Below are 144,179 nucleotides of genomic sequence, written 5' to 3'. Positions count from 1 at the left end.
AGGCCAATAATATTTTAGTATTTCAATTATTGATAAATTATTTTTCCACTTATTGCGATATCTGATTAAAAGTATTTTACCTTCAATTACTTAAAATATACAGTTTTAATTTCTTTGTTGATGAATATTCACCCAATTTATCATAATTATTAACTGTTTGACTACTTAGTTACTCATATATTATTATATTAAATTTAATTATTACTTCATATTTTATAGTAAGATAATTTTAAAATAATCCAAATATAACATACAACTACATAAAATAACTAAAAACATATATTTTAATTAATTGAATACCAAATATGTTTCCACAAATATCACAAAAACTACAATAAAAGATCATGAATAATTGAGAGACCAAAGATGCAAATATCTTTAAGAAAAATGGTTCATAGCACTTTTTGGTCCCTCATTTACTAATAGTTTTAGTTTTGAATATTATCAGACTAAATATAGTAAATCCTTAATTATTCAAAATGTGTTTTTTAATCTCTTTGCTCATAAAGATTCACAAAATTTAGCATAATTATCAATTGCTTTACTATTTAATTACTACTATTACTCTACGTTACAATAATAAATTTAGTGTGATCTTATAAAGTTGAATCTGAGAATAGAAACTACGCAGACCTTATCACTATCTTAGAGATAAAGAAATTATTTTCCATAGTCATAGCAAAATACTACAAACAACCTGACAAATCATTCTAATCCATAGTCATAATTAAATAATTCAACACAACAGTACAATTCAATTAACTAAAAAGTTAAATATGCTCTATCACGGATTAAAATGAAAATTATTCATAATTGAAGGACTAAAATTGTAATTTTTCTAAAAAAATGAGCTCGAGAAAAAAGAAAAAAGAAATCGAAAAGACATACCGATTGATGATGAAGATGATGATGAGGGGGTTCAGCAAGAAGAGTGACAGTAACAATAGAGCCATCTCTCAAATTATAATAAGATAATAAATAATCACTTTTCATTTTAATTGATTTGTAATAAAGTGATATATAATTATCATTATCTCCCCATGCTTTTTTAATCAATTTCTCCAAATCTTTCACTTTATCTGCTTCTCTAACCTCTATATACATCTCCGACGTCGGAGATTTCACGTTTATTGTCAATTTTCCTTCTCCGATCGCCGGAATTTTCACTCTCAGAGATCGATTTGTTGATGAAGAAGAAGAAGAAGAATACATTTTTTTAATTTTTTTTTTTTGCTTACTACCTCTCCTTTTTGTCTTTTAAGTTAGGTTACTTTATTAATTGGTCCCCCCACACCCCGCCCTACCTTCGCCCTCTCACGAATTTGATTGAGCATGAAATTTAAAATAAAAATTATGTTATTAAGGGATTGATTGGTTAAGGAAGAAGTTATTTTATTTTTAATGTGAGATTAAAATAATATTATAATTTCGAAATAAGTTATTTTATGATTTTATTCTAATTAAATATGAAAATTGAGATAAATTCATCTCAAGATTAATTTCAATTGGGTTATTCTATTTTACTTCTTAGAAAGAAAAGAACTTAAATTCTTTTTTCGGGGGAGACAGAATCGTCCCTTCTATTGAGAGAATCAGGGCCAATCTTTTAAGTTGTTTAAGTAGATTGGGTTGTAATCATTTACAATTTATTAAATATAAATTTGTAGAATGGTTCAATTTATATTAAATTCAAGATATATTAGTCCAAATAAATATTTTGGATTAATAAAATTGGGTCGATTATTTAAGCCCAATAAATGTGGATTTAATTAAAAACCTAAATCTATTGATTTGGGCTATAAAGATGACTCCACTTTGTTAAGCCCAATATCATCTCATCCTAGAGGCCCAAAATCATGCCACATGTCAAAGTTGGGTGGCAATCCAAGTCAAATTAAATAAGCCACTAGAATTATGCCATGTGCCAAAGTTAGGTGGCAATCCAAGTCAAATTAAATAAGCCACTAAAATCATGCCACATGTCAAAGTTAGGTGGCAATCCAGAGCAAATTAAATAAGCCACTAAAATCATGCCACATGTCAGAGTTATGTGGCAATCTAAGTCAAATTAAATGAGCCACTAAAATAATGCCACGTGTCCATGTGACATGTTCTGACCAATCAAATTAAAACTCTTCAACAAAGAAATCTGATTGGTCAGTTCAAACCAACCAATCAAATTACACCCTCATACCACTCCCTACAACTATAAATAGGGGTCCTCATTATTCTGAAAGGGGGGGGTTTTTGGAAGAACGAAAAGCAAGAAGAGAGCTCGTGGATCAAAGACCGCAAATTCTCTACAAAGCTACAAAGTTCAAGCAATCAAATTCAAGTTCAAGATCAAGAACGAAGAAGAAGATCAAGATCAAGTTACTTGTTCATCTTTACTGTTCGTCATAACCATACAAGTGTTCGTGACGAATATTTCAAATCCAAATTCGAAGACGAAGATTCAAGATCAAGCTATTCAAGCCCTTGACTCTAAATCAAAAACAAATTCAAGTTCAACGTGTTTCATATTACTTGAAGAATCAGAGGATTATTATAGAGATTGTAACCGCATTATATTTTGAAATCAAATACTACACCTTGTTACTCCAATTTTCCGGTCTTGATTATTTATTTTTCTCGGCTCGAAAATTTATTGTTTACAAATTTTGGCACGCCCAGTGGGACCATCTCTACCTCTCATCTCTTCACATCAATCATCAAACTTCAAGAACACTTAAATGGCATCTAAGAAGTTTGACTCCAGGACTATTATTGCTAAGGCTACTGATTCCAAGTTTTCCTCTGAGGTGGAAAACATACTGGATGCTACTATGGGAAGTTTGGGACCCATCACTAGGAACAAAGCAAACTTGCTAGGACAACAAGCACTTCAAGTGCCGTCCGCATCAGGTCCTATTTTTGATCTTCCATCTTCAAAGGGGGCAAGATTCTTTCCGAATGAATTGGAAGAAGGAGAGAATATAGCTGATATTGTTGAAAAGACGTTGGCTCGACTTAGTCCTTTTAACACGAGGAATTGCACTATTCAAGATGAAGATGATGTCTTGATCACTAGATCTTCCTCAGTCACTCCACGTAACTTGTTTCAGACAGATTTCAGTTTGAGGGAAAATCCATGCTTTGCTCCATCATCCATAACAGCCATCCAAGCGATGATGACTAACACCTCAACTGTTGAAGAACAACTGGCGAGTTTGACGAAGGCAATTGAAGGTCTAACAAAATATGTGCAAGATCAGGATAATCGAATTGTCAAGTTGACGGACAGAGTTGAGAATGTCATGGAGGGGGACTCAAGTCATGCACCTGGAAAACGTCCGATGATACAAGAAAAGGGAGATTCAGTTACAAAGCAAATAAATTTGGGGGATGAGCTGCAAGTATCTCCTGAAGGAGGAATTCCCATTCATCAACTGAAGGACTTTATCATGGGAACTATCAAAGATAAGTATGACGTGTCTTCAAAGTCATCATTCACATATGCAAAGCCATACACTTCAAGAATCGATGTTTTGAAGATGCCTGCAGGTTATCAACCTCCAAAATTTCAACAATTTGATGGAAAGGGAAATCCAAAACAACACATTGCCCATTTTGTTGAAACCTGCAATAACGCTGGAACATATGGAGATTATCTGGTCAAGCAGTTTGTGCGCTCCTTACAAGGAAATGCTTTTGACTGGTATACGGATCTCGAGGCAGGCTCTATTGATAGTTGGGAACAACTTGAGCATGAATTTCTTAATCGCTTCTATAGCACAAGGCGTACTGTGAGCATGGTTGAACTCACAAATACACGTCAATGGGAAGATGAACCCGTCATTGAGTTCATCAACCGATGGAGAAATGCAAGCCTCAATTGTAAGGATAGGCTTAGTGAAACTTCCGGAATAGAAATGTGTATTCAAGGAATGCGTTGGGGACTTCGTTATATCCTACAAGGTATTAAACCCAAATCGTTTGAGGAACTAGCCACACGTGCTCATGATATGGAGTTGAGCATGTCTGCAAGCGGGATTGAAGGACCAATTATTTATGGGCCTCGCAAGGGAAAAGACAAAATGGAGGTAAAGAAAGGGGGGAAATCGGCACCTAAGTTTGGAAACAAGGAGTCGATGAGTGTTAATGCCGTACCTTTGAAAGTGGCTACAAATCTAAGCAAGAATCAAAGGGTGAAGACCACAACTTTTCAGAATAACGCTGGTAGAAAGCTGACTTTGAAGGAAATGCAGGCAAAAGAGTATCCTTTCTTGGACTCAGATGTTCCAGCAATTTTCGAAGAGCTTCTGGCGTTAAAACTCTTTGAGCTACCTGAAATGAAGCGTCCAGATGAGGCTGGGAGGACTAATGATCCAAATTACTGCAAATATCACCGTTTGATGGGCCATCCTATTGAAAAGTGTTTTATCTTTAAGGAAAAGATTATGGACTTGGCCCGTGAAGGAAAGATATTGCTTGAAGATGAGAAGGAGAGTTCAAATCAAGTCTCTGTCACTTTTGGTTCACTTGACCCCATAGTTCTTTGCAACTTTGTCGAAATACATGATAGTGGTGATGACCTAGCCACATCACCATCAAAGATGATTAAATTTGGTGACTTCAAACCAATAAATGTTGACGTATCATCGCTTGTTCCTTTGATGAATAAAGTAATATGGGAAGATAAATCTCTAGAGGAAAACCAATCTTGCGGTGCTTATACTGATGATGAAGGATGGATTTTAGTGACACGACGAAGACGTCGTAAAATGAGCTTGCAAAGAGAACCAAATAAGCAAGTGACTAGAGCAAAGATAAGAACAAAGTGGTGTCATCCACCTACCCCTAAAACTCAAAGGGTAAAGAAGAATGTGAAGAAGTCAAGAGTCGAGGGAAATTACTATCAAAAGCAATGCCCTCCGGTAACATTAGAGGAATTCTTGCCAAGTTGGTTTCGTGAAAAGATTTCTCATCGTGACACCAAGGCCTCGTGTTGTAACATTGATAGAGAAGAGACGATGGTAGAAAGCTCATCACCATCATTACCTCCATCACATGAAGTCCCTATAAAGCCTCACTCTGAAGAAGTGGACACTTGTGATGCGAAGTTTACATTCACTAATGATGATCTTTTATTGGGTGAAGTGTTGCATAATCGTCCTTTATATATGGTAGGTTTTGTGCGTGGACATAAAGTGAATAGGATCATGGTGGATGATGGATCTGGGGTCAATATTCTCCCTATTCGTACTGTGAAAGAACTTGGAATACCGATAAATGAACTGTCTGAAAGTCGTCTGATGATTCAAGGTTTTAACCAAGGGGGGCAGAGAGCCATTGGTGCTGTCAAATTAGATATAACGATGGGGGATATGCGTTCGAGTGCATGGATACATGTTATTGACTCAAAGACCTCGTATAACATCTTGTTAGGAAGACCATGGATACATGAGAACAAAGTAGTACCGTCCACCTACCATCAATGTTTCAAATACTTTGAAGATGGAGTTCAAAAGAAGGTAGTTGCTGATGATGAACCTTTCACCGAGACGGAAGCGCACTTCGCTGATGCAAAATTCTACTTAAAGAATTCAAAAGAAGTTACAGTTGATAACGTGATACCTGCTGATATCACAAAAAGGGTTGATGTAGCACCTGCTAATGCGAGGGTCATGATTGAAAAGGATAAAACGCTTTCAAATATGAGTAAAGTGCCTAAGATAAGTGAGGCATCATCAAGTAAGAAAATGATTCCTGTTTCTCACTATGTCCCAAAGACAAACAAAGTTAAGATCCCACCCTCTGAGTTGCAGAGTAGTAAGTTGACATTCCCTATCAAGCAAATTGATGCGATCAAATCACCTTCAAAAATGATACAGGGATTTGTCAGACCATCGAATCATGATTCACATGAATCACTCCCTAAAAATCGTACAAATGAGGGTTTTGACCCAAATGCATATAAGTTGTTGGTGAAAGCAGGATACAATCCCAATGAAGCTTCTAAAGTAGGGAAGCTTCCAAATGAAGTTATTGAAAGGGCAAATCATGGCCTAAATCCAACTCAAAGGATGATGATAGAGAAAGGGTATGATGTCAAGCAATCGCGCGAAGGCCTGGGTTACAAACAACCGTCACCAATCCGAATCTCTATAAAAAGGATGAGCATCAACTATATTACCCCTGTGGAAGAATCTGTGATGTTCAACAAAAAGCCTTCTGTATTTGATCGACTTAGTGGCATGACTCCTAAGATTTCTACATCTGATCGACTAATAGAATCAACTCCAAAAATTTCAGTATTCGATCGATTGGGACCAATGAAGAAGAAATACAAGCGCCAAGGAGATTATAGAACAGTGGAAGAACGGGTATATGCCCGGGAGCATAATTCACCCAAGAATTGGCCCAGTTTGATCCCTTCTAGAATGAGGCGAGAAACAAAACTTGTAGTTTCATGTGGAGATGTCCTGAGAGCAAAAACTCATACCATAGTTCACACTAGGGAGCGAGATGAAGATGAAGAAAGTGTGGGATCATCAAATCACATCACAATTTGTGACAAAGAAAGTACCCCACTATATGCAAAAATTGATGATGGATTTGTTAATATTCATGCATGCCATCACATATCTTTTAATGATGGTGATCCTCAAGAAGATGAGGATGCTGAAGATGCGCCACCTGAACTCGAGGAAGGGATAAAGAATACTGTTGATGCATTGAAGGAAGTAAATCTTGGAGTTGATGATGATATAAGGCCTACATATGTAAGTGCTTCGCTGGATGACGATGAAGAGAAGAAATATATTGAGCTGCTTATGGAATTTAGGGATGTATTTGCTTGGAGTTACAAAGAGATGCCAGGGTTAGACCCTAAAGTTGCAGTTCATCGTCTTGCTGTAAGACGAGGTACTCGTCCTATTAAACAAGCGCAACGTCGCTTTAGACCTGAATTGGTTCCTTTGATCGAAACTGAAGTTAACAAGCTCATTGAAGCAGGTTTTATTCGTGAAGTCAAATATCCTACATGGATTTCAAGCATTGTACCTGTAAGAAAGAAGAATGGCCAAATACGAGTTTGTGTTGACTTTAGAGATCTTAATAATGCATGCCCTAAGGATGAATTTCCTCTTCCAATCCCTGAGCTTATGATTGATGCTACAACTGGATACGAGGCAATGTCCTTCATGGATGGTTCATCTGGATACAATCAAATTCGCATGGCACCAAAGGATGAAGAACTTACTGCATTTCGCTCTCCTAAAGGTATATATTGCTACAAAGTGATGCCTTTTGGTTTAAAAAATGCTGGAGCCACTTATCAACGAGCCATGCAGAATATTTTTGATGACATGCTTCATAAAAATGTCGAGTGCTATGTCGATGACTTGGTAGTAAAATCAAAGAAGAGTGATGACCACTTGAAAGATCTGAGAATGGTGTTTGAACGGCTTCGAAGATACCAACTCAAAATGAATCCTTTAAAATGTGCCTTTGGAGTTACTTCGGGAAAGTTTCTCGGTTTTATTGTTCGATATCGAGGAATCGAGATTGATCAAGATAAGATAGATGCTATTTTGAAGATGCCTGAGCCAAAAAATATTCATGAGTTGAAAAGCTTACAAGGAAAATTAGCATATCTTAGGAGGTTTATCTCAAATCTGGCTGGGAGGTGTCAACCATTCAGTCGCCTTATGAAGAAAGATGTTCCTTTTGAATGGGACCAAGCTTGTACCAATGCTTTTGAGAACATAAAGTCTTATCTGATGAAACCTCCAGTACTTGTAGCTCCTATACCTGGAAAACCATTGATTTTATACATTGCAGCACAAGAAAGGTCAGTAGGAGCACTTCTCGCACAAGAAAATGATGAAGGGAAAGAAAATGCCCTATATTACTTGAGTAGGATGATGACACAAAATGAGATCAAGTATTCACCTATTGAGAAGTTATGTCTGGCACTCGTGTTCTCAATTCAGAAGATGAAGCATTACTTCCAGGCTCATATTATACAACTTGTCTCTAAAGCGAATCCTATCAAGTTTGTCATGTCCAAGCCTGTCTTAAGTGATAGGCTAGCAAGGTGGTACCTCCAGTTTCAACAATTTGAGATTGTATATATATCTCAGAAGGCAGTGAAAGGACAAGTGCTAGCAGATTTCTTGGCCAATCATCCAATTCCGAATGATTGGGAGTTATCTGATGAATTACCTGATGAAGATGCAATGCTAGTAGAAATTCAGCCACCTTGGAAGATGTATTTTGATGGTGCTGCACATCGTGAAGGAGCCGGTGCTGGAGTGGTATTTGTCACTTCCCATGGAGAAGTTTTGCCATACTCCTTCACTCTAACACAAAACTGCTCCAATAATGTTGCTGAATATCAAGCACTCTTACTTGGGCTTGAGATGGCCATTGATATGAAACAATTGCAACTACAAGTTTTTGGGGATTCCAAGTTGGTGATCAATCAAGTCTTGGGTAATTATGAAGTAAAGAAGCCTGAGTTAATCCCATACTGCAATTACGCTCAAAAGATGATAGGATGGCTTGGAGAGGTGACTATTCAACATGTCCCAAGAAAGGAAAATAAAAAGGCTGATGCATTGGCAGCTTTAGCTTCTGCATTAGTATCTCCTGATGAAATACAAGTTGTGGTTTGCCAAAGATGGATAACTCCACCTCCAATTGAGCATAAAGAAGAATTTCAACAAGTTATCGCCACTTCGGAAGCTGATATTGACGATTGGCGACAACCAATAATAGATTACTTGTGTTATGGAATATTGCCAGAAAACCTTCGAAGAAGAACAGAAATCCGACGACGAGCTCCTCGGTTTCTTTATTATAAAAATACACTTTACAGGCGATCGTTCGATGGAGTTCTCTTACGATGTTTGGGGGCAGATGAATCTACTCAAGCTATGCAAGAAGCACATTCTGGAGTATGTGGAGCGCATCAGTCTGGACCAAAACTTCATTTTCACATAAAAAGGATGGGATATTACTGGCAAACCATGGTGAAAGATTGCTTGGATTACGTCCGAAGATGTAAAGCTTGCCAATTCCATGCAAATTTTATACATCAACCCCCAGAAGTATTGCACCCAACTATTGCCTCATGGCCATTTGAAGCTTGGGGTTTGGATGTTGTTGGACCATTGCCTAAGTCCTCGGGTGGACATCTGTATATCCTGGCTGCAACTGACTACTTCTCAAAATGGGCAGAAGCCGTTTCTCTTAGAGAAGTAAAGAAAGAGAATGTCGCCAACTTCATTCGAGTTAATATTATCTACCGTTTTGGTATTCCTCGATACATATTGACAGATAATGGCAAGCCATTTGATAACAAGTTAATGACGAAGATATGTGATCTTTTTGGCTTCAAGCAACGCAATTCCTCTATGTATTATGCAGCTGCTAATGGTCTCGCTGAAGCATTTAACAAGACACTCTGTAACTTGTTGAAAAAAGTTGTTTCCAAGTCTAAGAGAGATTGGCATGAAAGAATGGAAGAGGCTCTTTGGGCATATAGGACTACGTATCGCACGCCAACACAAGCGACTCCCTACTCTCTTGTTTATGGAGTTGAAGCAGTTCTTCCACTTGAACGTCAAATACCGTCATTGCGCCTCGCCATTCAAGAAGGGCTCACTGATGAAGAAAATGCTCGGTTGCGCCTTGAAGAATTGGAGGCTCTTGATGAGAAAAGACTAGAGGCCCAACAAAGTCTGCAATGTTATCAAGCTCGTCTAGCCCGATCTTTTAATAAGAAGGTTCGTCTTAGATGCTTCCAAGTGGGTGATCAAGTTCTTGTTGTAAGAAGGCCCATTATTACTTCTCGTCGGTCTGGAAGCAAGTTCTCCGCCAAATGGGATGGACCATATGTGGTACAAGAAGTATACTCAAGTGGCGCTTACAAACTGGTTGACTCAGAAGGATTGCGCATTGGCCCCATTAACGGAAAGTTCATAAAGAGATACTATCCTTGAAGAAAAGAAACTCACTCCTTAAGGTACGAGTATAAACTGCATGTTACTCCTGGCCCGCAAGAGTATAAACTGTGCACGGCACCCCATAAAAAAAAATGTCCGCTAGGTTGAAAATCTCGAAAGAGGCGGCCTAGGCAAAAGTTAGGACCAAAAAAAAAAAAAAAAAAAAAAAAAAAAAAAAAAAACATCAGTCTCTCAGAACTACGTTATGACTTGATCCTCTTCACTGAGGTACGTAGGCGCTTAGAATTACATTCTGAGTTCAGTCGCATGAGTATCCAAAGAACTCATAGTCTCTCTCGACCCTCTCCACCATAATCCATGAGTTACATTCTAAATTTTAGTCTCATAAGTTCAAAAGAAATGGGGCACACTGTTATTTGAGCATCACAATGTTCTTGTATATTGTCATACATGACATATGAATTAAAGAGGGCTAATCAAGACATAATTTGAATTGACTTCAAAGAAATATTCGTACAAATCCATAAAGCTATTAGCTGTGATTATTGTACATGTTGTAGTTTTTTGGATTCTCTACACTAAGATACGAATATTTTCTTTTAATAAGAACATGCGAATGTGAATCTATCAGCTTTTCTGTATGTGAAATTCATTTTTGAAGATTGCTTAGAACTATCCTGCAAGACTTGAACTATAAATTTTGGATATGTTAAGAAGTTTGATTTCTGATAAATTGAAACTCTCCTGGATTTGGTGCTCATACAATGATATATCTCTTGTACTATCGAAACACAAAAGGTATCGCAACTTTGAAGAAGAGGAAGTCAAATCTCTAAGGTAAACCATGATTCAATCTGTAAAAAAAAAAAAAAAAAAAAAAAGCGTTAGCGCTTAAATTAGTAATTCAATAATCATGGTAATGAATCTCAATAATGAACTATTATATTCTTTGGGCAAAACCTATGTCTGACTCAGACGGTGTAAAGTCTTTGCCACAAATCATGTAAAGTCTTTGCCTCAGACGGTGTAAAGTTTTTAGCTCAGACTATGGAATGCCTTTTCCCACAAATCATGTAAAGTCTTTGCCTCAGACGGTGTAAAGTCTTTAGCTCGGACTATGTAATGCCTCTGACTCAGACGGTGTAAAGTCTTTGCCACATATCATGTAAAGTCTTTGCCTTAGACGGTGTAAAGTCTTTAGCTCAGACTATGGAATGCCTTTTCTTTGCCACAAATCATGTAAAGTCTTTGCCTCAGACGGTGTAAAGTCTTTAGCTCGGACTATGGAATGCCTCTGACTCAGACGGTGTAAAGTCTTTGCCACAAATCATGTAAAGTCTTTGCCTTAGACGGTGTAAAGTCTTTAGCTCGGACTATGGAATGCCTTTTCTTTGCCACAAATCATGTAAAGTCTTTGCCTCAGACGGTGTAAAGTCTTTAGCTTGGACTATGAAATGCCTCTGACTCAGACGGTGTAAAGTCTTTGCCATAAATCATGTAAAGTCTTTGCCTTAGATGGTGTAAAGTCTTTAGCTCGGACTATGGAATGCCTCTGACTCAGACGGTGTAAAGTCTTTGCCACAAATCATGTAAAGTCTTTGCCTTAGACGGTGTAAAGTCTTTAGCTCAGACTATGGAATGTCTTTTCTTTGCCACAAATTATGTAAAGTCTTTGCCTCAGACGGTGTAAAGTCTTTAGCTTGGACTATGGAATGCCTCTGACTCAGACGGTGTAAAGTCTTTGCCATAAATCATGTAAAATCTTTGCCTTAGACGGTGTAAAGTCTTTAGCTCGGACTATGAATTGCCTTTTCCTTGCCACAAATTATGTAAAGTCTTTGTCTCAGACGGTGTAAAGTCTTTGACTTGGACCAATGTAAATGTACCTCATATGTTGATGAACTCAAGAGGATATGCAAAAAGGAGTATCAAAATTGTCAATACCAATGATGAAAATAAATAGAAGGAGAGAGTCTATTTATAGACAAATAGTGATGGTGAGAGAGTCCTTCTTCCAAAGTAATTGTAATTACTTTTTTTTGGTAGAACTCTAGTAAAATGATACAAATTTATTCTCTCCAAATCCTAATTGGATGTGAAATTGTGAAAATTTGGGTTATCCATATTCTAAAAGAAGTGTGTCCTTTCAGAATTCTAATTGGATTTGGAAGACAGAATAAAGGGTAGGCATTTGCAAAAAAAAAAAAAAAAAAAAAAAAAAAAAAAAAAAAAACGTGAAAAAAAAAACGTGAAAAAAATAAATAAATCAATTATCTAGAACGGTCATGAAAGTATTAAATTCTCAATTTTGGATATGTTATAAATCGAGAAGTCTAGTTTCTAGAAAATCACACCGTTCATGATTCTTACATATCTACAATAAGATATGAATTTTCTACGACAGACATGTCAAGATGAGGAAAAGGTTGTTGAAAATCAAAGAAAAGAAAGAAGAAAGTACCACGGCGCTGATCTTCAAGCCACATTGCTGCAAAACAATGAAGGACAGACATCTATTTATAGAGGTTTATTAGCACCTATTATAATTAGATTCAAACTTGAATTAGGCTTCTACAAAATTGACTCCTAATCGGATTCCAATTAGTGGTGGAATCTTGCATGACAAGTAAACACCAAAAAAAAAAAAAAAAAAAAAAAAAAAAAAAAAAAAAAAAAACGTGAAAAACAAATCTTTTTTTTTTTTTTTTTTCTTTCTTCTCTTTCCTAATCCTCATTGGATATAACTAATTTGCTACATTCCTACTCCAACAATGATGAAGGGGTGCATCAATATAGTATGAATTCACGGTAAATCTCAAAATAAATGGCATGTCATTATCCTACAAGTAATACTTCAAGCCTAGTCTTCAAAAGATAAAATATCTCGACAAGACTTGAAGTAGGGGGCATTTGTAATCATTTACAATTTATTAAATATAAATTTGTAGAATGGTTCAATTTATATTAAATTCAAGATATATTAGTCCAAATAAATATTTTGGATTAATAAAATTGGGTCGATTATTTAAGCCCAATAAATGTGGATTTAATTAAAAACCTAAATCTATTGATTTGGGCTATAAAGATGACTCCACTTTGTTAAGCCCAATATCATCTCATCCTAGAGGCCCAAAATCATGCCACATGTCAAAGTTGGGTGGCAATCCAAGTCAAATTAAATAAGCCACTAGAATTATGCCATGTGCCAAAGTTAGGTGGCAATCCAAGTCAAATTAAATAAGCCACTAAAATCATGCCACATGTCAAAGTTAGGTGGCAATCCAGAGCAAATTAAATAAGCCACTAAAATCATGCCACATGTCAGAGTTATGTGGCAATCTAAGTCAAATTAAATGAGCCACTAAAATAATGCCACGTGTCCATGTGACATGTTCTGACCAATCAAATTAAAACTCTTCAACAAAGAAATCTGATTGGTCAGTTCAAACCAACCAATCAAATTACACCCTCATACCACTCCCTACAACTATAAATAGGGGTCCTCATTATTCTGAAAGGGGGGGGTTTTTGGAAGAACGAAAAGCAAGAAGAGAGCTCGTGGATCAAAGACCGCAAATTCTCTACAAAGCTACAAAGTTCAAGCAATCAAATTCAAGTTCAAGATCAAGAACGAAGAAGAAGATCAAGATCAAGTTACTTGTTCATCTTTACTGTTCGTCATAACCATACAAGTGTTCGTGACGAATATTTCAAATCCAAATTCGAAGACGAAGATTCAAGATCAAGCTATTCAAGCCCTTGACTCTAAATCAAAAACAAATTCAAGTTCAACGTGTTTCATATTACTTGAAGAATCAGAGGATTATTATAGAGATTGTAACCGCATTATATTTTGAAATCAAATACTACACCTTGTTACTCCAATTTTCCGGTCTTGATTATTTATTTTTCTCGGCTCGAAAATTTATTGTTTACATGGGTGACAGATCGATCATAGAAGTATTTCGACATATAAATCAGGACAACAAAAGTGGAGCATACGTCAATGCAGGTCGAAATATATATTATAATAATAATAATAGAAATAAAATTATTTTTCTTTTTTATATTCTATACAAAATGCTATTATTCCTTATTCCTCGTACCAAATGAACTCTAACGGGCTATTTGATTCATAGATTAAATTATTTCTGGGTTATAATTATGGAATTATAGTCTATTGATTAATTTGTCCCTTTTGAAAAGTGAGATAAAATAATACTCCCTTTATTCATTTTAAATAGTCTATTTTGAACTTTGCATGCTTTTTAATAAACAATGTTTTCTTTAGTCTATATTAAGTGAATTGTTGAATTATATTTTATAGTTTAAAATAAGTGAATTTTTTAAAATTCAAGAGAATTTTTGAGACTTTTTTTCTTCATATTTACCCTTCATTTAATGAGGTTTTTAATTACTTTGCACTTTCTAGTTGAATAATTTTGAAATAATCAAAATAATAATAGTGAAAAATAGTATGTAATTTATGTTAATTATTTTTTCTTGATATGTTAAAAGTGACAATTAAAAAATAAATAGTTAATTTTAAAATAGTGGATAAGTAAAAATAAACGGAGGGAGTATGAAGTTGAATGGGATGAGATGAAATTTTCAAAACTGAGTTTCGAATAAAATTCATATTGTATTTAACTGTACAAATTTATATCAAATATAGTATAAATCTAATCTCAAAATACCTTACCTTATTTAGCATACCAAACAACTTGTAAAAATTTAATATTCTGAAATATTTCATAGATATTTTTATGATTATTAATCAATATACTAAGAATAGAACTTCTAATGATTAAATAAAATTTTATTTTAGATATAAAGAAAATATTGATATTTTGAAAAATATCTGACGTTCTTTTTAAAAAAAGAAGCCATTTACTGCTGATGTTTTATTATGTGTCTTTATTTAACTTAATGTAAAGTTTAAGAAAATAAATGAAAGATATTTGATTGCTATTTAAAAAAAAAAAAAGTGAAACAATTTTTTTTCTTCTCTAAATCCTATTGCATACTCATTTAATTTACTTTTTTCACTCATTGATTTCAATTTTAATATTATCTAATTCAGATAAATAATTAAAAAAAAAACAATCAAATTATCCAGCTTGTTCGAATGATCTATTTCAACCAATCAAATGTTATCTGAATCAAAAAGAGAATAAGGGAATATTTATTATTGTACACATATTTATCATCAAAGATATATAGATTTTAGTGGTGAACGGGTTGAATCAAAATTGAACGGATAAAAAAAATATCAAAAGTCAAAATTTATAATCTGTCCAATCAAGCTTTTGAGAGGTCAATTTTTTATTATTTTTAAAATATATATATTTTAAAAATTATAAAATATTTGGCCAAACATAATTTTTCTTCTTACAAACAAATTTATGAATCGAGCCGAAAATAACGAATTTTAATTGAATCGAGTGCATCCACACTAAACCCACCACTGCCAACATTCCTATAAGTACTTTTAACTAGATCGCAATTTTTCAGTTATCGCCACAAATTAATCTCCTAAAATTAAAACAAATTATACACATTATAACTTTTTTCAAATTGCTTTAGCAAAGACGTTGACTTTGATAATAAAATCATCTTTAACATTATACTTAGATAAAGTTTCATCAAACACAGAAAAATGAATCGAAGATTTATAACTAGTGAATTCAAAATGAGTCCAATAAACATACATACACAAACATAATTTTTCTTCCTGCATACAAACTTATGGATAAAACCAAAAGTAATGAATTTAATTAAATCGAGTGCACCCACACTAAATCCACCACTTCCATCCTCACAAGTACTAATTAAATCACAAATTTCCGATCATCACCACAAATTAAACAATTATACATACAAACAACAACAACAACAACAACAACGATTCAGTGAAATCCCACAACGTGAGGTCTGTAGAAGATAAAGTGTACGCAAACCTAACTCTTACCCAGATAGGACGGCTGTTTCCGAAAGAACCTCCGCTCAGTAAAATCAAAAAAAAAAGTCAGATAAATAATTATACATATAACTTACAAATTATGCGTATCAAGGAATTTTAGCAAAGAGTTTGACTCTGATGATAGAGCCATCTTTAACATCATAAGCAGATAAACACATGAAAACGGATCAAAAATTTAAAATTAGTAAATTCAAAATGAGTCCAATTAACATACATACATAAGCATAAATTTTTCTTATTAGATACAAATTTATCGATCGAGCCAAAAGTAGTGAATTTAATCGAATCAAGTACATCCACAATAAATCCACCACAGTCAACACCCCCACAAGTATTTCTAATTAAATCACAATTTTTCAATCATCATCACAAATTAAGCCCCAAAAATTAAAACATCATACATATTATAAACTTACAAATTATAATTTATTAAGGAGCTTCAGCAAAGACGTTGACTTTGATAATAGAACCATCTTTAACATCATATGTAGATAAATTCTCATCAACTTTCATTTCAACAGAATTATGTCTTAATAACATATAATCACTTCCCCATGCTTTTTTCACAATCTTGATTAACTCTTCAACTTTATCACTTCCTTTTATTTCAACTAGAAATTCAGATGTTGGAGATTCAACTTTTACTATGACTTTTTGCTCTGTTGCCATAGTGATCATCTTGGAAAATTTGGAGAGAATTTTGTTGACTTTTTTGTTTGGATAATTTTTTGGTTGGATAGATGAACAAGGCTGCTTGTATGGATAAGATATATAAAAAAGATTAAGAGCTTGTTTGGTTGGTGGATTAAGAAGATTTAATTACCATATAAAACTCTTAGATTGATTCTTGTTCTTTTTTATATAAATAATACCCCTTCTGTCTCATATTAGTTGTCATGTTTTACTTTTCGACTGTTAAATATTGTAAACTTTGACTGACATTTTTAAAATATATTTTCTAGTTGAAACTTATACTACGTACTTAACGTATGATGTTTTGAATATCTAAATTTTAAATATAAAAATATTGAATTGAGTTAATCCAATTTAACTTCGAAAACAAATCAAATTATTTTTTTAAAAAATAAATCATAACAACTAATATGAGACGGAGTTATAAAAGAAGTATATGCTTATATTATGAACTGAATTATGCGAGGTAAATTGTGAAATAAAAATGTGCTCGTCTAACTTAGCTTAAAAATACTCTTAACACAGTGTAATATTGATAGTAATAACACGGGCTAATCACTTTTCAACCTTAAGATTGAAAAATAGCCAATAATATGGAGTTTGAAATTTTAAAACTCAAACTCCATGCTAATGTCTTTATAGTTTCATTATGAAATTTCAAACTTCATGATAATGTCAAAATTCAATTATAAGGGAGGAAAAATGACCATTTGTAATTTTATTCATAATACTATCAGTTTTGTAATTTTCACTAAAGGTCTTGCACGATAAGAAAGTTGATACTGTCCATTTTAGTCTAAATTTATATGATTTTCACAAAATATCCCCATTAAAGGTATTCAACCTCTTATATGCAATTTCATTATTTAGAATTACCAACAATTACAATAACCAAACAACTAAAGTTAAAGACATGACTATTGGTTTAGTTCAACAGCATGGATTGCGATGGGATGATTAGAATTCATGTATTCTTAATTAGTGGTTTCGAGTTCAAACTTCTGAAAATGAAAAATATTTTATTTGGAGTACCATGCACCCTCAAAAATAAGCCCTACAACATGCAAATTCAAATTTAATTAAATTTCAATATGAGTATCCGATCCATCGAGCGAGTTAGAAATTAAAAAAAAAAAAAAACTATTGTCTTAATTTATTCTTTTAGTAGTTGGCCAACAAATTTGAATTATTGGTTATGTTCTGGATAAGGAAGAAGTGACAGATATTAAGAAGAAAACAATGGTTAAATAATAAAACTTTAACATAATTTATTTTACTTTTTTTGTCTCATTGACTATAAGAAACCATGTGTTCTAATGGATTTTTTGCTCTTTAAAAATTAAATTTGTTAACTGATTTTGGTAAGAGGATGATGAATAAAAAATTAATTTATTGAAATACAATGCGTGAAGCATCTTCTTTAATTTAATTTAAAAAAATTGCAATCATACTTAATTTTTCTTAATTAAAAATTATATGTTTGATTCATTTTGATCAAAGTAAAATTTGATTGCTAGCTAACCCAACTCGATTAGTATTAGTAAAAAGAGAAAATATTGTAGTCATGAACCGTTAGAATATATTTTTATTTACTTAATTATATCTTATACACGTTCTTTTTATGATTCTTTTATACTTACATAGGTATTTGAGAAACTCGAAAACCTCTATTTAAAAGGATATGTATATATTAGATATTAGATAATATATAGAATATATTTTTATTTATTTAATTAATTATATTACCTTAAAAACATGAACTCCCTAACTTGAATGTTAAATTACTATAATATCTCCAACTAAAAACACCTCCTAACATGAATATTAAATTGCTATAATGCCCCCAACTAAAAACACCCATCTATTACATTCTACATTTGTACCACATACACAATCAATGCTTCTATTCGTATTGATAGTCACAATGTTTAAAATAAAAATAACGTTTTTGCTCCTCTGTAATAGGTTTATTGTGTCCTTCCATTCATCTCCTTCAACAAGTGAGCTCTAACTATTTTTTCATAAATGTATTCGATTTTACGTTATGGTTATTTATGTTGTAAATAGGGTATTAATTAATATGTTGATGTGTAGTATGATAATGATTCTCTTTTCTTTGTGATGATAGTGAAAGAAACAATAAATAGCCATGCATGACAGATATTTCTCAAGTTAATCATTGTGAATAGGTTCCTTAGAGAAGTATATATGTTCACGGTGCTGCAAAGTTTAATGTGATAATTTCCTTTTGCTTTCCCTTTTCATGTGTATAATTAATCTTTCGAGTGTCACCAAGCTTCAGTTTTTCTTCATTTATTTAAATACTTATTTGGATTTTATTTTTTTTTAGGTATATATAGATTATAATCTATATCTATATCTAAACTACTTTAAAGACATGAATATCCTTAAAAATATTGATTGAACTTTTTGTTCTTTCATTAAAAGACTTAACAATAGATAAAATTGTCATTTACTATTTTTCTAATATTTTAAAATTAACAAAATAGCATAAACCCCTAAACCTAAAAGTAATTCAATGTGGGAAGTTCTTAACATGACTACATAAAAGGAGAAGTTTGGTAACTATAAATACTTTGTAAAGAAATTCTAATAATTTGATATCATAATTGATTTTTACTATTCCCATAATAAAAAGAAAACTTTTCCATATTTAGGTAATAATTGTTTTGAAGAAAAAGGTTTGACTTCTATAAATTGGGGATCACCGAAGTTATGTTTAGGGTGAGATTATTCTCCAAGTAGTTTAAAATTTTTATATCAATCATATATAGGTTGACCAAATCAATTTAATATATTATGATCTTTATTATGATTTCTCTTTGCCATCATTTTAAAGTTTTTTTTTCCGGCTTTCATGCGGTGCCCTCTTATTTTGATCCAAACATCATGCTCATAGTTTGAGTTTAATCGTATTCTAAGGATAAATCAAGAGCTTGGACATATTGGGTGCGCAATTCGTGTGACACATCATTCTAAGTTCTAGATATATTCTATTTACGGCCACAATGGGCTAACACACACGAAAAATTAGAAAAATCGTCTAATTCCTGTTGTGTCGCCCTTAAAATGCTCCTAAATGCTGTAGAAACGTTGCCAAGGCTACTGGAGTCGTTCCTAGATTATTACAGATGCTACCAAGAGAAATTCCATGAAAATTCGACAGAAACCTCTGGCTCTAAAAAATTCGTGGGCTAACACACACGAAAATTAGATAAAATCGCCTAATTTCTGTTGCGTCGCCTCTAAAATACTGCTAAACGTCGTAGAAGGGCCGTCGAAGCTACTGGAGTCGTTCTCCAGGTTGTTACGGACTCTACCAAGAGAAAAATCAAGAAAATTCGACCTGGACCTCTGGCACCTAATAAATCTGTGGGACAACCTACACGAAAAACTCATAAAATTGCCTAATTCCTATTCTTCGCCCCTAAAATGCTCCTAACTGTTGTTGAGGACCTGTCAGGCTACTGGAGTCATTTTCCAGGTCGTTACGGACTCTATCAAAAGAAAATCCAAGAAAATTCGACCTGGACCTTCGTCACCTAAAAAATCCGTAGGCTAACACATACGAAAAATTGGCAAAGTCGTATAATTTTGTTGTGTCGCCCCTAAAATGCTCTTAAACGCCTTTGAAGCCCTACTAGGGCTACTGGACTCATTCCCAAGATCGTTAGGGACACTATCAAGAGAAAATCCAATAAAATTTGACCTTGACCACAGCACCTAAAAAATCAATGGGCTAACACACATGTAAAATTGGCAAAATTGTCTAATTCCTATGGCGTCGCCCCTAAAATTTTTCTAAATGCCGTAGAATTGCCGCCGGAGCTACTGGAGTCATTCTTCAGATCGTTACGGATGCTAAAAAGAAAAAATTCAAGAAAATTCGACCCGGACTTTCAACACCTAAAAAATCTGCAAGGAGTTACTTTTTCAGTTAGGCGGGAAAGTGCAAAGCAAGGGTTTTTGCTTTCACCAGGGAAACTTCCTATTAGGAATAACTTCCTTTAAGGTTGTGTTGTTACAGACCAGACTATTCTAACAGGGCAGGGGAGACGAACAACTAATCTAATACAGTACAACTATGATCGGGAAAGCGCAGATAAGATCAGACTGAATGTGTGATGGATATGCAAATCACATATCATGTAGTCACATTAGACTCCAATCCACTTCATCTCAAACATCATCATCAACATACCTCTTCATCAATCATTCTACCTATGTTAAAGATAACCATCATTCACAACATCATCAAACATCTTGCTCCAAAATTTCCTTTTATCTCTATATTCAATTTCATTCACACTCATTAACAAAAATACATCATCTCCCTTTAAAAGCAATATTTACATAAAAACTATCAATCTCAACCTCAAAACAAATTATAACAAAAAGAAGTCTCATCTTGGGTTCATGTGAATGAATACATGCATCCATACTCTCAACAAAACTCAACTCGAGAATACCATCATTGTAGTCAATATGTAATTACGGTTTGTGAAATAAATATGAAAGAAAATTATTCAAGAATTTAAGTCATGAAAATCATCAATCAATTAATAGTATATAAAAAAAAATCTAGAGTTTAGGAAAATTTCAAGAAAATCTTCATAGAAGGTTCAAGCCTTTCACAATTTTCATCCAACACATCTATGGGAATATGGAAGAACTCAATCCATATTTTAGGTTAGCCTTACATACCTTAAAAGCTCCATAAATCTTGATGAAAAATCTTAACTTGAAGAAGAACAATCAAGAGACCCTTTCTTGGAATTCTTTGATTTGTTTTCTTGAAAACCCTATGGTTAGGATTGAAAATTTCTCTTAGCAATTCATGAATAGATGAAGAAGTTTGGTTTGGAAAGCTTGAAATCTACGAAGGAATTACCTTGTTGAAGAATCTTGAAAAAAGAACCCTAACTTGATGTTTTCTTGAAAATTCTTGAGTGTTGATGTTTAGAAGTGAATGGGAGGGTTTTTAATGAGGAAAACCGATTTCTACAAGTTTAGGGACATTAGAATAACTCCCCAAAGGGTTATAGGACAAAAATACTCTTAAAAAATAAAGGGGGCGTCGTTCTTCTTAGGCAGTGGAGTCCGTGTCCTCTCCGCGTCGTGGATCCATCGCAAACTTTTGCCAGGATAAAGCGTCTCCAATAAAATGGTCATAACTTTTTTCTCCGAACTCTAAATGAGAAAAATTTGGTAGCGTTGGAAAAAAGACTCAACGAACTTTATTTGATAGGTCATGGACACCCAATTCGTTATATTTTAGGAGATATGATCATTTGAAGTTGACTCTTATTCGGACTCATCGAAAAACTTAGCCGATAGAAATTCTTTGGACTCGGCTTGGTGTTAGGGATCTCTTATGACCCTAAAACACCTCTAATACACTTCAAATATTTAGGAATTGATCATAACTCATATATACAATTTGAAGTATTCGAGTTCAAGCCTATACACATATGAAGATTGGTTCGAGTCTTGACGTAGAATTTGTTTTTTTGAAGTGTTACAAAAATATGACCGAATGACATTTCATCAAAAAAGTTAAGGGTTAACACACACAAAAATGGAAAAAATCGCTTAATTCCGATTGAATGACCCCTAAATATCAAAAAAGGCATGGATAATGGGGAGATTACATGTAGTGTTACACCAGATCATTTTGGAGGGTCCTGTAAAGTTTTTGCAAAAAAGTATGCCCGAAAGGCAGTTCATAAGAAAATTAATGGGCTAGCTTTTACAAAAAAATTGAAAAAATCGCTTAATTCCTATTGAGTAGTCCCTAAATGCTAAACAAATAACATGGATCATTTGAGGCTACACATGTTGTTACCCCAGGTCATCACGCAGGGTACTATAAAGTTTTTGCAAAAACAAATGCTCAAAAATAAGTACACCAAAAAATTTGTGGGCTAACATAGACAAAAAACTAAGAAAATCGTCTAATTCCTGTTGGTAACTCCTAAATTTTAAAACAAAATGGTGTAGATCATAAGGAGGCTACACATAATATTGACTAGGTCATTACGGAGGTTCTTGTAAAGTTTGAAAATGCTCAAAAGTCAGTTCACAAAAAAATTCACAGGCTTACACACACGAAAAACTGAGAACATCGTCTAATTCCTTTTGAGCGACCCTTAAATAGCAAAAACATGGCATGAATTATGGAAAGACTATATGTACTGTTACCACAGGTCATTACGGAGGGTCCTATAAAGTTTTTTTAAAAAAACAAATGCCCAAAAGCTATTTAACCAAAAAATCAATGGATAAACAAACAAAAAAAATGAGAAAATCGCATAATTTCTATTGAGTGACCCTAAATGCTAAAATAATGGCGTGGATCATGGAGAGGCTACATGTTCTGTTACCAAAGGCCATTACGGAGGGTTCTATAACGTTTTTTCAAAAAAAATGCCCAAATGTCAGTTCACCAAAATATCAATGGATAACCATACAAAAAAATAAAGAAAACACCTAATTACTATTTAGTGACATCTAAATGCTAAAAAAAATGACGTGGATCATGGCGAGACTACACATTCTGTTACTCCAAGTCATTACAGAGGGCCGTGTAAAGTTCTTGCAAAAAAATGTCTGAAACTTAGTTCATCAAAAAATTCATTAGTTAACACACAAAAAAAAACTTAGACAAATCGCCTAATACTGCTTGATTGACCCCTAAATGCTAAAAAAAATTAGTGGATCATGTTGCGGCTACACATACGGTTATCTCAGGTCATTAAGGAGGGTCTTGTAAAGTTTTTGAGAAAAACAATGTCTGAAAGCAAGTTTACCAAAAAATTAATGGGTTAATACACACGAAAAATTGAGAAAATCACAGAATTCCTTTTGACTGGCCCATAAATGCTAAGAAAGATGACATGAATCATGGCGAGGCTATACGTATTATTACCCTAGATCATTGCGGAGGATCCTGTAAATGTTTTACAAAAAAAAAAAATATCCAACAGTCCATTCACCAAAAAATTAATAAACTTACATACACGAAAAATTGAATAAAGCAAACGAAATTCACTATATATTTTTCTTTTTCAAAGTGGCTATCAAAGTCTCTTTCTATACAGTTCACTTGTTTGCAATAATTGTCCCCTCAATAATATTTTTTTTGACTTTTCACCTAATAAGTGGTTGGTTACTTGTTTATGGCCCAATGATTTACAATACATGGGGAACAATGAAATAGGAATAGCCCTTGGGTCGAGTCCATTCAGAAAGAGTGTTAATTAGCACCTTCATTCGATAGCTTCTTCATTTTTCATTATAATATGACGTCTAGGATTACACTTTGTATCTCCCAAATCGTATCATGAGAATTTTCGACGATCAGTAATTGCTCAAGTTGTGGATCCACTTTCGCAACGAGAAATATTTAAGTCTTTTAAAATAATTTGATTTTCTATTGTGACGTGTGTTGTGTTTTTATTTTTTTTGGACTTGTTTATCGTCCTTTTCCTCTTTTCTAAATCAAGTTATAAAAATCTTTTTTTAGCAAATTAAAAAATTTATGTGAAAATGTTAAATTGAGATCTAAAATTTTATAGAGGTAGATCATGATCTAATATTGTCAATTTTATAAATTATAACATTTGCAAAACTCTTAAGAATAACGATAAGATCTCAATGATTAGGCTAAAATAAGAACACATGTGTAAAATCGATATATGTGCTTAATTGGGCTTGATCAGATTTTTTTCAGCCCAATACATATTTTTCACATTAAAAGAGTGTCTTTATTTTTGATGCGTTTGATACAGAGATGTTTTTCGATTATCTCATAATCGATTGATGAATATTTTTTTTTAAGAAATAAGATCCTTAAGAATGAGAAAAATAAATTTCCTAATCGAAGTTGAGAAAACAAGTTCTACAAAGAGCGTTTCACATTGGTTGTCGTCTCCTCCTCCATACCCTCCAACACCTCATTTTCATCCCCCACCCTAGGCCATGTTGCTCCCATTCTTACCACCCCACACCACTAAGCTCCATAATTTTCACTTACCCGTCTCTCTCTCTCTCTCTCTCTATATATATATATATATATATATATATAAATATAGAAATCTTGTGATCGGCCAACTTTTTCTTTTCAAATTTCGATATTTGTAATTAATATTAAGATCTGATTAAATATATTTTTTTGTCAAAAAGTCTCATAACAAAGAGTGAAACATTCCTTAACAAATATAATATTCTAATTGTCAAATACATTTACCTTTTTTTTTTTCCTTTTCTCTATCTCTTTTATGTTATTTGCTCCGTTTCATTTTGTTTATCTAATTTTTTTAGCCCATTTTAAAAAAGAAAAGAATATCTCTATAGCAATTCTTTAATTTCAATTTTATAAATGACATATTTAATACCACAAAATTAAAGAATCATATAATTTAAAATTTTCTCTATTTTCTTAAAATCCGTTTATCCAACCCCCCAACCCCACGGTACAGTACACAACAGTGTTCTTAAAACTAGTCATGTTCTGACAAATCTTTGTCATTTTACTTTTCTCATAGTAATGTTAGTTGGACTACCTTTGAACTTAATTTGTACTGGAGTGCTTTGCTTAACACAAAGTTCTTTTGGTTCCGTCCGAGATTTGGTATTCGTATTTTAATTTGATACTCACCAAAGGTGTTAATTGAGCGAGTTGAATTGAATTTGAGCGATTAAAACAAGTTGAACCAATGAACTTACATGTCAAAATTACTTGAGCTTAAATTAAGGGCGGCTCAATGTAATTGGAGGCCTAAAACAAAATTTTAGTTAGAGGCCTAAAATCTAAATAAGTTTTATATGTATTTATTTATTTTTCTAACTTTTTAAATGCATATTATTACTTAATTAATATCTTTATTTATAAATGATTTCCTCAAATACTTTTTTTTTAATTATTAGCTTTAGGTAAGTTTTTATCAATTTAACATTAAAAAACATTTTTTTTCTGAGGCAATTATTTTATGAATTATTAAGATAATTCTATAAGTAATAAGTTGACAAACTTTAAATAATAATAAGAGTTAGAACCATAGATTTTGATTCAAGAAGTTGATGACTTGGTATACCCTGCTCTAATATGTTTGTTGTAAATTGTAATGCTTGAAAACCTAAGAAGAAATAAAAAAAAAGAATTTGTAATTCACTTTGTTAAATATTTTTCGACTATTGATTCATATTTTTGACAGTGTATTACTCTAACTTATCAAAGATTTCCAAGATTTAAAGAAAGAGAGTGCAAAAGGAGTTTCTTTTTTTTAAAAAAAATAATCTGAGTGTTAGTACAGAGAATGTAAGAAGGCAAATAATTTTTTCTTGATTTCTTCTATTTGAATGAAGTTAAGCAGAATAAAATAATATAACTTTTTAATATTTGTTTTTTATTTTTTATCATAAATAACTATTTTTTTCTATAAAAAATTAACACATAATTTATTATTAATAAAAATTTGAGACCCCTCAAAATTGAGGACCTAAGGTATATGCCTTAAATTTTATAAGCAAGAGTGGCCCTTGACTTAAATGAGCTAAAATATGATAATAACCCAGCTCTTTCAATTCATACTAACTTTTTAACTGTATACTAACAGGTTTTACTTATCCATTGTAGCATATTATGAGAAAAATAATTTTTTTTTTCTTTTACACTTAACATTAAGTACTTATAATGCACTAATCAATATAAATATTATGATAAACTATGTATTTTATTTATACAAATATTATGATAAACAATGTATTTCATTTATTATTTTTAAAAGGTTTGCAAAATAATATAAGCACGCGCAATGTGAAGTTTGAAAGGTATTTAATTTGGTCAACAAAAAAGGATAGATATTTAATATGGTCTTACTGATAGTGCACGTGAACATGCCTCTTATTCCCCTACTTCAAGATTTTTTTATTTTTTTTTACTTTTTATTTTTGATATGCAATATAAACGGGTTGGATTAAAATCAAATGAGTTTAAATGAATACAATTTTAATTCATTCAAGATTTTCTTAGTTAAAATAAGTCAATCATATAATGAATCATATCACAAGCCGTTCAATATGAATCAATATCTCTTCACTTGATATTTTGCTAATTGAAAGAAAAAAATGTGAAAGGTAATGTGTTTTTTAAAAAAAAAATATATATACTATTGGCTTAGGTTCTTTTAAGTACGTATGGACGAGTTAGATAAAAAATGAGTGAATGTAGATAAATTCACAATTATTGTTGCATTGAGGGACAACTTTCTGCCATTTTTCATTTTTTTGTTTACTCATTGGTATTTAAATTCACCAATTCGACTAATATAAATATGCATAGTGTAGGATTCATTTAGAATGAAACGCTCCCTAATATAAATGTTTTCATTCTCAAAATTCAAACTCGAGAACTTTGCTTTACGTATGAATGAAATTCATCCATACCACATCTTTTTATGGTCGGTTAACTGTCTTTTATTTGATCATTTAATTTTCATTGCCTTCCTACCTCGCAAGTAATGATAAGATTGGCGTATGTTCTATTTTTTTCAAATTTTACTTGTGAGATTATATTAAATATATTATTACTAGTTATTATACTTGAAATGTACACACTAACCCAACTAATATATATGTGTATAGCGAATGGTTCATTAAAGGGAAAAAAGCTTTTTACCAACAACCAGCTAGTTGTCCTTCCCCAAATGTAATTTAAATGGAGAACCTTGCAACACACATTTATAGTATGGCCAAAACCATAATTAATGTTCTCTTCATTTTAATTTATTTGTCTAATTTTAATTTGATATATTAAAAAAGTTTGGATATAGGAAATTATAAGGTAGAAAGTCAATTCCTCACCAATGCAATCAACCAGCTAAGCTATTAAGATTATCCAAAATGAAGTTTAAAAAAGTAAGAAGGAATTTTGAATTGATCTTGTGATCTTAAAACTTAATGATATATAAAATGTATCAAAATATTCTTTAATTTTATGATCTTAAATATATCAGATAAAAAGTTAGAGATTGCCAAAAAGGAAAGGAGATTTTTTTTTTAAAAAAAATGGATCAAAAAAGTAAAACAAACAAATTGAAACGGAATAGCATATTAATTAAGTCAAAATTGGGTACTCCTAGTACTGTTTACAAATGTTGTCTGTTTCTCAAACCAGTGGTACTAATTAACCCTGAATTAATATCATAGTACTATTTACCTACCCCTCTTTGGGCCTTGCTATATATATCAAAGGACCAAATAACCATTCTATATTAACTCATCATGTGTGAAAATGTATAAATGGAGACTTCAAGAAACTTGACCAACAAAAGATACACCAAAATTCTTATTTTAGTTCTAATAATATTTGACATAAAAGCATAATTAACCTCCAATGAGTTAAAATGTGTGCTTTTGGTCCATTTATATAGGAAATATGTTATTTTTTGATTATTTTAAAAGTAAATTATCCTCACATTTGGAGAAACAATATAAGCTTAACATAACACATGAGTAATTAAATGATAGAACAATTAATTTTTTTGAAAATTTATGAATTTCCACAAACAAAGAGATAAAATATGCTTAATTAAACAAATATAATTACAACGAACAACTCATAATTTACCTAAATTGAGGGACCAAAAATGTTATTAACCCTAAAAACAATTCAACCCTAAGTTTCGATTTTAGGGCAAAAGTTTTAAAAAGTCAATTCTTCTTTCTTAAACTTCGTGAACAATCTAACGCGATCGCATATAAAATGGGACCAAGAGAATATAGAATAGTAAAATAAAAAGAACCATTTTTATGTAGCATATTGCAATAGGTAAATTTGTACACATAGTGGATCAACCAAATATACTAGATGAAAAGAGTAAAAGACTAAAAAAAAAAGGGTAACTCAAACCAAGTAGTATAAAATAAAGTAACCTTAAGCATTAACCATATTTATATATATATATCCACTGCCACAAGCTGCAAATTTGCAGTTTGCAGAAGTAGTAGTACCACTACTATATATAAATAGTTTTCCTTCTTTCTTTCTTTTTTTTGTTTCATATATTCATATGGAACCAATTAAAGAAAGTGAAGAGCACAACTCCAACAATAATTCCTCAGAGAACTCATCAAAATCATTTGGAAAAAAGTGTAGTCATATTGCAAAGAAGCAAAGGGCTAAGTTTTATATTGTAAGAAGATGTATTGCTATGCTTGTGTGTTGGCATGAGAGGAAAGAATGATCGTTTGATGATTTGAAGATTCGAAGATTTGTAGAGAAGGTGTACTTAGGGATCATTATTTGAGAGTATGTTGATATATTATTTATCCACAAAAAGTTGGAACTTATAGCTCATTCTTTTTTATTTGTATTTCTTTGCCTGATTATATATTGATGATGAAGCCATCTTGGTTTTTACTTTATTTAGTACTCTTCAATCTTGGATTCCTGATTTAGTTTCCTTTCTTTATTTCTTACCTTTTGGGGGTGCAGGGTTGTTCATCATTATTGTCATCTTTGTATGATTTATCAAGCAATCGTGCTGTGAAATCAACCATTAATACTTATGTCAGCATAGGCTATCTACTACAAACTCCCCTTGTGCTAAGACTTTTTCCTGAATTCAACATGAACGTTGGATGCTTTATGCACTCAACTGTCCTTCTCAATATTATTGCTTCACATTTCCATCAACATTTGATAAATCCCTCTTCTTCTTCCTTCTCTTTTTTTTTTTTTGAAAAATAATCAATTAACATGTGGTTTTAACCATACATTGAAGAAATGTAGCTGGATTTTAGTGTTTCACTATTTTAAAATCTTTTTTGTCTTTTTCCACAATAAAAATTATGAAGGGTATATGGTACTTAATTAATTAACCATTGGGTTAATAAGAGGTTTCTATAAAACAAAATATTAGCTTATGTAAAAACCAATTATTATGATGATTTTTGTAGCTTTAGAAATGTTTGTTTCCCAAACACCAACTATAAATGTTTTTGTAATTCAGACATTCTAATCAATCTTGAATCATTGTTAACATAAACCTAGACAGACCAAAGAATCATTTAAACTATTTGCTTTAGATTGTCTGTCCCACAATATTTTGCTTCTTTTCTCCATCTTTATTTTTTGCTACAATAAAAGCAAATCAATAATGCCTCATGTCCTTTCAATTACTATTATAATTATTATCTATGAAGGCCAAACTCTTTTTAAAATGAAATATGGAGGTTATTTAATTTTTAAAATTCTCCATGAAAGAATATGTTCAACTTTGATCCTTACTCTCTCCATTCCAAAAATAAGTGTTCCTTTAGCTCATTTCATATCCATTAAGAAAAATAATAAATAAAGTGTATAGTTTACTAAGTTATTCTTATTTATAGTAGACGTTTCTAAAAAAAAATGAGCACTATTAAGAGAAATAGTTTTTTAGTACAAATATACTACAACAACAACATATTCAGTGAAATTCTACGTGGAATCCAATTCTTTAATACATATATATATATATATATATATATATGTTCATAAATAATTACTATTTCTTATTTGAATTTCAAAAATAATAATTATTTTGAGATAATTCTTTTTTTGTTACAACAATCTTATTTTGAAATAATTTTATTTTGTTGAAACTATACTTATTTTGGCGACCAACAATATTCCCCTTTTAGGGAATATAAAAGTTTATTTTATGTTCACAATATTCTCTTTTACAGTCTCGAAGTTACACACTCACACGACTATGATGTGGAAACACTACATCGAAATTGATTTTTAATGATAATAGTTTAATTGCTATTAAATATATTTTTTTAGAGGCAATTAATATTCTTTGTAAATGTCGCTAAAATCTATAGCGACAATGAATCTAATGACAATTAACTAATGTTGTTAAAGGTTTTAGCCCTCTTTGTTATTATGTATATTTATTGCCGCTAAAAGTTATTTTTGTTGTAGTAAAATAATTGGCATTATTTGGTGTCTAAATCAATTGGAATGTATCTTTCTTCTTTACCTTTTTTTTATTTCTCATTCGGTGTCCGGAGCCTCGACTAAATTCGGCAGGACCCATTCGAGGGTGACACTCCCAACAAGATTCTTTTCATATCCAGAACTCGAATCCAAAATTTCTAGTTAAGAATGAAACAATCACGTCGCTCCACTAAAACCATATTGGTTTCTTTACCCATTTTTTTCCATATCTATTGAAAGACAACTTCTCATCTCTACCAAAAAAATACTAATTAAATATTATGGTATTGATCAGACCAATTTATGCATTCTTTAATTAATTTTATCAGATATTTATTATCTCTTATCAGTATATATATATATATATCGAGTAATTATGTTCATCAAGTGTATATTAGATAATTAGAAAAAAAGTCGCCTAGTATTTTTTGCCTAGAGCCTGAGATAGGAAAACTTTATGCTTCTCCGTTTGTACAACTATGAAATTAATGTTCTCATATGACAACATTTTGTCAAAAATTTTAAAGAATAATCTAACAGAATGACAATTTTATATATTGAATTTTTTAAACCAACTTAAACTTCTAATTTATACTTGTATTTACATGTTTTTATGACTTTATGAATATTATAGCATATTTAAGAACATAAGTTCGATTTAAGATGTTTTTTTGACATTGTTTTTCCTTTGTTAAACTCCAGTATCAATTAAATACTCCCTATATAATGTAATAGAGGGAGTAGCTAGTAGACTTCTGTAAATACAAAATAAAAATAATAATTAGTGGTCCATTTTCTGGAAGACAAAAGTTGTCTTGATTAAATAAGCAAAACATTTCAACAAATAAATTAAAGAATATGAAATTATTTATATATTAATTAAAATTGGTTGACGAGATTGTTCTAAACTTAGAAAAATAATAAAACAATTCATGGGTGCTTGTGTATATATACCTTTTGAATGTTTTTTCTCAATATTTTTTATTTTTAATATGGATTTTTAAAAACTCAACGTGGATAATAATAATAATAATAGTAGTAATAATAATAATAATAATAATACATTTAAAAGGTAATGTAGTGGAGAGTTGCGTATTTAACTAGTACTTTTAATAATAATAAAAATAATATTGTTTAAGGTGATTCCTAGTACTAATTATTCTCCACTATTATTTTTTGAACAAACCATTATTCCAATGTATATACTACTTCCTCGATCTTTGTTATACTTTTATTTTTTAATTTATTTTAAAAAAATATTTAAATAATAAAATTATGCTAAATCATGGAAGTGCTACATGTAAACATTTTTTAATTTTCTTTTTTGGTATGTAGTATGAATGTGAGAATTGAAGATGTGAAAAGGTAGAGATATGGGAGTAATTAAGCCGACAACAAGAATCCTTAGAGGAATGTGCCTATGGAGGATAGATAACACAAAAAAAATTATGTGCATGCATATATTATTCTAATTTTACGAAGATAGAAAAATTATTTACGAAAAATTTTTGATTAAAGAAAACATAACAAATTAGCTATGTGAAGAAAAATACAGCAACGAAAAAAAATCATATTGAAAATAGAAAAAATTAAATTAGTAATAATAAATAATATGATAATCAAATATGTTAAACAGTGCATTACTATAGAGGAGATAGACTAGTTGAACTTGTTTATATAAGTTAAATCAATAAATATAAAATAAGTATTCTTGTTTTACTATATATATATATATAAAAGGTTGTTTTATGAAATTTATACCATATCATTTTTCCGGTTATATTAGTTCTTATAATTAAAATTAGACTTTTCAAAACCGTTTTATTATCTCGGTTTCTCTTCTGTATCGGTACGATTCGATTAATTTTTGATTTTTTATTAAAAAAATATAAAAATTTGAACACACTATTATGTATATTAAAAAAAAATGCTATTATGTATATCTGGGATGACTTTGACAAAAAATCTTTAAACATTTTTATTGTTAAAAAGGTGATGAATCAAGAAAACAAGAATAGAAATTCATCACATTATATTATGGTAGTGTAAAAAAATATAAAGCAAAGAAAAAATATATAATTTACATCACACGAATTGAAAGAATCAATCAACATGAAACTCAAGAACTGAGTTTACTTAATTTATGTATCCAATAAGAGAAATTTAAACCATAAGAGCGGAAAAATATCTAATAACTTGTAGTTTGTTATCCAAGATTGTTGGAATACTTGTAGTTTATTAGTTATTACTCAAGAGTTGAGATGTTAGAACTAATTTAATTTTAATCGGAGGAGAATAAAAAGTTTTCGTGCTAGAATTTTGAGTGTTAATTATTTTGTCGCTTCTAATCACTTTCATTATCTTGTGTCTAAAGTAAAAAAATTAATATTATATTATTTTTAAATTTGATATATAAAATATATTTTACATATATATTATTCGGTACAATTCGGTATTTTTTTGATTAATTTTTATAAAATAAAAGACCTACCTAATTATTCAGTACAGTTACAAATTTATATAAAAACCGTCAATTTTATTAAAAGAAAAACCTAAAAATCAATTCAATATAATTTAATTCGATCGAGTAAGTTGATTTTTTAAAAATCATTGACGCTCTTAATTATCGTATTATTTTGTTGTTACGAGGAAGGAGGCTTGGTGGGTGGAAGGGACAGTCATGAGCAGTATGAAGCAACAAGAAAAGACAGAGTACAACAAAGTCTCTTCCACCCGTGTGCCCCTCCCTCCTTTTTATGTCTATTTTTTGGGTTCAAAAATATCTTATTTTCTCTTTTATTGTAAGTTTAATATATAATCAATTTTTTAAATACATAAAAATATTTTATTTATAATATTCGAATTAAGTCATATTTTAATTTAGTACCTCATTTTTATTAAAAGTTTTCAATTAAATATATGTGGTTCTATTTAGTTCAAAATTTTGAAGAAAAAAATTGCACATATTATTATTTGTCTATTAGATAATTAAGTTAATTATATAAAATATAACATTTCATATTAATTATACGTAACAATCTCAAATTAAAAACCGTCTAGAGTTTACACATTACTAAAACAAATACATATAATTAAAAAAAATATTGTATTTTATGAGATTAATTTAACTAGTTTATTGATAGATAGTTGTTGAGAGGTCAAAGTCCAAGAGAGAATTGGTAAAATGAAGAATTTTATACCATATGGTAAAATTAAAATAGTTTTGCACGTGAAAATGTCTGACAAGTTTGAAATTCACTTTGTTTGATTTGTTGTGCTTTTTTATGACTTCTACGTGGATATGCACGTATGCACACAAAGTAAAGAAAAAAGTACTTGTACATTTTTAACCTGCTCAGTTGACACAACTGTCAAATTTCACTCTATAAAATTTTACTCATAGTAACTAGTAACGACTTTCAAGTTGGTACAGTAAATGATATTTCATAAAAAAAGGTTAGTGATCAATTTTCGTTTAAGGTCATCTTCATTGAGTTTATTGCACTGTGTTTATCTAATGAAGTTCATATCTCTTATGTGATTTGTAAATTATTGTAGAGAAGCGTGTTGATTCAAATGCAATAAAAGAGAATTATGTTGAGCATAGTGAAATCAAGATTAATACTCACTTTGTTTCAATTCATTTGTTCTGCTTTTCTTTTTAGTTCGTTTTAAAAAAATATTTTGATCCTTTTTCAATAACTCTTAATTAAGTACTTGTACATTATTTGATATATTTTTAATTTAAGATCACCACAATATTCAAAAAATATTTTACTTTCTTAAACTGCATGTCAAGTTAAATATGACAAATAAATTGAAATGGAGAAAGTATTAAATTATTTCACAACCTAAATATTTTTCATACCACCACCACTAACATACCGGACAGTGTTAACATTATGGAGGGGCTTTGGGGAGAATAGAGTATACGTAAATTTTATTCCTATTAGATGTTGTTTCTGAAAGATTATCAGTTCAAGTAACACACATCAAAGCAATTTGAAAAAATATATATATAAGTAAAAAGAGTTAATATTTATAACACAATAGCAACATAAAATCTAAACTATTTAATTTTATCTATGAAAAAAATTATTTCAATTTTGCTACATATGTTTTTTACCATAAAATTTGTCAGGTGGATGTCCCATACAAATCTGGATTTTCTTGATCTCTGGTTGTAGAAATTATTGCACTTTCTCTGACTCTACGCACGAAGGCCTATTAATATCAGTCAGAAAAAATAAAAAGGAAAAAAAAACATGCATGGTGATCCATTCCATTTTTATTCTCATTTTTTATTTTATTTTTTTGCTTATTAGATTTTCTGAATAATTAACTATTGATTGTACATAAAAAGTATATTTCACGTTTGGGACATATTATTCAATTGATGAGTAAACATCACTCAATTTATTATATATGAACCGTAGTTCTTTCTAACGTTGTAAAGTTTGCTTAATTTTTGAGGTAGTTTCATAATATTACTCAATAATGATCCGAGGTTGAATTGCTTCAACACAATATTTTTGGTCTAAAAAGAATAAACAAGTAATGATCGATACGAAGGATATGCTCTATAATAATCAACGTACATAGACGTACGAAAGCATTTACGTATGTTGCATTTGAATGTGTGTGTATATATATATACACACACACTCTGATAGTATAATTTTGTAATATTTCCTACCAACGATCCGAGGTTGAATTGCTTCAATACAATTAATATTTTTGGTCTAAAAAAGCATGAACCAATAATGATCAATACAAAGGATATGTTCTATAATAATCAACGTACGCAGACGTAATGAATTTTTTATGTATGTCGCATTTGAGTATATACATTTGAAACAACCTCTCTATCATCACAAAATAGGGTTAAGAAATCTGCGTACACACCACGCTACTCAGATCTCATTTGTGAAATTATTAGATATGTTATTGTTATTATTGCAGTTGAGTATATACATCGATAGTATTAAAAATAAAGAAATTATATAGTATAGTTTAACTTGAATTTGGGTATAAAATAAATAAATTATATAGTATAGTTTAACTTGAATTTAGGTATATGTAGATGGAAGTTGATTGGGTTATTTAACATGCATGATCAGAGGCAAAGTGGCAGAAGGGATAGTGTGGTAGGGCAGAAGGTGCACCCTTTAGACATGATGGATGTTTATCTCAAGGCCCAGGCTGTTTCTCTAGCTCTTTCTTTTCCTTGCACATAAAACCTATATAGCTAGCTCATTTCTGATTTGATGTTTTTGTAACTGTAATACCTTTATATAGGTTCTTCCATTCATGCGCTTGCAAGCCAATATAACTAATTGTAATCAACATGTGTTGGAAAATTTACCAATCAAAGGCATGCATTTCCTAGGTAGTGCGCGGAGGAAGTATTAAGAAGAGATTATTAGATAAGACACAACTCACATATAGCTTATTGAGGATATGATCCTAGTAGGGAAATATAGAGGTCGAGGAATAGGATAGAAGGTTAGTAGAAAGTCGAGCGTCGTCTAGTTTCCTTTTTAGTATTGTTATTATTACTCTCGATCTTACTGTATAATTCTTCAATTTTAGTATTACATGTTGTTTCATTTGCTTCTGTTATTATATTATTTGTTGTTGTTATTGTTCTCTTCTTCATTATTTTCAGCATGACTTCTTCGTTACTATCTTTGTTTTACATGTTTTTTGATGATTTACTTAAGCATGAGCTTAAGTAAATCGAGGGGGTTCAAAAAAAAATTAAACACGCTAATCATATCCATAAATAAACGGGTCGGGTCAAATATACCTGTTTTGCAAAAAACAGGGGTCTTTCTACAAGTTTTTCAGTTTCTTTTGAATTCTCTTCAGCTCCTTAAAGTGCAAATGGAGAGCAAACATAAACTTTTACATTTAAAAAGACTTAAAATAAACACCAACTCAAAGTAAAAGCACTCTTCCTCCACAAAAAAATTTTTGGACATAAAATGACTTCAAAACAATACAAAAACACCCTGAATAATAGAAATTATTATATCTTGATATGTATTACAAAACATAGTGATAATTACACCACCTTGAAGGGGGATTAAGAAATCAAACACACGAATAAACCTATCAAAACATTGTTTTACAATTGAAATTCAACTACATACACTATTACAATTGAATTCTACGAGGTTTCATATCTTGAAATGTCTTAATAATAGCATCATTAGAAATACTATCAAATACATCTTTTTCTAATTGAGGCACCAAACAACCACTAAAAAATCATCACTTATTTGGCTTCGCAAGTCATTCTTGATAAACTTCATTGTCGAAAAAGCTCTTTCAACGGAGGCAGTGGCAACTGGTAGAAGTAGAGCAAGTTTCACTAAGCGGAGTACCAAAGGATAAGTAGAATGTTTCTTTGTCTGAACTAATCTTTTAAAAATATCACAAAGCCCATTTAGATCGGAGAACCTTTGTCACGCCCCGGGAGGGTACCCTAGACGTAACCGGCACTCAGAAACCATTTCTGGCTCCCAAGCGAACCACATAGCCTGATCACACATCCGTTCCTTCATTCATTCAGCGGAAAGTTTAAAAATAAAGAATAAATTAGCGGGCAACTCAAATCACCCATCCAACTCAAAGAATAAAGGCCATGGGCCGACAGATCAACTAAAATATTTGTCATTAAAAAGTAGTTTGACAAGAATAACTCAAGGATAAAAATACTCAATCGACTCATCACTATCTAGTTTATGAAGCCTCTATCACTACTATCTAATTGGTGCCGATGACAAGTTCATGGCTACCTCAAATAAAAATGGAAAGGGCTAACTCGATGCAAGATTACATAAGCGGTGTCCTCCGAATGTAGGGGAGGACTCACCAATACGCTGAGTGTGTATAGATCCTCAATGGTGCTCCTATTGACGATCTCTTAAACCTGTCTCTGCATCATGAAATGATGCAGGTCCAAATGGACGTCAGTACGTGGAATGTACGAGTATGTAATATGGCAAAATAAAACATACCTCAAGGAAGAATAACATCGGATCAACTATCTCGAATCAGAAAGGTAGGAGAGACTCACATAAGACGTCATAAATCTAAAGTAAGAATACATTTCTAGACAAAGACCAATCACACATCATACAATCCAATCCAATCACACACGATACAGTTCAATCAAATCATATATTATCCGATTCAATCCAATCGTATACAATCGGTTCAACCCGGTCATATACGATCCGATCCAATCCAATCATATATCCTTCCATTCAACCCAATCAACCTATCATCTAATCCAATCCAGTCCAATCGTACACTATCAAATCACAATTCATCTAATCAAATTCGATCAATGCAATCAACTCACAATCAACTCAAAGGGCTCAACTCAATAAATATGCAAATTAAGTTATGCAATGTCTTACAATTCAACTCAATCATCTACAATCACAATCAAACCAATCAGATCAAGCACAATCCATTCAATTGGGAGTTTCTCTAATCGACAACCATCACCATATGAGCGAGTGATAGTACAACAAGCCGACGTTGTTGCCGCGTCCGTTCATACCTTGCCAGGGTATGAACGCATCAACCAATCATGGATCCAATCCAATCGAGTCCTATAATGTCAGGAAAAACATTTTGGGGAAGCATCCGACTTTAACGGTTCAATCCCCTCCTACGTTTGGCGACGTAGTTTATTGGTTCGAGTATGGACTATACTCTTACCCAATTCGGTGCTCGATACTCCTCCTAAGACTCAATATGCTCATATCTATCAAATGAGTAAAATACTCAAAATGCTCATTCAGTCTCATCGGACTCTTTCAAATCAACTCATTTAGTCTCATTGGACTCTTTTCAAAACTCAATCAAATCTGGCCTCATTGGACCTTCTTTCAAATCGACTCATCTCAAATCATCAAACTCTTCTCTTTAAAATCTATACAATCTCAAAAATCGACATTTTAAAGTAAAAATACTCAACTCACTTATACTCAAAATACTCGTGTTCAAAAATAATTAAAAGACTTCTCAAACTCAACTCATGCTTAAACTCTTTTCAAATCATAGATGAAAATAATTACTCTTTAAACTCAAAATAGTGTATAAATAGTTTATGCAAAAATGGTCTCAAAATCATTTATTTTCAAAATGCTCATAAGACTCCAACCACATCAAATTAGGTAAATCACATTAGACTCCAATCCACTTCATCACATAACATCCTCATCAATATACCTCTACATAAATCATTCTACACATATTAAATAAGCACCATTCACGTCATCACTCACATCGTCATCAAAACATCATCATCACATCATCATCATATATTATCATTTACATCATCATCAAACATTATCATCACCTCATTGTCAAGTATCATCATCACATCAATCATCTAACATCTACTCCAAAGTCCTTATTTTTGTCCTATGTTCATTTTATAGAAGCAAAGGGACATTCTTAACTAACCAATTCATTCTATTCATTCCAATCAATACATATAAACACACAACTATCCATCTCAACCTCAAGACATTTATGACAAGAAATCTCATCTTGGGTTCATGTGAATGAAACATGAACTCATACTCTCAACAAAACTCAACTCCAAAAATATCGTCAATACCTATAAATCTATATACAAAGATACATTTGTAGTTAATAATATGAAAAATAACTATTTAGTAACTCAAGTCATTAAAATCATCAATCAACCCTTTGTATCTAAAAACATTCCATAGTTTAGGGAAAACTTTCAAGAAAACCTTCTTAGGAGGTTCAACTCTTTCACAACTCCTATCCAACACATCTATGGGCATATGGAAGAAATAAATCCATATTTTAGGTTAGCCTTACATACCTTGTTTGAAGACTTTGAAGAAACCTTGATGTTGGATCTTCAATGGAGGACTCAAATCTTGTAGGCACCCTTTGTTGGAGATGGATTTGGGGAAGAAGAAGAAGAAGAGAGAGGAACTCCTAGGGCTTTTATAGAGAGAGAGTGAGGCTGAGAAATGTGTTCCCAAAAGACCAAAGGCAATACATATATAATTTGGGTAAGTTCCCAAATTGCCCCTCTTCAAAAGTTCTGAAAATAGGCTAAAAATGCACCTGGCGCGATAGTGGCGCGTCGCTCCATTGCAGCGCCAGGCCAATTACGCCTAAAACCTGCACACCTCGCAGTGGCGCGCCGCGCCAGAGACCAAACTACTGAGGCATGTTTCTGGAGCGATAGTGGCGCGTCGCGCCCTTATAGCGCCAATGCCATATCTTCTGGGTTCTGGAAATTTGGCCTGAAAACCCTGCACAACTTTTAGCGGCGCGTAGTGCCAGGGGCCAAACTACTGAGGCATGTTCCTGGCGCGATAGTGGCGCGTCGCTCCACAGCGGCGCCAAGCCCAGTTTTCCAGCAATTGCAACCCAGGCCAAAAATGAAATTCCTACCGTGCTAGCTCGTCTTAGGATCGTCATATCTCTCAACCCCGAACTCCAAAATTCACATTATTGGTGGCGTTGGAAAGAAGACTCGACGACCTTTAATTTAATAATTCGTGGGCTACCCAGATCGTCATATATCAAAAGATAGGGTCGTTAGAAGTCAACTCCTCATGCAAACTCCTCCTCAAACTTAGCCACGACGAACCTTTTGGCTTGATTTGGTCCTAGGGGTCCTTCATGACCCCAAATCACCTCTAACGCTCTTTAATTACTTAGGAACTCATCCTAACTCATGTGAAAAATTTCAAGTCCTCCGGTCTGAGTCTACACTCACGTGAAGAAATGTTCGAATCTTAGAGAAAAAAAATTTCCGGGGTGTCACAACCTTTCATCAACATCACGAACATCAACAATATAACTTGTAAGTTGATTCTCAAGAGCACTCATATTAGATTCATCAAAGTCTTTCGGATATAATTTCGCCATTCTCAATACTTTTTTGATGTCAAAACATAAAAATGAGTTAATTGGATTTAAGCAAGCAATTTCATGGAGCAAATCGGTAGTCACCTCATCAAAATGATCATTAAGTTCTTGAAGTTGCCAATCAATAATATTGCAAAACACTTCAACACGATAATGATGTAAGATTGTATAGTTAGCAAGCTTTCGTCGTGATCTTAAAGAGCTAACATATGGCTCCTCAAAGTTAGGTATCAAAACATCATGTTTGATACAAAATGTAGATACCTTAGTAATAAGAGAGTCTCATTGATCATCCCTTAAAACTTGCAACCTTCTCTTTCTACTTCAACAAGTAGCATGACATTTGCAATATCTTGCTCCTTTTTTGTAAGCATTTATTAAGCTCATTTGTGATTGCTACAACATCTCTCATCAAATGCAACATGAACGCAACCTCATATTTTCGGCAAGCTTCGAGATGTCCCATTGCCTTAGCTCTTTTATCCAAATTTCGTGCATCAAGAGTAAGTGATTCAAGAACATCAAGAATAGAGCCAAACATAATAATAAAATTATTAAAGGATTTATAATGAGATCCCCAACGAGTGTCACAAGCTCTTGAAAGACCAAGTTTTTGATTCAAGCCCCTACCGGTTGTAAGTTCACCCATATCTAATGCCTCATTAATTGTTTTTTTGAGAATCACATAATTCATCCATACGTTTAAAAGAAGATCCCAATATATTTAAAATATTTGAGACCAATACTACAAGTTTTCCCACTTCAACACACTTTTTAGAGACCCCAACAAGAGTTAGTTGAAGTTGATGAGCAAAACAATGGATGGAATGAACCGATCTACTTTCTTGCCTAATCAACATTTTAAGGCCATTGATCTCACCTTGCATATTGCTTTCCCCATCATAACATTGTCCAAGCACACTTGATGGACTCAAAGAATGTTGAGCAAGTAAATTAACAATTGACTCCTTTAGAGATGAAGCACTAGTATCTTGAACATGAAAAATGTCAATAAGTTGCTCTATCACAAATCCCTTTCTATCAATTTATCAAACTACAATAGCCATTTTCTCCTTGCGTGACACATCAAAGGATTCATCAACTAGCAAGGAAAAGTAATCACCATTTAATTCCTCAAGAATAGCTTTAACGGCCTCTATTTTACATGCACTCACAATATCCTTTTGAATCATTGGAGAAGTCATTTGATCATTTTGAGGAGCATGTTCTAGTACATAATTATAAATTTTACCACATTTTTTTGCATACCATGAGAGAATTTCAAGAAAGTTACCTATATACTAAGTGATGATTTAGATTCATCATGACCTCGAAATGCAAATCCCTGAGTTATGAGAAGTCTTACTACATCAACCGAAGCACTTAAGCGAATCCAATATCCATACTTGAGTTGATTAGATTGCCTCTCAAATGCAAATTGAATAGATTGTCGTTGTCGTAATAAATCTTGACATTTTTTTGATTGATTATGTATGCTATTTGGTAGACGAATATGTTTGTCAAGACTACTCTTTTTATTCCAACTCTTAAATCAAACACTTGATAATACTTCACCTCCTCCTTGATGAATGTTATGCTCTTTAAATAGATAACAATACAAACAATAGAGTGCATCTTTACTAACACTATACTCCAACCAATCATGATATACATCATTAAACCATTCATGATTAAAACGACGTATTGATCCAGAAATATTTGTTTGAGGATACTCATGCACCGCTAGACGAGGTTGGCAAGGTCCATTCAAAAGGTATGCTCTTCTAATAACATCACGATGATTTGGATGATAGTTCAATATTGAGATTCTTTCACCAGGATCAAACTTTAAAGAACCAAAATCAAATTCTTGAGAAGAATATAGTGATATTTCCGAATGATTAGCATTTTCTTCTTGGTTAGATTGACTATGACTATTAGAGGCTAAACTTGATTTTGAAACTTTGGTGAAATACTTCTTCATTGAAGCTTGAAATTGAATCGTAAAGAGCACATAAATAAGAAAATAAATACCATTATACCAAAGCCAAAGCCATATAGAATTCTGAAATTTTTTAGAACAAAAAAAAAGGAAGAAGAACTAAGAACTTACAGGCTACAACAGCGAGCAACGGGCAGCGGCAACGAAAAACGGACAGCAGCCAGCAGCAAAGAGCAGTAGGTAGCACTCAGTAGCAAAAGGTCGATTGGTCGAAAGAGAAGAGAAGAGTTGGGGGAGAAAATAAAATAATAAAATCCCTAGAAAAAGAGGGGTTTTTTAATTTGCTGACTTTTCAATTAAAGATTTAAAATTAAAAAAAATTAATCTGTTAAGAAGTCATTTTTTAATTTATATTTAATTTTAAAAACACCAAAAACTAAGCCTAAAAACGTACCTAAAATCAGAAAAAAAAGTATAGTTATTCGGATTCTCGAACCCTCGAGCTGAGACAAGCTAAGGGAAAATATCGAACTCCCTTTGCCACTGAGCTAGTCCTTTGTCTTATGCTCAGGGGGTTCAATATTAAATATATACACATAAATTAAAAAATTTATCTTATATATACAGTGTAATTTTTTAATGAAGTGGATTCGGATGAACCCCCTGGTCCTAATGTAGATCCGCCCTTGAGCATGAGGTCTACCGAAAATAAACTTTCTATCTCCACAAAGTAGGAATAAGTCTGCATACACGTTATCCTTCAATAATTTCATACAATCAAAAGACAATATCATTGAAGGGCATAAGTGGGAAGGTATGATTCGAACACGCTTCATCAAAAATTATACTGTATATATAAATTAAATATAAACTATTTATACACATATATTAATTCTTTTAACACTCTTGATTTATTGAATGTGCCTAAAGGGACACTTTGGTATACGCACTGTGCTATACTTCCATTACTGCATCACATCATGTCAAGACCAAGTGTAACATGGTTGGTGCTAGCTACATATAGTACAACATTAATTTCTTTTTTTCCACAGAAAAATTGATAAAAGTTTCTTGATTAGATTTGACACCATTATATATCATGAAAGTGGGAGAAAATCCCATGAGAGGTAGTCAGAAAAAATAGGTCAATATATGAACAGGAAAAGGGCTAAGAGTTTCATTGGACTAGGACATATATAATAATCTCTAGCATAGTCATGTGGATTGGCTTGCTTTTGTGTTCTTTTATGTTTTATTCCACTTAATTTTTTTAAAAAAATTAGCAACAAACAACTTCTGTTTTTTAACCATAAAAATCTACCGTTGATTCTATTTCATAACAAATTACCTAAAAATCCTAATAGTTATAGGCTATTTGGCGATGAATGAATTTTTATTACGTGAAAGTAAGATACTCTAAAATGTGGACATCAAGGAGTTTTAGAAAACATCTTTGATGGAAACAAATGTGAATCAAGGGATCCTAGCGAATTAAATTTGGTCCATAAATCTAACGACAAATTTCGTAACTAATTCCTTTTTTTTATTTTTTTTGTTTTGATAATGTTTTTTTTCAACACATTTAAATGAGACATCCATATTCTGCATTAGTTTTGAGGAACATGACTCATGTTCCTCCTGCATTTCTACTTTTCTAGTACTTCTCTAATTAGGGTCAAAAACCAAGTAATGAGGTCTTGTAATTAAAAGATGTCACATTAATATATTGGTTTGATTATATCATATTGTACACTAATTAAAGAGTTTATTCATCAAATACCTAGAATTGCTGTAAATATTAGGTTTATCATAAATTACTACAAAAATAGTTTAAGCAAACTTTTTTTTCCTAGTTTATCATCATTTGTGCTTTGTAAATATATTAAAGCTACTAAATTCATGCAAATCCTTATGAAATTAATTAAAAACAAAATAGTCAACCAAAATCAAAAAAAAATTATCACAAAAATTACCTAGATGGAGAAAGATAAAATGAATAGAAAGGAGTTTGACGGCTAACTTATTTGATGAGTTTTTTATCTTTTAATATTGCAGTGGAGGGTTTAAATCTCATCGTAGCGTAACATCTCCTTTGCTTTGTCACCCCCACCCCACCCAACCCAATGTCTGAATTTATTTTTAAAATGAATAAAAAGAAAAAGGTAGTGGCAAACAAATCAAAAATTTGAGGTGAAGATGTCTAATAAGATAAAAGGAGTATACTTAAATATAAAGGAAGACAAAGGATAAAAATTGAATTATAAAATAGTAAGGACATAATAAGAAAGAGAAATAATATAGTGATCACACCACACATCAAATCGATTGACAACATAAAATAGTTTTTTTTTAATTATTATTTGATAACAATGGATTTAATAATACATTATCATATTTTATTTAAATAACAATTTTATTTTTAATAAGTATTTGTCGTACGATCAAAATAATATCGAACTCTTCTCGCACGATGCCTTGTAGTTTGGGAAAATCATAGAAACGAAAGGGTATAACATCGATGAAAAAGTCAAGAGAGTCCTTAGATGTAATTTTAAAAGTCAGATTAGAGAAGTGTTTCTCGAAAACCATGCATTCATCCCTAGTTGGGCTCTTATGTGTCCAAAATTCGATCAAATCTACCAATGAGATTTAGGAAACAAGAAATTAAGCAAACCTTACTAAAAATTCGTTAATATATAACTATAGATTAAGTAGTGAAATTGTAAAAATAGAGAAGTAAATAAAGAGGAAATAGTGAAATAATAATTTGAGTTTGATAATGATATGTAGCATTTGTTGTTAGATCCATCATATCGTTGTTCCCTCAATAAAATGAAAGAAGAATTTTGCTTCTAAAAATATGGCCAAGAAACACCCTGGTACACCTATGGGCTATGTGGTACCCCTTTTGGGATTTGATTTAACTATAAAATAAGTGTAAATTTATTCGTATCGAATCTTTACATCAAATAAACAGATATATGATATGGATTTATATATATAGTTTTTTACATAAGTATAATTACTAATGCATATTTACATAATATTAAATGGTTTTGGCGTAAACACATTGTGTCGGTAAGTATTTATCATGTATGATATGTATAATCTAAATTTGCTTTAGAGATGAATCTAGAATTTAAAATTTATAACTTCTTATAAATATATTATTAAGTCAATATACAATATCTAATATTGATAGATATATAATGAATTTCTTAATACGGACTCTGTAAATAAAAACTACTAAATTAATGTGAATCTATTGTGGATCTACCCTTGCTTTGGTTCACCTCGTCCAATCATTAATATAAAATCTCTGGGGACTTGTACAATGTAAAAGGTTAATGTTTCCTATGTAACAATTCAATCCTTGTCAGATGCATAGTCACCTTTGTTAGGGAAGGAATTACCCTTATAGTATTTTTTAATGTGAATTCAAATTTTATCAAACCCAATATAGATACCTAACATTGAACGGAAAACAAAAAAAATTATATGCAGTGATACAAGTTGTCTTTTCCACAATTAAACATTTAGCCAAATGTCTTTTGAAAACTCAAAGGGAAACTCTATTTTTCAATAAACTCTATGACTTTTAAGTAAACAAAATAATAGCTACAGAATGTTTTATGTAAAGTTGAGAAAGATCAAAATAATATTACAAACTCTAGGCAATAAAATGGAAATTTTTCTAACTTCCAAAGTTTCTTCAAAATAATTATCCATATTAGCATAAACATAAGATATGAAAAATAAGTTGAGACATTCTAGCTATACAGGTCATCTTCATCAGCACCACCAGCAGAAGTTGCAAAGGGATCAGCAGTTCCAGTGGTGGCACCAATGCTGGCCTCTGCAAAACGGAACTCAGAACCAAACCCTCGGGACTGCTGCAATGTCTGAGAAAACGCCTGGTACTTGCGGATATCAGCATCACTAACACTCCTCCGAGCGTACTTCATTGATTCCTCAAAGTGAGCAGGCTTGATCTCAGATACCTCATCGTCAACGTCTTCCTCCATGGCTTCCGGATTATCCCTTCTCCTTCTCTCCTTCTCAATATCCTGCAAACATGCAATGCAACATTAGTTTTCTACTACCGGGAAGTGGCATAGCTAGGGTGTAGGAAGCAGGTACGGCAGAACTTAGCAGTTTTGACTCAAATCTTGTATTTGTATTTAAAAAATCATTTAGTATGTCATAACAAAATTAAATCCCAAAATTCATGAGTTCAAGTCTTGGCTCCATCTCCGAGTCTATCACTGTAGCAACTAATATCTATTGACTCAAAAGTTATCAACTTTGACGAGAAATGGAGATGGAAAAAACTCACTTTCTCAATGTTCTCTCGGATAGCGTATTTGCATGCACGTTGGCAAATCTCCGTAATGTCAGCTCCGCTGAACCCTTGCGTATATTTTGCTAGAGCTCTTAGATCTATATCCTTAGAAAGGGGTGATTTCCGCAAGCATGCCTTGAAAATTTGATGGCGGGAGTCCTCGTCAGGGAGAGGAATGTAAATCAATTGGTCAAGACGACCGGGACGTAGAAGTGCAGGATCAATAATGTCAGGCCTGTTGGTGGCACCGATGATGAAAACCGTCTTCTTGGCGTTCATACCATCCATTTCAGTGAGAAGTTGATTCAAAACTCTATCAGCAGCTCCTCCGGCATCTCCACTGCTACCGCCTCTCTGCAAAAGAGGGTCACATTTAGCAACAGAAGCAAATAATCTGAAAAGAACGGTAAACCCGTGTAGTAAACAGTTCAATGGGAACATGAGAAAGAGGAACAGCACCTGAGTAGCAATCGAGTCCAACTCATCGAAAAACAGGACACAAGGAGCAGACCCTCGAGCCTTGTCAAATATTTCTCGAACATTGGCTTCGCTCTCTCCAAACCACATGGTAAGCAATTCTGGACCCTTGATACTAATAAAATTGGCCTGGCATTCATTTGCAATAGCCTTCGCCAACAAAGTTTTCCCACATCCAGGTGGCCCATAGAAGAGAACACCCTTTGAAGGAGACATACCAAACTTCTCAAACTTCTCGGGATGTTCCACCGGATATTGAACAGTCTACAAAACAAATAATATATAATAGGCCAAGCAAATCAAAAAGGTTAACAGATCAGATCCTAACATTCATCATTATATGTTTAGTATATATATACCTCTTGAAGCTCACGCTTGACATTCTCAAGGCCTCCGATGTCCTCCCAGGAGACATTAGGGACTTCAACAACCTGTTCACCCGTACATCATAATTAGGAATCAAACGGAAGATATGTAGCAGCAGAAGGTGAGAATGTAAAGAAATCTAGACTTACAGTTTCACGCAGGGCAGATGGATTGCTTGTCCCAAGGGCAGTTGAGAAGTGCTCATTAGTCACAGCCATGGAGTTCAATATCTCTGCATCGATCGATTCATCTTCCAAATCAATCACATCCATCTTCTCTCTGATGCACTGAAGTGCAGCTTCAGTACACAAAGCTGCCAAATCCGCACCAACATAACCATGTGTTTCTTTGCCAATTCTTTCCAAATCAACCTGCAATCCAAGATCAACATATTACCAAACTGCAAATCATTTAAAAGTCAGAATACTAAAAATTTTGAAGATATGAAATTACATCTTCGGCGAGCTTCATGTTCTTTGTATGGATACGAAGCACCTCAAGGCGCCCGACTTCATCCGGGACACCAATATCTATCTCCCTATCAAATCTGCCAAACCTTCTTAGGGCGGGGTCAATACTATTAGGGCGATTAGTGGCACCCATGACAATTACGTGGGCACGTGATTTGAGACCGTCCATGAGAGTCAACAGCTGAGAAACAATCCTCCTCTCGACCTCTCCATGTGTCTTCTCACGTTTAGGAGCTATTGAATCAATTTCATCAATAAAGATAATTGAAGGTGCATTCTTCTCAGCTTCCTCAAATGCTTTCCTGAGATTGCTTTCACTTTCTCCCGCCAATTTGGACATTATCTCTGGCCCATTAATACAAAAGAAGAACGCACCGGTCTCATTAGCAACTGCTCGAGCTATCAATGTCTTCCCTGATCCAGGAGGTCCATACAAGAGAATTCCTTTGGGAGGTTTCACACCAATAGATTTGAACAGTTGTGGATGCCTCAATGGAAGCTCAACAAGCTCGCGGATCTGAGCCATTTGTTTACGCACGCCACCAACATCATCATAACCAACCTCATCTAGCCGATTCTCATCTTCTCTGTTCAAAGGTTCACCCTCACAGAATATCTCAGTATCTGGGGCAACAACACAGTATTCAGGAGGGTCAGTCTCAATAACCTTGAATTCTACACTTCTCATCCCTCCTCTTACAAGAAAAAGATCACCCTTTCTCACTGGTCGATATGCTTCAAGGAAATAGGCTGCAGACAAATAACACAAGGGAGACAAGAAGGATCAGTAATTGCATAATAATTAGGCTCAAATACACCATCTCTTTGTCAGTAAGAGTGAACGGCTTTCCAAAGCTCTCACTTCATTACAAACAACACGAGCGTGTTCGAAGTTTTGAAACTAATAATTTTAACAATGACTAGGAATTTATTTTTAATAGGTAAGCAATGACCAAGAATTTGACAGAGACTCATTCAGAAAATATTATAATGGTTAAACCCCACATGGCAAGAGAAAACCTTGTGAATCCACTTGATGCAAATTAGAGATAACACAAGTCACAGCAGATTCTAAGTTAGACGGTGAAACTTAACAAACAACATAAAGTTCCGAAAGCAGGATATTGGCACAAAGAATTTGCAGATATAATGTTTATCAGAAGAATACCATCAGCTAAGTAAAACCAAAACTCTAACAGAAGAACAATAAACAATATCACATATCCAAAACTTCTAACAAGCAAAAAGCAAATTGAAGTAGAACACTTACGTTTCAAGTAAGCATCAAATAGATTTCCGGTAACCCCTTCAATGGTGTCATCAATGGGAAGAATGTGCACACGTTTACCATATTTGACATCAGGACATTGATGCACAGAGACGACATCACCAAGACGGACCCTAAGGTTATTTCTGACAACCTTGTTCATCCTAATCTTTGGCTCATCACATGTGTCATCAGCAAGGGCAATGCATATTGTATCTTTTCTTTTCTTTCCCTATACAACAAAATACAAAGTTAAGAACTCAAAATCTTACCAAAAAGACGTCCCCCTCATGCATTATATATATATATGTGCGCGCGCACGTGTGTGTAGGCTAGCATTTCATCACACTTCTTACATCACCATAATGTGAACTCATACCAATTCCTCAACACTTGCAACAACATTTCCCAAACAAGGTACAATCATTAGAACTAACTACACCTACTCATTATTTACAAACTAAAAACATAACAAGATAAAAAGGTTACTAATAAAGTAGACCATCAAAGGGCACCAAACATTTATCACCATTCTTCATGGTTTCATTAGGCACTACAATATCTTTGAGTGAGACAAATAGACACATAACAACACAAAGCTAAGGTCTTTAAGACGAAAGGCCAAGACCTGGCCTTTTCAGCTTATATATCACAAAACTCATTGTCCTTAAGCTTATTTCACCTGCACAACTGATTTCCAGCAAACAAGGAGCAGGGGCACCAAACTTGCCCAACAACAATATACCCTGTATAATCCCATAGGTGGGGTCTGAAGAGTGTAGAGTGTACGCACACCTTACCTCTGCCTCGTGGAGGTAGAGAAATTGTTTCCAAAAGACCATCTGCTCAAGTAAAGCACATGGCCACCAAACTTACCCAAAAACAACATACCGAGTGTAATACCATAGGTTGTTTGAAGTGGGTAGTGTAGACACCTGCGAGGTTGTTTCCGGAAGACCCTCAGCTCAAGCAAAGCACATGGGCATCAAACTTACCCATATAGCTAAATACCCATGTAATCATGTAAACATGTACCTTGCTTTTGGCATCCTTAATCCTACACTAAGATGAGCTATTTGTTCGGTGGCAAATTCTGAACTCATAAACTTCAAATCCCAAATAAGCTTCTACTAAACACTAATCAGTAATCTAATCGCAAACCCATTACAACCCTTGTCCCATAGGTGAGATTTAACACACACACCATAAGCTACCAAACAACAATATACCCGGTTGTAATCTCACAAGTAGGATCTGGGAGGTTAGAATGTACTAAGACCATACCCAGGGCGTTGTGGGGGTAGAGAGCTGTTTCCGAAATAACCTCCGCTCAAAAGAGCCCCCATAAGCTACCAAAACTACACCTATCAAAAAATACATGAAATTTCAGGAAAAAATGAGTAAAAATCTGACCTTTATCAAGATTGTGTCACCACGGAAAAGCTGGAGCTTTTCCATAGTATCAGGGTGAAGAGAAACAACAGAATTATCATCATTGATTGCTTCATCAACAACAAGACGATTAGGTGATTTCTTCCTCTCCAAAATTGCTGTACTATAATCCCTCTTAGCCCCCTTCCTACAAACATCACAAAACAAAACATTGAAAAAAAAATAATCAAGAATCAAAATACAAGTACACCAACATTTTTTTTTAACAAAAATTTGACAATGGGTACTTACAAATCGGATGATTCATCTTTGTTACTCATGATTTTTAAAAAAAAAATTGCAGAGTTTTCAGAGGTTTTCTTTTGGTTTTTGGCTACAGAGCAAAGGGCTATTTAAGTATTAGTAGTAGTCCGTTTCTTGTTAGGAAAGAAATACTTTTTTTATATTAAAAAAAAGAAACATTTTTTTCTCGTTTTTAAATTATTTTTTTTAACAATTATATTTCCTTGTTTTGGATTTACTTTAATACGTTTTTGAGGGAATAATCAACCAACTATAGTGTGCCATGTCAACATTTTTGCTATTATTTGGTCATTAATTTAGTCTCAACGAGAAATATTGAATACACCAAATGGATAGATGTATGACATGTGATTGTTTGGATTACTTTAATACATTTCGAGGAATAATCAACCAATAATAGTGCACCATGTCAATGTTTTGCTATCGTGGCATTCCCTTATTTGTCCATTACAAAGAATCCGCTAATAATTTAGTTTTAACTATAAATTCAAAATACACTAAATTAGTGGCTTCTAAAAAAATTCAATCTCCAAATTGGTTTAATTTGGCTTCTACTGAGATAAACAATTCTTAGCTTTAATTAAAAAAGGAATCCTAGTTGAATGACTCTTCATTAATCTATCCTATTTAAATAACCTAATCCAAAACCTCTTTGAAAATTTGAAATTCTAGAACATTCCAACCAATTCTAGAGTCCCAATTATAGTATTAATTTTAGGTAATTTTTTCAAAATCACATAGTGAAAAAGCTCAATTACAATTTATCCCGATTTTTTTGGTAATTTCCCTAATTCCCTTTTTTTTTTTTCAGATTTCTGATACATACGAATGACGCTGATACATTGCGATTTGATACATAAGTCATTTTTATGATACATCGCTAGTTGATACAAACCAAACATTGTAATATCAATAAAACTTATGAATCAACTTATAACACCTAATTTATCATGAACACAACAAAAATAGCATTAAAACTTATGTTTTACTGATACATTGTGTGTTTGGTTTGTATCAACTAGCGATGTATCATGAAAAGAACTTATGTATCAAATCGCGATGTACGTCATTCCTATGTATCAGAAGATGAATTTTTGATTTTTTTACAAATGGTAGAAAATAACTGAAAATATAGGAATATAAGGTGTGTAATTTTGTAATTTTTCCTTAATTTTATCGTAGCAAGTAGAAATTCAAGTGAAAATTTAACCATAATAAAGTGGTAAATGTGTGTCTTTTCATTCATAGAGGTTCAGTAATAAATACAATAACAACAATAATTAGGTCAGAATAAAATATACGTAGATTTAATTTCTATTTTTATAAGATAAAAAAATTATTTTCAATAATTTTTTCTAACTCTATATTTAAAATTATTTGTCAATTATTGTTTTGGAACCTAAGTTAAGAATTTAAGGCACCTTTGCTTGTATTGCATAGCTTGGTAGATATTCCCCCCACTACTCATCTTCTTGGAATCATCATATTATAAAGTCAACAACCACCTACAACTTTTTTTAAAACTCTTCACCCAAGTTAGGTAGTTGAAACTCACCTCCACGTCCTAGTAGGTTTACAAGAAAGTTCCTTTTAAAAGAATAAAAAATAATAACTGCGATACGAAATGAACTTAAATGAAGAAATGAGAACTGATATAGTCGATCCTGACCTGATTGAGACTAATGCGTAGCTACAATCATTGTTGTGGTGATAGTGTTTAAACCATCTTACGCACACCTGATCTAATTTTAATTTGAGAAAAATATTTCAATGGGGGAAAACACTCAACCACCACCACAACATACCCAGTGAAATCCCACAAGTAGAATCTAGAGAGGATACATAGAGTTATAGACCTTATCCCTACCTCGAAGGTAGAGAGATTGTTTCTGAAGGCCCTTAGCTGGAAACACCACACCAACTAAATTAAAAAGAAATAGAGAAAAGGGCAAAGATGAAAAATATGAAGGCTTGAAACTTACATAACAAAAGGATCCATACATATAGATTAACACCATTACTAACTACTCCTTTCTTCTTCCAACTTTTCGATCTTCTCATTCATTCCCCGAGTGCCCCTTCTTCTACCAATTCTTCATGTTCTACCAACGAATTCTCTATAATAATCATCGGTTAATTGTTCTCGTATAGCACATGGCCACGATTTCACGTTATAAGATAATATAAACAAGAAGGAATGACGAAACATTCATTATTTCATTGCACAAGGAGCAAGGTCTAATAAAAAGAACGACGATTTGGCTGGTACTAATGGCACCACCTTAATGCAACAATTTACGTGAATGCAGGGGCATTCCTCTCTAATCAGTGCAGGTAACATAAACGTTCAAATATAAGAAGGAATGAACGTATAAAACGGGAAGTTGCCTTACAAAAACTAGGTGCATATTGAATATCTGAAGCGCAAACATTAGTAATGGTTGTTTGAGCAAAAGCGCATTCCGCTTAGTGTCTCAAACTGCAGCCTCTGTAGTTTTACTTTGTCTTGCACACTGAGATACATATGGCTTCAGCTGCAAACAAAAATAACAAAGATGAAAAGGAATTGGCGTGTTGTACTCTTTGATCTCAACTCTGTCTATATACTTGCGCATGTCTAATTAAAAGATCAAATACCAGAATATCAACGATATCCCATTTTTCTAGGCCCCGAACCACATAGAGAGAGAACTCACTGAGTTATCCTATTATCATTGATCTGTCAAACTCAAAATGTTAGACCTCTTTTTTAGCTCTTAGTGAACATATTGTGATCTCTTTTATCAGTTTACTTTCTGATCCAAAGAGAAACTTTAAGTCTAGGAAATTACCAAAAATTTCATTACTCATGCAGCTAAGCCACTGCCAACTTTAAGAGCACAAAAGAATAACGACTCAAAGGGAAACTTATGCGGCTAAGAGCCCGTTTGGATGGGCTTAAAAAAATTAACTTTTATGTATGAAGTGCTTTTAGAACTTTAAAGTGCTGAAAGTTATTTTTATAAATAAGCAGTTGAGTGTTTGGATAAAAGTGCTTAAATGAGAAAAATTATGTGAATTTTAGGGTTAAAAGAATAAAACGGGTAGTTTGGGAATTTAGTTAAAATATAAGGGATATAAAAGTAATTTCCATGGTCAAAGAAAATGACTTTAAGCACTTAGAAAAAAAAAAGGTTAGGAATCCTAACTTTTCATTTTTGACTGACTTTAAGAACTTTCTGGCTTAAAGTTAGCATTAGTCAAACACGTCCAAAAGCTGAAAAGGGGTTTTAAGTTGGTTTTGACCAACTTAAAGCCAATCCAAACGGGCTCTAACTCTTGAGACTATATTGCTAATGAAGTTCAACCTTCTTGGAAGCTGATCCATAAGACCATCAAAGATATATTAACAGGTGATTAAGTTTCCACATTTTCTCTTTTTTCTATTGGAGCTTTCTGTTTTTAATCCAAAAAAGAGCACGAAAACACAACTTCTAAAAATAAAAAATTAAAAGCTTCACTACCTGAAAACCTGACAATTCTGGAACTACATAATTTGGTAGTTTTTCTTGCACAAGAACATAACCACCTGCAGAAAATATAAGAGAACTCAGTAACCTGCAAATCTCGTAGATATCCAAATATAGAACTTCTAAACCTCCGAATTCATTTCAAGTTTCAAATGCATTTCAACGGTCAGATATCCTACAGGCTACAACAACTATTTTTCAATTCCAAGATAGTTGAAGTCGGCTAGGTTGAATTCCTAGAAATGGCATTATTTTTTTAAAGGCAACTAAGCAAGTGAAATGATTTGGAAGAAATGGTTTTTATACCTTAATCTAAATCAAGAGCTTAATAGTTCAGTCCATCAATCAATCAACTATCCCAATCTCAAACTAGTCGGGGCGGCCACAAGATCTTCTATATCCATGCTTCCCTATTGTGATCCATTTTGCTTCAATATAAAATAATTTGTAAGCAATCATAGCACGTACCAAGACAAAATAAGATTGATTTTTGCAGCTAACATAAAATACTCATAACAAGAGGAATCCTCACTAGTAGCTCAGTATTGAACATAATTAAAAAATCATCAGCCCTATAGCTCCACAAAATCAGTATAAAGGACAAAAGGGATTCTAATTCCAATCAAAAGACTCACATCTCTAATCCCCAATTTCAATTACTCAAACTGCTAGTCCTCAAACACTAAAAAGCTATGTTGCTCGGACTCTTCAACACTGACGACGAGTGTGTGTCGGATAATCTAAAAATAGTGCATTTTTGGAGGATCTAACACGGGTGCGAAAACATTTTTGGAGATTCTGAGCAACTTAGCTGAAAAGACAGTATAAGCCCAAAAATCATAACTCACATTTCTATCCCCAATTTCAATTACTCAAAGTAGTAGTCCTCAAACACTGAAAAGACATTATAAACACAAAAATCATCAGCCTTATAGCTCCTCAAATCAATATAAAGAACAAAATGGTTCTAAATCCAATCAAAAGACTTCACATTTCTTAACCCCAATTTCAATAAATCAAAGTACTAGTCCTCAAACCCTGAAAAGACAAAAGGGGCTCCAAAACCAATCAAAAGACTTCACATTTCTTAGCCCCAATTTCAATAACTCAAAGTACTAGTCCTCAAACACTGAAAAGACAGTACAAACCCAAAAAATCATCAGCCCTATAGCTCCCCAAAATGAATATAACAACAACATATCCAGTGTGATTCCACAAGTTCGGGTCTAGGGGCGGTGGTGTGTACCCAACCTTGCCCTACCCTACCTTACCTTGTGAAGGTAGAAGCCATTTTCGATGAACCTTCGGCTCAAGTGAAGCAGCTCCCCCAAATCAATAAAATGGACAAAAGGGGCTCTAAATCCAATCAAAAGACTCACACTTCTTAGCCCCAATTTCAATAACTCAAAGTACTAGTTCTCAAAGACAAAAGGGGCTCCAAAACCAATCAAAAGACTCACATTTCTTAGCCCCAATTTCAATAACTCAAAAGTACAACTCCTCAATCACTAAAAAGAATGTATAAACTTAAAAAGGGTGTCAAAAGAATACCTTTACAAGTATGGAAACCAGTGGGCTTGCAATTTTTTCCTTTGTAGTAATTTCTTGGACCCCTTTTGGCTGTGAGAATGTCAAGAGATGCTGTACTCTTCTTTCTGAAAGCCCTCCCTATCCCCATTAACAAACCCAATGCCATTTTCTCCAATTTTCAGCACCAAGAATGAGAAAGATGAAGAATTTAACACAAAAAAGACAAAAGAATCTGTGTTCTGGGGGTTTTTGCCTCTTCCAAAGGGTTTATTAGCCTCTCTTTTGGCCAATTTCTACTCCATCAAAAGAAAACTATATATCACTACTGTCCCATATGTTTTTCAATTGTCACTTGTACCCTTTTAGTTTTTACATTTGTCTAACTCGCTCGAATAAAGGAAGAGACTTGTCGAGGTAAGTCGAAAATAGTCACTTTACCTCATAAAAATAGGAATAAAATTGCATACATTATAATCTTTTCAGATCTTACTTGTGAAATTATATTATACTAAATTTGTTGTTATTGTATTATATTGTTAGTTAGATTATTATTTTGATTTAAGTTTCTAATTGTGTTATATAGTATTATATTTTTTTTGTAACTAGAATTTTCAAATCAGCCAGATAAAATTATTTTATACTAATTTACATCTAATGTCAAGTTTATAGCATACAAGCATATATGCTCCACTTGGCTAACAATAAGAGTATTTTTATGTCAAAAAAGGTAAATGTATTAATAGTTCTATTTCTAATAGTAAAATATAATGAATTTATACAAAGTAAAAATATAAATATCTGAACTTTAAACAGTTATATAACTTATTTTTATACAAAATCACATTATACAAAAATGATACAAATTAAACTATACAAATTTCGAATTATAGAAACGTGCGAACTATACAAACTCGAATTATAATTAACACTAAATGTTAGTGGCGAATTGTAAATTAATTAAACTATAACTATGTTAATTAATTACTAGTATATATTTGCATGCTCGCGTAATTTTCCCTTTTCAAAATATAGAAGTATAAGAACCTTTCTTCATATCATCTCAAAAATTCGAAACAAACTAAACTAAAATATTTATTGAACAAACAATTTTTACATTCAAGGGCTTGAATTTATCTAAGCAAAAATTAAATTCAAAGATAGAAACAACAACATTGCCAAAAAAGAACTAGAGAGAACCATAACCCACAAATGCAATGGTCCTAACTCCTACACCTAACATAGAGACCAGTTAAAATTAAAAAATAGCCACTTTTCAATCTCTGTAATTGAAAAATAGTCGATAGCCTAGAGTTCCATAATGCACAAGGAAAACTTCACGATAGAGTTTCACTTATCGAATTTCAAACTCCATAACAATGACTACTTTTTAAAGAACGGGGTCGAAAAGTAGCTAATAGTGCTATTCCTACAACTTAGGCTGCCTTTAAGCCCATAGGCTTACAATTAACACTAGATTTCAAAGGTTCAATGGATCAGCCCATTACCATTTTGGTGTAATGGACTAGCATGCCCATTCGAAAGCCCGGTCCGTTTCCTTGCATTGACCTTTATGTCTTCCATGAATTGATGAAAATTCTTCTCGGATGATCCACCTTGTCCTAATGCATTCTCTAATGTCTTCCTCACTTCCTTCACTGCCTTTCTCAGCTCTTGAGTACTATTCCCACACATAAAATGGCTAACCTTTTCGGCTACTTCCTGGTGTGTAACGCATTCTTTGTCACACAGGTTAATTCCAATCTTCCAATCATTTACAACTAGTTTTCGGTTAGTGAATTGATCAGTCAGCAAGGGAAAACAAATCAACGGTATACCACACCATATGCTTTCCAAAGTCGAGTTCCATCCACAATGAGTCAGGAATCCACCTGTCGCAGGGTGTGAGATCACTTCAATCTGTCTACACCATGGCACGATCAGCCCTCGATCTTTTATACTTTCCTCAAACCCAACAGGCAGGAAATCCGTCTCATCCGAGCTAACAATATCAGGCCTTAGGACCCAAATGAAGTTCACCCCACTAAGTTGAAGCCCATGGGCTATCTCCAATAGGTCTTCTTTACTAGTGTGAGCATAGCTGCCAAATGAGACATACAAGACTGAAGAATTGGGCTTGTTGTTGAGCCATTGAGAGCAGTCAGACTCAGACCATAAGCTAATACTGAATGGGGCCTTAGTGAGATTACTAGATGGGAAAATGGGACCAATAGCATATGTGGGCTGGTTTTTGTTTAGGGCTGAAAGAGTATCAAATTCAAGTTCTTGGACTGTGTTACAAATGATGATATCAGCCTTTTTAATATCTGTAAAGGCCTTGTAGATTACCCTATGGACTACAGTCCAAATATCAGTTGCTTGGAGATAAGACATCAAGTCTCTTGGTTCAATAGCTTTAACTCCTGGTATGTAGTCTATAGTGTCCTTTCGATTATCTGAAAAAATAAGAATATAATTTAATCAAATTATAAAAAATAAAAAGAAGAGAGTAATAGTGAAACAACACGAATCAGTTAGTAGATAACTTCTTTTACTTTTAATTCGTCTTCTAAAGTATTGCCATGTCTATCATTCATTCTTATGTTTTGCTAACGCAGAACGAACTGATCAGAAACATCAAATTCAAGTCATTGTGATGGCATGAGAACCACTAAACGGGGACAACTCTCATCTTATCGTTGGCGGGTGGAAGACTAGAGCAACAAATATGAAATATCACAGGATTCATTAGTCATTATCATAATGTTAAGACCCCACAACAATTTTTTACATATAATGGGTCATTTAGGTATTTGTAGCACATATTGAGACAAAGAGCACTCATAAGCTGAAAAGTCACCTCATTAACATAAAATAATTTCAACTAGACTCACCAATACCACTCAGGACCAATAATTAGTTAGTAAAGGAATCAATGCTGGATTCTCAATATAAGAATGATTAGCTACCTTTTTAAAGTTTTCAATTAAAAAATTTGTGCTCCAACTCTATAGACAAATGTGAACAACCAAGTTGGGGTCAAGGCCATGTTAGGAGGTCAAAGAAGGCAGCTATTCAAATACTAAAATGAATATCTTTAGTCTACCAATTATGCACAGGCTAGGTTTTTTTTTTTTTTTTACGACCCTCGGCTCAAGAAAAAGCATTTTGAAAAAAGAAATAGCAAGTAAAGAAGTCATAGTAAAAAAATAAGAAAAGCGTGATAAAGTATGATAACATACTTAGTATAATTCCACCACGTAAGAGCCTACGAGAGTAACTACTACTACCACTGATATGAAAGTAGAAGCTAGAAAACACACAACTATCTACTAACATTTTAACTTAATCAATGTAAACACATATTATACGACAACTATACATTAGTTACATACTGTATACAGGTTAAAACTTATAAAAAGACGATACAACAACAACAACGTATCCAGTGAAATCCCACAAGTGGGTTTGGAGAGAGTAGGATATACGCAAACTTTAACACTACCTCATGGAGATAGAGAAGCTGTTTCCGAAAGCCCTCTACTCAAAAGTCACGATCCCAAATAAAAAGATGATGATTATGATTATTTTTTATCATGGGTTTGTAGAGCTGTTGTCCAGTGTAAAAATTCCTTATTTTTAATTCAAGATATCTCCAAGTGTGAACACCTATTTTATTATAATGTCCACATGCAATATCTGACAAAAGATCAAATTAAAGACACCACTTGACCAATTTGACTAATTTCTCTCTGATAATGTGAAAGACTCTTACATACAAAACATCTTTTTTGTTGGTATTATCTCAACTAACAACCATTAAAGTTTCTGAAAACAAAACAATAAGTTTATAGACAAACTATTTTTAGAAAACAAATTGTTTGTTTTGAAAATCAAGTCCTAGTAGTAAATTGGTACTATTACAATTAACCACCATTATCAGCACCAAACTTTCTTGGGATCCCACCTAAAACAGGACAAAAACAAAAAGAAAGGAGGAGACCCACTAGCCTACCCAGCATTTTACATCAGTTATGTTGGTACATGGTCACAATCCAATTTACAAGTGTTTTCTGGAGCTAGAATTTTTCATTAAAAAGGTTTAAAATACGAAAATTTCTCGTCCCAACTTGGCTCCGCCTCTATTGATTGTGTCATTAATAATTAATAAAGTGAATTGAGAACTATAAGATTACAGACTTACAGATTTGAATTTCAACAAGGGAAAAAAAAAAAACTAAATAACTTTTGCTATATGTCCAACCATGTGAACAGCAGAGTTTCCAATATGTGTAGGTAAGGAGTTAAGTATATCATATAGAATTAGTCGAGATATATACTGATCGAACAACATAATTATATATTATTTATTAAAGAAAGACTATTGGTTGGTTTTGAGACTTCACTTTCTGATTGAAATTTATTCTGCAGGGCGTCGGTCGCATGTTGTATATATATACATATTATATTTTTACAAATATACTTATACATACATTTATATTATAATTCTTACGAATCCATATCAAATGACAATCTTTTTCTAAATAGTCTGAAACAGTATTTCCTTCGTCTCAATTTGTATTACTATATGTGTATTTGAAATATACTAAAAAGAGTGTGTGACAAAATTTGAGATAAAAAAATAGTTATCAACTTTTCTAATGAACAAAGTGTTTCGCATTCACATAGGTCAAGAAAAGGCCAAAAGGAAGTGATATGAAGTAAATAATCTAGCCTAATACAAACATGAATAATTATTTTTTTAGCTCGAACTTGTGACCTACACAGAAAAAAGTTGGAAGGAAAAGGGGCACGAACCTTGAGAAGCAAAATGTCCATTTTTCTTGAGCAATTCCATATGATAATACAGATTGAAAACCAGAGCAGGTTCCGTCCAAAACGAAACATAAACCAAATTATACTTCTCTGCAATCATCGCCGGCCATACATAAAACGTATCAGCGATCAAACAATTCACCGGCGGATCCGATTTCACCAAATCCCCAACTAATTCATCAAAATGCGCTGAAAAAACGTGCAATAAACCTTCAACAAATTGATCATGATTCAATGACCTATCAAACCCTAAAGGAAACCCATCATTCACCGTAGCATAACGAATATCAAGCCCAGATTCACGAGCTCTAGCAAATAGATCATCTTTGTTCTTAATTTGAGAATTTTCTCTAGATTGAGAATTTGAAATCTTAGAATGGATGTAATGAGTGTTTACAAATGTGATTGTGAAACCATGTGAAGCTAATTTTATAGCTAAATACACAAAAGGGGTAATGTGACCTTGGTATGGATATGGAATCATAATAGCATGAGGTTTTTGGTGATGATTCGCCATTGTTGATGAAGATGATGAAATTGTTTTTTTTTTCGAATTTTATTTTTATTTTTTTTGGATTTTTTGTGTAAGGAAGAAGAGCTATTTGGAGAAGATCATTGATGAATTTGCGAAGAATTTGGGGTTCTTATGCATTTATTTGTGCTCCATAATTGAAGGGAAAAGGAAGGGAAATGAATTAAAGGAGGGGGAAATGGGAAATTTCAAGGAAAGGGAATTAATTTTTGTAAAATTCTAATATGAGTAACTAAACTAGCTCAATTTGTTTAGTTTTTTTTTTTTGGGGGGGTGGGGTGGGGTGGGTGGGTTTACCGGTCCGAAGTCGTGGAGCCCTGACTAAATTTAAATTGCGCATTGCAGGATTCATTTGAGGGTGACGCTCTCCACAAAATTTTTTCCATTCTGAGGGCTTGAAGTTAGGACATCTGATTGATGATGAAGCAGTCATACTACTACACTACAATCTATGTTGGTCAATTTATTTTGTTTTCGTATAGGTAAGGGCTAAATGGACTATAGTTTATACTCAATATATATAAAAGGAAAAAGGTGTCAATAGATATTGACTACTCAAATGTCTCCTTTTAACTTTTCATCAATAAGAATTAGTATTTGATTTTCCTCATATTTTACATGTGATGGTATCTTCTTCTTTTTTCTATTGTCATTCACTTTAATTATTTTATTTAAAATTAAGAAGTTTGAATTTAAAATACTAAATTTATTTAATATTGTATCAATATAAAAGAAAATTGTATCGCGGATGATGATAGATTGTGGAGCCTAAAAGGGTTAGGTTGAGCAAGACTAAGATAGAGTACGTAGGGTGTAAGCTTAGTGCACAACTCATGTGAAAGATGTAGCGGTGAAGATTAATACTCAAGCCATTTTTAAAAGAGGAAGTTTTGAGTATCTTGGGTCAATAATTTAAGAAAATGAAAGGATTGATGATGATGTTATACGTCATATTGGAGCATGATCAATGCGGAGCTAGACTTTTGTTCAAGTGGGTTCAAGTTACAAAGAACCACGACGATAATTGATAATAATAATAATGATCATTTTTTCTTCTTTTTATTCTCATTATATCCCTAAAAAGTTATTTTGAGGTGATATTTCTAACATAACGTATACTCTATTAAGTTTTTATCTAGTAAGAAAATTTTCCACATATTTTCAATTTAGCATGTTACTTATTACTCTTAGATATAACAATTAAACTGTAGCAATTTCGATAAATCATATATAAATTAAAAAATAATTTAGTAAAATAATAATCTCTATGTTTTAACTTGTTTGACCTACTTTCTTTTTAGTCTATTTTAAAAAGAATGTCCTTTTTCTTTTTAGCAACTTTTAAATTTCAATTTTCCTCGTCTCATGTTCAAAACCATAAGATTAATTGGTACATATGATATATCTTTAATTTTAGACCACAAAATTCACAAAAAAATCTTCAATATATTAAACTACGTGTCAAGTCATACAATGCCACTTAATTTGAAACAAATGGAGTAAATAAATAAAAATACACTCACCTATCTTTCGTGTATAGTAAATAAAAAGGAAACATAATACACAACTTTGTATATTAAAAAATTTAAACTAATTACTATCTCAAAACTATAAATATATAGCGTAAATTATTAACAATTTAAAATAATTCTCAAATATGAAACTTAAAAGGAAATTTGAACTAATAAATTAAAAAATACTACTATTATTAATTCCCCATGGACAGAGTTTAGAACTATAATGGTCTACGTCTATTAGTTAATTTAAAAAGAAAAAGTACATGAACCCATAAATTATAAAATCTAAGAAGAACTCAAAATTATAGTCATCTACTTTGAGGTTCGAACTTGGATAAGTTGGGTGAATTTAAACCCATAAACCACTGATCCACGCTTTCTACACAATGCTAAAGTGGGTTCAGTTGAACCCACTTGCACTAGTGTAGGTCCGCCGCTAAGCATAATATATGACATAGAGGTTTGCATTCGGTGTTTGTGTGATAAGAATGTATCGCTAAAACTTATGTTGTCATGGGCTTGGAAGCGATTGTATACAAACACTTTGTTTAGTTAGTGTCGAGTTTGTTTTAATAAATATTTGATGATAGTTCATATAGTAAACTCGTACACCTAATAGTTCATATACTTAACTTGCAATAACGTGATACTTCAAATGTGTTTTTCACCATTCACTCGACATAATAATTATATGTATAACTTCAAAGAATTCTCACACCTCATAAGAGTTTGAGTTAAAATCAATCTCCATTTTCCTTTGGACATTATTCATCTATTTAATATGAAGCTTAATCTTCTAACATAGCACATAATGACCATATATAAAGCATTAATGGAAAACATATACAAATAGATTATAGGTTTCCCATGTTAGCATTTTAAAATTTTTGATACCCTTTTTGAAATTCTACAAGAAAATTAAAGGTTGCTGCACTTTGGATTCAGTCTGTGTTAATAAATTTATTGCATGGTTTAGAATTGGCATCTCAAAATATGCATACGTAAAACGTTAATGAAAAAGTTATCAAATTAAATTTTTGAAGTGACCTAAGAAAAGAAGAAATTGGTGACTCAGAGGAAGTGTACCATATGAGGTTTGGTGAAATGGAGACATATGTTTTACTTTATGATAGTAGGAAAATAGAGAACTCTACAAAATAATTGGGCGGAATGTCTACGAGACTCTTATACTTATTTTGATTTATCATTTCGATTTGTGTATGCTTTCGAGTTTTATCCATATATTTTTACTTTATCAAAATAAGATTCATAAACCCTTCTGATCATTGACGGGATTATGACATTTACAATAGTCTTGTTTTGATCAAGTAAAAGTATCGGAATGAAATTCCGTAAAATACAGGGATTGAAATAATAAATCAGAACAAGTACAACAAACATTTCTACCATATTTATTAAATTCTTTCTATAGTTTGAAATAATTATATATTAGTTTACCAATTAATAATTTCATATCAGATACACCTAGATACATGTATTTTTGTTATCAGATACACTCTGAAATACAAATACATAAGTAGAGAGGCGAGGAATATCTCAAATACATGTGAATCACACTAGATACGTATATCTGAGATAACAGATACATTCTAAAATACAAATAGAGATAGACGAGCGAGAGAGGGAGGGAGAGAGGCGAGCGAGAGCGTTCATGTTTCTCAAATAAATGTGAATCCACTTGGATGTAGTGTATTTAGTATAAATTACACCTAATTTTGACCCATGTATCTCGTGGGACCAAAATCTGGCACGAATGGTAATTTCAAAAACTCATAGAAAGACACGTAATTAGACCCTAAACTAGTGGATATGTATAAGTTTGACTGAAGTTTAGTTCCCACTCAATGTCAAAGTCTTCTTTGGGGTGATTTCTTAGATCCTGTGAAGTGAAGACGATGAGGTCGGTTTATGAATTTTTCTTCCTTTTTTTTTGTCGCATTATATTTATATTGAATTCTGATTAAATTTTAATTTTAGAAAAAAAACTCAAATTGCAAATAACGCTCCTAATAAAAATAATTTCGTACCCAAAACAACCCAAAAATCTTTTGCTGAAATGAAAAAATATTTACCCCTCTATCATAATTCTTATGTCAATTAAATTGTTAATAGTACAACTTTTCGCTATTAACTTTATTGCTTGACCTTATTATTTTTGAAAGGGAATAAAATTTATATACTCAAAAACTATATAAAAAAGTACTACAAATCATAATAATTAATAATTTAGGAGAAAAAGAGTATTAAGCAATATCAAAAAGTTGAAATACTAACAAGTTGAAGGATGAAAATCTTTTTTCTTAACCTTTCCCCATGGGCTTCATCAGGGTATCAGAATGTTGAGACTTGGACTGTGTGACAATGATAGAAGGAGTATGGGTTATTTTTCTTTAAAAAAAATAATCTATGTTTCCAACTTGCAAATTTTAAGACCACCCATCCTTCTTGTTCACTGACCATAGCTAATATCCTTTCCGTCCTAATTATATGTCACTATTTGACTAGGCACATTTAAAAATAGAAGAAAAAAATTTTAAATTTGTAATCTTCACCTGCTCATTATTATCTCAATAATAGAGATGAGATGTCGAAAGATAGAGATAGAATAGAGGTGCTTGCAAGATAATTCAGACAATGTTAGCAAGATGTAGCGCTAATTAGGTTAGGATAGCTTTTGCCATAAAGAAGCTAGCAAGAAATCAGGTTAGGTAGGTGAATGATAGTACAAGCAAGCTAACACGCATGCGAGGTTAAAGGGGTCTTGCACAACCTTCAGATTATTGCAAGTGCAACCTTTGACCTCTTCGTCAATAACCTCTCGTCTGTCAGGCTTCTGAGAGGATTTTTTAATCAAGTCAAGAGGAATCGATTTTGCAGTCCATACCAAGTAGTTTTAGGAGTGACTCGCATTGAATGCCCGGTAGCAAAAATACGAAGCAGACTCGGCTTAACTTCACTTGAGTTCGGTTTCCCCTGAAAATGATGGAATAAGCTTTTCTCCCTCTTAGCAACTATGAGCTCATAGGGAGGTTGAATAAAGTTGGTTACCTAGAACTATAGGATTTGATTAGCGCGCTTTTTGCATATCCTGACTATTCGCGAGGCCTCTTGCGTTTAGGTATAAGAAGTCTCACTCGGGAAAAGAGTGTATACACACTTTCGTGACTATAAGTATTTTATTTATGAAAATAAGAAAGTTTTAAGATTAAGTTAGTTATAATTAAACAAATATAACATTCTTTTTAAAATAATTTAAAATAAAAAATATATCACGTAAATTGAAAGGTAGGAAATAGTACTTTTTAAGTTTCAAGACATCATGGAACCAGCTGCCTTTGCCGTCTGTGGCAGAATATTCTCTTATATATGATCATCTTCATTGGGCATATTCCATGAATAAAAGGATTATTGAGGTGGATTTAGAACCAATTCTGTTGATTCAACTGAATTCATAACGATTAATCTCAACTAATATATATGCAATATTTTGATAAAAAATATATATCATATAACAAGATTATATACTCATTCAAAATATACTGATTCTAGGAGTGTGTTCAGTATGGATGGAAATTTTTTTTACAAAATATTTTTCAACCTTTTAATGTTCAGTTGACCAAAATTTTCGATTTTTTTTTTTAAAAAAAAAGTAAAATTTTTAAAAGGAAAAATTACGAAACTAGTCAAAATTAGCAATTTATTTATTGAAAAAAATTATAATTTAAAAATATTATGAAAAAAAATAATATTTTATGTGTATAACAAATTAAAGATATCCTAAAATACATCCTAATTTTACTCCACTTAAGCCCACTTTCTCAGCCAAAAATAAAACAAAAAAATCCCAAACTATTTCTTTTCCTTTCGGAAATCGGAGAGCATTTATTATTCACTGGCCAAATCAGAACCAATATCCCTCTTTCTCTCTCCTTTCTTTGTTCCTTCCTATAACATATCTATATATAATATACTCGTATCAATTCTTTTACATAAAACATATTTTGATTTTCTTCATTATTAATATTATTGTTACAATGAAGTCAATGTCCTCGTCCTCGTCGTGTTTATTAGAAGTAACAGTGATATTCGCGCGAGAATCTTCTAGATAATCAAAAACAACCTGTAAAGAAGAACGCTAAAAAAAAATAATTTGGATCAAATCGTCTAAATTGGATTCCAAATAAATTGTATTCTAAATATACAATTTGGATTAGATCATCTAAATTGTATTCCAAATAAATTGTATTATAACCTGATTTTGTATTCCAAAATTTATTATATTCAATATACAATTTTGGATCAGATCATTCGAATTGTACTTCAAACAAAATGTATTCTAAATAAAATTGTATTTTAAATAGATAATTTGGATCAGATCATCTTAATTGTAGTCCAAACAAATTGTATTCTAAACTGATTTTTTATTCCAAAATTTATTATATTCAATATACAATTTTGATCAGATCATCTAAATTGTATTCAAAATAAATGTGTATTTCAATCATTCAACATACAAATTCATATTCATTCAATTTACAATGCGGATCACATCATCAATTGTAAATTGTATTTTCAATTGTATTTTTTTTAAAGATGAAAAGTTATTTTCTCCAAAAATTAAACTTAAGATTTCTTCCTTGTGAAAACGAGATCTCCACTGTCTTCATTAATCGGAAATTCCTCTTAATGACATCAGCAACCACCCCAAAAGGAAAAGAACATGGTGATGAATGACCCGCCGCTGCAACCAACAATAAACATCATTCACTCCATAACCCGCGAATCGAATACGAAATAATTATATATCGCGAGAATGAGCACAATTTTCTTGCGATTTATGGAATACAGAGCCACAATTTCGATGGTACGATCTTCTTAAAATTTTCATATCGGCGATTTATACAACTCAAAGCAAAAACAATGATGATTTGATCAACTGTTCAATTGAATTCGTGAAAGGAGGAGGATTATCAATGGTGAATTGAATTCAAGGACAATTATCAGTGGAGAATTGAAATCAAGGAAGAAGGAAGAGAATCGCCTATTTTGAGACTCCTACTCTCTGAAACGAAAGTAATGAGAAATTTCAGCTTGTTTACCTAATTTAAAAGATTTTCTCCCTTAATTTTCTCTAACCGGTTATTTTTAATTTGTATTCTTTTAAGTGAAACATGTGAAAGAATGCAGAAAATAGTTCCACAGCAAACTAAAATATAGTTGTTTATTATAAATATTAAAAGTGTAGCTAAAGAATCCTATTTAACGCTAAATATTTGTTATTTTGATAAATTCTCCTTTTTAAAAATGAGAAAAAATAACTAGTGCACCAGGCCTCCCATGTAAATCATCCCTTAGGAAATAGCCCAGCCCAACTCAGGAACAAAAAAGCTTAAGATGTCAATTATTAGTTCCTTAGTTTCCGATGAACGGTCTGAGATGAATTCAAAATTTAAAGTTTGCAAATTTTTACAATAAAGTCAAATTAATATATAACAATAATAATCATAATTAAGTTCATAATTCAACATTAATATATAATTAATAAATTTCTTAATACAAATACAAATTAAATAAAAACTATTGAATTCACTTGAATAGAGTGCTTTAGAACTAGATCCCTCTCAAGCTAAACTAATCTTCATCTTCAATTCTTCGACAAGCTTATTAAAATTAACATTTGATGATCCATTCATAGCTAATGTGTTATGAAATGTCTCTTTCACTTGTGCAACATTCTTCCTTAAATTACTTGAAGTCTCTTTGTTCACCAAATATTTAATCTTATCGCGTACTTCTTCTCTCGTGATCGATTCTCCGTCACGAAGATTAATTCCGACTTTCCAATTATAAACCACTAATTTTCGATTGGCGAGTTGATCAGTCACTAGTGGAGAACAAATTAACGGCACCCCACACCAAATACTTTCCACTACAGAATTCCACCCACAGTGACTCAAGAAACCTCCGATTGCTGAATGTGAAATCACCCTCATTTGATTGCACCATGGCACGATCAACCCTCGATCCTTCACCTTTTCTTCATATCCAACAGGCAAAATATCATTTTCATCTTGACCTAAAACAGTATACCTAAGTACCCAAATGAAATTAACTTCACTTAGCATAAGTCCATGAGCTAATTCAATAATATCCTCTTTATTAACAAGAGCCACACTCCCAAACGAGACGTACAAGACCGAACCATGAGGCTTGGTATCGAGCCATTGGGTGCAATCGTACTCGGACCATAGGCTACTCGAAATAGTCAGTTCAGTGAAATTCGCAGACACAATTGGACCAATTGCATAGAAATTATGCTTTTCTTGAATCGATGCGATAGTTTCAGGTTCGAGTTCTTGAACAGTATTGGCTATTATTATATCGGCTTTTCGAACATCTTGAAATGCCTTGTAGATTAATTGGTGCACCACTGAATTTTGGAACAAGGAGGGCAAGTCACTTGATGCAATAGATTTAACTCCAGGAATATAATCAACTATGTCCTTACGATTTTCTGTTAAAAATTGATAAAAATTATCAGTTTAATAATCGCATATAATAGATAAATTCACACCACACATTATTCAAAAGATTCTTCAGATCTTTTTCTGATTAGTAATACAGAGCAATCAGGAAGAAAGAAAAATTCGTCTATTTTTAATTTGATACGGAAGTTTAATAAAATAAATAAGTAAAATTTATAAATTTTATAATTTTTAAATTAAAAATAGATAAATTAAAATATTAAAAATGCAAAGTAAAAAATTAAAATTAAACGGTTATCAAAAAAAATATATTCAGATAAACGAACTGACTGAATCAGAGGGGATCATTATTTGAGATTATTGAAAATCATAAACTTCAAATTCTGGATCTGTTCGTCGAAAACAAAGAAAATGTTATTCTTTTCTAATCAGAAAAACAGAGCAAGCTAGATTCATGTTTTAAAGTGACCGTTTCGGATAAACTCTCGACTGAAGAAAAGAGTATAAGAAAAACTCACCATGAGAGCCAAAGTGTCCGTTTTCTTCAAGTAAATCCATGTGATAATACAAAGCAAAAACCAAAGCTGGCTCAGTAAAGAAGGAAACATGAAAAATCTCATATTTTTTCGCAATGATCGATGGCCAAACAAAGAAAGTATCAGCAACCAAACAATTAATTGGATCAACACAATCGTCTTTCACTAATTCCGCAACTAGTTCATCAACATGACTCGAAAATCGATTTATAAGACCTTCTAAAAAGGGCAATGAATTCATATTCCGATCGAATTCCAACGGAAATCCATCGGAAATAGTTAAATAACGTATGTCAAGCCCGGATTCACGGGCTTTGGAGAAGATATTTCTGAGTCCGGGCTCTGGTAATTGGGCTTTTGTTATTTGGGAATGAATGAATTGAGTGTTGATAAAAGTGATGATGAATCCTTTTGAAGCAAGTTTTAAGGAAAGATGGATTGTTGGATTAATATGACCTTGAAATGGGCATGGAATTACTAAGGCATGAAGAGGAAGCTTTTTTTCAATAGTTTTTGCCATTTCTTTTTGTTTGTTTGTTTGATGAATTTTGACTCTATGATGTTTATATTTATCTTCAAGAGTGTGTACCTGGGTGGGTGGGCGGTCACCTCATATTATATCGGCATTTTTTTAATTTTTTTATAGTATCATAAGTCATATCGTTTTTATTTATTCGAGAAAATTAGTTTATGAGTATTAAAATTCAATCATGACTTACTTAGTCGGTCGTATAGTACAAATATGTCTATTATTGTAATTAGCAAACAAAAGTATGTCCAGCTATCTGATTCCATTATTGATTGTGTTTCGACTTTTGAGGTCTTAGTACTCTTTTTTACAAGTTTTATTTTAGAAAATGATGTCCTTTTTCATGATGAATGATTGGTCTAAGTTTTTAACGGTTGGGATCGCTTTGGTATTTGAGATAAAGATAATAATTGTAGAATAAAGTTTGGGATAAATTCATTTCACATATGATTTGAGATATTAGTTAATCCCGAAATAACTTCTATATTAATATGATTAGATTAGTGATTTCATATAAAAAGTAGAATAGCTAATGCCATAAGATATTCCAAACAATTATCTGAAACAATTCATTAAAAATATCCACATTGTTTATGACATGCATTTTTGTCTCATTTTATCTTCATGTTCGTCTATCTGAATCATTGACTCGATGACTCTAACACCAATTGTTAGGCTATGTCAACTCACAAATACATGGTCAAGTCCACACGTTTTTCCACAAAAAGCCTCGTAACATTTAAAAGTACAATTGCACTTACATGTAGCTTTTGTTTCTCATCAACTTCCAATATGGGACTTCGTTTAGTGCACCCAACTTTTCGAAAAAACTTCCATTTGGATAAATGTCAGGATGAAGAAAGAAAAGATTTACAACTTGATACTTTACAAGATAGAAAGGGTAAGAACAGGAATAACATGTTCACAAGTATTTTGTAAAGCAAAACTAAAAACAGCTAAACATTTGCCCCATACTTAAAAGGATGTAAGCAACTTGTATGTACTGTTGATTTCAAAGTAACATCTGCTCCATCAGCCACAGCTCCAACTCGAATCTCGCTACGTAAATTGAAGAGACTGCGATCTAAAAAAGCATATTGGAATATGCATTGAGCCCGTGAATGTTAAGGTTCTGCTTTAGCTTGTACAGTGCTCGGGTCTCTAGTTGTCGAATTCGTTCCTTAGACAGTCCAAAAACAGTGCCTATTTCGGAGAGAGACTTTGGTTTGCCATCTCCAATGCCAAATCTAAGTCGGATTATTTTCCTCTCCTTTGGACTAAGGACATTTAGGAGGCCGCGTATGTGACGCCTCATAAGTTGCTTTGACACACTCAGTTCTGGTGCTTCAATTGCATTGTCAGCAGTAATTTCCTGGATTCAGCAAGTGTCAAAACAAGATCGAAAACTTTCCATTAAACAACAACAACAACAACATACTCAATATAATCCCACAAGTGGGATCTTGGAAGGGTAGAGTGTACGTAGACCTTACCCCTACCTTGTAGGGATAGAGATGTTTTTTCCGATAAACCCTCTGCTCAAGTAAAAGCATCTCAAAGCAATTTGAAAAAAGAGAGCACAAAAATGAAATGAACAATAGCAACAACGATGATAACAACAATCGACGAACAAGAAACTACGAGAGTGATTGTGCCTCGATTGCAGGAATCCCAACGATTCGAGGATCGAAAGATTGTCCAGCAGAGAACTCGAGGATACAATCAATGGAGATGACTAGAATAAGAAAGAATTAGAGAGAAGAAGAGAGAAAAGAGAATTGTATATTTCATATGCTGAATGAAAAATGAGTATTACAATGTCTATTTATCTAGAGTACAACTTGATCCACTTGACTCTATCTAACCGAATCAGTTATGACTAATCAATTCACTTGACAGTCCTAACTAACTTCTTGAAACAGTCCTAACTAAATTTACTGAAACTGTGTGTACTGTAGCTTAACAATAATAACTGTCATTTAAATCCACAGTACTGCAATTACTGTAACTAGTGCTAATACTACTGGTAAGAGAGTTGGTACCCAATATCCCCCACCTATACTACCAACCAGGAAAGTGAGAGAATGTTCAATAGAACATAGTTAAAAGCGCCAAGAAATTCTAGGGAAGAGTGTCCAGAAAAGGGTTGCAGGGGGGAAGAAATCATTGTGATTTACTTAGTAAGTTCCTCAAAAGCATGAAGTGGCGCAACAAAAGATCACCTGGAAAGTAGTATCTTGATCCGACCACACTGACTGTTGCATTGAAAGAGGTGTTCTAACATTTGAAAGCAGACTCTGCAACCTTTCTACACTCATTCCAGCACATGACGCGATGTCTTCTTTGGTTGGATGATGATTACCTTGTTGAATGCATTCTTTCTTGGCGTCTTTTACTTTAGACAGAAGCGCATACACATTTTCCTGCAATTCCAGTTTGTGCAGGTCAGCTACTTAGATATCCAGATATGGAATAATGGTCATCATAAACATTTTCACGGTTCCAAATGAACTGTAGAAAGAATCTCGAAACCAACCAAAAAGAAAAAAAATAGAATTTTCCTTTCTGTTTCAATTTGTTTTTCTTACTTTCCTGTTTAGTACGTTTAAAACAAGAATGCTTCTTTCTTGTTTAGCAACTCTTTAATTTCAACTCTCCACACGACATGTTTAAGACCACAAGATTAAAAGGTATTTTGGTACATTCTACATATCTTTAGTTTAAGATCACAAGATTTAAATTCTTCTTTACTTTCTTAAACTCTCTGCAAAGTTAAAATCAGACAAACAAATTGAAATGGGGTTTGTGGAAAGAACTTAGAAACCATCAAATAGAAGTTATGGTTTGCTTCAATAAGAGGCCATTTTGATGAAGAAAAAAGAGGGCATTACGGGCAAACGGATTGTCCTAGAATGTTGAAATATGGCTTTCCTAACTCCTTGCCTTATCCACCAGTATGCATAGGTGGGAAATCGGCAACCTGCTTGAGGCTTGAACTTCTCGACACTTTTCATCAGTCCCATGCTTCCTTCCTGCAACAAACCCAGTCCATCAGCTGGTAAAGTAAATACTAACTGATAAACCTAAATATAATAAAATTGCATGTTCTTAATGTTAAAAGTGATTAAGCAATCTGCACAGACCCCTTCCTCCTCCTCCTGATGCCAGAAAGTATCTCTAACACTTAATTGTAGAATCAAATGTGTAACCAAACACTTCGGGATTCTAACACTCATATAACAACAACAATAACTAATGTATAAACTTTTGAAAGGCTAAAGAAGTCCTAGAAAAACATAGGATATTAAATAAAAGCTGATTAAAACATATTCTCAACTAATAGGTATCTCCTGAATATACATTTTTCTTCCATTTTGACCTATCGTTTGCTAAGTCAGAGCATGAATCCGAAGAAATTGTAGGTCCTTTGAGACTACTTCCTTAGCTTCCAAGTGATTTTAGGTCTACCTCCCTCTTTTAACGCCTACACTCGCAATGGTTTCACATCTATGGATTAGTGCATCCGGTGATCAACGCAGTACATGACCATACCATCTCAAGAAACCTTCTGTCATTTTATCCAACGCCGGATTCTAAATCAAAATGGGGCCAAAGAAACCTGCAAGATCCTGAAGGCTAGACAACACCCTTGATATAGCTTAGCTATACAAGCATATCTCAGAATGGTGGACAAACAATGTGTATCTTATGTGCATAAATCTTCATTTACCTGCAATAGATCCTGAAGGCTGAGACCACGTCCTTGATATTGCTTAGCGATATGAACCACCATTCGCAAATTGGCATTAATTAATTTCTCACGGCTTCTCTTGCCCGAAAGAAGTTGCGATTTCAATTCTCGAGAAGTAACCCCTGCAGCTTCAGCCCACTCAACTAATGTTGGTTCACGAGCGAACTGAAGCTGAAGCTGATGCTTCACTTCTTGTAATTTCATGGAAATCTGAAACATGACCGGATATTGATTCGACTCATTGTTTCTTTATGAAAAATCAATTTCTACAGGAACAGAGACAAGGGGGGCAAAAATACCTGTATCCTGACGATCAATTCAGACTCCTCTTTGACGGTTAAAAGTTGTTTAGTTTCGGGACCCCATAGGAACATTCGAAGAGGATCATTTAGATCAATAGATTCGTTCACTTTTCTCCGCACATCTGGCCTGCCTGTACGATTTGTCTCCTGAAATTGATGAGTTGGCTTTGGAGCTCCCCTTTTCCTAGACTGCCTCTCTATAAGACGTGTTGACCTTACTGTCCTTTGCTCTTTCAGCTCATCATCAGCCAAATTTGTGGATAGGAAGCTGAAAATCAATCAGATAGGAGATAAGTTATGAAGATTGAAGATAACTGTGCAAATGAAAACATAAGCAAAAACACAAGTGGGCTCTGGGGAGTGTGCGCAGACCTTACCCCTAACCTGTCAGGTAGAGAGACCCTCGACTCAAAGAAAGCAAAAACACAACATTTATGTAGATATAAGCAAAAGCAATAACTAGATAGTAAGAAAATAGAGGCATAAGAGACAACAAGTAGCAATAGAAAACTAAGAATGAGAAATGCGGAAATAGTAAAATAATAAAAATATCAAAAAAAATACAAATACTACTAGCATGTATGAAAACAAACAAGGATATTTTCAAGACGGACAAAGGAACTTACTTTGGAAAATTAGAGTCATCAAAGTTAGTCCCTAGCAATTTGGAGTCTTCAGCTAATAAAGCTGCCTTTCTTGATGCCAACAAAGCCTTTCTGGCAAGAGCAATCACGTTGTGTGGTTCAAAGTTCATTAATTTATCTCCCTTACTGTGAAGAGATTCCTTATCCAGAGATAGGGGCCCTTTTTCCTTTAGATAATACGGGGGGAATCTACCAGTAAAACCACAAACAAACTAATAAAATGACTGCACTAAAAAGAATGCCATATAATGATTACTAAAATCAAATGTAAACCACTTCATCTTACGAATATGATGGACCAGACCAACGAAGTAGCTGCACTTGCAAAGCATTTATATTTTTCTCCGAATCAGCAGCATCATTCTCTTCCAATTCTGAGGATGCAGCTTCCATAAGCCTCCTATCTATTGTTGCCTTCAGCAAGAAAAATTAGAGCCACTTTAAATTAGTGATCAGAAGAAGACAGAATGTTGTAACACCTACAATGGAACAACGACGAATGTTTCTAAATCTTAAGTCAAAAAACTCCAAGAGTCTCACCAGGGATGTTTTCTCTTCCTTTACTAGGTGCAATTGCAGCCGATTCTCAAACTGCTGCTCCGGACTGATAGCTGATGCAGGAACATGTCGACCCAAATAAGCATGTGGCACTGAAGAAAGCACAGGAGCAGCATGCTCATGAAGCATCAGAACTGCAAGTTTTTCACCATGTAATATTAAACATATATCCTTAAGAAATAGGATTATTTGCATGAATGATCGAAAGCACAAAAGCAGAATAAGATATGTCAACGGCTCCTACTTTATAAAGATTACAAAACACCTCTAAGGAAGCAATGTCGTAGTACTATTTTTTGAAATGGCAATAGAGTATAACTGCACCTCACATTCCTAAATATACCTCAGATAGTTAGCCCTGTTAGCGGAGAGTTTACTACTACGCATTGAATTCAGGATTCTAGTCTACTATTTTACAGATATCTTCCAGTAAGGGACTATGCCAATAAGCCATTGAACTAGAAACTCAGTATTTTTTCCGTAGCGAGAAGAAGTGATTACATGGAATCAAAGACATCTTATTAAGAGAATCATTTTTATGACATCACGGATTTTCAATCCTAAAGAAGAACAGTTAAATATATACTACCAAAATTCATATGTCCATTATCAACCATTTTAACGTTGAGCCTTCAATCTGTGGGTGGTTAACATTCACCATATAGTGTAAAAGACCAGAAAAATCTGATCATTATGGCATAACACAAAAGAATGTTTGGCTTTTGACAAAATATGGGCTGGAGCACCTATGAGTTGTGAGTTCTTTGTCGTTCTGGGAAAAAAATAGGGGGAGAACGGAAATATAGTAAGAGAATGGATTTCTTTTGCTATCAGAAGAGCACAAAGAAACCCGATTAATCAAGAAAAGCCTTCTAGAAAATTCAAAAATGCCTGTGCATCCTTAAAGGGTAGATTCAGAATGGGACAAAAGTCACTACCTACTATCTGCTTACAATAATTCTCTGTGTAACTTGAATTTTTCCATCAAGGTGACCTCCCAACCAATTGTTTGACAAACTCAATTTGTTTGAAACCATCATAAATGTAATAAATTCTATCCTCCAAGAAAATGTCCAAAACCAACATTAGATAATTGAAGTCTGGAAAAATCACTAAACAGGAAAAATTTACAAAAAATGTGAAAAAATTAAGATAGAAAATCTGAACTGGATAGCAAATGAAGCAGAAACAAATTTGAGATCATTTCAGTTCACATAACTAAACTCATTCTCAACTCCATTTTTACTTCTAACGAAAGGTAATCAAACAATGCAAAAAGAAATGGACTTTGGCCTAACTCAACTCCAAAAGCTTAGCCTATGAGGTGAGGATTGCTCAAGACAATATAATGAGACAATAGTCCGTTCCTTCAACCAACACGGGTCACCTAACATAGAATTAGTGGTCTTTTCTGTCAACTGAGCAGGCAACAATCAAGCATCAATATCATGTCAATGAAGTAACTAGGAAGCACATTAACTAGCCAATTCAGAAACTTTGTGCCACATTTTACTAAACGCATTAACTGCCCAAAACTAAAGTTACAACATGAATCCTCATTATCCGTTCTGCATTTCTTCTCCATTTGAACAAGTTCCCTTCCAATAATTTAGCACATTTCACTAAACGCATTAACTATGTAAAACTAAAGTTACAAATGTTGATAAATGGGAATGCTAGAATAACCAAAACCAAAAACAGAGGGAATTCAACACATTTACCACAACAATCATGGTCAATCTACACTAGCTGAATTTGGCTACATTAATCCTCATTATCTATTCCACATTTCTTTTTTTCTTTTTTTGATAATCATGGTGTCCGGACCAGATTTCACACACCTTGACTAATTCCACGGGATACCATGTCGATCAAGGGTAACTCTGTCGACCAAGGCTAGGATAGATGGGAACAATCACCTAGTGTTTTTGTACTATTCTTCATTTCTGCTCCATTTGGACAAGTTTTATTCCAATATTCAACACATTTCACCAAAGGCATTAACTTATAAAACCAAAGCCACAAATATTGATAAATGGGAATTCTAGAAGAATCAAGGCAAAAATAGTGGGATTCAAATTCTGCTCTATCTGGGCAAGTTTCATTTCAACAATCCAGCATCAATATCCTGCCAATGTAGTAACTAGGAAGCACATTAAATAGCTAATTTAGCAACTTCAGCTCAACATTTCACTAAAGATATCAACTTTATAAAACTAAAGCCACAAATATCAATAAATGGGAAAGCTAAAAGAACCAAGAAAAATGCTTGTGGTACTACACTGGGCTTGTTGTTGTTGTTGCTAGAAGAACCAAGAATGAAGAAACAGTGGTAACTCAATGCATTTATAACAAAAATTCCCCTCATCCAAACTAGTTGAATTCAGCTATATGAATCATCAATCCTCACTATTCTATTATATTCCATATGGCCAAAATTCATCCAATAATTCAACAATTTACCTGAAGAAGAACAATTCCTGAGTTGGGTTTTCTGAGAAAAAGTTGGTGGTGAAGAAAGCAGGTTTCTTCCAGCAGCCTCCATATATATAACTATTTTTCTGGTATGTGGGTGTAAAAAAGATATCTTTTTTCAGAATTAAGAGGGATTTTAGTGCTAACATGAGTGTTTTCTTGAATTAAAAAGGATTCATTTGAAGATTGAAGATGAATGGAAGTGATGGCTTTTTGCAAAAGTTTGAATTTGAGTGTCTCTGTTCTTTGCCTCAAGAATTTGATAAAACCCAACAGGATGAGATTTTTTATCTTGTGTTTACTATAATATCCCTATATCTTTTACTTTTTTTCCTGGAAAATGCCATTGTCATAATAGGCCCGATTCAATTTTTGGCAACTTTTTAATTTTAATTTTTTATGTGACAAATTTAAAATTAAAAAATATTTTGGTATATTATTTATATCTTTAATTTCTTCACAACGTATATTAATATTGTTGTTGTAAATAAATTTTTAATTTAAACTGACAAGATTTCAAAATTAAATAAATTATATGTCAAATTAAAATGAGACAAAAAGTAAGAAAATAAATAAGAAGTTATGCACTCAATATATATTTTTATCATTAGGTGAGATTTATTTATTTTGTGATATTGATCTTAATTTTTCAGTGTGGGTTTATAAACATTTAACAATTTATATAACACATGAAAATTTGATTTCCTTTTATAATAGTTGAATATGTGATTGTGATGATGGTAATTTGGATGTTGTTTATTTATCCAGGTAAAGAAAGTAGCATTGTTATTGTATGAGTCAAAATCTGAAATTGACAGTTAGACGTATCAAACGATTGACACGTAAAACCTAAAAACAGATCAGATATGACTCAATAAATATGATATTTGTCTCGATAAAATTGGGCTCATTCCCTAAGAATTTGACCTACGGTCCTTGTTAATTTCTACGAGGTCGAGGGCATCATAGTTAATCATTCATTACTTTCATTTGGTGTTCTAATTGTGTTTAACAAGCAATTTAGCATTAACAATTTTATTATTTGGTCATCTCGATCTGCATATCCTTAAACAATTAAACCTTATTAATAAATTTATTTATTATCCTAAGTTATCGATGTAGGAATAAACCATTACCAATATAATTGTTCAATCTCTCTTAATTAACCAGGAATATAGTTAATCCACTTTCACTAGTGAATATTGCGAAACTTTTACTTTATCCATTGCCCATAAAAAATACAACAATATACCTGATATAATTCCACAAAATGGGATTTAGGGAGGTAGATAGACTATTTTCGACAGATTCTTAACTTAAGAAAAAAAATAATCCAAAGCAGTATAGAAAAAGAAATAGCAAAAATAAAGAAGTGGTGACAAAATACTATAAATAGCAATTGAAATACGAAAAAAGCAACAGATAATAACCAAACTCAAAAAAAAAAATTATACAAAAATAATATTATGACTAATAGCATGTACGAATAAACGAGAGAAAATACTTAACTATCCATCTAAGCTAATGTGTGTCTTTCATAACTTGCTATGATTCTAACTAAGGCCATCCCCATAAAAAATGAACTACATTTATCTTTATTTTTACTTGATTTCAATTTATTAATACTTAATTCTTACTTTTTATCATATTAATCGTTCTCCACAATCACTAAAGTAAAGATAAAGTTGAAGGGAAAAAAAATCAAAACTTTCTTATTTTTTAAAACGACAAATATATTAGAAAGTTTATTTTTAGTAAAAAGTTTGACAAGTAAACCGTAGTAAAAATAGTACATTATTTAATCGTCTTTCCTTAATTGTAAATAACTAATACATTCATATTATTACCCTTACGGTAATAGAGTGACAAATATTCCGTTATTTTTAGCTACAAGTATTGAGATGAAGTCTTGAGACCGAAACATTTTTTTTATAGACAACCTTATTTAATTTGCAGTAAAATTTTTAGCGCTCATTTAAATTAGTCAAGTTTCAAAGCAAGTACCGAATAATATATATCTCCATAATATATGCATTCTTTCTCTCCTCTCCTCTCCTCAGTCATACAAATGCAAAACCCAAAAAAAAATAGTTTTTCTATTTTTCAACAATTATTTTTTATAAAAAATTGTCTGAATTAGGACCCACAACACAGTGTTGGGCCCAGTAAGCTTAATGGGCCCTTTCAGTCCAAACACACTTCCCAAGAGAATACAAAACTCTCACATCATTTTTTTCCCTATAAAAACTCTTTTCCCTTTTTGTGGGGTCTAGCAAAAATCAAAAATCATCCCTAAAGCACACAGTACTACTTTTTCCCTCCATTAAAAAAAAAACCCTAAAAATGGGTTCAGAATTGGTTGTTTCCGGTGGTATTTCCGGTGCCGGAAATGGTAGCGTTAGCTCAGAAGCAGATGACAAAACTGCCCTTGCAGTAGTTCCGACGAAGAAGAAGAATTCATTGTCCGTTTCATCTAACAAAGACAGGCACACAAAGGTCAATGGAAGAGGACGGCGCGTGAGAATGCCGGCGTTATGCGCGGCGCGTGTTTTTCAGTTAACGAAGGAATTAGGTCATCGGACTGACGGAGAAACCATCGAGTGGCTCCTCCGTAACGCTGAACCAGCAATCATAGCTGCTACGGGAACAGGTACGATTCCGGCAACTCAAGTAACTACGACGGCGGAAAGCATACCGTTGACTCAGTCACAACCGTCGGTTTTGTCTCCGTTAACCCGAGCTACGCCGGTTTCTGGATTTCCAGTAGGTGGTGGATTTTTCTCTATGACTCCTCAATCACAGCCGAATTGCCGGCTTGATTTGTGTCAACCGTCGTTGGAATTTTCCGGGAATGCGTATCGGCATATGCCGTTTACGGCTTTGCTTCTGCAGCCGGTGACCTCCGAGGACGGCGACGAGAAAGTCGCCGGAGAAGATGGGAAACATTAGATATGGATAAGTTTTAATCCTTATCTGTTTGTGCTATAGAACAATGGCAGCTTTTTTGGACTAAATGTGTCAGTTTGTAGACTTTTTAGGTCCTGTTTTGCTATATCTAAAAGATTAGAAAGGATCAAAAGAGGGTCCAACTTTTTTGGGGTTTGGGGGGGATTTTAGTAAAATGCTAATTTTTGATATATATTTTATTACTAGTAACTTTCTTTTTGTATTTGTAAAAATTACTATTGTTCATGGATAAGGAAGATGTTGCATTTACTCAAAATGATGTAATGTTCTTTGAATTTTGTTCATTTTAATAGTTTATGTTATAAGTTGAATGGATGAAATATAATAATATGAAGAAAATTTGTATTTTTAAATTAGACAGTATATAAAATATCAAATTTTATTTGTGAATTCATAATCTCGCTTTTACAACTCGTACGATTTTATTTGAAGTGAAATTATTCTTTAGTACACAGATCCCAAAAATGCATAGTTTATGTTGCAATGTGACTTTTTCGATTGGAAAACACATTAGATATTTAATGCAATTAATATGTTTTAAAAAATTGACGATTTTTATACTTTCTTTCTTTTTCTATTTTTACTTGTTTACTATACTAAAAATAAATGTCTAACAATATTTGTATGTATTGTATCCTTGCTATTAGATACTATTCAATATCTAACAAGCCCAGTAAAACAATAAATACAAGAAAATCATCAAGGCCTTATGCATAAATAATATTTGTATAGACCATTATGCTAAGTGGAGAAATGTGCATGTGGAGCACAATGTTTTGAAGAGAAACAAGATATGTATATAACAATATGATCTTATTATGCCAACTTATAACAAACTACTATCGACTATGCTATACTTTAATAATAATTATATGTGAACAATTATAAGAATGTAAAGTAAGTATTATTTATCATAAAGAAAAAAGAACGCAAATTTAGTTGACCCCAACTTGCTCGGGATTGAGGCATAGTTGTTGTAATGTAAAGTAAGTACTGCACCGGAACGTCTGTACCGCAGCCAGGATGATGCCGTTGCAAGTAGTGTTTGCCTTGAATATACAGATCAAGAACTCTTAATGCTTGTTCCAGAAACTCCACTTCTTCTTTTTCTTCTTAAAATCATCACATGGCAAGAAGTCTGGAATGCACCATTAAACTACCGAGTATTAGGATAATATGAAGGAATATTAATGAAGAAAGTATGTGATAAACAATACTCCCTTCGTCCCTCGTTCCAATTTGTGTGACGTAGTGTGGAGTTTAAGAAATAAATGAAGACTTTGTCTTTCATAACATCTGTGGCTATAAACTTTTGAAACTCGTATCCTTAAACATATAACATTTCTCATAAGAGTAAAACTGAAGTATACAATTCATTGTTTCTAGATATTTTGGAATAGACATAATAAGGAAATCGTGTCATGTAAATGGGAGGGGAGTTTAGGTTAATTCAGGAAATATAGGCTATCACTGCTAAGACAAATCATAGTTATTACCTCCTTGAGGGTAGATGGAGTTGTAGTGCACCTCCGCCCAGAAACTCATGTATATGACTGTACAAAGAGAAAAACAGGAGAAGCAATTAAATTTCTGCATATCAAGACTTGAAACACTGCTCTTTCATCTAGTTTGCAGCCACCAAGACCCCCACACAATGCACGTGTACAAAAAAAGATTATTCATACTTTAAAATTCCTCTTCCGAGCAATCTCAAGATTTACAATATCCATAGCTTTGAAATGTCTACACTTGTATACAATGGCAAAGAATAAACGACATCCATGTCAAACCAACAATAAAGTTTGTTATCATTAAACTTTCAACCTTTTTGTTATCATTAAATATGAGCAAGAACACAAATTTAGGTATCTAAGAAGAAAAACGAATGCTCATGCGTCCTGCTTAAGAGAGGGAATTTAGATTTCAAATCAGCTAACATGGGCAACTCTTGCAAATCTCCTTTTCATGAAACCCAACATCAAATTTCCTTAAGTTGGTCCTTAAGGATTCATAGTCATCTAAATAACAATATGATTGTTTCTCTTCATTCCTCCCTTGTTGATACAACTTTTTTTAATCAAGGCAGACCAGGGTTCTAACTCTACAGTCCAAAGATCAAAATCACTCTTTGTATTCTCCACATGACTCGTGATCCTCCTTTTCCGCCTCCATTTCAACCATTATTTCCACAAACAATCTAGCTGAACCGTACACAAAAAGTTCAATATAGGGAAATTATCATGTCTTAAAAATAAATCTGATAGTTCTAAATTGTTAAAAAATGAAAAAATTACACAAAGCAACTACCCAAACACAAGATAAATAAACCTCGTACCTAGATAATGTTAGTTAAGTTGCTCTTATAATTTTATAGCATGTCCATTTTCAGAGTTACAAGATGAATAGTTTAAACAATGATGTCCAGAGAGGCATTTAGGAATTAGTTTGATTCAATCTCCTTTGCCACTTTTTAAAAGAGAGGGCAATCCCAAAACTGATCTTTTCTGTGAAGTTTCAAATAATAAATTTTTGTTGTTTCTTCAACTCCAGTGGTCTACTTTATCAGACTCATCAGCGGATTCAGGACTTAATGGTTTGGTACAAAGGCCGTACTAGCTTTCCCATAGCTCGTACAGGTTTCGAGAATCAAATTCATCCAGTAAACCGGGTTGCTCTGGTATCAGCTACTTCTATAATTATCTACTACTATTACAACAGTATGAGTAATAACATATCTCCTCCATCTCCACATCCAGCCCCTACTATCTAAAACACCAATGGGGGTGTACTAATTTGGTTTTGTGCATAATTACATTATTTACACTATCTCCCTTGTTGAATTTGGTCCTGGAAAAATGTTGTGGTATTGTCTACAAGGCTAAAACTGTATTTCAGAAAGAACCAATAAAAGAATATCTGAAGAACTTTATAATTACAGTCGGAGAAATAAAAGAAGAAAGAATTACAGTTGGGGAAAGCATCCTTAACTGCAAACCGGAAGGAATTAATGAGTTCAATCACATTCTTTAAAATAGAGGAAATATTACAGAAAGGTAAAAGCAATTCAAAGTTTGAGAACTAGTTACCTCTGTTTGACTTTTGATTCTTTGGAAGGATCTCAATGTAACATGTGTCTTTGAATGACGTTATAACAAGAATTTTCACACCATACTGCCCACAAAGCAAAAGGACAAAGTCAATGTGCAACAGAAATAGATTCATTCACAAACACAAGCAAAATCTTGAAAAATGCATCAAGACCACACAAAATAGAGAGTGAATGAAGGAAATGCAAGATGGAGGGACGCGAGCATGCATTTTCTTCCACATTAAAAAATAAATGGTTAATATGAATATCTACGGGACCACAAGCAAAGATTATATAGAAGATGTTACTTCATCAGTACTCATCAACTTTATCAAGCTACGAAAATATCCAATACCTCTATAATACCAGGACATTCAAATTATGGAGTGAAAGAAAGAAATAGCAAGACAGAGGTGAGTGAACGTGCATTTTCTTCCACATTAAAAAAGAAATGGTTAATGTATAGTCATGAACAACTACAAGACCACAAGCAAAGATAATATAGAAGCATTTTACTTCCTCTAACCCATCAACTTGCAATTAACAAGCTACTAGAATATCCAATGCATCTATAATACCAGGACATTCAAATTATGGTCAGGCTAACAATAGCTTAAAGTACTTATTTCCAAGGTAAGGAAACAAACCAAAAGACAGAAATCAAATGGAGAGAAAAAACAAAGGAAGCAAAGTAAGGGCAATAATCAATACCGAGTCAGCGGCAGCCTGCAATGTAACATGATCGCCCCATTCCCCACTCCTGGTTCAACCAAAATAAAAGCAGATTTAGATTAAAGGAGAAAGGAGTTTCAACATGGAGAAACAAAGGTCTGTTAATTACTTGGACATCCTCGTCAAGTATTCATCATATGCCATTGGGACATACCCCTCATATATCTCTGGATGTTCTTTAAGCTGATAAGACCAAATGATTTTACAAAACCTACTTAGTAAGATGGATTCAAAATAATTCATCTATGAAACCAGAGTATCAAAAAGAAGATAATCTTGTTCATTTAGACAAGCACCTGGCTGACTACTTGCTGTCTGACAAATTTGTGGTGCTCTGGGCCACGATAGAATTGATCTGATAAAGCACGAAACTGGAACAAAAGTTAACAGGTCAGTAGATGTGCAAAAGAAACATGGATAACCCCTTATCTCAACAGAGATTAGATTCCCAGGAGAAGACTTATCCCACCAGAAGGAAATTTGAATTGTTCGCTTGTCTAACTATTGAAATTCCACGACTATTGATAACAATATGGCAGGGCAAGCAGCCCAATAGTATCTCATTTGAGTTCTCAATACAAACTTAAAACAACTGTGGTGCCTTCTTTTGTGTATGAATAATCACTATACTACAAGTAGTTTGATAAAATGAAATACAAATATTTACTTCCATTTAAAATCAACTCATCAAAGCCCTATCTAGACAGTTTGATATCATTACTACAACACAAACCCAACCAGGTAAGCGGGTAACCTGACAATTTCCATCTCCTTGCACTTTGTGCTCCACCAAGTCAAACAATTGCAATCTGAAGCAAGAAAAAAAAGAGAATGGGATGCTTAGCAGAAAATAACTTGCAGCAATAATATTACCATTCTATTGAATTAGAAAAAATATCAACTTGATAGTAAACTTAGGTGGAGTAAAATCAAAAAGAAAAAATACATTCATGGTGTCCTGTGACTTTATGGAAACAAAGAGTTCACATATCTACTCAAATATGCTTCATAAGTGTATATTTACAAAGCAACAGAAAACTAGCTTGCTCAATCCACACCAATTATTTCTTGTGCTTGTCTCAAGTCCCATTTCTCCTATTTGATTCTCTTTTTTCAAAATGCTTCAGGGGTTAGGTGTTACTTTACCAATAGCAGGCAATAAGAACCACTAGGAGTTAAAAAGGCATTAATAAAGAAAGGGAAAACCTAGGAAAAGAAAATACAGAAAGGCTTCTGGAGACACAAGATACCTATCACAAGACCGCTTTACATTTCTAGAAGTGAAGCTATACTTCATTACCTTGAAAAGTTCTCAGGATTTTGGAGGGAAAGAATTAAGCAAAGCGCTACCATAAGAAAATATGTCATTAAGTTGTTCATAAACAAAAAAGTTGTCTACTTGAAAACCTAAGTCGGAGGGATCAGGAGATACCTATCTAGCAGCCTTTGGTGATCAGACGTTGCTTCATCAACTGTAGGTATATCTCCGTTTATTCTAGGAACATGCTGCACGGTTAATAATACGAATTGTTATAAGAAACTAAAGCAACATTCAAGAAGGTATATCCACACAAAAAAGCCTACATGGCCAAGCTAAAGGCTTCCTATTTCAGTCCATTCACAACATATCAAGTATGTATATGACTGTAAAGGCAAATTCATCTAACCTCTCTATCTTAATCAAGTACTTACTCTTGAAAAAATGAACATGCTTTATCATATCCTTAATATAATACATGCGGTATCCAGATGTATAGAAATAATTGGGCACCTGCTGATTTAAGAGGTTAATGTTCTGATGAAGTGAAAATATTAATTCAACAAAGCTAGCCGCCTAGTCCTATATTTTTTTGCCAGGGCCAAGAAAATGGCCAAAGGTGCAAAGCACCATACATGTCCTCGTACACATAGTGAATTAGTGGTCTCGATACTCACACAAAGCAGCTGCTCAAAAAGTTACCATGAAAGTCCCAAAGAAGAGAAGAATTTCAAGGTCATCAAAGCTTCTACAATTTATTAGCAGACACAACACTTACAGGAATAGCACTCAGCTGGTTTATTCTCTTCCCTACTTCTCCATCAATCTCAAATTCATCTTGTATTTCCAATGTGTAAGTACACTCTTCCCCATCATATGATCTGTCGCCAGGACTGGAGCTAGAACTTGAAGGCCCTACATCATCAGCTTCAAGGCCAGCATCATGCCCTGTGAATCATATACATATTAGCGAATGTTTAAACTCGAGAGACAATCCCAAAACTGAAACAAGAAATATACCAGCATAGTAGTCTCTTGGAGGACCATGCCAATGTCGTACACCAGTGGAGGCTTGCAAGTACTGTTCATCTGCATGTGAAGATTGAGCATCTTCTGTAATGGACAACTCTGACCATTCTTCTTGTAGAGCATGAGCAATAACCTCATCATTGTCAACGTTGCAATATGATGGGTGATAAGGGTTTTCTCTGGAATATTGTTCATGACAGATTTCAATGTCATGCTGTCTACTATCACCGTAATAGTTGGAACTAAAAAGTTGGTCCACATCGAGAAAACTAAGAACCCCACGAGCAGCATCAGATTCCGGTTCACGCGACATTATATCTTTCAGAAAAAGTTGCCTAAGTCAAAAACGTCTACTCACCTCTAAATTGGATCTATCACTTGTACCTGAATAGAGCACGTTAATGCACAGCTCAGCTAAGAAGGCTAAGATAATTCTGATTTTCGTTTAACAGTTGGAATGGAAGTTCACGCAATTGTACTCCTTTATTCCCAAGGTCTGGTGATGATACCAGAATAATTTTTCAATTGGAATTATAGCTAAACAATATAGCCGCCAACACGATTGCTGAAAATCATTCTATCCTTCTCCATACCACAATTCCTACCAATATATCAAACATTATTTTCCTCTTATTACTTGTTATTATCGTGAAGCACCACTGCAACCTACCTGCACTATTGTAATACAACATCAACTGTTATAGCCCGCTAAAAAGGTGATCTTGGAAGCATTTTACTTTCGTAAAACATTTTTGGTCAATACCAACGACAACTTACCTCAATAAAGAACTAAAGCGTGAAAAGAGAAATGAGAGAATATACTTAACCTTAAAAGTCATTGGCTCATCAACCTGATTACTAAAGTAATTGCTCAGTATTGCCAAACCTTGAATTATAGATAATCCTTTCATAAAGAGATAACCTTTTACCAAAATGGGAAAATGACTTCTATTACCTATGAGCAGAAGTCATTTTTCTTCGCAAATATTCTAATTCTTACTCCATATTTACTTGTTTCATCAATATTTCAACCTTTATTACTCAAAAATAACACCAAAATACCATCTGCATACCCCATCCACCACCTTGTACAATTACCAAATATCTCCTACTTCTATATCCAACAAAACATCGGGGATAAAAAACAATTCTTTTCGAAAAATATTCTCATTAAATACATTTTAAGTTTTACCAAGCACACCCAATTTACTCTAACAACAACAACATACTCAGTATAGTCCTATACTGTGACGTAAGGTTTGGGAATGGTAAGATGTACGCACACCTTATCAGCTGTTTTCGACAAACGCTCGACTCAAACTAAATGAATTCATTCTTTTCCCCCAATCCACATAAAAAAAATTGTCGATTTTGTTTACCCCAATCCCTAATTCAAATTTATGGCCAACTAATACAAACAAATATTTAAAACCTAATTTCTAAATTTTTAATTACGAAAAAAAATAAAAAATTCATCATCCTCAACCTCTCGCCCCGCCAAAATCCAAAAAAATAAAACAAAATACACTAAAACCATACCAAAAAATACTATAACCATTACCCTATTTACACGTTTTCCCTATTGACGAAGTAATTCGAAACTTTTATCATAAAACAATTCAGCAAAAAATCTACAAACTTGGAAAACAAAAAAAAAATAACAAAAAACAATTACACAATAGGATTTAATCACAAATCAATCAGAAAAAAATCAACAAAAAACTGACCTTAATTTCAATTCCACTTCAACTCTGTTCATTTGCTATACGAATATACAAAAAAAAAAAATTAAAAAATTGTACTGTATAAGAAGAAAATAGGCACTGAAACATATGATAATTATTTATTATGGAGAGAAAAAGGAATTTATAAAATTTTAATTTCAAAAGTAAAAAAGAGATTTTAATTTATAGAGGTGTGTGTGTACGAAAGTTTTTTTTTTTTTGTCTGTAGGAAGGGGATTGGGTTTGGCTTTTGAGTAGAATGAAAGATACCGTTGCTTTATACCGCCCTTTCTTTCAATTTTTGATTTAATAATATTTATACGATCAGATCACTTATATAATAGATAAAAAAAAATGAAAGAAGTAATTAATAGAAATTAGGTTAAGACAAAAGTGATTGCTTAGATGGTAAGTGGTAAGCGTCCTTCACCTTTTAAAGATTGTGGGTTCAAATAGTTAAAAAGAATAAAAAAAATGGAACTCCTAACTAGTTCGATTCTATTCTGAAGTTTATTGGTTCGATTTATCAGTTATCAATATATAGACATGCAAATCATTAAGATATTGATTTATTGGTTATCGATCGTTATCGATTCGATTATCGGTTTAACCGTTAAGATTTAACAAAAAAATTATTGAAATTTACTTAAAAACAAGATAACAAATCAAATAAACCATGCACATGAGTTGACAAATTGCATATTGTTTAAAAGCAAACACTATCACATTGTAGAATAACCGAGAATTTGATACACAAACTCTAAGTCAAGAACTTTATATACCAAATGGTATAAACATAATTATTTAATTTATTATTGGGTTATCGGTTAATCTGTTAAGTAAAAAATCAAACCGTTAAGAACAGATAACCCAATAATTAAAAAAAATTATAACTATTATCAAAATCGCTAAACGAATAACTCATCATCAATAAACTAAAAAAAATAATCGATTCTGACTATCGATTTCACTTCAATTTTGAATTACTTCTAACTCCTAAGGAGTGTTTTTTTATTAAAAAAAAAAAGAAAAAGAAATCAATAGGATTTCTTATATATTTAGAATGACCCTCATAAATTGTGAATACTAATAGAGGTAATCGAATTAAGAATATGATATCACTATCCACTGAAATTGAAATATCTACGAAATTGGAGTTACAACTTATATTAGTTAAACAAACTATTGGATAAAAAAGGTTGCTCTAATAATAATCAGTAAGCATCCTCCATATTGTAGCCCTAAAATTGTGGACTCAAATCATCAAAAAGAGTGAAAAAATGGAGCCTCTTGAAGAAGAGGAGTAAAAACAAAAGGAATTAGTTTACCTTTTTATTAGTGGATGTACAACACAAATTCAAATTAGTTGAGTGGTGGAAATTTATCATGCTACTAATATATCTGTATTAAATTATAAATCGTATAATCTCAGACATGTTTTAATTGAAGATAATTGTATATATTAATTTTAAGTGATTAATTTATATAAGTAATGAACATTTGAGATCTCCTGCAAAAATATCTATAATTTGAAAAAAAAAGGTTTTAAAAAATACTTTATTATATATTGAACTGTCCAATGAAAACAATTTGTAATTTGAATGAAATTTGATGACGAATTTTAAAAAAAAATTATGGATATATTAAGCCCATATATAAACATGTGTGGTAACTATTAATACTTGATAAAAGGCTAACTAACTAACTTTTTTTTTTGAGAACGGTAAGTAATATAATGATAATTAATTTACTATATTACTAAATAATAGTGTAAAAAAAATTACATGTCATATAACTTAAAGCTATTTAAAGATCATTATTTTGATTTTAATATAGTAGGTAATAGGTACATATGCAAACAAATTCATGGATGAAAAATTTAATGGAAATATGGGGCTATATGTTTTTTTTAAAATTTTTTTAAAAAGGATGGAAATAAATGTTGAAATCTCTTTATTTATAGTCATATACCCTCAATGAGAATCAGTTTTCAACATATTCTGGTGAAATATTTAAGGCTAAGATTATATATAATTAACGTGAGTCTGAAAATATGATCGAGTTGATTGAGCAAGTGATCTCCTAAATGAGAAATTTCAGGTTTAAAAGCTTCTACATATTTTTCGGTCGAATTTGGTATTCAATAATTGACTAATATGATTTACGAACTATTATATTGGGGCAAAATATAACCTATGCATCTGAAAAATAACAATAAAAATTTCGCTCATAAAAAAATAATAATAATATATATATGAAAGCTGAAATCTACCAGCCTTATTCAATTTTCCTTTGGTTTTTTCCAAATTCGTTGCATCTTTGTGAACATTCAATTCTTGTCTACTAATTCTCATTTCACACGTTTTCTATTTAATTTAATTTAATGATTATCTTTGCTCTTATGTTTATAAGAAAAAACTACATCCATTAAGGGTGTGTTTGGGGAGAAGGAAAATATTTTATAATTATATTTAATTATTTTTAAAAAATTACTTTTGTATGTAATATTAGATGATGATGATTATCGTCTTTTTAGCCTTTTACTAATTTGGTTAACGCCTACCATGCCACCCTTATGGCCTTACCACGCCCCACAATCCAATTCACCCTTCATTTTAATAGTATTTTTTAAAATTGTTACAATAATATTCAACTAACTTGTCAAACATCAGAAAATACATAATTAAATTATTTCTCTTTTAGAAAATATCTTTGTGGGAAATATTTCCACACCAAACACACTCTAAATTTCCCCTTTTTAAAGTTTAGAATGTATTTTATTGGAATAATATTTAAATTCTTTTTAAATAAAAAACGTATCTGAAATATGTATTACCATTTGTTCTATTATTATTAAAAAAAAGAGAATGAAATATGGATTGAGTTAGCCTAAAATTTTTATCAACTAATTACATTTTTGTATGGAAAATTATAGGCCCAGCCTTATCAAAATGAAGCCATTCCCATTTGATTTTCTATTTTTGGTAATTACTTTTTTTATTTTTGTTGCTTGTAAGCTTTCATTTTCCCCCATAATAGAAAGAAAGAAATAAAAGTTCTCTCTCTCTCTCTCTCTTTTTTTAATTGTTGTTGCTTTAAGACGTGGGTCATTTGCCAATTTTTTTAAATAATGGTATTTAAAATACAGCCACATTTTAAAAATATTTTTAACTCGTTTTTTTTTGTATTATAAATACATTAAATTTTTAATGATCATCATAATGTAAATAACAATCTTAAAATAAGTATTGATGCACGTAACCCCATGATTGACTAAATTAGAATATTACTTGTGGTGTTTGCTTATAGTACATAAATAAAGGAGTTGTCCACATTACTATATTTGTCCTTTAATTTTATTTTTATATTTTTATATATATAGTAGTAAATTAATAATTTCTCACATCACTTTGTGAAGCTGTGCATGAATAATGCTGGATGACATAAAAATAACACATAAATTCAACAATTTAATGGAGGATTTGTATTAATCATTGATAACATTAGATTAAACTATTTACACATCATATTCCTTAAAGTTTAGCTTTTTCGACCTAAAAAACGTGAAATGTTTGTGTAACAAGTTGTTTATCTAATTATATAACTTAAAAATGTTATTTTTGCGATTTAAATTGACACGAATAAAATATTTCTTTATCGTTTTAATTTGATGGTATATATATATATATATATATATATATATATATATATGCATGGTTTTTGTTGGCTTAATTATTTAATAATGTTGTCATCGCGACGTTGATAACTCTAAATACATGTTGTCAGCTTTATTGCAAGTAACTCTAATGAAGTTACATAAAATTAATTGTTTCATTTTCATCTGAAATTAATATATTACATTATTTGAAGAAAGAAAAAAAAGGTCATAACTACTAGTTTCACCACTTTCAATAGCCAAAAGGCCACAAGTCTTTATGTATTATTAGCATTAAAAATAATTTTTTTTCTAAAAAAATAAAATTCTTCATGCTTTATAAATGTAAGGGGGAGTGTTGAAGAGTTTCTGCATCAAAAATTTATAAAATAAGTAATCTTTTTAAATGATTCTGAAATTTAAATTATCAATCAATTAATTACACCTCAATTTCAAATCAATTTTCAAAGATCCTAAGTAGGATTTTGAAATAAAAAAAAATTAAACTTTTTTACTATGATATATATAGCATATTTTAATTTGTAAGATTTGTCAACCCAATGATCTTCAAGACAATTTCATAGTCTAGAGTAATAATAAATATTTATTTCCATTTGATATTTATATCAGATTATATACATTTATTATAATAGCTACATAATTGATTATAATTAAATACTAAAAAATTTACATGCAAATATATGCTACAAATCTATTGACTTAATATAATTATTGAGTGCCAATAAATTTTTTACCACACTCAAGTTATAGACGGATCTTTAAAGTTGTCCGCATATTTTGCTTAGATACTTCAATTAGGAGTTATATCTATTGAACACCTCTTCCGCTTAAAATTGATACCAATTTGACCTTTTTTTTATAATCAACCAAAAATATTAAAAGTGTATAATACACTCGCGATGACATGGTAAAATGATGACATGTGGCATTTGAATTCAAAATTTTATTTAAAAAATGAAAGTTTAAAAAAAACTATTTTAGCCTATTTAACTAATTAAAGAAAATAAAAAAAGTATTTTCTAAAAAAACTCATCCCCCACCCCCACGCTCCCTCTCCCTCTTCATTCATCCCAACAAGACAATCCTTCCCTCAACCTATTTTTCAACTTTAACGTTTTTCTCCATCTAGTTTGGGTGAGAAAGATGAATAAAGTTTCGCCGGAAAATTATAAACTCCTATCAACATTGTCGGAAAAAATGGAGTTACGGCGAAATTCTTTTTGAATTCCATAATTGATTTTCTATTTTTGGTTGAAAAATTCTTTGTTTCTTTTTACCTATCAACTTTAATTAATTAATGTGATATTTTATTGTTAGACTATATTGATATAAGTTTATGTTGGGATTAAACTTGTGGGAAAAAATAAAATTTCACCGCTAAAAATTATACTACTCAAATTTGTTTTTTCTTTTATTTGAAGAGATAACAAAGGAATAGCATCTACTATAATTGCATTGTTGAAAAATATTATGACTAAAAGAAAGAAGAAGAAAGAGTCTCTACCAGAAATGTAAGGTAAGGCTGCGTACGATAAACCCTTGTGGTCGAGTCCTTTTTCAAATCCTGAACATAACGGAAGCTTTAGTGCACCGAATTGCCCTAAAGAAGAAGAAAAAGATACAAAAATAGCTAAAAATTATACCACTCACGTGCTTAATACAAGTATATTACACCTTCCTTGCCATGTCAGCAAAAAATGTTTAATAAATACTTATTTTAAATAATAAAAATATTTAATAGGTACAAATCTTAATTGAGTTGTTCAGGTAAAATATTCTGATAATTTTAATTGTCGTCAATGACTTAAGCCATTTAATAATAGTGGATGTGTTTCACATGGGTATACCCATACTTCATAACATTTGCTCAAATAAAAACTCATTAATATTTATAAATATTTAGTTATAAATTTAATTATTATTATTATATATTAAATAAATTATTATAAAATTTATAAAATTTAAATTCCGATCCGAATAATAGGACAAATTAAGTTAGCATAAAGTTTTCTTCGATATGAAGGCACTTTAATTAGTTACTAGGAATAAAGAATACGATTCTTTTTCTCCTTTCTATCACATTTCCACATCCGTGTGCTTCGTTAAAGTCTATGTCGGCCACCGCGTTTCGTACATTTTTTTGGACAGAGTCAGCTTTTCGATTATGATAATTATTAATTTAAAATTTAATAAATTTTAAAGTTAAAATTGTAAATTTCGACTGTATTTTTGATAAATAAAATTTATCACATATAAGTTCAAACTAAAATAACTGATAGTCAGAGTCTAACTTCAAACACAACATGTTTGAGATTGACAGATAAATTGATAAATTTTTGCAAATAGGAATATGACTTAGAGCCCGTTTGGATGGCTTGAAAAAGTAACTTTTATGTATGAAGTGTTTTTAGAACTTTGAAGTGCTGAAAGTTATTTTTATAAATAAGCAGTTGAGTGTTTGGATAAAAGTGCTTATATTGAAAATAAGTGTTTGATTTTAGGGTTAAAAGAATAAAAACAGTAGTTTGAGAATTTAGTTGAAATATAAGAGATATAAAAGTAATTTTCATGGTCAAACAAAATAACTTTAAGCACTTAGAAAAAAAAAGTTAGAAATCCTAACTTTTCATTTTTGACTGACTTTAAGAACTTTATGGCTTAAAGTTAGGATTAGACAAACACGTCCAAAAGCTAAAAAGGGGCTTTAAATTGGTTTTGACCAACTTAAAGCCCATCCAAACGGGTTCTTAAATGGTAATTTCAAAAACAAAGGATGACTTTTTGACAAAATGAATTCCATCAACATAATACAAAGTACTATATAATATCATTTTCCCACCACCCACCTAGTTAAAGAAAAACAATAAAAACAAGCTTGAAAAACACACACACACACACATTGTCCACCCAAATTGCTTAATTTTTGGCAGTATTGACAACCAATTTAGATGGAAATATGACCCAGAAATCAATCCAAGGAAAAATATTTTAAAAAGGGTATTTGCATCTTTGATGGAAAAAAAAACTATATTTTAAAAAGGGTATTTACATGTTTGATGAAAAAAAAAACTATGTTAATGGATGCTAGTCAAGAATAGTCTAGTCAAAAGGTCACCAGTTATGCTAATGTGCTGATATATAGGGATAATGACAACTTACAAGAAGGCAACTGCTGCATGAAAAGAGAACTCGTCAGCAAACCTAGTTGAAAAAATATGGTCGAGAACAAATTTGGAGCAACAGTAAAATTATCATCATGCGATTTATATATGGATCACAATTTAGACATCCCCTTTGATCATATTGATTGATTCATTAATATAAAGGTCACACCACTTGTAAGATAACAATCATTCTTAAGACTATTTCTTTTATATTTTAAGTGTGAATATTATGCTATTAATAATGTCTCCAATAATTCGATGAGATAATAACGATTTTGACATATTCTATTTTCAAAGAAAACAAGCTTGATTGCTTTTACTACGATTGGTTGAAGAATGCTAGGCCCTGAAACGTCAAAGTACCAAATTGTGTGAATGCAGATGCTCAAAGCATCTAGATACCCTTTTAGACATGGTTAATGAGAATTTAAATAATCGACTCAGCAAAGTGTATATGTCATTCACACGACGAAAGTAAACTAATTAAGTCTCTCTCTTTTCGTTGTCAATCAAACAAATTGTGTAAAGAGTACAAAAGAAAGGATGCAACAAATCCCACAGTTAGAATTGACTAAATGCCATAATATGCATACATAGGAACACACAAGATCCAATTAAACTTTAAACTTAAAATTTTGAAACAATATGTCAGTGTGACATTTTAATATTAATAAAAATATATAATATGTCATATTATGTATCATATCATATTGTCATTAGTTGTTAGTAATTTTTATAACTATCAACTCTTTATTTCACCCATTATTCTACCTATTTAATTATTTTTGTAACTTATGTAATATTTGGCCATTTATTTAGTCAATTTACTACCTATGATCTTTCTATTCATTGTATGGAAGAATTCCTAACTTATAAACAGTGATGAGTTTGTGTACAAGAAAGGAATAAGAAAGAAGAATGTAAGAAAAAATGAGAAGTTTATATTGTATTTATATTGAAGTTAATGTAGTGAAAGAGAGAGTTGAGACTAAGAAATTATTCTAAGTTTTCAACTATATTCACTATACAAAAGAGATTAATTATATGTTAAAGGAACGTATTCTTTTTGTGGAGCTTTAGACTCTTCAACTAATTCGAAGGAGTTATTTGAGTTATAAACAAGTCAAGAGTATTATTACTGAATCGGTGTGTGCTTCAGCCTAAATGTATATTTTATTTATTTTTGTCATTTTATTTTTAATTGTAATTTATTATATTTATAGTATAATACACCAACACAATATAATGAAAAGAAAACACAAACAAAAGACAATTAATTTTCACTTCATAATGATGGTATGACCCAAGTTGGGGGGCAAGTAACACTTATCGACTCTCCAGAATAAAAAGCTTCCATCTTTCCATCTTCAAGATTGTACGCATCCATGTGTCTTCCAGCTCCACCACTACAACAAATAAAATATATTCTCTCCATCTCAAAAAGAATGAGTTCATTTTCTTTTTAGTCTGTTTAAAAAAGAATGAGCTTTTTCTTTTTTTTGGCGAAACTTTAATTTCAACTTTCCACGTGGCGTGTTTAAAGCCACAAAATTAAGACGTATTTTAGTACATTTAACATAACTTTAATTTAAGACTACAAGATGAAAAAGTCTATTTTATTTTCTTAAACTTTGTGTCAAGTCAAACTAAGTCTTTTTTTTTTAAACGGAGGGAGTATATGATTAGACTTGACTTCAGTAAACTTAGAGGAATCAATACAAATTGCTTCATTAAGCCCCACAAAGATTGTGTAATCTCACAACGAGTTAATCTTGATCAACTCAAACTTGTTTAGGTCTATTTCAAATACTTCACAAACTTAGAAATCTCATATTTAGGAAATTGGAAAATAATTAATAATGATCCTGATAACTCGACCAAATAATTACGATTTTGAAATTTTCTATTTTCAAAGGAAACAAGCTTGATTGCTTGTACTTGAGGAATGCTACGCCCCGGAACTTCAAAAGCTCAAATTTTGCTAGTAAAAGTGGAACAATAAAATTGCCCCTTATGGTAAATCAATCCTTTTGTTGGATAACATTCTCGTGCTCGAACCTCCGGGAGAAAAATACGTAATACTTCTTTTTAGAAAGAGAGTAAAGTTCTAGATAATCATCATCTTTATTAGGGAGCATTAATCACGGAATTTGAGAATTGCAATTAGAGTTAGTTGTGGAAGTTCGCTATGAGGTACAAATTACAACACGAAAAACAATGAAGTCTTCTATTACTTTAACATGTTTTGCAATTAGATCAATTAGATCCTTAGGAAGTTCTGCCCAAATTGCCACCATCATAGATGATATTAGGTTTTAAAGTAGGAGGAAAGAGGAGATTTGTTTGATGAGGTAAATTGTTCGTGCTTCACTCGACGCGATAATAAAGAGAGAGTTCCTTCTACGTACTATTCAAGTTCGGAACAAGTCCAGCCCAAACAGATAAGGGATGTCTTGCCATGGCCCATATACTTACACATAACGTTTGGTGTTGGAAGAAACAATATCATAGTTTGATTTTATTTTAATTAATAAAAAGTTAAATCAAACCAAATTAATTCCAAATTACATATATATAATTGGAAAATTTTCATAAATATATAATAAAATAGTTGTGGGTCTAATTTTTTCTTCTAAGGCATGCATTATAGAGTATCTCATAAATCAAGATACAATAAGATAGCGTAACTCTTGTGTATATATATAGTAAGGATTAAAAAAATTGTCTTGAATCTTAATACTTGAATCTAGGGGTAAATTTTATTTTAAAAAAGTACAAAATGTATAAATAAGTAGTTTTTTTTAGCTCCATAAGTGAAAAATAAAAATACAAAGAAAGAAAGAAGAAATTTTACTTTTTGCTCAATTTATTTAAGAAGACACACATGATGATATAATATTAGACTCTCTATAATTTGTTAGGTATGGAGGAGAATTTTGTCCAAAGATAGAAATCGAACTTATCGAAGTTACTTAAGCTTTATCCCTCCTCGATGAAAGTTTAATTCCTTTCGGACACAGAGAATAAAGCTTTTTCTTTTATATTTGAAATCATTGAAAATCCATATAACTTCAAATCATGAATCCGTCTCCACACGTTTCTATATTCTTTCTTACATTGTTATACTATGAACAAGGCATCACTTATTTATATTGATGAATATTTCGATATGTTGTGTCTGAAATTTACATTTTTGATGATTCAACAGAACTTGGTACATGAAGTTAGGCTCAAACTATGGCCAAAGTTCAATTATTTCTACCGCCAATTCACGGCAACACATTACTTCAGATCATATTTGTGCCAATTCCTCCATCCACAGAATGCCCTTATCAATCAAACTTTCTCTCTTACCGGAACTACCCTCTGCTTCCGGAGCTAGCCAGAAACAGCCTTCTACCTTCAAATCTTTTCAAAAGCATTCGCTACCGGTGGTCAGAATTTTTTTCCATTCACATTTTTCTAAAAAAGAACTCATTTTTCTAAAAAAGAACTTCTACCTCGATCACACGCAATGGAGCCCTGGATTACCGAATTATTCCACTTGCTCTTTCCAGCTCTGAAAGCAAGGAGTATAGTATTGAACCGGCCAGCACACACTATCGGATCAGCCCCTTCCTTCAACTATATATGTATGCCTTCAACCCAAGGAAAGCAAACAAGTCTCCCCCTTTCCCTTTTCAACCAAGCATGTGTACAGAGCACATAATAAGATCAAACAAACAAAGTTCTGTATAAATCAAAATATTGGCAAACTAATATAATTGTAAGCACCTTTCTCTTTCATTATGGCTAGCAACATTGTCATTACAAGCTCCAATATTTCACTTGAATGTTTGTTTCAAATTACATTCCTAAACGAACCATGATGAATTTTCATGTATAACAAAACAAACTTTCATGTGTAACAAGATGAACTTTCTCATTTTGTTCATTTTCTTGCATATCATGGAAGGTGGAAAACTATACAAGACATTGTCAATCAAAACTGAAAATATCAAGATCAGTATTACCATGATCAAACGCCAAACCCCTTCATTCATCGTCTTAGATCCTCAGAAGATTCTGCAGCAAGTCACATATAGTGTCGAAAATACCACATGCTGCCAATCCGAGAGACGGTATAAGAAAATAACAGAAGAGACCCCATTCATATCAGGAGTAATATGATTTTTGCACTTCTTGATTACCTTTCGCTCTGACGGTTATAATGTTTTGTTAAACTTTTTTTTTCAACTATTTGTTTTGTTTGTGCATATTGGAAACTAATATATTAACAGGTGTTTATCAGTTTTGTTGACCACATGTGTACTAACCCGCTACCATCTCCAAGTTTGATATCAATGATCTTCCTCTTACCTTTCCTTTCAGATTCTGATGAAGTTGGTTCTTCTTTTTTCACAGGTGGTTCAGGATTTCCTATTCCTGTTGATGTCTCGACAACTTTGTTCACCATTACCAGTACTTCACTCATTTTTGGACGCGACTTTGCATGTCTGACCAAGCAGCGGTTGGCGACAATGGAGAGTTTCTGGGCTGACCTTGAGATTTTACCATCAAGCCTTGGGTCTAATATTTGCTGAAACTTCTTAGAATCTGATATGTATGGCTTTACCCACTCTAAGAGCTTCTGCTCGCTCCTAGGCCGATTTCGATCTAATGGGCGTCGACCAGTAATCAGCTCATAGAGAAAGACACCATAGCTCCACACATCACTCTTGGAAGTGAGACGGCCAGTTTGAACATATTCAGGAGCAGCATATCCCATGGTTCCAACAACCTGATACGATAGAGATGTGATATGCAACCAGACTATAATCATTACGAATTCTTAGGTTTATGATTTTCAAGCCATATGTATGGCATCATAAGAAGAAACAATATAAGAAAAATGTTGACAAATATAATGGAGTGTTGTAACAATGTTTTGACATTCTATTGAAATTATAAGAAATTTCTTGCATGTGCAGTGTGTGTGTGTGGGGGGGGGGGGGGATAAAGCTTATGTAACAGTGAATTAAGATGTGTTGTCTGATTCTACTAGTTTCCAATAATTCATCGAATCAAATGGCTAACAAACGAAATCATACTAGGTTGCTGAGCCAGATTCTCGGAAAGCTGGCTAGGGACGAGGAGGTGGTTTTGGTGTTGAATTTGCTTCTCCTTAAATGTTATCTTATGTTTATGAACCAAGGAAAAGTACATATTTACCTACAACTGCTAAACTGACAGTGGACCAAAATGAATTGGCAATTTCGGCAACAACCTTCTTGGCTTTCCATGAAAGTAACAAATGGAACATTTTTGTTAGAACGTGACATGGATGAAATATAGAATTAAGAGACGGAAGACTATTTTTCGCAAGGAAATCCAGGGAAGAAAATAGATAAATCATAGTTTGATTAATTCCGTAAAAGGAGAGGTCTATGACTATATCAACATTAATTAGAAAAACTAATGAACAAACAAGAAAAAGTGAAAAATACCAAAGGACAAGATCTTCAGGACACATGTATTGAGATGCATGCAAACAATTTATGTGAGCATACCGCAGTTGAGACATGGGTTAGACCCTCAGGAGGTCCCAACCTAGCCAATCCAAAATCTGACAACTTTGCATTCCATTGCTCGTCCAAAAGAATGTTTGAAGATTTAAAATCTCTGAAGATGATCTACAATATTAAAGAAGAGAGACATCAGGATTCTGCACAATAAACGACTCAAAACATTAACAACTTGAGGTAACAAAACAAAAGGCACAAGGTTGATGAAGTCCTTGCTAGTTACACATTTTACACCTTTATATAGGTGTAAATAGCTAAGTGGGAAAAGCACCTGAACATCCATTTCTTCATGTAGGTATGCTAAGCCACGAGCAGCATCTTGGGCTATCTTTAACCTCATTGCCCAGGAGAGAGGGGTTTCTGACCGAGCTGACAAATGATTCTCGACACTTTTGTTAGGCATATATTCATACACCAAAAGCCGCTGGATTCCTCTCTCATCATCTTCCGCGCAATAGCCTACTAATTTGACGAGGTTCCTGTGTTCAGCCACCCCGAGAACGTTGACTTCTGTCACCCACTCTTTGTGGCCCTATTGAATAGCATCAAGAAGAGTACGTTACTACAAATTGGAACAAGAACATGCGTATCATGTTTTCTTTAATATCATGGTCCATCCCACAGAACTATTGTAAGCAGACTGGTTATTAATCGTGTTCACCAAATTTATGCCTAAGAAGATTAACTAAAACGGCAGCTAAAAACCTGAAAATTGGTGGGTAAGTCACAATAAAACATGTGAAATAAGTTAGTTATATTGCAGAAGGTTCACTATAACCATCAAGGTGTTCTCCTAATGACTAAAGTAAAGACATAGTAGAACGTCAAAAGTTGCTATATGAGAAGCAGTCTGAGTACCTATTATTCTGCAGAATCTTCACCGTTACCATCAACGATTGGTCCTAGTGACCAAAGTGAAGACATCGTAGAATGTCGAAAGCTGAAGTGTAAGCAGCTTTCCAAGCACCCTATTCATGAGCTGACAATGTACAATTATGTACAGAGAAGAAGATTTCCCCATTACGACCTCTTACCACAATTAAATGACCTATTAAGTTTATCAGAGTTGACTTTATTACATTTTTGGTGTAGTATTGGATGTTGAATAGCTTCTTTCTGAATGAAAATGATATATTTAGAAACAAGATGAAAAGCATCTACTTCCTCCAATGTTTAAGCTAAAAAATAAGAAAAAAAATAATTACTCCCTCCGTTTTGATTTGTTTGTCTTACTTTCCTTTTTAGTCTGCTTCAAAAAGAATGTCTCTTTCCTTTTTTTGTAACTTTGTAATTTCAACTTTCCACATGGCATATTTAAGACCACAAAAATAAAGGGCACTTTGGTACATTCCACATATTTATAGTTTAAGACCTCAAGATTTGAAAGTCTTTACTTTCTTAAATTTTGTGCCAAGTCAAAACCAGACTAACAAATTGAAAGCGAAGGAGTAATAAAATAGCAGTCATGAAAGAATTTTATTGACTCACCAAATAGTAAATAGGTCAACAACATGGAATAAAGGGAGTATTATCATACTTGAAGATAAATTAGAACTTCAATTCATGATTAAAACAATCATCAATCAATAATATCAACTCACTATAACTCAATCCCAAACTCCATAGTAGGTTCAGATTTATGAATTCTCTGTACCATTCGCTCTTCTAAAGTTATGCAACAAAAACATATGGAGTTTCAACGAAATGAAACTCCAGTGAGGTTTACATGTTGATATTTGAATAAGAGAAATAGAAGTTCAGCATCGCTGTGCTTCAGTCGCATATAAGATGAACGCAAGCCTAAGAAAGTGCCTAGACATTAGGCATCTCAAATCAAAAATCTATTGCAGATAATGTTTTTATTGAAGTTGGGAAACATAAATCCTTTTTCGTTCTTTGTTCTCATTTTAGATATGTGAAAGGTCATATTGGACAAACCCCCACTATGGAAAATGCTCTCTTCAGACTACTAAATAATCCAAAACAAATACCTGCACCAATCACCCGTCTACGCTGAGAAGAATGTTTCAATGGGGCAAGCAAACAACTATTTGTCCGATGGTCCTCAACATCAGAAGATTTTCTCACTAGGCGAGAGTAAGCGGCTCGTGCTTCTCACAGAACCATATTAAATGGAGCCATCACATGTTGGAAGCAATATACCAACTATACTTCTGAGGTTCAGCACTTCTTTCTAAAATGGTAAAAAATTCTGGGGTTCACCACTTTTTTAAGTTCAAAGGAATAGACTTGTATCTACAATTTTTCAAATATGTGGAATTTTCCATCTATGGTCATCCTTTTAGTAATCCTCACTTCTAGGATTACACTGGGCATGTTGTTGTTGTGGTGGTAGTCCTATAAGTCATTTTGATGGGGGCAATCCATGAGTACATCACTATACAACAAAAAAAACAGAGTTAAAGTGCAAAACAAAAGGATGGGTTTTAACATAAGAGATCATTCAAATCCATGGGCTTCCAATGCACGGTCAGATCATATATTTTGATTAACGTCAAGCCAATTCAAATTAGTTAGTATATATTCGTTGTATGGGTTTATATATGTACAAAACGTTAAAAGTTAAAATATTTCCCTAGCGACTTCATACAGTAGAACAGTTTACTCTTCCTGGTTTCTGTACTCCTAAAAGATTCCCAAAGTTTTCCAATACGGCTCCGTAAGCGAGGCTTAAATGGGAAGAGAAATGACAATGGTTGAAGTAACATTTTGATTTAGTTTCAGGCAGCTAAAAAGTTTAGAGATGATGAAGTGTGTATCAACTGCAAAGTGCCAACACCTAATAAATAATGATGTCAAAGTGCAAGATCCAAATATTTCTAATACATAATTATCCGAGCTTAGAAAGAATTTAGTTACCTGTAATCCTCTTCTACCAAGTTGTTTTACAGCCACGTCAATCTTTTGAACTGAATCCTCACCAGTTTTTACTGTGGCCTTATATACACATCCAAATCCACCTTCCCCAATCTTGGTAGTACGGTTGAAATTCTTCGTTGCTGCTTTCAGTTCTGAGAATGTAAATGCCCTGAGATCGGAAGGCCTATCAGACAGGCTTGGAAATTGGCTCCTTCCTCTGGACTCTGTGCTGGTATCTGATACATTCTGAGAGCTGGACTCACGATGAGAATGCCGAAATTCACTATCCGAAAGACCAAAAGAGGACAGAACTGGATTTGACTTTGCTGTCTTAGGTTCTTCCTTCTTCTCACCAGTGTAGAACGGAAAACACTTCATGTCCTTCAGTATACTACTAAAATACCCTCCCTGCAGGTGCAAATCCAGAATGCTCAATTAGTATACGAGTAATTTCACATAATGGTAGTACTTGTCACGTAATGAAGCATATCATATTTGAATATCTGATTACACGGATGTCTGCAAAATTTATCCAAGACTTTAAGGAACAGGAAAAGTCCACATGCCTTGTTTAAGTAAAAATAAGGACACTGTATAAAGAAATTCATCAAAAGAAAATGATACATAGGCAGAAGACTAACCAACCAATCCATGGAAATGCAAAAAGAGAAGCCATTGGTAATAAATCAATTCTTTCCTACCAAACCTAATGGCAATTGCTCCATGGATCTCAAAAGAAATACAACAACAACAACAACGTACCGAGTCAAATCCCACAAGTGAAGTATGGGGAGAAGAAGGAAGCGAAGGGTGTACGCAAACCTTACCCCTACCTCAGAGAGGACCGAGAGGTAGAGAGGCTATTTCCAAAAGATCCTCGGCTCAAGTGCAACATCAAAGTAATTGTTTAAGAAGGGAATATGACAGTGATGAGAACATGGCAACAAATAAGGAAAGTAGCATATAAGATCCAGACAAGGAACAACAACAACAGCGAAATGGTGAAATAGTGTGGTATCCAAAACACAATATACAACAAAAGATAACATATATCAAAAGCAAGAAAATACACGAATAAAGCTAATTCTACGACAGACACGATGCTCCCAACTACCACTCAACTACCTACTACCCTAATCCGCGACCTCCATACTAATGAAATAAAGAAAAGAAAAGAAGAAAGATTTTCTCTAAAACCCTTGAAAGAGAAACACCACTCAATCCCAAACTAATTGTCTTGGTTATATGAATTCTCAATGTCCATTATGTTACATTTGGACAACAAAGGTTAACCCAACTGCTTGAAAACAATACTTAATCATCAAGATGAAAGCTAAATACAACCTTAAATTTCCATATGTTTTGTTGCCATCAGAACCAAACAAAACAGAAACAACCCAAAAAGGTAAAATTACCAGAAATGTAGAAAACCCACCATCTACGGGACACAAGATTCAATCTTTTTCAGTACTTGGATAGCCAAAAGCCCAATTTTACAATTCCTGTGGATACAGAGAAGCGAAAACTTTTAACTCAATGAGCCATAAAAACCCCTCATTCAAAATTTTACTTTGATTGCCAATAGACACAAAAAGAAAAAAGTACTCAAAAACTAAAAAAGACTCACCTTTAGGCTGCTAAATCTGAACCCACAGCATAAGCTTATCTCAATCTGTTCATAAATGGAAATATATTAAACTAATTGGCTTGGTTATATGAATTCTCAATATCCATATGTTTCATTTGGACAACAAAAGTTGACCCAACTGCTTGAAAACAATACTTAATTATCAACACGAGCTAATATACAACCTTAAATTTCCTTTTCTTCTCTTCTTTTGAAAAAAATGGTTCAGGGAAAGATTACAAGCCCTCATCAATAACGTGAAAGTTCATGCAGCCAACCAACGGAAGCAATTAAAAAATTCTCCACAACCTTAAATTTACATATAAATTTGTAGCCATAAAAATCAAGTAGAACAGAAAAACCCCAAAAGGGTAAAATTACCAGAAATGTAGACAACCCACCATCTACAAAGCACAAGATTCAATCTTTTTCAGTTCTTGAATAACCAAAAGCCCCAATTCACAGTTCCTGTGAATACAAAGGTGTGAAAACTTACAAAACTCAATGACCCATAAAACCCCACATTCATCTTTTCACTTTAACTCCCAATAATCACAAAAAAAATGGCACTCAAAATCTCGAAAAACTCACCTTTAGGCTGCTAAATCTGAACCCACATCATAATTTTTTATCTCAAATCTTGCTCATAAATTGCAGTATTATTTAGAATTTGATAAAATTTCAGCTCCAATAAAAGGCTCTATCTTGACAAAGATGGCAAAAGACTTGGTATGACTTGAGAAAAGTCTTCACACGGCAGCAGCATTTGAAGTCTGCTATTCAAATACTAAAACCATACCCCACAAAACAAAGGAAAGTTTCTCCAACACTATACTGTATTCACACTGTTTTTTTCAAGAAAGATTTGATACACAAATATATTTTTATCAAAATGTACTATATGCCAAGTAATAAGAAAAGGGCCCCTCTCAAAGGGACAAAGGAATATGTATAGGCTGGAAGAGCACTTTTTTTGTCTTTTTGTGTACAAAGAATTGGTGATTGAGTGATAAAATGAGTATAGTTGGGGGGGGGGGGGGGGGGGGGGTAAAATAAAGTTGAAACCATTTGGTTTTTTCTTGAAAAGGGGATAATAATAATTATAGGGATAAAATATGAAATTATTTTAATAGATAAAATCTCCTCGTAGATCCTTCTTATATAATTAGTTTGGGATGTTGTTATGTTTGAGTGAGAATCAATTTTGTTATGGTTCTATTGTAAAATATGATATTTGAGTTTTGCATTGATTAAATAAAAAATTGAACTGAAATTTAAATAATTTTAAACTCAACCACATAATTATCTTCTCGTCATTACTATCTTCATTACTAGAAGAATGACAAAAAGAAATATGTAGAAGCCTATATTTTAAAGTATTTTTATTTCTCAAGTAAAAAAAATGTTATGATCCTATTGTAGGTATAAGACAATTCCCATAATGATTAATGGATATCTTAAGTATTCTCACCTCAATAGTTACTTTTTGGGGTGTAGTTCTCCTTGAATTATATCAATTTTATTAAAATCCAATCATGTATTAATTAAATAAAAAAAATGATATGAACCATATAATATATATTGTGGTTACTAGAACCATAACAAGAAATGTGTGTAGAAGCATTATATCTTAAAGCATGTTTATTATGTAATCATGATATTTTTATTCTTGTAATTATAATAAGAAACATATAAATCTCCATATGCACATTCTTCCCCATAAACAATATTAGTCTTAATTTGCTCCTATATCTTCATCATAGTATTCATCTTCACAATAGTCGTAATTTTTGAAATTCATCATCACATGGTCAATTCGAAGCAATGAAAGACATTTTTAAAAGTCAAAACAATCAATTATTAGTAAAAAAAAATACATTATCAAATTCACATCTTTATGGAATGTAGCACTCACCTCTCAACATTTTAGGTCAACCACATTCCACTGATCTTACCAATTCACAAGACTTTTAAACCACATTATAATGATCTTACAAATTCTTATATCTTATCTCAAACAAAGTATTCTTCTTTTTTTTTTTTGGTAATTAACAAATTTTATTGATTATCAAGTGACTAATTACAAATCCAGCACGACTATAACACAGTATGTTGTTTCATTCATTTTACCCTGACTCTACTCCAAAGAGGAAAAGAAAACTAATTAAAATGTATGGTAGAGTAAATAACTTAATCGGTGCATTCAATATTAGATGTGATATTGCTCAAGAATTAGTCCAAGCGAAGTATCTACTCTAACATTGCAAATACATGCATTAATCTCAATCAAAATATTCTTTAAACTATTCAATAACTAATACTTGAATATCTCAAATAAAATATGTTGATAATAGAATTTATGCAGGACACAATTGGAGGACGGAAAAGAGAGAGGCCTCAAGATTACATGTTCATTATGCCAACGATTGCTCGCCATTGGCATATTTGATATGTAATCACTTTATTTTATTTTCTCTTTTATCTTTATTTGAGATTTAGAGATTGATTTTTTAGTTAAAATTATCACTTATTCATGGAAGTAAGTCTATTTTAATCACTCAAATATATCTTAAATATTTTTACTTCCTTAATTATGCTAAAATGAAATATCTTTGATTGATCCAACTAACTGAATAAATTTTAAAACTAATGGTGACTATAAAAAAATATTATTACAAATATGGCAAAAAATATCAGAAAAGTAATTGATTTGATCACAAATTTTCTCCTAATAAAATTCATAGAGCTCGATCAAACTTTGCACATAAAAAAATAGGAAAAAATAAAAAAGTCGATCGTACTATGTATTTTTTTAATCAAAACGATCATTTTTTAAAAATTGATCAAAGAACCTAGTGAATTTTTTATTTTTTATTTTTTTGCCCAAAAAAATCGATTAAGCTCTATCAATTTACTTTGTAAAAATATTAATTGGGATTAAATCGATCGATTCGATAATTGATCAATTTTAATAGTGTTTTTTTTTTTATAGTCATCATTAATTTCACAATCCTTTTGCCTTTTCAACATAATGTACGTGTTGGGAATAGAAAGACATGATTGGACAAAACAATCTAAACAAAAACATTTGCATGCAATAGGAGTATTTCATACAGACATTAATTCCTAACCTCCAATTCAGCCATTAATCTCTCAATGCCATTTCTCTTCCAAAAACAGTGGAGCTCCTCCCAGAATCTACACATCTCTCTCACGATTCTTCTCCCAAAAATTTTGACCAAAAAAACCCTTTCTTGTTTTTTTTGGTTCTGGAGCTTCTTGTTGTCTCCATGGCCATTTGAACCCAAATAAAAACAAACAGTCCTTCATCCCTTGTAAAAATTTCATCTTTTTGGTTCTTGGGTTGTTTCTATTTTCTTGAAAAATGTCCTTCATCTCTTGAAAAATTTCATCTTTTTGTTTTTTTTGGTTTGTTTATATTTCCTATTTTGTTGAAAAATTTAATCTTTTTGGTTCTTGGGTTGTTTCTATTTCCTATTTCTTGAAAAAAACAATCATCTTTTTGGTTCTTGGGTTGTTTCTATTTTCTAGTTTATTGAGTTTTATGTTTTGTTTAGTGGTGGCATTTTTCTGGGAAATCTTCCTTAGGGATTAATTAATTTGGAATATTAGATGAAATGGGTAAACCAAGGATATGGTTACCCTGTTATTATTTGTTTATGATTCTTGTTTTGGGTTTTACTCCATGTGTTTGGTGTGCACCTGCTAGTAAACAAACTCCTACTAATGCTAATCCTACTGCTCTGCCTATTCTTGCATCTTTCATTTATGGCCAACTTGCAAATCTTACAAAAGTATTCCATAAGGATATCACCCAGGTTTTGGGATTTTGCATTAATGATGTGTAAGTGTTAATTGCATTATAGTTTAACATCTCCTATTTATCTATATTCTTATTAAAAAGTTAATCTTTTCTTGTTTTAGGGATGCTGAGTTGTTTGAGGCATTTAATTTTGCCAAAAACTTGGAATTCTTAAATAATTGCTTTAAAGAGACCAAAGGTATTTACTTGTTTTGTTGTTGTTATTATCAATAATGTGGTTGCATACACGAGGGTCTGTTGGAAACAGTATGGTTTGCGTAAGCTCTACCCTCCCCAAACTCTGTGTGGGACTACATGGGGTATGTTGTTGTTGTATGTAATTTGCTTGTGCTTTTATTCGCAAGATGCTTTATGCATGCGTTGATCCTAATGAACTTGCTAGCGAAATTCTGGTCACCACTTTGTCTTCTCAAATGAATTCAAGATTGTGTATATACTATGATCAACCGTTGACACTTGAAATGCCCGGTTTTATCAATTCACGGGGAAATTAAAGAAAGGGTTTATGATTTTTCGTTGACACGTACCTCTCCATGTTAAGCCTGACATGTTTTACACTGTCAATATATATAACTCAAACTCTAAATGAAATGAGCTACAAAAATCAATTGGAAGTTTTTGTCCCTTTGTTTCCTATTTGTGCATCGAAATTTTGCTTATTTGAATTCTGGTATAGTTTGAAACACCCTTAATCTCTAACAATATGCTGATCATCTTAACAGACGTGACACAGAGGCTATGTAACGCTGCAGAGATGAAATTCTACTTCTCAAGTTTTTTGGATACAAAATCAACCAAAAAAACTCAAGTCTTAAGACCCAATAGGAACTGTAATTTGACATCATGGATTCCTGGATGTGAACCAGGCTGGTCTTGCAGTGTAAATGTAAATGAGAAAGTTGACCTTAAGAATGCAAAAGATATGCCTGATCGTACTCGTGACAATCAACCTTGTTGTGAAGGGTTTTTCTGCCCTCGAGGCTTGACTTGCATGATGCGTAAGCATATCTATAGACTCTCTTCTCTATTATCAATTGTCTGAGATGTTAATTCCTCAAAAATTTAAGTTATACTGCACCGATATTATAAAGATTCTTGCATTATCAGTTTAGTTTTACCAGTTATAGCAGGTCAGTTACAATTTTTATCAGCTTACTAATTAATATCATAGAGATTTACCTGTTTATCATATAAGTGATTTGATTATGTGAAGATTCTCTTACATTACCAGTGTAGTTTTGAAGATTTTGTTCATAATATATGTAAGGATTTAAGTTATAAGTAAAAGCAACCTTTTGGCAGCCTAGCTGTTGCAAAGGATTTAATTCCTCTCTTTGCATATATTGTTTAATGCTCAATTTTATTCATCTATAATTAAAATCACTATTTCGCTTAGTTATTATGAATATACGTTGCTTCTTGCATGGGGAAATGAAGGCCTATTTAGAGTTTTCGTAATGAGTCTAGTCTTGTCCTGAAACACTCAATCTATGACCCAAGCAACCTCTGCATTAACAATGATGTAAATTATATCAATGCTATCGAATTGAATGTATGTCTTGCCAAATATAATTTTAGTTATCTTACTTTCAAAAAGCTTTGTAACTTACATTCCGTATTGAACTCCAGCTTACCTTCGTAATTGATGAATAAACATTTTAAGCCATGAGATTTTGGTATTTGATCTGAAGGATCCCTATTATATGTTATGCAGCTTGCCCATTAGGTGCTTACTGTCCTCGTGCTGCACTCAACAAAACAACTGGTGGATGTCAACCGTAAGTTTTTCTAGTTCCACTTTTGCTTATCCTATTTCAGCATGCCTTCTATAGTCATATGATCAACTAATACGTGTTTGGTAAAGAAAATTTCCAGATATTCATACCAGTTACCTCCAGGCAAGGTAAATCACACTTGTGGAGCAGCTGATCGCTGGGGTAGTGAAACAAACGGTGGGGAGTTATTCTGCTCACCAGGATCTTACTGTCCAACTACCACCAAAAAGGTTATTTGCTCGGAAGGGTATTGAATTTGATCCCAGAACTCACAGTATTCATGTTTGTCTTCTGAAGCAGTAACCAAGTACTCCGTCCATCCATTTTTACTTGTCCAGTAGTGACTTAACACCCGTCTTAAGGAGCAATAACTAGAATGACAATTTTACTATATCACTCTTTGAATATAATAAATTCAATGCTTTGGGAAATGACTATAGTTAATAATAAGGGTAAATTAGGAACTAAGTGATAAATTATCTCTTGATTTTCTAAACTGGACAAGTAAAAGTGGATGGAAGGAGTACTTGCAAATTTTGCACAATCTGACTAAAATTTCTGATGCATTCATTATCATCACATTTGTAATAACTCTATTACAATCATAATTGACTATATCTCTATTTGTGTACTTCCAGAAATTACTGCAGGAAGGGCTCTACAGCACCGAAAGGTAAATCCTTTTGATTCTAGGAAGCTTTAATAGCTTAGCTCGGTAAATTGGAGGTGAAAGTTACAGCCACTATATATTAATCTTTTTCAGCACGGACTGGACTATATCTAATGCTCAGGATGAGAAGTAAAAACAATCAACAAAACTTTATCTGCAGCCATGCACTGCAGTCTATTCTTTAGGATCTCATCTAGTCCACTTTATTGTATTGAGCCGGTCTTGGCCTGTAGTTTTCCACCTCTCAGTAATTTTGAGATACTTATAGAGTCCCGTATTAGTTGAGGGTATGGGTTGTTGTCTCGACTTTATTGTATAGGCTTATAGATAACTTATTTCTTAAGCAAACAGTATCCAAATTTCTGTTTTTTAAATGTCTGCTTGAATATCGAGATAGTTCTTTCATGAAAATGTACAAACCACACTAGTAGCACGATTATTTTACTTGGGGATCTGTTAAGCTATTTTTGCTTTACGTTCACTATGGCAGCAAACAAAGATGTTCATTTTTGGCATTTTGACCATTGCAGAATGCATCAAGTTGAGTAACTGCCACAAACAATCAGACAAACAAAAGCTGCATGTAATTGGTTTTATACTTATTGTAAGTGGCCTCTTACTTAATTTAGTCAATTGCATTTACTTCTTCATGAAGATACACTATTTTGCGGTCCTCAGCTTGAATTTATCTGGCGAAGTAATAGTGGGGCTTCTGTTCAAACTGTGTATCTCTCTATCTTTAAATTGGTTCTGTTTTTTCAGGGATGCCACACTTAGTAATTGTCCCTTGTCAATCTTGTAAAAAAAGGAAGATGTTGATATGTAGAATAACACTTTAAGTTAGAAACCTGTCTCATATTCGTTGCGTAAGTGTTTCCATACGAGATCATAAGGTGTTGAATTATTTCAAAATTTCCCTTGTCTAATCTTTTTCATCTTAGAATCAGAGAGGAGCTCTTTTATTCTGAATTTAATGATGGATTTTTTTAAAATTGAAGTTGTTGCATAGTATCTGATCTCTTTTCCCCTTTACATGTAGGGTGCTTTGGGTTTTATACTGATCATCTTTTATAATTGCTCTGATCAAGTCATAAATACTAAGTATCGAAGAGTCGCCAAGTCCAGGGAAGCTGCAGCAAGACATGCGCGAGAAACTGCACAAGCAAGAGAAAGGTGGGGATTAGTAAAAGATGTTGCTAAAAAACGTGCTTTTGGATTGCAACAACAGTTATCTCGCACATTCTCAAAGAAAACGAGCGTTAAGCAAGGAGCAAGAGGAGGTTTCAACCTACCTAAAACTAATGATGAAGCATCCATACCACCTAAAGGTCCTAGCAGCTCAGCTGGAAAAGGAAAGAAAAAAGAACCTAGTGATCTCACGAAAATGATGCATTCAATTGAAAATGAAACAGACAATATGGAGGGGTTCCATATGCAGATTGGAGATAAGAATATAAAGAAGCAAGCGATCAATGCTAAAAAACTGCATACTAGGAGCCAAATTTTTAAATATGCATATGGTCAGCTTGAGAAAGAGAAAGCTATGGAGCAAAAAACTAAGAATATGACATTCTCGGGAGTTATCTCAATGGCAACAGATGATAATACTGAGATCAAGACTAGGCCTCCCATTGAGATTGCTTTTAAAGACTTGACCATTACTCTAAAAAAGAAGCACAAACATTTGATGAGGTCTGTTACTGGAAAACTTATGCCTGGTCGGATTTCTGCCGTCATGGGTCCATCTGGAGCAGGGAAGACTACTTTTCTTTCTGCTGTGGCTGGCAAGCTAACACAATGCACATTATCTGGGATGGTTCTCATAAATGGAAGGGCGGAATCTATCCACTCGTACAAGAAAATTACAGGTTTTGTTGCCCAAGATGATATAGTCCATGGAAACCTTACTGTGGAAGAGAACCTTCGATTCAATGCAAGATGCAGGTATCAGTTCGAATACACACTGCATTATCTTCAAGAGACTGACACTACTGGGAACATGACATCCAAATTTTCTTCTTTTTTAAAATTCTTTTGTTTTGTTGAAATGGCATTATTTTGAATTGTTATATCACCTTCCGTATTTCTTTGAACTTCTATTTACCAAGGAAGTTGAAAAGATAATTGAAACAATTTTCACGTTTTCCAGAGTTCTGTAAAGATTAAAAAAAAATAAAAAATGGTAGAAGATCTTATCAATTAGTGTAAACTTGTGATGTTTCATTTATTTTTCTTACAATTAATCTTAATTAGGATTTAGTTGCATTTAACACTTTAGCTATTTGTATTGTATATGTTCTCCAGAAGTACATAAACTTTGATAACTCTTTTAGTTTTTCACTCATGGTGGTTGTGTCTCCTAAGGGTCAATGCCATCTGCATAAGTGCATCTCATCAAGCATTCTACATTTAGCAAGTGTTTATATGGAACTTAATACCTGTAGTTTCTTGTCCTTCAAATTTTGTTACTAGCTTTTGTTTTTTGTACCTCGATTATCGTATTATTTTGTTATAGTTTCCCTTTTTGTTACTATCTGCTATTTTTGTTATTATCTGTTATTTCTTGTACTTCTGTTACTTCTTTTCGGGACTACTTTGGACTGTTTTCCTTGAGCCGAGGGTCTATTGAAACCAACCTCTCTACCTCTGAGGTAAGGGTAAGGTCTGCGTACACTTTATCCTCCCCAAACCCCACCTTGTGGGACTACACTGGATATGTTGTTGTTGTTGTTGTTTGCATTGTGTTTTGCAGTAACAACCGGTTTCTTCTCTTTTAAATCTTGTTTTATGAACTCTTATGTAGGGTGTGCTAATCTTAGGTTATACAGACTCTATTTGGAATATCCACAAGTTACATGCTCGTAGTTGAAAATGTGGGTCCTCATGTATAATAACCTTATCTATTCCTAATCTTGACGTGTATAGAAGGTTCAAATCATAAGCTGTTGCTATTGTGGATATGTCACTAAGGCTCACTTAATTTCATTGTTCAGCATTGTCTTGGTTGAAAATTTTGGCCTCCATGCATTCTAGGCTTTGCTTATGCATAAGATGTTATTTATTCCAAGTTTACATTCATATCAAGTTTGATTAACTTAACATCTAAATGTTCATTCTCATTTTCTTATTGCCATTTTATGTCTTCTGTTGAACCTTCAACATCGTAAAGACTAGCTGCAGACTTGCCAAAGGCTGATAAGGTTCTTGTAGTTGAGAGAGTTATTGAATCATTGGGTCTTCAGGCAGTTAGAGATTCTCTAGTTGGAACTGTAGAGAAGCGTGGAATTTCTGGTGGACAGAGGAAAAGAGTAAATGTGGGGATGGAAATGGTCATGGAACCTTCACTGCTAATTTTGGATGAACCTACATCTGGTTTAGACAGCTCATCCTCAAACTTACTTCTTAAAGCTCTTAGACGTGAAGCTCTTGAAGGTGTAAACATTTGCATGGTTCTTCACCAGCCAAGGTATGTGGAGCTTTTTATCCCCAGTCAACTTCTAGTATTGTGCAGAGAAACTAGATATGCAATTTCGTAGTTTTATTTATCTAAAAAGTGTGACTTTTACATACCTCCCTTAAGTTATAAATAGTGGATTAAGGGGCATTTGAAGCCTGTTTACAACTATACAGAGACATATATGTTGGAGATAAATAATTTAAATGAAAGTGTGATCTCTCTAGCAACTTAAGCTTTTAGATCAGTTGGTCACACACTTCGACTTGGTTTGAGTTAGAATTTCAACGTGCTTGGCAGATGAAAAAGATTCAAGTCCGCACGTTAGGGGCGTGTTGGAGATATAATTAATTGCTCACTCTAACAAATTAAGCTTTTAGATAAGATGTTCACACACTACAACAACAAAAAAAGAATCACCCCAGAAATGTAATTTCCCTCTATACCTAAATTAGTTCTATTAAAACAGGTTATTGTAAGTTGAGAAATTTAGATAGTTTAAGATGCTTTTGCTTTTGTGTTTTCCCTTTCTTGCTCTATCAATTTGTGGTTCCTGTTCATAGAAAAAAAATGAGTTGGCTTTGTAGGTATGTCTTTTGAAATCATGTGACCATTGAGACTGTTGCAATGAAAGGCAGAATTTCGTGCAGATATTTTGAGACATTGTATTATATGTATGGTAGAATGACTTATCCTTCTGTCCTTCAGCTATACCTTGTACAAGATGTTCGATGACTTGGTACTTCTAGCCAAAGGTGGTCTTGTTGCATATCACGGCCCTGTGAAGAAAGCAGAAGAATACTTTGCAAATCTTGGAATCGCGGTACCGGATCGTGTAAATCCTCCTGACCATTTCATTGACGTCCTTGAGGGTATGGTCAAACCAGGTGGAGGTGTGACCGTGGAACAACTTCCTGTCCGATGGATGCTTCATAATGGTTATCCTGTACCCCCAGATATGATGCAATTGTGTGATCAGATTGCAATGTCCTCCAAGGGTGTTGCAGCAGCTCCTGACCAATCTTTTTCCGTTGATGCATGGCATGAGAAGCGAGATTCTCTGTCTCATGTCTTGTTAAAATCCCATGACTTGTCTAATAGAAACACTCCAGGCGTAAACCGGCAGTATAGATACTATCTTGGAAGGTGTTGTATCTTATGCTATCCAGATTAATGTTATATTTCCCCTACTACAGTCTCTTCATTTTCTAAAATCGTCAGTGACTAACAAGTGTTCATGACATGGAAATATCTGTAGCTAAAATTTCTGCCACTCTCTCTGGTCCAACAGCTGGTGAGAGAAGTAACGCAGTAAGCTAGCGTTTGGTCATAGATGTTGGATCGGATTTTGAAGATTTATCTTCAAATATCTATTTGGCCATGAAATCAAACTTTTTCTTATTAAAATGCATGTCCAACCACAACTTCAAGTTCCAAAAATCACAACTCAATTTTTCAAGTTTCAACTTCAAAATCTATGGTCAAATGGAGCAATTAATTTGTTTGTCTGAAACTTCACAGAACTAAAAAATATTATACAAATAATCAAGGGAGAGTGAGGCATTGGTGTAATGCAATGATGAAGCTTGTCACAGTTTTCTGATGCAAGTTATTATATGATTAAGTTTAACCCGATTGCCGTCTTCAGGGTTGGCAAACAGCGATTGCGAGAAGCTCAAATACAAGCAGCAGATTATTTAATCCTGTTGGTTGCTGGATCATGCTTGGGAATTCTATCCAACCAGAAGGGGGACACCTTTGGATACTTCGGCTATATGTATAGTGTCATTGCTGTGTGTAAGTGGACAACTTGCTAAATCCGAAACCAAGACATCTTCTAGCTGAATATATTTTACCTTAGATATTGATGGATTTAACTTGCTTTACTTTCTATCATGATATGATTCAAAGTTGATTGATTGCCACATATCAAAAGAACACTTGTATATTCACCACATATATACATATATTACTTGTAGTACAACTTTTTTTTGATAACCATGGTGTCTGGGTCAGCTTGTGCGCACCTTGGCTAATTCCATGAGATACCTGTCACCTCCCACCAGCAACAGGTACCAGGTAACTCACATATGGGAAGAAATCACCTAATTTTTTGTTTTTGTTGGGATTTGAACCTGAGACCTCATGGTACTCCAATGTGTTGTGCTTTTCTGTTCTAATTACTCGGCAATTTTTCCTGCTTAATGTCATTCCTAATTTCCTGATGCTTCTTGAATTGCAGCACTCCTCTGTAAGATTGCAGCATTGAGATCCTTTTCATTGGACAAGTTAGAATACTGGAGAGAGAGAGAAAGCGGCATGAGCAGTCTAGCTTATTTCCTTTCTAAGGATACAATAGACCATTTCAATACTGTTATAAAGCCTTTGGTTTTTCTGTCTATGTTCTATTTCTTAAATAGTCCAAGATCATCCTTTGGCGCCAACTACCTCGTTTTCCTCTGCCTCGTATACTGTGTGACTGGCATAGCTTATGTGTTTGCCATCTGCTTTGCACCTGGACAGGCACAATTGGTATGTACTACAATCACGTTCTCCATTGATATAATGTATTTCATTTTCCTGATTCTTTATGCTGACAAGCTTCTTCTTGCCCCATTCGAACAGTGGTGTGTTCTTGTTCCTGTTGTTTTGACTCTCATTGCAAGCCTGGAACCAGACAGTACTGCCGGAAAATACATAGCTAAGTTTTGCTACCCAAGGTGGGCTCTGGAAGCATTTGTCATTGCAAGTGCGCAGAGGTTGGTAGTTCATATTCTCCTCAGGCTTCTGTGAACTGCTAGATCATTATGTGAAAGCATATAGTTGCTCCCTCGTCGACATTCTTACAAGTTGCAGTTGTGTTCTTGTTAGTTGGTGTTGTTGCATCGACATTTAGGAAACTATAAATTGATGCTCTGATAGTCCCAGCTCTCAGAACTTTAACATGCTTTTCAATTTTCACCATTGACAAGGCTGTAGAAATTTAGACTATTGCCTTGCATCATTTATTCCCTGTCCATAAAAGGCATAATGCAGTCTGTTTTGGCTTTCTTGTTTTTAACTTTCAAGAAAACCTTCACTCTGACATGGTCAAACAAATAGAATGACCAATTTTTGGCTATATTGCTCGAACTCTCAAAAAATGTTATCATACCCGTGTCATGTCCTCCAAAAATGCACTACTTTTGGAGGATCCGGCACGTGCCCGACTAACATTTTTGAAGAGTCCGAGCAACATAGATTTCCTGGTGTTGTTGATCATCGATTTGGCTATGACATTGTCATACCTGTGTCAAATCCTCAAAAAATGCACTACTTTAGGAGGATTTGACACGCACCAGTTAGACATTTTTGAAGAGTCCGGGCAACAAAGATTTCCGATTGTTGTTGATCTCATTAATTTGGCATTTTCTCATCTGTTTGGCTATGTTGCTCGAACTCTCTAAAAATATTGTCATAACCTTGTCGAATCCTCCAAAAAATACACTATTTTTGGAGGATCCGACACGCACCCGTCAGACATTTTTGAAGAGTCCGAGCAACATAGATTTTTTGGTTGTTGTTAATCACATTTTATTAGCATTTTCTCATCTTTTTGGCTATGCTACTCGTACTCTCCTTAAATGTTGCATTACCTATGTAGGATCCTCCAAAAATCCACTCACTATTTTTAGAGAATCTGACACACACCAGTTGTTATTCTTGGACTTGAAGAGTTCGAGCAACATATATTTTTGGTTGTTGATCACATTTGATTAGCATTGTCTCATATGTTTGCCTTTTTGCTTGTTGATCACATCTAGTCAATATTTTCTCATATGTTTGGCTATGTTACTCGGACTCTCCAAAAATATTGTCGTACCTGTATCGAAAGGCACTAATATATATTTTTTGTTTCTCTTCAGTTATTCAGGAGTATGGTTGATAACAAGATGTGGCAAATTATTGGAGCTAGGCTTTGATGTGCATAGCTGGAATTCTTCTCTAATTTTACTGTTTCTTACTGGTGTAGTTTCTCGTTTAATAGCTTACGTTTGTTTAGTATGTATTAAAAAGAAATAAACCATTTCTTTTTCTTCTTCTTAACATCTGTTGTTGTTTACAACAAGATTAAAAAAAAAGGCATAGGTTTAGTGGCTTTTGGCATCTAATGTATATTAGAACAAGTTTTTTTGACACTGAATGCATGGAGAATGCAAAAGTAGCTTCTTCATTGATGGAATAGGAGAAGGGGTGACTTTTTCAATGAACAAAGTGAAAGTATGATGTACTAAGTTTTTGCTAGGGTTCCTGAGAAGGGATCGTATTGTATATGGTCATTGCAAGTCTGTAAGAAGTGGTTTTAGTGACTTTATGATATGTGCAATGAATGACCTTTGATGGGTTGAACCATATCTGATATATTGTATGTAGTTATTGCATTTCTACAATGATATATCAATCCGTGTACTCTAAGCTTCCACTTTGTGTGTGTTCATGGAAGGCTGGACCGTGTTGAGTCCCATGAAGGGTTGGGTTGGGCCATATTAAATGCCTCAAAATTCGTTAAAAAGTCAAAAGAAAAGTGGAGTACCTAATGAAGTTTGAAGGCTAATGTGAAGGTAAACCCTTGATTTATGTGATCAAGGAAGGATTTTTTATAAAATAGTGGCATTAAATGTGTGATTTCATGGTTAACGAAGTGAAATGAAAATTATGAGAGATTAGAGTTTATTTTTTATCAAAGAAAAGAAATATTACTATTAGAGTTGTCGTGAAATAAAAATGATAGAGAAATCATAATTCAATTTTATCAAAAGATGAGAAATATTATTATTATTATTATTATACTGAATCTTTTTTTAATTTGGCATGTTGTTGGAAAGTAATAAGTAGCTAGCAATAATATTTATGACATACACAAATTAATTCAGATAGCATCATTATATAAACAGTATATTTCATGCTTAACGTGAAACAAATTCAATGAATCGGTTGCTAAAAGATGCACAATTATTTTCAGATTGTTCCAGAGTTCATTTATTATACTACTAGAAATGGTACTCCTTTGAACCTATTGCAAAAATTAAGTGCATTACACTTAAGTAGAAGGATATATGACGTACACATAATCTTTCATAAACGATATCAATATTTAAAGAAGTGAATAAATATATAAATCCTAATTTAGAAAAACACAATTTAAGAATAAAATTACAACCATTTTCTTGACAAATTCTTATTTTTTGAAATATATTTATAATAGGCTCATTAAAAATTAATATCACATGCTTTATTTTCCACGTAAGACACCAAACAACCACTCAAAACCTCAGTCGTTCCCTTCCATTTTGTAAAGTGGTCTATCCATTTTCCTGTCAAGAAAGTTCTTCCCTATTTTATATTACATAATAAGCCAACATTAGACCAATATTATAATGTTGCTATTCGATTTTGCTACTCCATTTCAAGGGATCAAATACCTAATAACTATAATAACTTTTCATCAGAATAAAGCTAAATTTTTTTGAACGACTTAAATATCGAATTCAAATTCTTCATCCAAATGGTAAAATAAATATCCTTAACTAGCGCATCAATCAAGTTATATATATATATATTAGTTATTGAAATGGTAAACTAAAGAGGGAGAAAGGGACTTATGGTCCAATTTTAAAGGCTGACCATGGAAGCTTTTTTTTGTGTCCAAAGAACAAGATTGTGTTTCCTACTACTGTTGTGTGCACGCAAGTTTCAATTTTACATGCATAAATATACTTCTTTTAAATTTTATTTTATGTGTTTTAATTTAATTAGTAATAATTAAAAACTAACAATGATTTTTTTTTATATTTTTAAATTAAAAATAAGAATAATGTAATAAAATATTTTAAAATATTTTGTTACTTTTAAAGTCGTATAAAATCATGAATTGCCTAAATTAGGATAATAATATTAGATTATAAAAAATCATGAATCACCTAAACTGTTCAAATTTGAATGAGGTAATGAGCATTCATTTATTAACTTAACTTATTTGATTTTTTTTTGTTTAGTCAATTTAAGAGTTAAACTAATGTGTCGTCCAAATTAACTCATGAAATATATCAATATTTTTTTTATTTGATATAATATATATAATCTCAATAAAGAAAAAAAAGTACTCCGTATTAGATACATAAATAAATTATAAAAAATAAAAAAAATCCAAACTTACTAAAAATTATACAGATTAGATTTTAATTTATTATTATTTATTCTAATCCATACGACGACTCATTCAGTTATGTAACTCAACTCTATTAATCTCTTCATTTTTTTAACACAAAACATGTCCATTTGAACCTCTAAATCAAACATTAGACTAACACTTTCAAGTTCTTTTCTTTTAAAAAAAACTTTTACATTTAAAGAAAAGAAATAAAAGAAGTTGTTATTTTTTTCTAAGAATGTCTCATATTTTAATATCCCCTCTATAATTGAAGTAGTGGTTGGCACAAGAAAATTGCAAAAAAAAAAAAAAAGGAAAAAAAAGAGGAAGTGCCACGTGTCAAAAGAAAAAGAGAGGTAGCAACTCAAGAGAGTGCAATTCCACCCTAGCGGACTTGAAACGCAAGATTTCATCAAAAAACTAAAAACGAAACTGACAACAACATATAATTCCTTTCGATTCCGTCCCATAAATGGTTGTATTGTACCTGCGACCCTTTTGCTTTCCCCTTTTTTTCTGTTCATTTTCTCTCTCTTAACACACACACATATACACACAGTTTCACTGTCACTACAATTGAATGATGAATCAGGTTAGTGTTTTGGGGGTTCTTTGTCAATTTTTTCAATGTTCTTTGATGGAATTTGTGTATGACATTGATGTATGGTTAAAAGGGGTTGTGGAAATTGTGGAATTTGGTAGTAAAAATGTAGTCTTTATTATTGTGTTGCAAGTTACTGGACTCAAAAGGGTACTTGCATGTTGAAATTTCTGCTTAATTTTTGATTTTTTTGGTACCCCTTTTGAGTAATTGAGGTGAAGAATTAAGAAAGAAACCATCTTTTTATTAATTGAATGATGAGTCAGGTTAGTGTTTTTGGTTTTTTTTGTCAATTTTTTGTGTTCTTTGATGGAATTTGTGTATGACATTGATGTTTGGTTAAAAGGGGTTGTGGAAATTGTGGAATTTGACAGTAAAAATGTAGTCTTTATTTTGTTGTTGCAAGTTGCTGGACTCGAAAGGGTACTTGCATGTTAAATTTCTGCTCAATTTTTGATTTTGTGGCACCCCTTTTGAGTTATAGAGGTGAAGAAAGAAACCATTTTTATTTTGACTGATGAATCAGGTTAGTGTTTTTTGGTTTTCTTTGTCAATTTTTTGTGTTCTTTGATGAATTTGTGTGTGACATTGATGTATGGTTAAAAGGGGTTGTGAAAATTGTGGAATTTGGCAGTAAAAATGTAGTCTTCATTTTTGTTTGCAAGTTGCTGGACTTAAAAGGTTACTTGCATGTTAAAATTTCTGCTCAATTTATGATTTTTTGGTAGCCCTTTTGAGTAATAGAGGTGAAGAAAGAGATCATTTCTTATATTAATTGAATGAGACATACACACAGGGTTTCAGTCTCTACGTTCTCACTATAATTGAATGATGAATCAGGTTAGTGTGTTTGGGGTTCTTTGTCAATTTTTGTGTTCTTTGATGGAGAATTTGTGTATGACATTGATGTATCGTTAAAAGGGGTTGTGTAATTTGTGTGTTTTGACAGAAAAAATGCAGTTTTTTTTTGGTATGGCATGTTACTGGACTCATGCATGTTAAAATTTCTGCTCAATTTTTTTTCTAGCTCTTTTCCAAACTTAAAGAGTAATAGCGGTGAAGAGATAAACCATCTTTTTATTAATTGAATGATACACAAACTTTCTCACTACAATTGTTTCTCTTTACTGATGAATCAGGTTAGTAGTTTTGGTTTTCTTCGTCACTTTTTTATGTTCTTTCTTGTATATGATTGTACCTATGTACACTACATTCTGAAATTTGTTTCAAATTTTGGAAGACATGAATGTATAGTTGAAAGGGATTGGGGGAATTTTCGTGTGTTGGCAGAAAATTTAGCTACTGGACTCAAAAGGACTCATGCATGTAGAATTTTCTGTTTTTTTTGGCTGTACCTTTTTCTAAATTTAGAGTAAATTGATAGAGGTAAAGGAAGAAACCATCTTTTTATTGCTTAGTAGAGTTATCCAGTTCTGTATGTGCTTGAAAAAGCATTTGAAGCTTGAGTTGTCAACAATTGAATGACACTTAATGGAACTGTTTATTGATACATTTTAGAGTTATTTAAGCCTTTATCCCATGAATAAACTACGTGATTAATGCACAATGACACTCGATAAAATAGCATAGAGAACAACGTAAGAAAGAACAAGTTATAGATAAATAAAATAGCATCGAGAAAGTCCTCCTTAAAGTGTATTCCTTCCTTGGAATTATGGAGATCTTTTTGTATCTTTAAGGAAGTCTTAGGCTCCATCCCAAATATAGGATATTTTAGGGGTGTGTTGAAAGCGTTTCCTTTTCAGGGGACACACTGTTCAACTTGTGTTGCCCTATTTTCCTTTCCAAGATTGTTCCTATAAAGTTTCCTTTTTCACGAATGAAAAAGATCAAGTTTCCTTTCTGAAGATGCACTGCTCAACTCGTTTTTTTCCTATTTTCCCTACATCCCCTATAACTTCTCTATCACCCAGGGCAAAGAAAAGCAAGGATGGAAGCACGCTTTTGGTAGCCCCTTCTGTTTGGTTGAGAAATGGGAACACATACACTTGAAAATGTTGAATATAATTGTACCCAATAAGTTGATTGTTGTGGTCTGTGGAACAGAACGACTTCACAATTCGCGAGGGGTAAAACAAACTAGATAAAGATAATGTTTTCCCATAAGTTCGAGAAGAACGAATGCTTAAAATTGGTAAAATGGAAGGATAATTTACTTTGCCAATTTATCCAAAAAATAGGCTGCTAATTACCATGCAACATTTCTGTAATCTTGATTCTATGTTTTTGGTGTAATCAGATTTGGTCTAGATCCTGTATCTATTATTATTGTGTTAGATTTATTGACATAGGATCATAGGATCTGGATTTACTTGTAAATATGGCCCTAGTACAGCCCATGTACTGATCTGTTTCTATCAATATATACAAAGTTATCAGTTTAAAAAAAATGACATAAAAGAGTGCACGATAGGTTGGGTTATTAGTGAATCATGGTGACTCTAGATGAATTCTCTAAATGATTTGCAATTTTTAAGTCTTAACGGATTCAATGGTTATTTGGTGCAAAGGCTATTTATTTTTAAGGCTAATTTCTAAAATTTGTTGCACCTGTCCCTAGGATGTTCAGGGTTAGCTCAAAGATTTCAGGACTTCTGTTCACATTAAAGCTTACAAGTTTATCGAGTGTGTATCTTTCTTATGTTTATTTTTATTTTCTTAGGACAGGTGTGGAACCAGTGCTTTTAAAAATTATTTTACAATAAGCCCACTTTCCTAAATACTGCCACTTGATGTACGACCTGCCTACACAGTGTCCCTGACACAAATTCTTTCACCGATGAATACTGTGTATGTTTTGATAAATAATGAAACAGGAGAGGAGATGGAAATAAATTTAGCCTATCTTACACCTTAATGCTTTTACAGGCACATATTAGACATCTATCTAATGTGGGACATAAGTCTGTTAGAATGTCCCGCATTGGTTGAGGGGATGGGTTATTGTCTCCTTATATGGTTTTGAACGGCTCTTCCTCATGAACTAGCTCTTTGTGTTGAGTTAGACACAACATTGCTTGAAAAATGAGTTGGTGTCTACTTATGTGGTTTTTGGACATGAGCTAGCTTTGGTGTTGAGTTAGTCTAGGGTTCTTTTTCTTTACACTTAATCTACTTCATCTATGCATATATTTGACTAAGTCTGAGAAAGTGTCTAACATTTGTCCATCTCTGTTTGCAGAATTCAGCATACCGAAGTGGTTTTGCTTCTCTAGGGGTTTGGTTTGATGAATCAGGTACAAACCAATGCATTTTCAAAAATATACTAATTTGCACTATGGATGCTTTGTGCTGGTGCAAAATGTTAGTTGTCTCATTGTTTAAGAGTCAAGCTACTTTAACTCCCTCTGTTCACTTTTACTTGTCCACTATTCGAAAAATAGATTTTGACTTTTACGCACTTTTTTTTGACATTTTTTGTATCACTATTTGCTGCATTAAAACTACAGCTGTCCATACTTACAAGGGAATATAGGAAGATGTACTAAGCTATAACCTTCTTACAGAGATCCTAGAACATCAATAAAAGATCTATGTCTTCCATATATTCATGTTTACACCAAAAATAGAAAAGGGCTAGGCACTTCATCTTCAGTTTCTGGATAGAACTGTGATTATCTTTAAAACACCTTTGATTTCTCTCTTTCCAAGCTGTCCACCAAATGCACGCAGGGATAATCTTCCATCTTTCTTTCCGTTTTGACTGAGTATTATATTTTTCCAGCACTCCAAAACCTCAAGTGTATCTCTTGGCATCACCCACACGATCCCTTTTAATTTAAGGAAAATCCTCCAAAGTTGTCCAGTTAAATTGCAGTGTAAAAAGAGATGGTTGATTGTCTCTGATTCTTCTCCGCACAGATAACATTTAGAGCATAGGTGGAAGCCCCTTTTTTAAGTCCTTCATGAGACAGGACCGCGTTCCTGGCCACGAGCCAAGTGAAACTAGCCACTTTGTGAGGAATTTTGACTTTCCAGATTAATTTCCATGGCCAACAACTAATCTGGTTATTCCTTGTAAGCTGACTTGACTGAAAATCTCCCTTGTTTATCCACTTGCCATGTAAGATTGTCTTCCTGAGAGGAGGGGCCTTTGAATAGATTGAGAGTGCTGTAGAATTCTGCCAAGTTATCTATCTCCCAATCATTAAGGTGTCTTCTGAAGCTTAGATTCCAGCAATGAGCATTCCAGACTTCTCCTACAGTGGCATCTTCTTGTTGATTCAGGCTGAAGATAATCGGGAAGAGTTGCTTTAGTGGCTGTTGACCTAACCAGCTGTCTGACCAGAAAGATGTTTTCAATCCATTACCCACTTGATGACTGCACTTGCTCATGAATTTTGCCCCTCAAATTTCTGATAGACCTCCATAGACGGACTCCATAAGGTGTAGTGACTAACTTGGTTGTCCATTCCCCATCCATTTCATACTTTTGAGTAATTAGCTTCTTCCAGAGAGATTGTTCGTTTGAGGCAAACCTCCATAACCATTTCATCAAAAGACTATGGTTCTGAGTTATCAAGTTCTTGACTCCCATACCACCATACTTCTTGCTGATGATCACAGACTTCCATTTGACCAAATGTATCTTCCTGGTATCACAATTGCCTTGCCAGAGGAAGTTTCTTCTAAGAGCATCTATTCTATCCACCACGTTCGTTGGAACACGAAAAATGGACATCGTATAAGTTGGTAATGCATCCAATACACTGTTAATCAAGGTTAGTCTACCGCCCAAGGATAAGTATCGACTCTTCCAGTTAATCAACTTTTTTTCACATTTCTCTACGACTCCATTCCATATATCTTTGGAATTGCTTCTGGCACTGAGGGGCATTCCAAGGTAAATGGTTGGCAGCATACCAGTTCTTCCTCCCAGAATATTAGCCAAGTTGTGAATGTCAGGGACCTCATTAATGGGATATAGGAAACTCTTGTTCCAGTTAATGTGGAGCCCAGATATAGCCTCAAATAGAATGAAAATCACCCTCAAAAATCTTATTTGTCCTCTGTCAGCTCCACAGAAAACTAAAGTATCATCAGCGTATTGTAAATGAGTGATTTCAAGGTTATTGATGGCCCTTGAATCTACTCTAAAACCTGTTATCCAGCTGTTTGATTGGGCAGTTTTCATCATATCATTTATACTCTCCACGGCAATGATGAACAAAAAAGGGGACAATGGGTCCCCTTGCCTTAGTCCTCTCTGAGAAGAGAAGAATCCAGCAGGTGAGCCATTGACTAGGATTGAGAACTTGATGGTGCTGATGCAATAGTGGATCCAGCTGACCCATTTTTCTCCAAAACCCATTTTCATCATAGTTCTAAGTAGGAAATTCCAGTTTAAGTGGTCAAAAGCCTTTTGTATATGTAGTTTGCAAAGGATACCAGGTTCTTTGTTTCTGATTCTTGAGTCAACACATTCGTTGGCTATAAGAATGGCATCCATGGTTTGTCTCCCTTTTATAAAGGCCATTTGTTGGTCATCCACCAGCTTGTGCATCACTTTTTTGAGTCTCTCCGTCAACAACTTTGTGATAATCTTGTAGATAATGCCTATAAGACTGATAGGCCTGAAATCTTTCAATTCTTTGGCTCCCACCTTGGGAATCAATGCAACATATGTAAACTTCTTACAAATATGTTTCTTTCATGGAAGTTTTGAATAGTAGTAATGACCTCAGTGTTCACTACTTCCCAGCAATGTTTGAAAAAGGCCATTGTGAAACCATCTGGGCCAGGTTCTTTATCCCCAGCACACGCTTGGACACTGGACCATATCTCCTGCTCTTCAAATGGACTTTGTAGCATCAAATTATCTTCTGTGGAGATAGTGGGACAAACTCTCATGTTATTACGGGGTCTCCAATCTTCTGTCTCTGAATAAAGGTTCTGATAAAAAGAGATGATCTCCTTTTTTATATCAGCAGGATTCCTTTTGGACTCACCATCAATTTCCAACAAGTCAATATTGTTGTATCTTCTGTGTGCATTAGCTGTTGTATGAAAGAACTTGGTGTTGTTGTCACCATGTTTCAACCATAATGCTCTTGATCTCTGTCTCCAGGCCATCTCCTACTTCTTTGCAATCTCCTCAAAGTCCATAGTTAATGCGATTTTGTTTCTTATTTCCTCCTCTGTTAAGCTTCTGAGATCCTGGATCTCATCAAGTTCTGATAATTGCTTTATGCACTTTTAGCATATTAAGAGAAGACAATTTTTTCCCATGTTTTACCCTTGGCATTAATTATTTATTCCTCAACTCATTTTCCAAGACCTAATACTAAACATCAATTAAAAGGGGGTAGTGTGGTAAAATAGTCATATCAATCATTGTTTTCTTAATGGGTGTGTCAAGTCCAAATGTGACAAGTAAAAGTGAATGGAGGGAGTACATATGAACTAGTATATTTCTTGTTAAGTTGCTTTGTTTTTCCTTTGGTCTTGCTTATGTGATTCAGATTCTTTTTCCCATTTATAATTGACGTGGATACACTTTACAGGCTTTTCTCATTATCTTGTGTTACTAATTTATTATGATCTAAGGAAGTCATTACTGTGTTCTTTCTTGTTAAATCCAGATGAATATGAAATCTTGGTACATTGATTTTCTGTTTTGGGATTTAATGGCAGCCAGAGTTATGTCTATTTTGACGGGTACTTAGATAGACCAAGGTGGTAAGTTTGACTCCCGAACCTGCATTGGTGTTCTTATAAGCTGCTCAGGTGCCAGAATTTGTGGCTCCGAGCTTATTGTATATGCAGAAGAAATTATTCAGTTGTAATGGTGTATAGCCTGACCCCATTAAATCAAATACTTAAAAAAAGGCTGAATAGCATACCTAGTCAAATATGTTCTGTTTAGCTTTTTATATGTCTGATGATGCATCAGCTATCAGTCTCTTTTGATTTTGGTTGGCTAATTTGTTACTTTACTGTAAGCTTGATTTGTGTGGTGTGAGTCTAACTTATTTTTCCTTTTCTGCAAGTTGCTACAGAGGAACTTCATTCTTCTAGATGTGGATGTATTGTGACTCTTGCAACAAATAAAACAGCTTGAATTAAATCCTGCAGCATGATTCCAATTCTTATCCACCATAAAAAGGAAAAAGAATCCAATCCTTGTGCCGAGTGAATGTTATGTACTGAGACCTTAGACCAGCATATCTCATAAAAAGAATTGTTCACAATGTCTGACATGATGATTTGTTTTTTATGGTATTGTAATTCTTAGTTCATAGAAGATGAACCTGTTATTGATGCTTTAGAGGATAATACAATTTATGCTGCATGTTGCTTTTAGAAACCCGTGATGATCATGCTTCTATCTCTGGCGTCTTGTGTTTTGATGAGAAGAGGGTATTAAAGGGCATGGAAAGGAAAGGTGCTTTGTACAATATAGGTATGTCATCTCATGTTTTTCTTTAATCCTTGGGGTGATTGTTGCTTTGGCATATAGTGCTCCGTTTCAATATGTTTTTCTGGTTTTGACTTGGCACAAAGTTTAAGAAAGTGAAGAATTTTTTTGAATCTTGTGGTCTTAAATTAAAGATATCTGGACTGTACCAAAATATCCTTTAATCTTGTGGTCTTAAACATGCCCGGTGGAAAGTGAAATTAAAAGAGTTGCCAAAAAAGTAAAGAGGCATTCTTTTTGAAATGGACTAAAAAGGAAAGTAAGACAAACAAATTAAAACGGAGGGAGTATAATGTACAATGTAGCCCTTTATCTTTGACTGTTATATCTGTTTATCTATAATTATACTGTGATCACTTCTCATAGTTCCTCACTTCTCATAGTTCCTTTTATGGTTCTCAGGTTCCAGTACTGCATCTAAACGGGAAAATGAAATTAACCAAGTATGTGACCTTCCCTACGGTAGATTGCCCTTTTTTTTGTTTTGAAATTGGTAACTTTGTATATTTCTATAAATGATCGTAGATCAAACAGTACATTGGTTCAACTTGCACCATATTATCAAAAGACTCTTAGAAACTGGAGTTATTCTAGTCTTCTAGAGGGAGTCTAATACATCTAGAATTTCAACAGTTTCTTCCGAGTGAGACTGTCTATGCCAAAAACAAAAGAGAAAAATGCAATTCATCTTGATCTACATAATTGCTTCTATTTTCAAAACATCTGGAATTCCTCTCTTTCCATATTGTCCACCACATACAAGCTGGAACCATTCTCCATCTTCCTCTGTCTCTGACTTCCAAACCTGCTTCTTCCCAACTTGCTAGAGTTCCAGAAATCTTTCCAGGCATTATCCATGTGATACTTTTGAGTGCCAGGAACATCCTCCATACTTCTCCTGTTATCTTGCAATGGAGGAAAAGATGATTTAATGTCTCTGCGATTTCCTCACATAGGCAGCATCTGGGGCAGATAGTAATCCCTGTATTCATCAAGTTATCTCGAGTAAGAACTGCTTCTCTTGCCAAAAGCCAGACAAACCTGAAACCTTACATGGTATTTTAGTCTTCCAAATGTGCTTCCAAGGCCATTCTACCATTTGATTATTGGTTTGGTTCATATTTTTATCAGCTGCATTCACTTTGTAAGCACCACTACTGTGTCCATTCCACCATAATCTATCAACCCCTTCCTGTAAACCTCCAAAAGTTCCCAGCAGATTGAAGAAAGCAGTCACCCTCTCACCTCCCAGTCATTAGGCATTCTTTTGAAGGTAATATCCCAACCTTGATTTGACCACTGTTCTGCCACTGTATTATGTTGATGAAGTACAAGATTGTAGATGTCAGGAAATTTATAGCCATTTATCCTTCCAGAAAACAGATTTACTACCATCTGCAACTATAATGGAGCTTCTGTTTTTCAGCGAAGGTCATAAGATCCTGATAGATCTCCATAAACTAACCGCATGAGTGTTGATCTCCTTTGTCATCCATCTGTCCTCTTCCTCATACTTTGCTTTGATAGCCCTTACCCCTGGATATGGTCTTCTTGTGTGCATCTCCAAAGCCATTTTATTTTTAAAACCTTGTTCTGGAACTTCAGATCTTGCTTTTTTAGATTATAGAATATGTCTAATCTGGTGTTTAATTTCTTATGCTTTTAGAAATTTGCTCTATCTGTTGATATTTTATCCTATGTATTTTTTGCTTTTCCTAGTTTTGTTTGGCCCAATCAGGAATTTGATACTTTGGTTAAGTTTATGTTATTGCTGTCCCCCATTTCTTACACAGAAGAAGAAAAAGCTGTTGTCTCCTATTTTCCTTTTGGAAGAACCTGTATCTTTTTGTACCTCTGTAATACCTTATCAAGATTGTCTCTCTTTTCTTTCCTTTTATACATATGAAGAAGTTTGTCTCAGTGTCTTGTTTAGCATTTTATCTGCCCTCTCTTCTAGTCTAGATATAGGTTACCGGAAGATGAGTTGATGGATTTCTTGAAGGCATGGAAGTGTACGGGATGTTATCTTTTTTTTTGTTGTTGGATAAATTAATAAATTTTAGTGATAGTTGGGCCAAATACCTGTATACAAGTGGTATACCATAAGTAAAGAACCTACAAAAACAGACGGTTCTCTACAAATGACACCAAGTCACCTATGCAGACAGGAACCTCATGGGTGCACCAATGAGAAGGGACAAGAGGCTATTCCTAGTGTATAAAAGTACTCTTCCCTTTGAAAGCCCTTATATTTTTTTCTCTCTTGCTCCACACAACCCATATACGTGCGAGTGGAGCAACCTTCTACGACTCATGTCTCCTCATCTGCCTCCCACAGCTCCAGCTGAACAATATCTTCCATTGTACCTTACCAAAAGAACACATCTTTGTGTAATTGAAAGAAGTACGATGCCTTCATAATATAAAACTAAAGGAATTTTTGGATTGAAATGTTGAATACTCGGGAGTGTCAGTAGTCTTGATTCTCAACTTGAAATAGTCACTGTATGGCTCTCTTTTTGTCCCTAGGAGATTAAACACAGCTCCACAAATATGCTGGAGTTAGACATCAAGGAATTGTTCTTTCAAATTGCTTTGACATTCTGATGTATAACAAATTTGCTTCTCAGCCCTTGAGTTGATTTCTTTTTCTTTATCGTTGGAATCCCTAAGTTATTTACTGTTGCTCTCTGAATTTTTTGGGTGTGGGAGTTCCTTTCCTGTGCATGTTGGCTGTTTCCAGGGGTGTTTTTTTGTTTTCATTCAATCAATACTATCTTGAGATCTGTCTTTACTGATTTACCTGGTAAATGTACCAGGTGCTTGATCTAAAGCGAAGTCAATTTGAAGCCGGAAAAATTCAAGCACAAAATGATCTTTCCACTCCATGTGAAGATTATCTTTTAGGTAAACCGTTTTCGTAAGTTATGATGTTCGTATTATTACAACAAAATATTGTATACCAAGAATAACTACAATTCTTTCTGGTTTTCTTCGAAACAGATATTGAATTTGCTGAAAGCATCACAAATCTGGATTATGGTTCAAGTAGAGGATTGCTGGACCCTATTTTAGAAAGTCAGATTCCATTATCCAGTTGTGATGGAACTGACACCTGTGGAATGCCATACTCTTCAGGGTTAGTTGTGCAAGAAGCTCAAAGTCAGAATGCTATGTTTGGCCTTACCAATTCAGAGTTGCATGACCTTTCTCGTGACAAATGTGAAAGTCAGATACTAGTTGAGTACAGTGCTGTGAAATTCCCTACTGCGTTCAATCCAGGAGATATCAGCAATGTGGATGATGTGGCAGGCTTCTTTGCTGAAGCTGCATCTTCTGAGAAAATGAATGACAGCATGATTGACCATTCTGCACTAACATCTAATGGAATTTCTTTTATGTCTAATTCTATGCATAATGAGGGGCAAGTTGTAAACCGTGAAAGCTTTGATATGCATGAATCCTCCGTAATAAGCCCTCCAGTCACTTCTCAAGCAATAAGAATTGACACTCCTGTCACTCAAAAGCGTCTGCGCAAGCCTACACGAAGGTATATTGATGAATCCTCAGATCTTAATGCTAGACGTTCTAAGAAAAGAGCAGAGGTTTCTACTAGTGCACCAGAATCAAAGAATAAGCTTCTCAAAGTCAGATGTCAGAAGAAATCTCATTCGGAATCTATGGAAATGGAATTGTTTCCCGAAGAGTCTTCTTATAAAGCTATTCAAGTGCCTTTTGCTTCTCTTGTGAATGAAGAATGTGATAAGAGGCATGCATCCAATGCAATACAGGTACGCTACAAAAAAAATTGAAACAAAATGTGTAGTTTCAGTATTGTGATCCTTGCACTGCATCTATGTATCATCACCTTTAGGTTCCCTTTATTAGGCCAGCAGTATAATTTCAGTCGTGCAAGTCGGTTAACAAATTAACAATCAACCATCCCCTTTGTTGACAACCTGTTCAAAACTCAAAATGATGACAGTCGGTGTAACCCGTGCTTGCTTGAAATTTTTGGGTGGTGAGTTCAGGTTCTTTTTGAAAAAAAAAGGGGGTGATCTTCCATGCCATTGTGTATTCAGCATATCGTGATAGCCTCCATACTTTTCCTGGATCTTCTTGCAACTTTTTAATAATGTCTGAATCTTCAGTTATCATTTTCCTTAACATAAAAGTTGATCTCCTTGAAGGTTCTCAAACCTCACAAGGAGGAACCTTATAAGGAGGCTACAGTTGTGAGTCCTAAAGATGATGCTGTTGCACCAAAGAAGTTGGATCAAGATGGTGCGCGGAGGAAACATCACAGGCTCTGGACTGTTTCAGAGGTCAGAAAGTTGATTGATGGAGTTGCCCAATATGGAGTTGGAAGATGGAGTCATATAAAGAAGCTTTATTTCTCATCATCTGTTCATAGAACACCTGTGGATCTCAAGGTAAGCACAATGGCCACTATCAGACATTCTTCAACCAGACGAGTCAAGAAAAACCATGCATCATCTAGTGTGTGGATGTTACTTACCAAAAGTTGGCACTCTGTTGCTTAAACTTCTTGCAGGATAAATGGAGAAATCTTCTTAAAGCAACTTATCTACAGAAACAAAGCAAAATAACGGTTAGTTTTCATTTTTGAAAAGATCAATGATGCTCGATGCTTGCTGTGAATCATGAGCCTTTGTTTAACTTAATGCAATAGCTTCTAGCTGTTTTGTTATATAATTACTTTGTATATATAGCCATCATACATACTGAGGACATGACCCTAGATAGGAAGGTTTGGAGGTCGAGGATTAGGGTAGAAGGGTAGTAGGTAGTCGTGTGCTGTAGTATTGTTCCAAGGGAGAAAGCATGGAGCTAGTCTTCTTTGCTCATCGTTTAGTAGAGTCGTATCTAGTATTTACATAGTATCTTATTCTTCAATTTTACTACTACCTGTTAGTCTTCTTTGCTCATCGTTTAATAGAATCTTATCTAGTATTTACAGTATCTTATTCTTCAATTTTACTACTACCTGTTACTTCAATTGCTTTGTTTATCTTGCCATTTTGTTGTCGTTATTTTCATTTCTTTCTTGAGGGTCTATTGGAAACAACTTTTCTACTCCACAAAGGTAGGAGTAAGGTCTGCATACACATAACCCTACCCAAACCCCACTTGTGGGATTACATTGGGTATGTTGCCATCATAATTATTTGTTTTGAATTTTTTGTTTGTTTGTGTTTGTGCACACTGGAGTCCTAGTAATACTAAATCATGTTGGTGAAATCAGATTGTCGTATAGTGGAGTGTCATTGAGTACACTTTCCTCTTTAAATTATTTATTCATGTTTAGTTGCATTTTCAGTTTCACCTAGCATGAGTCGAACTCATCAAGTTAGTAGGAAGCTCAACTCTCAAGAATCTATGCCTATATGCATTTGATGGATAATATAGTGACGCGGAGTGTTTGACGTTCCTCAGGCTTTCCCCTTATTTTTAGAGTGCTTACTTTTCTCATGATAGTGACCGGATTATCATTGATGCAGGAAAAGGGTAAACATAACCTGTCTTGGCGACCTTTGCCAAAGTCTGTCCTGCATCGAGTCAGTGAACTGGCCAACATGCATCCGTATCCAAGAAACCGGAGGTGCAAGAGTTCCCGTTCTCCATGTGCTTCATCTTCTTCCGAGCATACTAACAGTTCTAACATCCAGTGACGACCCCAGCTGTCCATCCGGAGATTCGTTGAGATTTCTTTTATGAAATTCCTCCTCCTATGCATAGTTACAGGAGTAACATCTGGTGGCAACCCGATTTTACGTGCAAAATATTGGTTGAGCTCTCGTATACCAACTCGTGCATAGTTCGTGTATAGAGCAGCTTCATTTCAAGTGAAAAAAAGGTTCTGTATAATCTTCATTACCTCTAGAAATGCAATTGTCACTTCTGTAAACGTTTTTTGAATTTCTAATTGATACAAGGGACTTCATGTTTCAGCATTTTGTTCATAAGGTAGTATATGAAATAGTTTTGCCGCCGCGATTTCCCATTTTACTTTTTCAAAATTTTGTGCAAGAATTGGAACACAAGGAAATTGATTTGGGTGACATCCTTTGGTTTGTAGTCCACACAAATAGCAACTTTGGAGTTGTATCCCTGCCAAGAGCTAATTTAGTGTGAAGGAAAATATTTTTTCTTTTTGGTTGTGGTCCGGCTCTTTTTCGGACCTTTCGGACCTTGTGCATAGCGGGAATTTAGTGTTCGGACTTTGGAATTTAGTGTTCGGACTTTGTGCATAGCGGGAATTTGGCTCTTTTTTCATAGCGGGAATTTAGTGCAAAAGGGCTGTCTTTTTTCTAATGATATCTCATTGCTAACTTTTAAGCACTTCACCAATTTTGTTGCAGTTCTAGTTTTTGATCAACTAGCTAGACATTAACTTTCAATTTTCATTCAACAGAAAAGTTATGAGGAAGTGATCTCCTACGTCACTTGGATACAATTTGAATAGAAATAAATGAACCTATAATATTTTTTTGTGTTTTACTTTTTTACTTATGACCTGTAAAAGGGGTCATATAACCAAAGTACGGCAATTTTTGCAACTTGTAATCAGTATTTGATGACTTGCATGAAGGCAGGTAAATTATAGTAAAACACTTATCATTAATTAACATCGAGTAGGTACATTAGGGGGTAAAGCGGTTCTCCCTTCGCGCTTCATATACCATAGACACAAGGTAGTGATACTCATATAGAAGATGGAAAGACGAACACACATACATAGTTTCTAAAATGTATTACATCATGCATAGTTGCAAGACATACAAAGTTCAACCTCTTCCGTTATCACTATTATCACCACCACCACCACCAGTTGCTGCTCCGCCAGTAGAGCTGTCTCCTCTCTGATTATAGTATTCTCTTGGTATGTTATGATGGTTATCTACATCGCGATCGGGGTACATATACTTTTTACCTACACCAAATCCCACTCCATTGTCCATTATTTGTTCTTCATGTCCCCTTCCTCCCATCAAGGCTTTTCTAGGATATGCCACTCCCAAACAAGAACAAAACATGACTATAATCAACATAAACACTAAGAATTTCTTCATGTTGAAACACAATAACTACATATATTAGTCTAAGATAATGAGATACAACTCCCAAAAAGCACAAAAGGAAAGAAAATATTGCTTGAGTTTGTGTTTTTTGCTATTTGTACTCACAATGGAAGTGAACTCTACAAATTTAGGTTTCTAAGTTTAGCTTATATAAAGACTTTTTTTTTTGGGTTAATCAATTAGGTTATATAAATGATGTGAGATGTATGTGTTGGTTTCATGGAGTCTCCACCATAAAAGAAGATCATAAGTGGGTTTTAAGATATACATATATAAAGAAATTTTTACATAATCAGGTCATATTTTATGTTACATATTGTAAGAAATGATCTGTCTTATTTTTAACATGTTAAAGCAAGTTTATCTGTAAATATATTTTGAATGATTTGATAAATGTAATTTTTTTATACTGGTGATGTATATATTTTTAAAATACATTTTTCCTACAAGATGAAGCAGCCTAAACAGGGAAAACCCACATAATGAAGTGGAATTGGAAGACTTTAGTGAAGTCAACAGAAGCATCATTAATTTCCATTATTAGTTGCCTTTCACTATTATTATGATTAACTTACTATAATAATTAAGAGCAAGTCGAGTTCGGTTATATAAATCTTCATTAATTATGTTTTTTTATTTAAGCTTCAATTTTTATTATGAATTGATTATCGTGACTCTCAGCCTATTATAATCCTCCTCTTTTATCTAAATTTGTGATTTGAGATCGACAATATGAGAAAATTTACATGAAAGAGTTTATTTAAAGTATAAGGTGAGTAGAGTGTAAATTTGTGCGCCACTGCCTATGGAAATTGATAGAAGATAAATTGCTTTATTTTGGCCTAACCCAAATTTTTAGAAAAAAAACATTATTTTTTTATAGTTGAAGAATTGTGGTGGATTACATTATCTACAGTTTTTGGCACTTAAATGCACACTCAGACACTTTTTTTTAAATATAATATATACATGATACGGATAAAAAAATAGATTCAAAATTTGAACTTTAAAAATTTAAATTTTGATGATTGTAATGTCAAGTATTAGTAACCAATTTAGATATTAATATATATACTTATTTATTAAATTTCTTAATATTTATATATAGAATTCTGTCGAACTCATACCTTATCCTATAAATTTGATTTGATTGAACCAATTACTGAACGTAAGCAAACATTGGTGGTAACATATACCACCAGCTACAGAACTTCCTAACTCACCAACTTAGGAGTAACTTCAGGGTTTGGAGTCAAAACTGACTCTTTTTCAAAATCAACAAACTAAAAAGGGTTGCCAAAAAATCTTATACCGGAAGAGGTTGTTCATATCATATTGTGCCAACTGTCAATAAATTTAATGGATGTTCCATTTGCTAAAATTTTACAAAAAATTAAGCGCCTCACAAAATGTCAACGGTTAAAATTTTTCTTTAATTCTTATTCTTTAATTTTCTTGAGAGGCGGGTAAAAGTGAAACACGGTAAGCTAAGAGAGTCTCGTTAAAGAGAAAGCTTGATAAGCTAAGAAAGTCTCGTTGAAAATAGGAGCTTCAATTATAAATTTATATTGAAAGACTATTTTCACTATTTTCAAATGCCCATTGAGATTGAGAGTAACCTTTGAAAAACTAAAACCTTGTTACGCCGAAAATAGTAGAGGGTATGGAATGATTTTCATTATTTATTAGAGCATGCACACGAATGGATTGTCATGATAAATTAAAGAGTTTGGTGAGGAAAATGATTGAATAAAAATGCAACAAAATTCTTTGAATCTCTACTGATTTTCTTGAGAACATGGATTGTCTCTGGATCACATTGAGAGCTTTTGGAGAAAAAGAAAAGAAAAGAATGGGCACCTTCCAATTTTTTAATTTTTTTTTTTATAATAGAGTTAGTTACTATTATCTTTCTAGTATCAATTAAAAAAGTTTGTGTAGAGGATTGTACGAGTTGGACGTGGAAACACAATTAAAATTTGTAGTTTATAGACTCAAGCGACCAACTTCGTGAAGAAAATGCACTAATAGAAATCAATTAATCTATCAAAACTCGTCGAAAAAGCATTCGCCGAAAATGTTTTTAATGGACAAATACTTTTATCGAACGTCTCAAATTCTTTCACTCTTTCTCTATTGTTTAAATAAAAATTTGATTGATAAAATAAGTAGGATAAAAAATGAAATAGAAAAAATTACAAAGGAGAAAAAGAAAGTGACTCATTTGTCATAATAAATAAAAGAAATAACATTAAAATATTCGAACTATCAATTTTTTTTTCCAGATATTAAAAAGAAGAAGTACTTGATATTTCGAGTTCAATAACTTTAATTTAAACCTTTTAATTTTTGAATTATCTTGTAGTTAAAAAACTACACGTGGAATGGAAGTGCACGAGTCCAATCAAATCATTGGTCGGAATTAAATGGTGTGATCTCTGTTGAGTTGGCCGATAGACTTTATTACGCATAAATTTTATAGTGTTAATAGTTAATTATATTATTATTTTTTTAAATTATAAGAATCTCTTAAAATTTATGAATTTCGAATACATCACTGGACTACCGAATACATCAGCAGACATCCGAATTCATAAAGGAGTGATGTATCAGAGAGGAGAGGGATGTATCAGAAAGAGGATAGAGATGTATCAGAGAGAAGGGATAGGACATCCGGATACATATGAGAGAGATGTATCCGAGAGGGGAATAGAGATGTATCAATGAGAAGAGAGATCTGCATTCGAGAGGGAATCTTTGAATTTCTTAAATGGTAGATAATTTTAGAGATTATGGTAAAATAATATGTGTATTTATGTAATTTTTTCTTTTATAATAGACATTTAGCCAATCAATCGACTAAAAGTTATTATATTAACTTGTAAAATATAAAATATATATATATATATATATATAATATTAATATATAAAAAATATATATTTATCTATTATTATTTTAATGAACGAATATACAATTTCCGACATGCATCTTTGCTCCCTCTACCCCATGGGCTTTTGGTTGTAGGCCCTATTCTTCATGTGCTCTTCATTACTCTATCATCAATGCTTTCACCCCATCCCCACCCCCAAAGCCCTCCCCTTCTTTTTTTTTTTCCGATTTGGTATTCGAAATTTATGACTTGATTAGTGTTGATTTGTGTCATAAAATATGAGCCGCTTTTTATGAAAAAATTATTTATTTGTAAGAGTCAAACTCGATACTTTTAATGAAGAATGAATGAATCTTATTTATTGCCCCACAACAATTGTGGTGTATGTACTCCTTGTGTAGGCTACTCTTTCATTTTTGTTTTATGTAGTTATTTTTTCCACAAATTAGTCAATTATATTGAAATGTAATCAAATATCACTTAGTGCTAAAATTATGTGGAGACGGATTCAGTATTCAAGTTTGCTGCAGAATATTGCAAGATTTATTTTTTCTTTGACAATGAATGATGACTAAGTATGAATAAATAAATAAATAAGTTTTTTCAAAGAAATACCAATTTTAAGTAGTGGGTGTGGAGGCTATAGTCGATTTTCAAGATGTATATTCAATTTTTTCTTTAACTAAAGAGAAAAAATTATTTTAGTAATTTAGGTCACTTTATATAGGTGTATTTTGCTTAATTATTAAGAACATATTCAAGGAATATTAATAAATATTTACTAACAATTTTTTCCTCTAAAAAGTAATGTAATTAATTAAACCTAGATTTTGACTTTTGATTTCTAGTACCCTTGCTTGGAAACTTCCTGATTATATAACCACCAAAGGTTTCCTTTATTAAGACACCATATTGTTGTGGTATGTTCAAAAATATCCATGCCTGTAGGTAGCCAGGCACATATGATGCTATTATAATTTATATTATTATATCTGAAAAGCATATGCTAATATGTTTAATAATATGTGACCAAATATTCTTTCCCTTTTTTTTTTTAATGTTTTGTGAGCAAGGGTCCCTCTCTTCCTTGTCCTTTATTCTCTTTTTTTTCTCTTGATTATGATTATGTTATTGTTTATATCAGTTTATGTGCATCTCATTTTTATATTAATTTCTTAGCAACACAAATATAAGGTAATTTTATCTATTAAAACTTAGGCAAATAATAAAAAAATCACATTGCATTTCTTGACTTTGTTGGCACTTCAATTCTAAATCTCTTGTGATTTTTGTCTACTTTATAAGCCGCTAAGCGACATTCTTGAGTGATAATGTTACTCTCTTTATTCCAATATATATGAATTCTTTTCAATTTGTCGTATAGAAAGTGTTATCTTTCTATATTTAAAAATAATTTAACTTCAAAATTTTTGTTTTTATTATTATTAGTCCATAAACTTTTAGGAATATGACTGATCAAATTATTTTTAACCCCAATTTTTTTTGGGACAATCCGTAATGAATTAATGAACAACATTTATAGCCTCTAATGAATCCATGACACCTTTTTTAACGTTTAGGGGTCACGAAATAGGAATTCCACATTTTCTCATTTTTCGTGTGTATCAATTTATGGATTTTTGAAAATAAGACAAACCTGAATTTTTGACCCAAATATTTTGGGACCATTCGTAATGACCTTTGAATAAAACTCATAGCATCTATCGGTTTCACGCCACTTATTTTTTTGCATTTAGGGATAATGAAATTAGAATTCAAATTTTTTTCAGTTTTTCATATGTATTAGTCCATGAATTTTTTGGAATATAACTGATTGAATTTTTTAATCTCAATTTTTTGAGACCATTCGTAATGACCTAGATAACGATACTCATATCATTTACATGATCCATGCCATTTTTTTTACACGAAATAAGAATTCAAGATTTTTTATGTTTTTCGTGTGTTAATATTAGTCCATGAGTTTTTGGGAATATGATTGACCAAATCTTTTTGACCGCAAAATTTTGTGGAGCCATCTGTAATTACCTAGTGAATGATACTTATAGCATCTACAAGATACACTCCACTTTTTTAGCTTTTAGGGGTAACTAAACAGGAATTCAGAATTTTTTCAGTTTTTCATGTGAATTATTAGTCCATGAATTTTTGAAAATAGAATGGCCTAATTTCTTTAACCCAAACTTTTTGAGACCATCCGTAATGACCTAGTGAATGATACCCATAGCCTCTACAGGATCCACACTACATTATTTAGTGTTAAGGGGTCATGAAATCGAAGTTCAAAATTTTCTCAATTTTTCGTGTGTATTAGTCCATGAAATTTTGGAAATATGAGTAATCAAATTTTTTTACCCCAAAATTTTGGGACCATTCATAATGACCTAGTAAACGATTCTCTTAGCCTCTAAAGAATTTACACCATTTTTTAAAGCTTTTAGGGTTCACAAAAATAAGAATTCAATATTTGTATGTTTTTCGTGTGTATTAGTTCATGAATTTTTGGAAAATGATTTACTAGATCCTTTTGACCCCAAAATTTTGAGGAGCCATTCTTAATGACATAGTGAACGATACTCATAAAATCTATAGGATCCACACCATCTTTTTTAGTGTTTAGGTATAACAAAACAGGAATTCAGAATTTTTTTCTCAATTTTTCGTGTGTATTGGTCCATGAATTTTTGCAAATATGATAGATCAATATTTTTTACCCCATTTTTTTTAGAACCATCCACAATGACCTAATGAACAATACCCATAGCCTCTATAGGATTCACTTAGCGTTTAGGGGTCACGAAATATGAATGCAAGATTATTTTGGTTTTTCATGTGTGTTAGTCGATAAATTTTTGGACATATAACTGACCTAATTTTTTTGACCCAAAATTTTTGTGACCATTAGTAATGATTTGGTGAATGATACTCACCTTTATAAGATCCACACCACTTTGTTTAGCATTTAGGGGTAATAAAATAGGAAGTCAGAATTTTCTTAATTTTTTATGTGTATTAGTTCATGGTAGCCATGTCTCAATCCGAATTAAGCAATTAAAAAAGTTATTTTTTTTAATATAAATGATCAATTTTTTTTGATCTCAAGTCTTTTGAGACCATTCATAATGATCTAGTGAACGATACTGATAGCATTTGTAGGACCCATACCAGTTTTTTAGTGTTTAGGGGTCATGAAACAAGAATTCATGATTTTTTTAAATGTTTTTTGTGTGTACAAAGACTGACCGAATTTACCCCAAAATTTTATATCCGTAATTACCTAGTGAACGATACTCATAGTGTCTACATAATACACTCCACTTTTTTTAACATTTAGGGATAAACAAAGCATGAGTTCAAGATTTTCTCAATTTTTTGTGTTTATTAGTCTATGAATTTTCAGAAATATGAATGGCTAAATCGTTTTGACCCAAATTATTTGAAACCATTCGTAATGACCTAGTGAACAATACCCACAACCTCTATAGGATCCATGCTACTTTTTTTAGTGTTTAGGCGTCACAAAATAGAAATTTGAGATTATATCAATTTTTTGTACATATTAATACATGAATTTTTGAGAATATGACTGATCGATATTTTTTTACCACAAAAATTTATGGAACTATCCTTAATGACCTAGTAAACAATACTCATATTCTCAACAAGATCTACAACATTTTTTAGTGTTTTGGATAACAAAACATAAATTCGGGACCCTCCATAATGACCTGGTGGGGCAGTACTGTCACGCCCCGGGAGGGTACCCTAGACGTAACCGGCACCCGAAGGCCATTTCTGATCGTCATATCTTTCAACTCCGAACTCCAAAATTCACATTCTTGGTGGCATCGGAAAGAAGACTCGACGACCTTTAATTTAATAAGTCGTGGTCCACCTAGATTTCCGTCTTTCAAAAGATAGGGCCATTAGAAGTCGACCCCATACACGAACTCATCCTAACTTAGCCACGACGAACCTTTTTGGGACTTAGCTCGGTCCTAGGGGTCCTCTATGACCCCACCTCACCTCCAACGCTCTTTAATTTCTCAGGGACTCATCTTAACTCAAGCATCTACTTCGAACTAAATACGATGGGCCCCACACGTGTACAAGGATGGCCCGAATC

The 144,179-nt window shown here is 33.0% G+C and overlaps 11 protein-coding genes and 1 long non-coding RNA gene across 23 annotated transcripts in view; 3 read left to right on the top strand and 9 right to left on the bottom strand.

Moving 5' to 3' along the window:
* Window positions 1-1,238, bottom strand: part of LOC129881389 (uncharacterized) — a 4,630-nt gene extending 3,392 nt beyond the window's left edge. For both annotated transcript variants that reach the window (XR_008765572.1, XM_055955598.1), the window contains exon 1: window positions 889-1,238. Coding sequence is in view for 1 of the 2 variants with exons in the window: in XM_055955598.1 (XP_055811573.1) it covers window positions 889-1,212 (324 nt within the window). In the remaining variant the exon portion in view is untranslated. The remainder of the gene's footprint in view (window positions 1-888) is intronic.
* A 9,194-nt stretch (window positions 1,239-10,432) lies between these two features.
* On the bottom strand, window positions 10,433-12,431 carry LOC129881388 (uncharacterized). 2 transcript variants are annotated; one of them, XR_008765570.1, is made up of 2 exons: window positions 12,415-12,431; window positions 10,433-10,807 (listed from the first exon to the last, which is right to left on the bottom strand). It is a non-coding gene; the product is annotated as an uncharacterized LOC129881388 (long non-coding RNA). The 2 variants fall into 2 exon arrangements; XR_008765571.1 differs by lacking the exon at window positions 12,415-12,431 and adding an exon at window positions 10,914-10,976.
* Window positions 12,432-46,067: 33,636 nt separating this feature from the next.
* On the bottom strand, window positions 46,068-51,232 carry LOC129882020 (cell division cycle protein 48 homolog). Its single transcript, XM_055956132.1, has 9 exons — window positions 51,124-51,232; window positions 50,854-51,019; window positions 49,444-49,672; window positions 48,157-48,923; window positions 47,853-48,074; window positions 47,697-47,768; window positions 47,320-47,601; window positions 46,855-47,214; window positions 46,068-46,585 (listed from the first exon to the last, which is right to left on the bottom strand). Exons 1-9 carry the CDS (start codon window positions 51,150-51,152, stop codon window positions 46,289-46,291), a joined length of 2,424 nt encoding a protein of 807 aa, XP_055812107.1. The 5' UTR covers window positions 51,153-51,232; the 3' UTR covers window positions 46,068-46,288.
* A 1,858-nt stretch (window positions 51,233-53,090) lies between these two features.
* LOC129881387 (uncharacterized) lies at window positions 53,091-56,452 on the bottom strand. Its single transcript, XM_055955596.1, has 3 exons — window positions 56,196-56,452; window positions 54,639-54,703; window positions 53,091-53,669 (listed from the first exon to the last, which is right to left on the bottom strand). Exons 1-3 carry the CDS (start codon window positions 56,338-56,340, stop codon window positions 53,610-53,612), a joined length of 270 nt encoding a protein of 89 aa, XP_055811571.1. The 5' UTR covers window positions 56,341-56,452; the 3' UTR covers window positions 53,091-53,609.
* Window positions 56,453-57,241: 789 nt separating this feature from the next.
* On the bottom strand, window positions 57,242-61,693 carry LOC129882019 (UDP-glycosyltransferase 86A1-like). The gene is made up of 2 exons (XM_055956131.1): window positions 60,990-61,693; window positions 57,242-58,627 (listed from the first exon to the last, which is right to left on the bottom strand). The coding sequence occupies exons 1-2, from the start codon at window positions 61,522-61,524 to the stop codon at window positions 57,660-57,662; spliced, it is 1,503 nt and encodes a 500-aa protein (XP_055812106.1). The 5' UTR covers window positions 61,525-61,693; the 3' UTR covers window positions 57,242-57,659.
* Window positions 61,694-68,585: 6,892 nt separating this feature from the next.
* Window positions 68,586-70,666, bottom strand: LOC129882017 (UDP-glycosyltransferase 86A1-like). The gene is made up of 2 exons (XM_055956130.1): window positions 70,081-70,666; window positions 68,586-69,591 (listed from the first exon to the last, which is right to left on the bottom strand). The coding sequence occupies exons 1-2, from the start codon at window positions 70,616-70,618 to the stop codon at window positions 68,699-68,701; spliced, it is 1,431 nt and encodes a 476-aa protein (XP_055812105.1). The 5' UTR covers window positions 70,619-70,666; the 3' UTR covers window positions 68,586-68,698.
* Window positions 70,667-71,475: 809 nt separating this feature from the next.
* LOC129882016 (RNA polymerase sigma factor sigF, chloroplastic) lies at window positions 71,476-78,625 on the bottom strand. The gene is made up of 9 exons (XM_055956129.1): window positions 78,346-78,625; window positions 75,865-76,016; window positions 75,611-75,738; window positions 75,307-75,513; window positions 74,678-74,948; window positions 74,358-74,588; window positions 73,519-73,659; window positions 72,850-73,050; window positions 71,476-71,999 (listed from the first exon to the last, which is right to left on the bottom strand). Exons 1-9 carry the CDS (start codon window positions 78,425-78,427, stop codon window positions 71,712-71,714), a joined length of 1,701 nt encoding a protein of 566 aa, XP_055812104.1. The 5' UTR covers window positions 78,428-78,625; the 3' UTR covers window positions 71,476-71,711.
* Window positions 78,626-80,455: 1,830 nt separating this feature from the next.
* LOC129881386 (transcription factor TCP11) lies at window positions 80,456-81,599 on the top strand. Its single transcript, XM_055955595.1, has one exon. The coding sequence runs from the start codon at window positions 80,701-80,703 to the stop codon at window positions 81,304-81,306; it is 606 nt and encodes a 201-aa protein (XP_055811570.1). The 5' UTR covers window positions 80,456-80,700; the 3' UTR covers window positions 81,307-81,599.
* Window positions 81,600-82,010: 411 nt separating this feature from the next.
* Window positions 82,011-89,425, bottom strand: LOC129882015 (OVARIAN TUMOR DOMAIN-containing deubiquitinating enzyme 12-like). Of its 2 annotated transcripts, none has more exons than XM_055956128.1 (11): window positions 89,159-89,425; window positions 87,423-88,101; window positions 87,181-87,350; window positions 86,577-86,650; window positions 85,899-85,953; window positions 85,441-85,515; window positions 85,254-85,327; window positions 85,124-85,172; window positions 84,411-84,495; window positions 82,821-82,877; window positions 82,011-82,462 (listed from the first exon to the last, which is right to left on the bottom strand). In XM_055956128.1, the coding sequence occupies exons 2-11, from the start codon at window positions 87,742-87,744 to the stop codon at window positions 82,398-82,400; spliced, it is 1,026 nt and encodes a 341-aa protein (XP_055812103.1). In that variant the 5' UTR covers window positions 87,745-88,101; window positions 89,159-89,425; the 3' UTR covers window positions 82,011-82,397. The 2 variants fall into 2 exon arrangements, with proteins under 2 accessions (XP_055812103.1, XP_055812102.1); XM_055956127.1 differs by having other exon boundaries at window positions 87,423-87,815.
* Window positions 89,426-99,756: 10,331 nt separating this feature from the next.
* LOC129882014 (serine/threonine-protein kinase PCRK1-like) lies at window positions 99,757-106,889 on the bottom strand. Of its 6 annotated transcripts, XM_055956125.1 has the most exons (9): window positions 106,658-106,889; window positions 106,448-106,534; window positions 106,067-106,111; window positions 105,875-105,941; window positions 104,440-104,847; window positions 101,831-102,091; window positions 101,545-101,667; window positions 100,355-100,775; window positions 99,757-100,098 (listed from the first exon to the last, which is right to left on the bottom strand). In XM_055956125.1, exons 4-9 carry the CDS (start codon window positions 105,875-105,877, stop codon window positions 100,043-100,045), a joined length of 1,272 nt encoding a protein of 423 aa, XP_055812100.1. In that variant the 5' UTR covers window positions 105,878-105,941; window positions 106,067-106,111; window positions 106,448-106,534; window positions 106,658-106,889; the 3' UTR covers window positions 99,757-100,042. The 6 variants fall into 6 exon arrangements, with proteins under 6 accessions (XP_055812100.1, XP_055812101.1, XP_055812095.1 ...); XM_055956126.1 differs by having other exon boundaries at window positions 99,757-100,775; window positions 105,855-105,941; window positions 106,658-106,888; XM_055956120.1 differs by having other exon boundaries at window positions 99,757-100,775; window positions 106,658-106,887.
* A 2,773-nt stretch (window positions 106,890-109,662) lies between these two features.
* Window positions 109,663-120,178, top strand: LOC129881384 (putative white-brown complex homolog protein 30). The gene is made up of 14 exons (XM_055955594.1): window positions 109,663-109,931; window positions 110,012-110,088; window positions 110,633-110,908; window positions 111,625-111,688; window positions 111,786-111,932; window positions 112,324-112,358; window positions 112,886-112,959; window positions 113,395-114,299; window positions 115,525-115,821; window positions 116,518-116,955; window positions 117,458-117,606; window positions 118,052-118,341; window positions 118,435-118,568; window positions 119,715-120,178. The coding sequence occupies exons 1-14, from the start codon at window positions 109,705-109,707 to the stop codon at window positions 119,869-119,871; spliced, it is 3,270 nt and encodes a 1,089-aa protein (XP_055811569.1). The 5' UTR covers window positions 109,663-109,704; the 3' UTR covers window positions 119,872-120,178.
* A 2,268-nt stretch (window positions 120,179-122,446) lies between these two features.
* LOC129882012 (uncharacterized) lies at window positions 122,447-136,010 on the top strand. 4 transcript variants are annotated; one of them, XM_055956117.1, is made up of 10 exons: window positions 122,447-122,591; window positions 123,397-123,440; window positions 125,803-125,857; window positions 129,925-130,023; window positions 130,441-130,481; window positions 132,858-132,945; window positions 133,042-133,829; window positions 134,229-134,471; window positions 134,594-134,650; window positions 135,561-136,010. In XM_055956117.1, the coding sequence occupies exons 2-10, from the start codon at window positions 123,429-123,431 to the stop codon at window positions 135,729-135,731; spliced, it is 1,554 nt and encodes a 517-aa protein (XP_055812092.1). In that variant the 5' UTR covers window positions 122,447-122,591; window positions 123,397-123,428; the 3' UTR covers window positions 135,732-136,010. The 4 variants fall into 4 exon arrangements, with proteins under 4 accessions (XP_055812092.1, XP_055812091.1, XP_055812093.1 ...); XM_055956116.1 differs by lacking the exon at window positions 123,397-123,440 and having other exon boundaries at window positions 122,448-122,591; XM_055956118.1 differs by lacking the exons at window positions 122,447-122,591; window positions 123,397-123,440 and adding an exon at window positions 129,203-129,299.
* Window positions 136,011-144,179: the final 8,169 nt, after the last annotated feature.

This window comes from Solanum dulcamara, chromosome 3 (assembly GCF_947179165.1).
Source record: "Solanum dulcamara chromosome 3, daSolDulc1.2, whole genome shotgun sequence".
In the NCBI taxonomy this organism is placed as follows: domain Eukaryota; kingdom Viridiplantae; phylum Streptophyta; class Magnoliopsida; order Solanales; family Solanaceae; genus Solanum; species Solanum dulcamara.
Note: the sequence above shows the minus strand (reverse complement) of the source record. Positions and strands in the feature narration are given on the sequence as shown.

Bases quoted from the DNA above. Each gene is read 5' to 3' on its own strand.
- LOC129882020 (XM_055956132.1), bottom strand. From the start codon at position 51,152: ATGAGTAACAAAGATGAATCATCCGATTT. The intron at 49,673-50,853 runs GTCAGATTTTTA...TTTGTTGTATAG, and splicing joins GTGACACAATCTTGATAAAG to GGAAAGAAAAGAAAAGATAC. The intron at 47,769-47,852 runs GTAAGTCTAGAT...ACGGGTGAACAG, and splicing joins CATCTGCCCTGCGTGAAACT to GTTGTTGAAGTCCCTAATGT.
- LOC129881387 (XM_055955596.1), bottom strand. From the start codon at position 56,340: ATGGCATTGGGTTTGTTAATGGGGATAGGGAGGGCTTTCAGAAAGAAG. The intron at 54,704-56,195 runs GTATTCTTTTGA...TATTTTCTGCAG, and splicing joins TGGTTTCCATACTTGTAAAG to GTGGTTATGTTCTTGTGCAA. The intron at 53,670-54,638 runs GTAGTGAAGCTT...TTTTGTTTGCAG, and splicing joins CAGAATTGTCAGGTTTTCAG to CTGAAGCCATATGTATCTCA.
- LOC129882019 (XM_055956131.1), bottom strand. From the start codon at position 61,524: ATGGCGAATCATCACCAAAAACCTCATGCTATTATGATTCCATATCCA. The intron at 58,628-60,989 runs GTTCGTGCCCCT...TTATTTTTTCAG, and splicing joins TGGACATTTTGCTTCTCAAG to ATAATCGAAAGGACACTATA.
- LOC129882017 (XM_055956130.1), bottom strand. From the start codon at position 70,618: ATGGCAAAAACTATTGAAAAAAAGCTTCCTCTTCATGCCTTAGTAATT. The intron at 69,592-70,080 runs GTGAGTTTTTCT...AATTTTTAACAG, and splicing joins CGGACACTTTGGCTCTCATG to AAAATCGTAAGGACATAGTT.
- LOC129882016 (XM_055956129.1), bottom strand. From the start codon at position 78,427: ATGGAGGCTGCTGGAAGAAACCTGCTTTCTTCACCACCAACTTTTTCT. The intron at 74,589-74,677 runs GTATTTTTGCCC...GTCATGTTTCAG, and splicing joins AATTGATCGTCAGGATACAG to ATTTCCATGAAATTACAAGA. The intron at 72,000-72,849 runs GTGATCTTTTGT...TGCTGAATCCAG, and splicing joins ATCAAGATACTACTTTCCAG to GAAATTACTGCTGACAATGC.
- LOC129881386 (XM_055955595.1), top strand. From the start codon at position 80,701: ATGGGTTCAGAATTGGTTGTTTCCGGTGGTATTTCCGGTGCCGGAAAT.
- LOC129882015 (XM_055956128.1), bottom strand. From the start codon at position 87,744: ATGTCGCGTGAACCGGAATCTGATGCTGCTCGTGGGGTTCTTAGTTTT. The intron at 85,328-85,440 runs GTGCTTGTCTAA...TGGTCTTATCAG, and splicing joins GACAGCAAGTAGTCAGCCAG to CTTAAAGAACATCCAGAGAT. The intron at 85,173-85,253 runs GTAATTAACAGA...TGGTTGAACCAG, and splicing joins TACTTGACGAGGATGTCCAA to GAGTGGGGAATGGGGCGATC.
- LOC129882014 (XM_055956120.1), bottom strand. The intron at 101,668-101,830 runs GTGCTTTTCCCA...TTAATATTGTAG, and splicing joins ATGAAGAAATGGATGTTCAG to ATCATCTTCAGAGATTTTAA. The intron at 100,776-101,544 runs GTATGCTCACAT...CTATCGTATCAG, and splicing joins TAACCCATGTCTCAACTGCG to GTTGTTGGAACCATGGGATA.
- LOC129881384 (XM_055955594.1), top strand. From the start codon at position 109,705: ATGGGTAAACCAAGGATATGGTTACCCTGTTATTATTTGTTTATGATT. The intron at 111,689-111,785 runs GTAAGTTTTTCT...GAAAATTTCCAG, and splicing joins ACAACTGGTGGATGTCAACC to ATATTCATACCAGTTACCTC. The intron at 111,933-112,323 runs GTATTGAATTTG...GTGTACTTCCAG, and splicing joins AAGGTTATTTGCTCGGAAGG to AAATTACTGCAGGAAGGGCT.
- LOC129882012 (XM_055956117.1), top strand. The intron at 125,858-129,924 runs GTACAAACCAAT...TGTTGCTTTTAG, and splicing joins GGTTTGGTTTGATGAATCAG to AAACCCGTGATGATCATGCT. The intron at 132,946-133,041 runs GTAAACCGTTTT...TCTTCGAAACAG, and splicing joins ATGTGAAGATTATCTTTTAG to ATATTGAATTTGCTGAAAGC.